This window comes from Amblyomma americanum, chromosome 7, assembly GCF_052857255.1.
Source record: "Amblyomma americanum isolate KBUSLIRL-KWMA chromosome 7, ASM5285725v1, whole genome shotgun sequence".
NCBI lineage: Eukaryota > Metazoa > Arthropoda > Arachnida > Ixodida > Ixodidae > Amblyomma > Amblyomma americanum.
In genome coordinates this window covers 8,508,060-8,647,836 of record NC_135503.1, presented here as the reverse complement: position 1 = coordinate 8,647,836, position 139,777 = coordinate 8,508,060, and the positions used below count along the sequence as shown (strand labels likewise).

Here is a 139,777-nt window from a genome sequence, read left to right as displayed (position 1 = left end):
GGAAACAATGTCTCCGATGTGCAGTAGGCTCGACGTGCCGATCATGTCGCACATTTTCGATGTGTTTGCCCGTGCGCTGCACAAGTGAATAAGCAGTTGATTCAAGCCTAGGCGGCTTGGCCTCTGCTTTTTCCGCTGGACGGGCTACATCAAGGGCAACAGCTAGCGGGCGTTGCCGAACTTCTACGACGTCTAGAAGAGGGCCTTCGCTTCGACAGCCGTTCTCAGCGAATTATCCAGCGTTAAGAGTCGGCAAGCAGTACGCTCCGGAGAACCAGAGCCACACCTCCCATCGAAACTTCGCACGACTGGCGAGCAAGTGTGCACAGGATCGGAAGGAAGCAGGCTGTGCACAGGAATGCAAGTCAGAGCCACCGCATATCTACGACACGCGCAATCCAGCTGGACACTCGGTTTGGTTTTTGTGGAAGGCTAACACTCTTTTTGACGTCTCACTGATGGAGATGCCAGGCCAACACCGGGCCCGTAAATCTTCCGCAGCTGAACTCGAGCTCAAATACGCTTGACTTGGTTTGGCTACTGTAGGCTGCTTTTGGCTTCACTAAATCTCACCGCTAATCGGTTGTTTGTGTTTGGGGGTTAATTAAACCGATTTATTTACACAAATAATCTAGCATAAATATTGTTAATATTTGCTTGCACTAGGGCCGAGAGTGGCGAAGTTTATAGCTGTGCTGTGTCGCTTTGCGGACTTATGACCTGTGCATCTCTGACCTTAGCAGCAGTGGCGGTACTTTCTAGTTACATGCCGCGCGATCGGTGTACCGGTGGGTGCAACCTGCAGGGTGCTTGTTCCTGCGCCCCTACTTTCTGGTATCTGTCTCTCGATAGAGGTTGTGCACAATGCCTCTTCCACCAGCTCTTCTAGCCAGGTTGAAAAAGCGGGGAATTGTGAAAGTCGCCGATGCTGAACCGTCAACAAGTGAGTGACCAGCGCGTCTCGACTTGCTTTTCAGATGTTGAGCGGAGCATCCAAATGCTCCGAATTTCACAACAAACAAAATCGGTTTTTTGTGTCAGATGTCATGAAAACTGAGTAGCATGACAGTGCGACAGCAAACATGATTTGAGGCGAGCTGGCGTGGAAATAGGTTTGCGTGATGTGCTGCGTGTTCCGCGATGCAGTGAACAAGATCATCTTAATTTTTCATGGTCTCTTGTCGCCTAGTTAATTTTTCCAGTTTCACTGCAATGCCGTTGTTTTTAATGGCAAGTGCACTAGAAAGCCAAAGGCCCAGCCTTACTTCTTCTGCCGAGAGAAAAGTGTCCAATTATTGAAAGTGACACCGGCACCTAGTTTTTTTTTTTCTCATCACATTCAATACAGTACTTCGGTGTTTGCTTTAGGTTCTAAAAACTAAAGTTGAAGTAGAGCTGTAACGATCTGAAGAAGCCCTCCGCGGCGCTTCGTAAACAGACATCTCTTCTCTAATATATTTTCAGTTATGGCGTGATTTTTACTCTTGTAAAAATATTTTCTTGGCCCCACATTTCACTAAAATCTTATATCCTGTAACTTGCCTAAATTGACTATGATTGGGACACGTCCTATAAACATCTGTCTCTTGGCATGTTTTTTATGGCACTTGACAGATCTTGCTACCAACATAAAGTCTGCGACTGTTGATGTCTCACTATATTGTGAATAATGCTCTTTAGGCACGCACACACTACTGAGCACATTGTCATGTGTGTGTTTCTCTTGGTTGCGTAGCATCTAGTGTTTTCCTGTGGCATATATGGCAACGTGGCTAATTGTAGACAATTAGCTTGTCAACACCTTCTTGCCCACTTATCATGGTACCATGAAAAATTTTTGGTTTGGCTGTCTACATAGCTGACCAGCCTGAGGAAGAGGTCATTGCTGAAGACTATGATGACGTCAGCCGGCCAGCGGGTGGTGGCGAGGTGCAAGAGGGTGGACCTGTTCCTGGGTGTCCGAACAAGTGGAACCTGTACCATGAGTGTGGCCCGTTCTGCCGCCAGCACTGGGGTGCTGGCAAGCTGAAGGAGTCACCAAACACACAGCGCAAGCGTTTGCACATGCTGCGCAAATATCCCCTGCCAGAGGGCTGGAGTGAACTCTACGATCCTGGGACGTACGTACCGGCCAGCCTATAACTGTTATGAACCTGGGAATATTTGTAAACTTCGTTGCTGCTCTGCTATGCGCTGGATAACTTCTCTGCAGTCTTATGCATCTCTAGATTAATCATTTTTCACCATATCTACCTTTTACCTTGTCATGAATTAATTGTCTCAAAAAAGAAGAATTCAGTGAAAATGCGACAAAAACTAGATGTACACACTAGACACTGACAGCATATAATATCTGCCTCACTCTGTTATCCACTACTCTAGCAGTTTTTCACCCTCCAAGCATTACACTAAACATTAGGACAAGTTTACATGATGTCTAGCTTTGCATTGCTGTCTGAGGGCCTTTTGTTTTGGTTCAATTAGTAAATTAATTGTGCATTGTCAGGCTGAGTTACACACAGTTTTTTTAATTTTTTGGCATACAATGTAATTTCTAACGGAATGAGGGGGGGTAAGAGCGTATCAGGAGGAGAAAGATAAGCTTGATGAATGGTGCACAAGAACTCTGACCTCGCCAGAATACGTGCGTGAGCTGAGGAAAACCTTTTCAAAAAAAATGATGCTGATCTGTGCCTCATGAGCGTCAGGTATAGGAGCTGTAATTCCTAAATATTATTATTTAATAAGATGTGTCAATCATTTGCAACAAGGGATAGGGGCTCTAGGCATGCTGGTGTTAGCTGCGATGAGGTGGCACTAGTTACTCACCATCATCACTGGTACACTGCCAGATAGCACATGGATGCAAGCATAGGCTGATCTCAGTGTTTAAAACTTCAGTGTGACTGTTGGACACATGTGCAGTGGAAGGCACTACTACTGGAGGCAAGGCAGTGAGGATGTCTCATGGATGCCACCCCGGCACCCCAGGGCAAAGATTTCACTGCCTGCTGAGAAGCTCCGAGGTATGCTTTTTTCTTGTAGAAGCTGGCAGCTTCTGCTTGCACAGATGCTGGATTTTGTGTTGTTTTTCTTTGGCTTTTTACAGAGCTTATATCTGACGCTGATGATGGTCAAGAATTGGACAGTGCTGTAAGTAACCGTTGTGTCCTTACATCCTTTCAGAAAGTTCCTAAACGTAAAATAATGTTGTAATGTTAAACAGTTCAACAAAGAGGTAATAGTCTGCAATAGATAGAGTTATTCGAAGTTGTGGTGGGTTACACCTGTCTCGGCCAAGTAGTGACTGCGGATCTGGACCATCAGAAGAAAGTTGCTGCAAGAATCAGAATATGTTGAAAGGATGGATTGGGATAAGATGAGTTGGAATAAGGCACTCTCAGATTATGAACAGATTATGATTATGGCTCTCAATTGATGTATCCTACCAATATTCACCTAATAGGGCCAAGGTTTCAAGGCAGATGAAAATGCAAAAAATTTGCCTAGTGTGCTTTTGGAAGGGAAATGATAGGGCTTACATTAAACGGCAGATAGAGATGAGCTTAAATGAGGGAATAAGTGTCAGTTAGTGATATTCGAGCTCAAATTGAAAGGGAATGGACTGGTGCAAGACGTGTGGAGAAGGGGTAACACCGCAGGACCAGGCTGTTTAAAGATTGTTGTGAGAGACCTTGCTGACCTTAACCTTGAGAAGCTTGCTCATGATCTGTAAAATTTGGGGTCCTAGGAAGTGAGTAGAGTAAGGCAGAATGCTTGCAGCCACTGAAAGCAAGCTGATGTAGGGTCACAATGTGGGCTAGCCTAAACTTGGCAGCCTGCTGTTTGTGAAATAGTTATAAAAGTTATTGAACAACTTGTTTAAGGTTTTGCATATGATAAATGGAAAAGTTTGACAAAGCCTTTTGGGCATTTTAACAGTTATGAGCTTGTGGAAGCAGACAAATGAAGTATAATTGAACATTTGCAACATACATCAGTTTCAACATATTTCAACATGCGACTGTTGAAATTTCAGTGTAGTTCCTCTGGTATAGTGTGCTCTCCAAGAGGGCAGATGTTTTTGGCTGTGGTTGCGTGGCTCCTTTCATATCAGGCATACTGCACTCTGCCTTTCTAATAGGGCTCGGAAGAAGATATGCTAGATGATGACGACGTTCCCCTCCCACCCCGGCGCTCTCGCGAATCTGCAAGCTCTAAAGGATCATCCCATGGCAACTCGGATCGTCGTGGTGAGTGGTGGAAGCATTGTTAAAAGGCTGTACTTGACATCCAAAGCTGCAAAATACGAGCCATCGCTGAAGCCTTGACCTTGAATGAATGAATGAATTAATTAATTCGTTGAATATTGCCACGACTGGGATTCAAACCCACGACAGCGCGAAGAGATCAGCTTCGCTGGCCATTGCACGAGAGCGCTGTGCTATCACCGCAACTGATACGCTTCGTGTTAAACTGCGACGCACTCTTGCGCTGTTCATGGCACATCATTGTCTTCATCAGCTTCCATCTGCGGCACAAACAGATCAGACCAGCTTAACCTCGATCAGAGCTTAACCTGAGTTTAATATAGTCATACTTTCACTCGTCTGCTCAGTTTAACAGCAATAAAACCCTGCCATTTTTAGAGACGCTTTATCTGTATTTGCTGGAGGAAGTGCCTGAAGTAATTTTGTGGCTGGTTTGGATGTGCACATATATATGTGTCATCTTTATGTTTCCAGGAGACCGTATGCGGAGCAACGACCTGGACCCCATGGATCCGGCTGCATACTCTGATGTTCCTCGGTATGAGATCAACCATCAGTTCTTCCCCATTTCTCCTTTATGCAGCCGGGTCGCCATGGATTCAGCTCCAGTTATTTATACTCGTATTTTAAAGCTCCACAGGTCATTACTTAAGGGAGATATGAAACAAAGGAGACGGGCACAGAAATGTCAGATGAGGTAGTTTGTTGAGAATGTGCCCTCTGGGGTAAAGTGGTCTAGATAAGCTTGCAAGTATGTGCCCTCTGGGAGACATGCTGTATGCATATCATTGTGACTGCCTCACTCCAAGTGGATGGCAAAACATGAGAACTACGTGACCAACAAACACGCTTGGGAAGGGGTGGACATGGGCAAAGTGTACGGCTAGACGCTCCTGTGAGCTGAAATTGACCTATCATGGACATATCAGAAACTTATCCAAGAGGTGTTTGTAGTAATTTTTTCCTGCATGCAAGAAAGTCTCTTTTTCTGCTTGGTTTGTGCAGGAAAATAACAAAATCAGCTCACACACTATTTTGGTGTTGGCCTGGATAACTCAGTGTAACTAAAAGTGCACCTTTTGTGCATGCGCATTCAGTGGCAAGTGGTCCACAGGCCTGGAGAAGAGCAATGAAGCCAAGACAGGTGCCGACACGACTGCAAGTGGGCCACTCTACCAGATGCGTCCATACCCTAGTCCTGGAGCTGTCCTTCGCCTTAATGCTGGCAACCGTCGGCAGCAGTCTGACGATGAAGATGATGATTGACTGGCATATTCGTGAACATTGTGCTTTTCTTTTTAATCACCTTAGTCACTGCATCGATTCTTTGCCAAAAAAGCCAAGTCCATTACATTTGTATCTTTTCATTAACTCCTGGTTCAGTTTATGTATGTTCTCTTTGCTTCTGAAGTAGAGTAATTCTGTGTCATGGTCTTTGCAGTATGTGTAGTTTGCCTAATTTATAAGGGCACTGGTAATCATTAATATGACCAACTGCAAAGCATTGCATTTGTGGTTAGTGCTTATTGATAGCCATGGATTGGTAAAAGATAACAGAAAGCATGTTCAAAGGTCATCCTGTCAAAGGGGCAGTGCAAAAAGCTGCCTCTTGAAAATGCAGATAAGCTTCATTTAGCCCATATGGGACCGCAGTCACTCTCAAGCATTCCGACTGGGCTGAGAAGTACTGCATCTTGCAAAGGAAGAGAGATAAACAGTTTACGCTCTCTACCAAACGCCTGTGGCAGAACAGGAGCGCGCTCGCCGGAGCGCGACGAGGACCGCACGCTGCGTCCAGGTTCTGCCTTATCACCGCTTCACAGAGTGGCCATCGCCACTGCGTCTCGGCTCTGCAGGCGCCGCGCTCGCATAAAAATTCACCGCGGCGCACATCCGCTGGAGGTCGTCGTTAAAAACGTGTGTTCGACCGAAGCAAAGCTGCTTTTGCGATCGAGGTCAACCAGCGACGGGCGGTCGTCATGCTCGCCGTGCTTCTCGCCTCCCTGCTGGGGGCCGCAGCGTCGCCCGCGGAGCTGCCCTGGTCGCGGGTGGGGCCCGGCGTCTCCGCAGAGGGCTGCGACCCGGCGCCCGGCTCGGCCGACCGCTTCTACTGGCTGCGCGACGGCCGGCGGTTGGCGTCGCCAGCACCCGACCGGTTCTGGGAGCCCGGCGCCTACGTGTGCGTGCGCGAGGGCAACCGGACGGTCAGCCTGCAGCGGGCCCTGCTTGTCGCCGAGGAGGTCGGAGTGTGCTTTGCGGCCGACCGGGCCGCGCCGAGCCGTCGCCGCCGCGTCGCGGACGGCGTCCGCGCACGGGACGCACCCTGGGTGGCGCAGCTCTTGGTGGCGGGGCGATTTCTGTGCGGCAGCAGCCTGATCGGCCAGCGCTGGGCCCTCACGGCTGCCCACTGCCTGCCCGAGGGCAACGACACCGCCCTGGCTCTGGCGCTTGGGGCGACGCGGCAGAACGGGCCGCGGGTCGGCGTGCTGCGCGCGCTTCCGCACCCGGACTACGTGCGCGGCTCCCCGTCGCGCGAGCACGACGTCGCCCTGCTGCTGCTGGAGCGGCCCCGGCGGCGGCGGCTCTCCGTGGCCTGCCTCCCGCCAGCCGAGGGCTACTTGGAGCGCTTCTCGCAGGGCGTGCTCTTCGGCTGGGGCCGCGTGGGGCCCCGGGGCGGCCCCGCGCTCCGGCTGCAGGAGGCCTCGCTGCCCATCGTCACGAGTCGCGAGCGCTGCGAGGCGGCCGTGGAAAACGTGGCGCCGACGGCCTTCTGCGCGGGATTCGGCGAGGCTTACCGCGCGGACGCCTGCGAGGGGGACAGCGGGGGCCCACTGGTCGGCTTCGTCGACGAGCGGCCTGTCCTGCTGGGCATCGTCAGCTGGGGCCACGCGTGCGCCCGGCCCTTCACTTTCGGCGTGTACACGCGCGTGGACAGTTACCTGGACTGGATTCGCGGCCACGTCCTGAGAGCGGTCTGACCGCCGCCTAACATGTGGGTCCACGCTTCGGAGCAAATAAAGGAGCACATGTGGGAAAGATTGGTCCCATCGAGTAGCGCGCCGCGCACGAGTGGCCAGGGCCGGACCTGCTCTTGCAGGCGAACGAATTCGTTCCTTGTGCAGCCGGTTGACCTTTATAACGCGTGACACAAGAATGAAAGACAGTGTTTCAGATTACTTGGGAAAACATTGTTTCTGATTAGTTGCAGTGCGAAAGAATGCGGACAAGAGCGAACACAGGTCGTGCGCTGCCTACACATTTCGCGCTGTGTTTTCCGTAAGTTGGTAATTGTGCACCATCTAGCACAGAAAAAACTGATTCTGATTAACGTATCGATTAGAAATGCTCAGAAGTAACCGCTAACTGCGGTAGTTTGGTGACACTGCCGACGTGTTTTTGTTTTTTTCCCTGCTCCGCAGCTAGCGCGATAGTCTCAACAATATATGGACACCATGGTGGTGCTCCAGCATGCAGCACAAACCAAATAAGATAGAACGCCCGATTTGGTACAGCGGTAGGAGCGTGCGCCACAGACATACGTGTCAGTGGGTTCCTCCGCAACCCCACCCTCTCAGATATCACCAATTACTTCATAAGGGTAAGGAAAAGATATCCGGAACCGCACTCCAGCCTGACTCAGGTAGAGGCGGTCAAATGGAGGAGGCTCCAAACAGAAACCCTAACTAATCTTTTCATATTAAATAAGATGTATCCAACGCAGTACAGGGACACGTGCCCCAAAGGCAGAGGCAGACCCGCGGTGTATCACACAACGTGGGAGTGCAAGGACAATAGTTTCCGTAATCAGAAAGAACTGTGTCGGGAGCAGTGGGAGGAAGCGCTTTCCAGCCCTCCAACGAAGGCTGGTACAACATGCTGTGAAAGCTGCCAGATCCAATGGGGCGTGGAATAGGGGCTCCACTCCCTGAAGAGGGCGAAGACATCGCAAGATGAGGACGACCTCTGCACTCTGAAGCGTATAGAAACTAGAGCAGTAAAGTTTATCCTATCCTATCCTAGATGAGAACATTTCGTTTAGTATTAAATAATGCCCCGCGTCCACTTAATCTATCCACTGGCCATCTGGAAATGGCTACATGGTGGAAAAAGCCCAACTCGTTCGACTTTCTGCTCTAATCGGTGGAAATGTCTAATCCGTCTGAACGTCCAGTGAATCGCAGAGGTGGGCAATTTCGCATTGTCGTGGACGACCCCTAGACACCCGTGTTTAATTTTGCACGTGGTTACACCTCTGTTGATTTTGCACATTTTTGTCCGTGTTTGGTTCGGCCAGAAACTGTCATCTGTCAGTGCAGGTGACAGTCTGCATTTCTTTTTATTGGCGAAAGCGAGGAAATATGCTTCACTGGCTTTTTTTCGAACATAATGCCTTTTAAGGCTCCTGGTTTTTGGTGCTGTCCCGATTAAACATGCGAGCTTCAACAAGAAAAGAAACAGCATAAACCGTTTGGTGTTAGCCATTCACGGTGCCAACAATTGCATTCACTAAAAAAAAAATAAAGATGTGCATGAAGGATTGTGTTCAGATCAGCCGCTTGAGACAAACCTCGATGAATTTTCTCCTGTTTGAATCCGCACCAAACCCTGGCCAATCCCCTACAGTGGGAATGTGCCATCGCTTTTGAGGCAACAACAACTTAAGAGATAATCTGCTTATCAGTTACCAGAGTGTCAAATGTTTGATAGGCTAGCTGGTCGCTTTTGGAAATGTATAAGACCTATGGGGGCTTGACATAGCTTCAGCTTAGGAGGTGCTTTTGAGTTTCGCGCTTATTGATTCTTCTACTGTCGTCAAGATGGCGCCAGCCTTCTTTCATTATTGTCATCAGTTGTAGTGATGGTAGAAATCAAGGGAGGGGTGAATTTGGAGGAAGAAGATAGCCAGACTAGACATTTTAAGAGCGAAATTGAATTTAAAAAAACAATTAACAATGGCAGAAGTATAGGCTAAATGGCGCAAGCTGCCGTCCGATACAAAGAATAAAGCCATTATCATCCATACACCTATCCATCCGTAGCTTATCAGGCAGTTTGCACGCGCATGCAAAAACATCGTTGAAAATAATAGACGACAAAACAAAATAAAAATTGTTGTCGTCTTTCAATTACCTACTATATACAGCCTTGACACAGTTGGTACAGCTTATGGGCGACTGTTCGGTGGTCTGCTCACTGTTACGCAATAGCTGCCGCTCAAAATTCATTCGCCCTTATTTAAACTTGTTTATGATATACCGAGTTAATCATGCGAAGTTTGCGTGAGTGGGAGGTCTTGCGCAAACTTGAAAGAAGACATTAATTTTTTATTTTTTTTTTACGGCGTGGATGAAATAGGTTGAACAGTGGGTGGAACCAGTGGAACTGACAGTCAAAGCGGCCGAAGGATTGAGGGAGGGGAACGAGCGAAGGTGAAAGAGCCAATGAAAGGGTGACGGGAAAGCCAGACGCGCTTTTGGCAGAAGAAAGATAGGCCTAACGGTTAGGAACTGTAACTATGGTTCGCTGGTTGACAGCTCAATGGAACGTTGGTTGCCTGGAACCGTGTGAAGTGAATACGTGTTCTGCCTAACGGTTACCCGCAGCCTCACTGTGCTCTTACGGCTGTGCGTCGTCACCCTCGGCGCATTGCGTGAAATGTTATGCGAAAGTCGCTCATGTTTTCGGCTGGCGCTCGGCTCCTGACATCCGTCGCGTCCACTGACCCTGCTGACCCGTTTGCGCTGGATTACGGAATACTTCTACGACATGAGCCGGGCAATCCAAAGAAAATGCCCGGGCGCTGGTCAGTGACCGCGGCGTTTTCGGGAAATGTACTACTTCGGCATGGCCAAGATACAGCCATGGCGTAGGTCGTCCCCTGGCCAATAGGTGGATCTGCTCCTGCTGGAAGGACGTTCGGGTTTCCGGAGGCCCTGAGGAATCAATGAGTCATGTTTCGGGTTGTCGAGGGGCAGCAGGGAGTAACTCATATCTACCGATCGTCGACCAGTGAGCTGGTATGCATCGTCAAGGAGAAATGGTCGGAGAGAGCTTCCAAGACGTCAACGTTGCTCGCCCCGTGTCGCTTCCGCAACCCTCGGCGATGTGCTCTTGGCGCCAACAACTGCAAGCAGCAGGAGGTGAGCAAGGAGCGCTTCCTGTCGCTTCTCGAGCTACGGCCAACCAACGGTGTGTGCGCTCCGCGGGCCGTGGTGGAGCGGCTTCCCGCCGACAGTGGCGAGTGGCCCGGAGCGCAGGCCGCCGTGGCGAACTACGGCAAGTACTGTGCCTCGCGAGGTCGTCTGCTCTCGCCCTGTGTGCCGTGTCTGTACCCCGTCGTGTACCGTGCCGCTAGACACCATAGGTACCTAGGTCACAGATACAGTTTCAATAAGCGCGAGCGATGGAAGCGTATGCGTGAACTCCGCACCGGACTTGGCCCGCGTGCTCTGGACTTGTTGGACAGGTGCAAGGACCTGCGCGTCAAGGTGCGCCGGCTGACGCCCTCTGAGGTAGCCTTGTGGACTAAAGGCCACACGCGTTTGGGCAGGACTCCCCTTCGGGAGCTACCCAGCTTTCAGCGGCCTGTGCGCTGCGTTCTTCCCAACGTGAAAACGGTCGCCAAGATGACCATGTGTAACTGTGTCGTCCGCGATCTCCGCACTCGGGGCGGTGCTCGCGCGGTACCACCTTCCTCGCCGCCGTTGTTCTGAAGGCTGCCCTACTTGTTGCTCACATTTCAACATTTGTGACATGTTGTCTTGCCAAAGGATCACTCCGACTGTGTGGGCAAAGTGCTTTCTTGGCAGACACCACTGGTGTTGTACCGTGTTCGTGTACTTACAAATGCTGTGTCACATCTACCATACGCCGTTGCAGAGAGAAGCATATTGTTTCAGATTGCCATGTTCACTATGCTACCATAATGATGGCAAAGCAGTGGCAGTACACTTTTTGCCCGTAAGATGCGGCCTTTTAATTTTCACTCCATTTTGGCTATGCATATCCTTGCTGCTACGATTCTTGCCACTGCCCATACCTGATTAAGGCTGGAATTCGAACTAATTGGTTGTGCATGGTGGATTGACAACAGCATTTTGACTTGTGCATTGCATTAAGCCATTGCACCCACACCTATTGTATGTGATGAACCTTTGCCATTTATGTGATGTATGCTAATGGTTAAATCATAAAAATTGAGAACTTGGGGTTTGCTCATTGCAACCATTTGTGGCACCACTTTTTAGAGCAAGTAAATGCTGAGTTCACCAGGGTGGGCAGAGCCTTTTGCAGGCTGACACACATTGGTGCCATACCAAACCACCAGTCATTGTTTGGTCTCTTGTGGCACTCCTCCTCATTCAGTGTACAAGCATCTTAATTCTGACGGTAAAACATGCTTATGTTGTGGCACTTTTACTTTTCAGTAACTTCTGGAACCGAGGGGTGGTTCCATGCCTTTTGTATGGTTATATATTTATACCGTTCATTTTTCCTGGCATGCAAAGTATGTCAGGGTGTGACAGCATTTTGTGTTGACCTTCATTTCTGTAGCAAGCCGTCATCCCTACTCAAAAGGATATTGCACAGCATATTATGGCACGCTCAACGGTGATCATTGATAAGAGTTATGTGTCAGAAAATTATGTCAAGCGTCTGTCGCTGAAGGTTCACATATACAGGCTTGGTCGGAAACATGCAGCCCACTTTGCAATTGGCCTCAAACATTTTTGAGGCATGCTTGGGATCCCTGTGACACTTTGTGCATACTGAAACCTCCATAGTGCGGAAGAGTGTGTTGCAGCCTCATAGCAGCAACAACATTGCAGGAGTCTTGCCAACAAAGCTTGGGGAGGTACAAAGTGGACTGTATATCTTTGACAAAGGCTGTACCTAACATATTGTTTCTCACTTGTTTCTTCACAGCATCTGCTGACTGTCGTTTGCTTTTGTATTGAATTTAATTCTTTAATGGCTGCTCTTAATAGTTTGAGCAGTGTTGACTTTAGACATGCACTGTTTGCATGATGAGTCAGAAATTTTGGAGATGGCCCTTTCATAATAAACTTTTTATGAAAAACTGCCGTTTCTGTAATCGGAAGTGCAAAGATATGTAAACAAATGGTATTTTTTCAGTATAGTAAGTTTGTTTCACTTCATATTGCATACTAAGTGGCTGGTTTAAGGTAAAGTAAACAAGGTGAGGATATGGCTTGGGCTCGAGGATTTTTTCTTGGATTTCATTGGTTGTAAGAGAGATAGAAAGACAATCATCTCTGTTACGTGTCCATATTGGCTAATGTGCTCCTTGTGCCTGACTTTTCTCAGTGCTTCAATTCATTAGCCACAGGTGAACAGAGTTGCTCCTTATTGATCTGTCTTGGCCAGTTTGAGAATGTGCACCCCACCCATGATGTTTGTTAGGTTTATGTGATGCTGTCGAATGGTGGCATCATGGAACACAACGTTTCCTGTACGCGGATGGTGTACATCATGTGTGTGCCATTAGCACGATTCATCATTCTTTTAACAGGCCTGCAATTGGTCCTATGTTGAAATATCACAGAGAATGTCAACTTGCAGTGTGCGTGTGAGAACTGCAGAGTTTGCTACAAGTGTTGCCCTAAGCAACTGCAGAAATGATTTGTTTACGGACTGGAAATATGCGTTGTTGAAAGTATAACTCCTGCAGAAAGGAGTTAGGTATTTGCTGAAAATAAAACGACATTTACTTCAGTTGTTGCCCATTGTGCGATGCTTCTGCAGGGTAATCTCTATACGTGAACAACATTTCATAATAACATCATAGTGTCACCCAAATATGTGGTACACAAAAGGTATCTCCTTAACTAGGATGAGAAGGAAGACTAACGGCACAGAAACTGCAATGTGCAGTGGAAAGTTGCAGTTCAGGCTATGTGTGTGTCTTCTGTGACCTTGAATGCATATTTTTTGTTTGCATTTTAATGGCATATCCTGTTATTGTACTCCTGCACTGTTTCCATGTTTATAGTGCTATTCGCGACACGGAGGTACTTTTTTTAGCTTACTGACATAAGTCATACTGGAATATATTATTTAGCAATTATATTTTTATTTGAAAATTAGAGATATATACGTTGGTTCGTTCCGTGCAGGCGGATTGTACAGCCAGTTGGATATTTTGCACGTGATAGAGCTCAACTAAATGACGAATAATTAACTAAAAACAGCCGTCAACACCGAAGGTGAGCCCAGTTCTGAAATTTTCTGATTCAGTGAAATATCAAAGATGGAAAATGTTCATTTGAAGGTTCGTTAAGTTGGCTTTCCCGCATTTCATGTTGAAAAAAAAGGGTGTCGTTCGAATTTCTAACATAGCAAATATAGACACAGTTTGTGTATGTTATGATCTATAGTAGGATACAACTAAAATATAAACAGCAGTTAACACCGGGCGACAGTCCGCGGCTTCCTGTAGTAGAGTTTCTTACTATTAACTAGAGGGAAAGCTGGCGACGCTGCACCTGCGCTGCCAGAACCTGGACCTCTATGGGCGCGCAAAGCATCATGGGGCGATGAGCTACTGGTGCGGGACAGTAGATTTTTCTCAGGAACACAGAGTGGCGTTACTGATAAGCCCCATTCCGTATCCACGGGGTGCTCCGCGCGACGACTTGGGCGTAAAAGTAGTCTGCAAAAGCCATAGTAGCCAAAAACGCAACAGCACACGACGCCAATAAAAGGTTTTTGTTTTCCAAAATGCTGTGGAAAAACCTTTTAAAATGTTGAAGCGACATTTTTTTTTTCAACAATATATATATTTTTTTAAACGCGCCTGTCAAGCACGAAATATTGGCTTCTGTGGTCTGCAAGCTTGGCCAATAGGAGAGCAAGCCATCGCTTATTTTGAGCAAACGTTGCATTTACATGCTTTTCTGCTCGTTTGTTGCAGTTATAGACAGCATATTGAATGATAGACCATTCTAGAGCGCCCATGGTAGTACAGGTGGTCTCGAGGAAGCTCCATGTAAACTCCCATAGGCGGGGCGCCAGCTTTCCCTCTATAGTTAATAGTAAGAAACTTGTTTACTCCGCTAGCTACTCATAACAGTAAACAAAATAAACATTTTAATTATTGTTTTTATTAACCAAGCCAGGTATCAAAAATCCTACAGCTTATAATTTCTTTCTTGCAATTAGCTTCTTAATTGTTTAGGCAAAGTTTTTACAACGGACTACATTTTTGTCGTGGAGGAATTCTGTGCGGCGGTCCTGAATGTGGGCGAAGCTTGCGACTTCGACGACAACACCACGTGAAGAGACGCCATTTTAAACACACTATGCTGACTAGTAGCTCTATATAACAAGCCAACGCCACGATGGCCACGAGCTTTCAAGAGCGCATTTTTGACGCTCGATATTTCATACTGCGGTGCCGACTCAGAATAAGAACTGGGCTCGCTTTCGATGTTGACAGCTTTAATTTCGCAATATCACCTTGCGCCCTAAAACAGCCACCATACTAACATAGAAAGTTTATTAGTTATTTTGGTTACTAAATAGTCTTTTAGTAGAGCTGTATCACGCATATTATATACGCCTTGCTGTACAATCCAGATACACTGTTTTGATAACAAAAATCTGTAAACGTCAGCAAAAAGAAGTGCCTTATATAAATAAAACTCGTTAATACGTTCCACGCGCCATTGTGACTTCTCTGCAGAGAACAGGTGCAAAAAGAAGCAGCAGAAAGAAAATAAAAAAGAAACGAGCGCGCGGGGGGATGCGACATGAAAAGAAGCAGCAAAAGCTGAGTTGCTCAAATTTTTGGCATCATGCACTTTATAAACTGGTAGTAACCGCCTGCGGCCAATCCCCCTCGTGGGTATGTGCCATTTTATGACAACACACCAACAAAAGAAACGCAGCTGCTGCTTCGGAGTGCCTAAGGGTTAGGGGCGAAGCATCCGAGAACTACAACAGTGCGCTTAGATACGCGCGAGCCCGATTTGAAAAACGCAGCATAAAAAAAAAAAACGCTGCAAGTCAGCCGTCGCGGTGGCTTCTCCTTAGTACATCTATGTAAGGAGGCGAAGCATTTGCAAACAACGCAAGAGATCCTGGCTATTTTCGCAATATCCACGGCCGAAATAGGATGTGTTGCGAGATTTATTTCGTGCTAAGGACAACGCAGATGGGGACTGAATTGTACAGCTGCTCAGATCTTGTGCCAATAAATGCTAATCGACATTTTATGAAGTGAAAGTGTCAGTTCGTACTCACTCAACAGATAATTCTTCAATATTACGCGGTTCGGATCATACGCTGGCCTGGATAATACGTTTCCTTCACATTTTTATTGAAAAGCGAGGTTTTACTATATAAGAGCAGTCATACACTGCAATTGAAAACTCCCACATTCACCTGCTGGTCAAAGGGAACGTACCATTCATGGTCGGCTTGATGGCAACTTGTCCGGTCAAAAAACTTGAAAAAAAACATCGGTCACTAACGAAGTAAAGGGGATGAGGGCATGGTCTGATGTTATCGAACAAGTCTTGTACACAGGACTATTGACAAGGCTTGTAAACATAAAGCTCGATGTTAAGTGCTAACTGTCAAACTATTTCACCATTCCTTTGACTTGGCCGATGATTGCTATTACAAAAAAAAAATGAAGATGAAAATTGGTTTTTGAGGACAGGTTTGGTTTCATTTATGGGGGTTTAACGTCCCAAAGCGACTCAGGCTATGAGAGACGCCGTAGTGAAGAGCTCCGGAAATTTCGACCACCTGGGGTTTAACGGCACTGACGTCGCACAGTACACGTGCCTCTAGAATTTCGCCTCTATCGAAATTCGACCGCCGCGGCTGGCATTGAACCCGCGTCTTTCGGGCGGTTTTTCGGGAGGAAAGGAAATGGCGCAGTAATTGTCTCATGTACATATCTCGGTGGACCCCCGAACCCCGTCCTAAAGGAAGTTAGGAAGGTGAGTGAAAGAAGAAAGTGATGCTGTAGTGGAGGGCTCCGGAATAATTTCGACCACCTGGGGATCTTTACCATGCATCGCACAGCACAAGGACGCCTTTGCATTTCGCCTCCTCCTCCTCCTCTAGCTGCTATATATTACACTGCCATTTATGGTTTCCTGATCCTGGTCCATGCCATCCGTGGAAAACTGGTTGACATCAGCACTCAGGGGAACATGTAATCACCATCACGCGATGCAGGACACATGCAATGGCTTTTGAAGCCATTGGTGCCCAACAGCTTGTTTTGAACCAAACCACTTCCTTTATGTGAAGCAAGTGTGGCACCAAATCACTGTGCCACAGCTCCTATTTGGTTTGGTGAGCGCCAACATGCTGGGTTCCTGGCAGCACAGGGATTAAATATCATACCTTTTGCATACAAGGTGGAATCAGTACCACTAGGCCATTGCAGTTAGATTACTTTGTGGAAAACATAACAATGAAATTATTGTGCCTTCTTTATGTGAAGATCTTGAAGTTATTGTCACTTCTTTACATATATGGGGATTTAAGGCATGAAATTTCCATGAAACCTAATGTCTTTACGTTAGAAAGAATATACTGATTATTCTGTGCTCGTCAAAACAACCAACCATCAAGAAAACTTTCCTTATAAGCCTGGGGCAATGGGGCTACAAAAAGAAAAAATGCATTCAGTGGACATTGGCATAACAGCAGAGAAAAAGGCATTGCGTTGTACTAGTTCCATGGTGCTTACTGGCTACGCAATAACTGCAATGCAAGAATATCTGCATACTGCAGGTCATTTGTGAAAGCCACGCTGCACAAACTGACCAGTTGCATGAGGCTGCAGGTCTAATACATGGCCACAACTGCTGCATTGAAAAGCAGAAATTAATGTGCAAGGTTTAAAGATACAAGAAAAAAACAAGTGGTTGAGATGAATTCAAAGACCTCCATCATCACCTGCACCCACTGACCCTGTATTTACTAATTTTGCAGCTTACAGGTGGTGGATTTCTGGCTGCTTGCAGCTCTTCACTTGCAATGGAAGCTCTCAACTTGTCAACTTTTGTTGCAACCATTTGAAGAGGCAGTGAAAAAGGAATCCTGCCACAGTTTTACCACAACAGATGCTGAGGGATTTTCTCCATGGCACCATTTATTGTCAACGTCATCTGTTGGCATAGGATCTTGTAACCTCATAGTCATAAAAACGCAGTCTTCGATAAGTGCGCCCATCAGAATGACCCATGTGTGTCTAGACAAAGTGCACAGGAGACTGGGTGCTAGCAGGGTGCAGTAAAACTGCTGCTATCAGAAAAAGTTTCTTGTCACTGCAGCACAGGGTTAAATGGCTTCTTCATTTTTTTCTGGAGCAGACCAACAGATCAACAGGCCTGGTCAAAAAAGTTGCTTTTTGCCAGTCATTCTCCAGCAACTGGTGCATAGGCTCTCCGACAGCTTCAAGGCTTTCAATGCCATAGAACAACATAAGCTGTTGAAACCAGCCCATGAAAAACATGGGTTTCTCATGTGTTTTGCTTAATTGCATGGTACAACATGTGCACATGCAGACCATTTATATCAAGTTGCTTTGGTGCAACAATTTAAAATGGCCCAACCCCCTGTTTCGCTTCTTGAAAGACTTTTCCAGCTGTCAAATGCAGGAAGTGACTAAGCAAAATGGACTGGGCTGTTGTCTTTGGTCAAAGCATAATCCAGAAATAGAAACCCATTCTAAATTTTTCTCGCCTGTAAAAGCTGAGAAATTATAAGACAACAGCAGGTTTGGCTGACTTATACTGGGAATTAAAAAATTCCAGCTGTGAGCACTTGACTGTAGTTTAAGTGGTGTGAAAAAATTTCTGGTCTTTTGACTACTTGATATACCAATTAGCACTCACCAGCCAGAACAAATTCCAAATATCAGCATTTATTATGTTTTCTGTGCATTCTTGCCTTTTCCCATTTTGCCTGGTGTAAGAAATTACAAGTTAAAGAAGGCACGGCACAACAGATCATTAATTTCTCCTGAAGAAAGCCACACACTGCCTAACAAGATGAACACCAAAGCTCTTCCAGGTTTTGAGGACCCAGTGCAGTCAGCCTCATAAACAGCTTCATAAACAGGAATAACAATTACAAAGGCCATATAGGCCAATACTAAAATGAACTTCTGCAGGCACTGTAGAGTATGTGCGACAACCACACCGCAGCCAAAGCTGCAGTGCCCTATGTCAGAAACAGTCTCGCAGGTCTGCTGTGTGAAGTGCTATAAAAGGCAATCCAGACCATCATAGCTAGCAGAGCTTAGGCAGCTGTAGGTCTCAATACATTGCAAAAAGTCCAGTCAAGTGCATCTGTCTCTACAGTCGCACAGTAGGCATTGTAGTGCAGAGCCTAGCTCCATGAGCTGTGGCCAGTTCTTGAAGGCGTGCCATTTGCAAGCTTCCTTGAGGGCTGTGCCAGCGGTGCATGGGGGCTGCATACACAACGAGCAGTGCAACGGGCACAACATTGAGCAGCAGAGTCTCGAGCGTACAGAACAGGGCTTCTGGGCAAGAGCAGTGCACCAACTGTAGACGCGACAGACTGTCCGCTAGATCTGGCTCGCCAACCTGCTGTGCCAGGGCAAGAACGTCAAACCGTCTGGCAAGGTCAACCACAATGACACAAGATTCAAGGCCGCCATTCTTGCATGGCTTGATGTAATGGGCCACAAGGTCCACCGCAGGGTCCGATGTTTTTGAAGGTGGATTAGCTGGTGCTGCGGTTACCAGCTGAAGTACACTGTTGCGCTGCAGAAAAAGTTGAATGGATATTGGACAACTTGTCACTCCATTCACGAATACGACACATGTGAACCTGAGGGCTTCGATTACATAAGAGACTTTATGAATGCTCCTTCAGCCTAAACTGCTAGCCAACTTGGTCTGAAGTTCCACACAGAAGTGGCTTTTGACCAATACAACACCTTAAATAAAGTACCTGGCACAGTCAAAATAGATATGTTAACATCTGCAGTACAGCCTTATCAGGGGCATGAAACGCTGTCGTTACGTTAGCTGTATGTGCCCAAGAAAAGAGCAAGCTGCTAGGGGAGCGCTCTTATTCAGCTGTATCACCACATCACATCACTTTATTTACCTTCAAGACCCTTGATGGTGTGTTACATAAGGGGTGGATTTACATAGTGCAGGCATTCACAGAAGTCGAAAATGTTGATGGGCAGGATATAGCAGAGACATGGTGGGGAAGGGAATTCCAGTCCGCTGCTGCTTGTAAAAAAAATTAATTGGTAAAAAGGGAGGTATGGGCACGTGTACATGTAGCGGTGCTTGTTCAGTCTCAAGCAAGCACTGTCACCAAACGTGGCATTGGACAATATGCTATCATTGCGAAAATAGATTTGCTTTGTAAAATTTCAGTGCGGATGAGCCTGGATAAACAGACCCGTCCACACTTGTTTTGAGCACGCAAGTGGTGTGCTGTGGAGCAAATGAAGTGAAATCTTATTGCAGCTGCTTTGCAAGGGGTAAGGAGCTTGTGCTAGTGTGATTCTTGTGTTGTTTCGCCTACACTTGAGTACAGGTATTATAAGTGAAAGCCAACAGCTGCTTTAGAATTTCGCTTATTACCTCCACACAGCGCCACTCGAGTGCTCTAGGAAGTGCGAAAGAGTTTGTGCTTCAGGAACAAAGCAATTTATATCTCATCTGAAAAGTTTAAAGCACAACACAGAAAAAAGACAAATTTTCTATGCAATTTATGCCTATCTCTGCACTTAAGTTCAACACAGAGTATTACCCACAGTGAATGCTCCCATTTACTATCAAAGGAAAGTGCTGGTGAAATAAGGCTTGCTAATGAATGATGTGCATTAGTTTAACAACTCGACTTATTTTGATACGGTATAGGATCTTGCTGATGCCATGAGAGTTCATATAGATACTGAGATAATACAAATTTTAAAAGTGTTAGCCAGCTTTACATTTAGTTGCCTTCTGCGATGGTGGCCTGATAACTGGTGCACCTACTGGGGCAAGCACCACTGGGTAGTGAAGCCAGCCATGACAATGAGCGGTACAATGTCTGCCATGTCAACGTCACGGAAGCACATAATCTAAGCTGCCTCTGCAAAAGTAGATTTTCAAGTCCCTAGAGGCAAAGCCTCTGGAAAAACCTTGGTTGTTGAAAACGGCAGAAATTGGATCAGAGGCACTGAGGTGCTACTATGTTGCCGGAGCGAGACTACTGTGAAGAGGACCACTGCCAAAGTAAGGGCAATGAGGGCAAATGTGACAGTGGAAAAGCAAGGACAGGGCTGTAATGTTGCACTTCCAAGGCGTTCTGTGACGTGCCGTGAGCTTTGGACAAATGCCATGAGCACTGGTGTTTTAGCAGCCCAAAGCAGTTCCAAATCATTCCCAAAGTGTACCAGAATTGAGTGACAGGCCCAAATGAGAATTATCGACTCCTTTGTTAGATGTCAAAAGAAACATAAAAGTTGCAGGTATATATGCGAAATGCTTGGCGCAGCTACTTCAGAAATTGTTGTAGTCCTCCGAGAATAAATGGTGCACAGCCACTGTGGGCATTGGCCAACACGAGGCGGTGACTGACAGATGCTCAAAATACTGGCAGATTAAAATTAAGAACAAACTGATTCCTGTGAGATTGGCGACTGAATATTGGATGAAGGCTTTATGTGCAGAGCACTGAACAGTTTGATTACGGATTAGTTTTAAGCACGAGCAGGTACAAGTAGGAATTCAGAAAGGTTTCACTATGGGAGCTGTTTCGTTTTTAGAAGAAAGTTTTTAATGGCAAATTGCACATCCTTGTTTCTGTGTCAGAGCGTAGAAGCTCAAAGGGAAAGAAAAGCCCCATTAGACAAACTCAGACCAAGCTGGTGAAACAGGTTTTATAGCAGGTGCCTCCGTAAAGAGGAGAAGCGGCGCAAGGGCAACAAAAAGCAACCGATAACTCCAGGTTCAGCGCAGAATGGGCACAAAAGGCAAGAGGGAGACTGGCAGGCAAGATCAAAGCGACGATGTAGTTGCATGAAAGAAACCTCAACCTTGCAGGATTGCCATTCTTTACTGCTCCAGGGGAATAGAAGGTGCTGGTAGTTGGTAGAGGAATTAAGAGCTGAGGCTGCAATTTCTTGCGATAGCATAGTTGATGTACTATATGCACAGTTCAATAGGAGAGCAATGACTGAGCCTTGAAGAGATGCCTTCGCCGAGGTATCTGCAACCTCATTTAAATGGACTCCTCTGTACCAAGCACTCTAAGAGAAAATGTCGACTCCTTTTTCTTGACACTGTGAGGCATCCATCGTAATATCAGGTAATCTTGTAATAAACTGCTGAGCATATGAAAGGTCAGAGGTTTCGTGTTGTTTGGAGAGAGGTTGCCAAAGGCAATACAGATGAGTTGCTGCACACAGGAAGATTTTCCGAAATTAGGGGGTTCAATGTGCCAAGGAGAGATTGAACAAAACAAATCTATGCAAACGAGACCAACTGTAACGAAAAATGCACCAGGAGGCTGATTAAGAAACATCAAACTGGTGGCATTTCTACCAAAATAGGTTCAAACACTTCATCTGATGATGCTGATGGCATACATTCTGTGTTGTTTCTAACCTAACAAGAGATGGCACATAACTCTCCTTCTAAGCTCACCTGAAGATGAATGTCGTACCCTCGATTAACACGTATACAGTGTGCGTGATATGCGGCCATTTGCACGTTTTTAAAGGCAAGTGACTTAGCTCTCAGTCACTGCATTGCGGGCGCAACAGCGCGGTTGCATTTTAGCATTCACATTAAAAAAAGAAACATGCCCTTTCTTGCGGTGTTTGTTTATTTACTTCGGCTTGTACAGTTTTCGGGTAATTTGCATGGATAATTCAAACGAACCAATCTCCGCCATGAGCCGAGCGCCATCAGCTGCAATGAAATTAACCAGTTTTGTCAATGACATTTGTCAGTAAACCGTCGCGCCATGCACCACTCGCGCCGAGCTCTTTTTCTTCGGCATGAAGGCAGCTAAAGCGGCTAAACTCTTACCATTTCTGCGTGAGTGGCAGTGCATCCAAGTGCAGAGAATATCTTCTTGGAGTACGCACTAGAGCCGCCGGCATTCATGAGAGTCAAAACGTGGAGACAAGATAAATATCTGCTCGTACGTACTGGTACTTGTACTGCTTGTACGAGTGACGTCTGATGATGCCAGTGCCACAAGTGGCCACAAGCACAAGCCCTTCGGAGTGTATCGTTAAGTTCTCAGCTGATAACTGATAAAGAGAGAGAGAACCTACTCGAACGCGAGGGGCCCTCGATTCACGGCACAGCCACACAGCACTCTCGCGCTGCTCGCGCCTCCAGCGACTCTTCCTTTGCCGTCGTCTGGCAACAAAATCAAAGCAAACTGCTCATATAGCGCCGATTCAACAGCTGGTTTGAATGACATGTTTTGTAACGAAAGGTCTCTAGCGTTCCTAAGAGGCAAACTGTCGTGACACGTCGCAGTGGAAGCATGGTGGTCCGTCTCCGCTGTTCCCCTCTGGCGCGCGTCCTCACGAAGAGCGCATGGCAAAGTGCGTTGTACCGCGCGCCTATTCGACGGGCCCTGGCCTGCAGGACTGCTTCACACGGCGAGACGAACGACGACGAATATCGGCGAAGCGGACGCGCATGGGCTGTCCTTGGCGGCGGCATCTCCTTGTGGCTTCTCTCTGGTTGGGGGACGTCTCGGGTGCACGCCAAGCAGGGTAAAGACCCGCTTTCTACGTCACTATTATTTTCTTTCGATGTCACCGGCTCGCCCTACTCTCTTGACTTGCAGAAACGAAAGCGGACGAAGCTGTTGACGGTCTGCCCGTGTACAGCGCCGCAGAGGTCGCGAAGCACGACAGGAAAGAAACCAGAATATGGATTTCGTTCAGGTGTGGTGTGTACGACGTTACCGACTTTGTAGACGAGCACCCGGGAGGAGACAAAATTTTGCTCGGCGCCGGCGGTGGTATAGACCCATTCTGGAATATTTACGCAGTCCACAAAACCCCCGAGGTAGGTACCCCCACATCTTTGCTCGTTCCGCGCTTGTCGGCGTTGTGTGCGTGAACCTAAATTAGCCGCCAGGATCCCCGCGTTGAGACAAAAAAAAAAAAAAACTGTCGTGTTCTGTGATTTCTTTTAGTGCTGAATGGTCTTGGAAAGCGCCTGTGTCTGCAGGCTTGCTTGCAAAGTTCACTGTGTTTCATGCGCTCTCTTCAGTCTTTCAGCGACAAGAATGTCTAGAAAAGCAGCTGCTGCTCGCAGGCGTTCTAAAAGATGGTCTCGTGGTGACTTCCTCAATCAGTTGTGTCAAAAGCTCCAGCGACAAGAATGTCTAGAAAAGCAGCTGCTGCTCGCAGGCGTTCTAAAAGATGGTCTCGTGGTGACTTCCTCAATCAGTTGTGTCAAAAGCTCCATCTGCATAAAGAGCTATCAAAGGGCACTTGGCCTTAATATTTATTTTCATCTTGGCACGCAGTGGTGTATTATGGTTGATAATGAGACTGTGGGCAAGTGTACCCTTGTTGACTCAAACTCGTTTAAAAGAATGTAAACGGATAAAACAGTTTAGGCATGCAACATTAGTTTTCTTTACACATACAACACTCTTTGCATAAGTGTCTCATTTTCTCTGTTCTAGTCCTCATTGCAAAAACTAGGGGTCATACAACCTGGACAGCAGCATATATTCCAAACTTATTAAACGCAGTCGAGCAATGGAATCACTGTGGTATACCAGTTACACATGTAGTGCCGACTAGGTGAAGGCCTCAGTGGTGCACTTAATTCTATTAATTCTTTTTTATTCCTAAATCATGGCAGTCATACTTTAATGCTTAAGAGCTTGATTGAAAAATGTTTCCTGCCTAAATATCCTCGGTAGAACTTCCCCTCAAATGAGGACAAGCAGTGCAGTCACTGCAGTTCTGCTTGCAACTCCAGAAACTGGCACTTACACGAGGGAATGAGCAACAGCTGTAGCTCTGGTTACTTCACAACCAAATGCATTCGGCACTACTTCTGAATGCTTTGCAGATCCTCGCTCTGTTGGAGACATTTCGCATTGGCAACTTGGCAGCAGAGGATGTGGGTGCTGCGTTAGAAGGCATAGAGGACCCCTACCTGCTGGATCCAAAGAGGCACCCTTCACTTAAGCCAGCATCTGTCAAGCCTTTCAATGCCGAGCCTCCCCTCAGCACCCTTGCCGACAACTACAAGACGCCCAAGTGCGAACCGAGTTTACCTTTGTTTTCATTTTTAGTGGCGAGTGTGCTTTCATGCCAATGTGCAAAGCACTTTCACATATGTGCCAGAGCAGCTGCATCATGAAGGCATAATGTGCATGTGTTAAGCATGAAGGGGAGCTTACTGCGATATATATTGCGGGGGCTTTTATTTGCTTCAATTCTTATGGTTATCGAACTAGCCTCTGCTCCTTGCAACCAACGAAATTTTTAATATGCAAAAGGCACGTGATGAAATAAATGCGCATGTTTGATAGCAGCGTTTCTTTTTCTCAAAACTACTTCAGCCTCCAGGGAAGCCACCAAGCACAGTGCAAAACGATTCTGTAATTGGCAGAATAAGGTGAAAATCAGAAGATGGGGCCAAGAACTGTTCATCAGTAATCCGTGATTTGCAAGCTTGATGAGGAAAAGCCAGACAAGGGTTCCTCCTTACTATAATTCTTTGTTTGCAAACACTTGGCTGCAGTGGCGTCCGCAGGGATTGAGCTTGGTGCTTGTCTTTGCCAGCACAGTGAGTTGTTCTACGTGCGGAACCACATGCCTGTGCCTGACGTGGATCCTGAAGACTATGTCTTGGAGATAGAGGACCCGGACGGGAAATGTCACTACCTCACCTTGGATGAGATCAAGACCAAGTTCCCCAAGGTTTCAGTCACTTCAGTTATCCAGTGTGCTGGCAGTCGTCGCTCCGAGCAGAACAAGGCAAGTTGGCAAAATGGCCTTGTCCAAGTGCAAGCTGCGCTTCTGATCAAACCGGCTTGAAAAAAATTTTTATACTCGGCATACTTTTCAACATGCTTGACGTTTTCCCTTTCTTCTTCTTATAGCAAATGTGGTTATATTTAAAGGGATACTGAGGACAAATAGAAGTTGGCTTGTATCAATAAGGTACTACGTTGTAATCACAGACCGCTCTTGCCGAAAACTGAACTGTTACAAGCTAGGAAAGACAAAAAACGAAATGCAGGTGTTGCCATCACTGGCTGATTTCGCAAGTAAAATGTGTACATCAGCACACGTTTATTTGCTGCGGTTCCCAGCAGCTATGCTACACCGCTATTCACTTGAAAGCAGTGGCAACTTGTCCTTTTCAGTAAGGTCGCGAGAATTGCAAGTCCAATTTTCTCGGCAATAAATGTTTTGGCCTGCCGCACAAATGCCAACATACGTGAACGAATTTGTACTATGCACAATAATAAAATGGAGTTGCCCTCAGTGACCTTTTAATGCCACCTTGGCTTTATTTTCTCCTACCACAACCAACACTGTAAAAGATCGATTGTTTTGCACCTGCTAGGCATTTGTTGTTGAAAGAACACTTGCATTAGCCAGAAGAATGGTCATTCATTAACTAAATTTGGGAAGGAGGCTTACAGTATCGGATGTTCTGTAACCAGTGCAGGCAGTCAGTAGTGATCTCCGATCTGCGCAGGGAGTCAGTGAAGAACTAACTTCTCCAATGTGAAATAGAGCATTATACAGTGAAAACAGCTCGTTTTTCTATGGCTAGGTTAGCCTTCATACAATTGTGGGCTTATTGCACCTGTACATTCAGCTGCAGCCATGCTTCCAGATTTAGAAGGCAGATGTTAATTGGAAATGCAGTTAAAGGCTTTCTCATGTTAAATTTTAAAAAAAAAGATCACAGTGGAAAACAAAAAACTGTGACAACGCTTCTTTAAATTCAGTTCACCTTTCAACAAATTAAATTAGTAAAAATTCTCCAAAACATGCCTAACTTTCGACCCTGAAAAGGCCTCAATGGAGTCCCTTGTTTTCCATGTTGTGAAGGAACATTGCAGTTTCTAATTTCTGAAAATATATTCACTACAGACCAAGTGATAGGAAGTATCGATTAAAACGCAGCCCCTATTACTGTTGCAGATCAAGAAAGTGAAAGGACTTGACTGGGGCCCCTGTGCCATAGGCAATGCCACCTGGTCCGGTGCAAGACTGGTTGATGTGCTGCGTCACTTTGGTGTCGACCTCTCTGACGAACGCATCCAGCACATAGTGATGGAGGGCTTGGACACAGACCCCACTGGGATGCCCTATGGCTCCTCCTTCCCAGCACACAAGGCACTTGACCCAAAGGTGGGTGCATCATCTCTCTCCATGAATTCAGGAAATGTTAGCTACACTTGCAAGCCAAGGAGCAGTATGGCAACCAAAAGTAATACTTAGTCATTTAAGCATATACCTGCATAATTTGCACCCGCACATAATTTGTGTGCCCACAGCTTTTTACCTGGTTCTTTGAAAAAAAATTTTTTACTCGCATATTTTGCACTACCTGCTGTAAAAGCACACAAGCAAGGTGGGTGTGCATCTACTCTCTCCGTGAATTCAGAAATCGTTATCTTCACTTGAAAGCCAAGGAGCAGTATGGCAACCAAAAGTAATACTTAGTCATTTAAGCATATACGGTATTTACTCACTTAACTTGCACACCCACGACTTTTTACCCGGACTTAAAAAAATATTTTTTTACTTTCATATTTTGCTCTCCCTGCTGCGGAAGGACATAAGCATGCATGTGGATGTGCTCTGGGCAGGCTTGGGAAGACTAGCGTGGCTGCAAAAGCAGAGTGGTGTCAAAAAAAGTTGATTTGTTTGTAAATTGGTTCCAGTAAAGAATAGTCAATTGCGCACCGTTTACCCAGCTCGCTCACGCCAGCGGTCGCTCTCCCGTACGATACGAATGGCTGAGAGAGTAAACTGCCGGTAACCTTCGGAGCATGCATGGAGGGAGCATGCATCGTGCCAGAATCTGAAACCACCGAATCGTTGGCTATTCTGTTTGCCGCTACTGAGCCCGGCTACATGAGTGCGCGCCGTTTTATCGCCTTGTATTTCCATTGGCCTCCAAATGCTGGCTTTGCGATTGTATTTTTCGCGTTTTTTGCTTTGAGCTGCGCAAGTGCCGCCATGCGATCATGTGGGAAACTACATAACGTGGATCTCGGGCAGGGGCGAGCGGAGAGGATGCATAGACTTATATTTGGAGACGCTGCCACGTTAGCTCAGTGGTTACGGTGCTCGGCTGCTGACCCGAAAGATGCAGGTTCAATCCCGGCCACGCCGGTCGCATTTCAATGGAGGCAAAATGCTAGAGGTCCGTGTACTGTGCGATGTCAGTGCACATTAAGGAACCCCAGGTGGTCGAAATATCCACAGCCCTTCATTACAGCGTCCCTCATAGCCCGAGTCGCTTTCTGACGTTGAACCTCATAAACCATAAACCTTACTATATTGGGAGTCAACTTTTTTTTTTTTACCAGCGAGGAGCACGAGTGCAAGTTTGGCCTATACATGACAATACACCGTATGCATTGCACATTGCGACCTTTGTAGTTTTTTAGGACGTCTTCGCGAAATCTCCGCGTAATCTGTGACCTCCTTTTTGAAGCCTTAATTTTAGGAGAAAAAGTGCACAAATTATGCGAGTAAATGCAGTAACCTACATTTTAAACGAGAAAGTAGCTAATATGGCAATAATTAAAAAAGAAACTTTCATTAAAGTCTCGTTTTTCAATTTGCAATGAAAAAAAAATCACAATAGTTGACTCTGAATTTGAGGCTGTAAATATGTCAATTGCAGAAAATTTTCGTGGAATTTCACCACCTCCCTGCGACAGCTGCGGCGAAACGCACTGCCCACGGAGAGATTTAGCAGTGCTGCACTTCTAGAGCGGCGGACTGGAAAGCAGAGCTAGGCAAAAAGATATGTAGAAAAAGAAAAAGAGCACCCTAGAACTGTACAAATGTGCTGTCACTCTCATATTCTCTACCACAACATATCGTAAAGTGCAAATACCTTAACAGCTATTGCTGACTCTTGCATTAACCAGTGGTAACTGTCGTGACATTTTTTTTTTTTTTTTTCAATGAAATGATGTAGCCGTTCCTTATGAAGTGCATTATTGTAAGATTCAGTCACTTTTTCTGCTGAACTGAAACAATAGAAATGCTGCAATTGTGCATGACTGGAACAGAACTGAATGTAGTGTCTAGTGTGCTGCTTTCTTATGCACACTAATCAATGACCTTTCAACTTGTTTCATTAGCCTTAAGAGGCCAAGAAACAGCATGGCGTTCTTCTTGTATTCTGCACTTAACAGGATACTGTCCTGATGATGCCCATGTGCTGGTCGCGTCTGTCTGCCTGTGAAATTTTTTATGTGCAGAACCAAAAAAATGCACATGGGGTTCTGCCAGTGAAAGAGTTTTTTTGCTTGATGGCTTCTAGTGGTGTTATAGTTGTCACACCATTGGAATTCTTGCCAAGGTTAGGTTGGAAGCCCATCTTCTTACCTTTTGCCTGGCTTGGCAGGGTTGTGTTGGAGTTGCTTCCAAATTTTAATTCTGGGACGTTGCACTTGCAGGGTGATGTGCTGCTTGCATATGAGATGAATGGCCAGACACTGCCTCGTGACCATGGCTTCCCTGTGCGTGCCATTGCGCCAGGAATTGTAGGTGCTCGCAATGTAAAGTGGTTAGCGCGCATCCAGCTCAGTCCCACGGAAAGCAACTCCCACTGGCAGCAGAAAGATTACAAGGGTAAGTGCATGCAGATTCAGCGTCAAACAGAGGGTGCTGAATGGCCAATGCTGTGCAGTTTAAACTGCTCTTTCAGTCATACCGGAATGCCCTCGCTGTTAAAGCTGGTGTCCAAAAGTGACTTTTGTTTCATGTTTCCCTCCCTTTTTTCTGCTCAGTCATTGTCGTGCATAAAAGATGACGCACCAGGCGACGTTGTTACTTCACAATACTGAACCAATGAGGTGTGAATGCTATGTGCCAAAGAACACTACAGAGCTGAGAAGGGGTCGGCATGTTATAAATGTTAAGGTCTGCAGTCAGCTCCAACTTAAATTGCTGACCTACTATACTAGCTTTTATAATGTGTACTAGGTGTAACTTACTTTACGTGTGTGCCCTGAAATCTTTTCATGTGCTTTCATTACTCACGGCCACCTTTTTTCTTTGACTTGTCACCCACAAAGAGGCTGCTAGGTTGCCAACCTGCTTCCAAACACTGCAGGCTTCTGCCCATCAACTGACTGGGACACGGTGGACTTCAATAGTGCGCCCGCAATCCAGGAGCTCCCTATCACGTCAGTGGTGTGCAGGCCAGGCGAGGGTGATGTGGTGACTCCTACTGACGGCAAGATACACGTCAAGGGCTACGCATGGAGCGGAGGTGGCCGCAAGGTGGTGCGCGTGGATGTGAGTGCAGACGGGGGCCAGAACTGGACGCCTGCCGAGCTGCAGAGCGAGGACACCTCACTGTACAGGGCGTGGGCCTGGACCCTGTGGAAGGTACACCTTCTTTTCCTCATGCCAAGCACTGAGAAGCAAGGAACAATCTTTTTAGCACAAAATGCTTTTAGCTTCCATTGTCAGAGCGCCACGGGCTACCTTGTCGCCAGGACGGAGGGAGGACACGGAGGCGGACCTAAACGAAATTTGGCGAAGCTTTCAGTTCACATCCAGGTGCCTACGTGATGCGCTGCCGCCACAGCAGAGCATGCGTCATCAACCGCATCTTCATGGCCCCGTGGTAGCAAAAGCCAGCACACTTCCCTAAGTTTGGACCATACCCAATAGTGCATTTTTTTTTCGCATTAAAAAAAAAAACATATCAACAAGGTTTTGCTGTGCTGTAAGGACTTGAACATAGTAAAGGAATTGTTTCATGACAGTGAATAGAAAAAAAAAGGAATGTTTAGCTTGCATATAAAGTAAGCAAGAATGCTGAAATGACCTTGCTTCTTAATGCGTCACCGCCGCAGAGGCTGAGTGGTTATGGTGCTCGGCTGCTGACCTGAAAGACGCGGGTTCGATCGTGGCCATGGCAGTCGCATTCCGATGGAGGCAAAATTCTAGAGACCCGTGTACTGTGCGATGTCAGTGCACGTTAAAGAGGCCCGGGTGGTCAAAAATTTCCGGAGCTCTTCACTACGGCGTCCCTCATAGCCTGAGTCGCTTTGGAACGCTAAACCCCATAAACCAAACTTGCTTCTTAATGCTGACAGCAGCAATAGTCTAGTCCTGGCAGGAGTGTAGAGGGACATTATACAAGTGATTGCTTAATAGCAAAGCTGTCATGGTATTGTGGTAGTTGGTGACTCAGCTGGAGTGCTTACGCTGCAACTCATTTTATCAAAGCGAGAAATGCAATAATGATGCCAGTCGCTATGATATCACTTTATTTGGAAGGTGAAGCTGTTAGGGACAACTTTGAGTGCATCGCTGAAAATTCGTTGCATCCTCATATGCTTGCCGGTTTTTGTGAAAATTTTAATTTGTTTTTGTCTGAATGACTACCATCGGAAAGTCTCACCTTTTCTGCAAGCATTTGATGCCTATAAACTGTCTCTGCTTGGAAAATCACCAGATAATATTTTCGACACAGCATCAGAGTATTTGTCAGCGGCTACATTGTTTGTAGCTTCTTAAACCTATCGCCTCTGCACATAAATGGTGGTCTCTTACAACTTGACTTTTTATGCCTTACATTTGGTGCACCATGAATCCTCCATTTGCTTTCGCATTCTCTCTTCAGAGCCCCTTTACGAGCAGCAGCACAAAATGGGGGCCTCCTGCATTGCAGTTCACTATGTGTTACATAGGCATGGTAGAGCCTTGGACAGGGAGGTCACCCATCAGATTAAATGGTGGCCATTGGTGGAAATCTGGGAGTGTGCTTGAACAAAGCTGCTTTAATTTCAGTTTCAGAAACCTTGCTAACCACATTTTCATGTTTTCATATGTACTCGCATTAGCTCATAAAGGCCTATCATCCTGTGTCAGTGATATGTTCTAAACGCTGCAATATACTACATTAATTTACACTGCCAATTTATTTTTTATGTAGAAAAATACTCTGTATTCTAACATGGTACACATTTATGAGTTTACTTTTATTGTTGTTGAATGCTGTAATGATAACCTTTGTCAACAGCCACGATTTTATCTTGGCCTTTTTTAAGTTTTTTCTGCAATGCAAGCTGTCAAGATGAGCAAGATTGCTTGCTTACCATTCCAGAGCCATCACAGAGTGAGAAATGTGCTTTGCTAGACCAGAGACTGTGGCTGGTGAATTGACAGTATAGATGGCTAGCATACTAATGTATTTGCTTTACAGTTGGACCTTCCCGTGCCCCCCAACGCAACTGAGCTGGAAATTGTGTGCAAAGCCGTAGACTCCTCGTACAACTCTCAACCTGAAGGCGTTGCCGGTGTCTGGAACCTCCGCGGTGTCCTCAACAATGCGTGGTATCGTGTCCACGTCAAAGTGAAGCAGCCAGGAAAGTAGAATGTCGGCACGAGACTGTATCCGTTGCCTTGGGTCAGCTCCAAACAAGCACACGCTCCACAAAATGCCGGGACACGTAGCGCTGGTCAAGCTGCGGAAAGTAGTCCGGATACACGGAAGAGCAGTGGAAGCCAAACACTTCCAGCGGATGGCGATTCACCCGACGCAACCTGCATTTAGCACAGTCTCAGTGGCGCACATTGTCCTCTCTGCAAGGAACATTAGGGCCAAACAAGACTTACGGGTTGTTCATGTTTCAGAAAATGCAATCATGCTAGCAGCTAAAAGTGAGAAAATAACTATGTTAATGGCTCGGTTAAGAATTAACCATGCTAATGCTGGTCACTAAAATAAATGTCGTCGCGAAGGATAGCTTAAAAGATTGAAAGTAACGCACAACTGCCTCCTCCATTTGCAATGGAGTGTATGGAGTAACGGAATTGATATGCTTGAAGTGCCTTGTTTGCACGGCGCAGTAGTAAAATGTTAAAGACTGTCCCTGTTGCCTTCACACAAACACTTATCATGTTAGAAGTATTAATTTATTTATCATTGTGCATATACAGCTGAAAGATGTTTTATTTTTCCAAAATGCCGAGCTATGAAGTTGCCTTATTATTTTATGACTTAAAAGTTCAATATTGCTTCTACAAGTTATTCGAAGCAACTATGATTAGCACAGAGAGGAACATGTTGAGACAGACAAGTAATATAGAAACTAGTGAGAGCTTTGGCACACAATGGTTGCTGTGGCGATACCCCACTGTGCAAGCTCATACTTAGTGTCAAAATAATATATTTTGCTATAGTAAAGTATTGTGATATAGCGGTGTGGGTGTCCGATTAGTCACGGCTGCATTTAAGCGAGCACTGAAGTGTTTTCAAAAGACATTAAATAAGGACCGGCTATTGATAGCTACTTCCATGTCTTTTGTTGAAGTGCTGATGCAGAGTGTGCAGCTTAAAAGCATACAAATCTCTGCACATGCGTTAACACATGGTTCACACTGCCAAGCAGTGATCTGAAGTGCCACACTTTACTTACCGATCACCCGTCATGTCATTGAGGAATTTCGCATATGATGGGCGCATATTATGTGGTTCCACCACAGCCTGGAATAGAAAACAGAAGATGCCTTAGGAAAATTTAGATTTTGAATAATTGAGCACATCATGCTGCTAGTGAAAGTGTGAACCTCCACATTAGAAAAGTAGCAGTAAGTAAGTGTGTGTAGCTAATACAATGCCATTATGCTTGAGCCAGTGCTTGGGTTCAAGCTCTAAATGTGCAAACATCTTACTTTGCAGGTTATGTACACGAAAGTGAATGAGACCACTAAAGAGCACAGTTTTGGCATTTTTGCCTTCATTGCATTCCGTAATAATAAATAATGTGAAATGTAGTCTCATGGTGCACTGTTCTGACTACTTCAGTTTTGCTACACAATGGTTGATGAATGCAGCTTAAAAATGACTGCAAAGTTACTAGTGATGGAGAAACCTAAATACCCAGCGCAGTTTACGTGTGGTGTCATTACTTGTAGCAGTACACGCTTTTATAGTGCTTTGGGTCACCAGCACTGCCTATAAATTATGAGCAGTGTCACTATAGATGAAACATACCTATATGGCAGTGACTACGGAACCTTCTGATTAGTCAGCAGCATCATAAGCACTGCATACCCACACAAGGCAAATTTCGGGGTGCCATTTGGATTGACATGTTGACATATGCGAGATAGTTGAGACAGAAAAGCTTCCACTCACACAGAACATCATAACTCCGCATCCAAAAGCAAACAGAATTTCAGGACCCCATGCTAATGTTGGCGCATAGCCCTTTCTTGCTGCCTGGCAGTAAAGTACCTGGAAAGAACAGGTTTATACAATGTTCAATATGCAATGTTTGCACAATGTTTTTACCAAGCCTGTCTAAGAAATATTGGAATTGCTATCAGCATTTGTAATAGGCATGACATTTCTCCACGTGGAAAGCCACCGTGGTGTTCAGTGGTTATGTTGCTTGGCTGCTGACCCAAAAGACCACGGTGCAAGAATACTGAGGTGTTGACACTGCGCCCGCTGGAGCGTCCCGATTATGTTCGGCCGCGGCGGAGCGCGCCTTTCAGTTCGGCTGCAAGCCGACAGATGGCGCCGATGTCAGCGGGCACAGTTGAGCGGTTCTGGCGCCTTGAGATTCCGATGGCCAAGCTCGATTTTCGCTTTGGTGGCGTGAATTGAATTCAAAACGCTAAGGAAATTTGTTGCTTGAAATTAAAATCAGTAGTGTGGCAGTCCTAAATTTTTTTTGCAAGGAATTATCTTGTGTAAAGCAGTTAATGATATGGACTCGGTCGAGCAGCACTCGAAGCTCATTCACCTTTCGCTTCCTCGCTCAATTTATGTTTCATTCAATCTAATCATAGATCTAAGCACAATAAATATAAGTGGCGGTCCTCGTGCCCTTTCACACTCACAAGGGCGGAAAATTATTGCACCGGAAAGTTTTTGCTTCGCGCTTATCGTTGCTTCTTTACTCTACACGAAGACCGTTCAAACATTGTTTCAGGCTAATTTTCAAGATGCAGTGCACTAGTATAGCGAGGCTATTTACAACTCAAGTTTTAGGTAAAAACTTCTCTCGCCGGAAATTTGTCGGACGGGATGAAAAGGCGCGTCGGATCATGGACCACAACCCAACACGAAAGCTGGGGAAAACAGCATATTTATTCCGATGCAAACTATCATAGAACGGGCACAATTTTCAATCAGCTCCTTTCTACTGGAGGCTAAATGGCGAGGCGGTGTGAGAGAGTGTCAACACCTCAGTATGTTATTCTTACACCGTGCAAAAGACGCAGGTTCAATCTCAGCCGTGGCCATTGCATCAGTGCACGTTAAAGAAAACCAGGTGGTCAAAACTACCCAGAACCTTCCACTACAGCATCTCCCATGGTCTGCGCTGTTTTGGGGCATTAAATCCCATAAAACTGAACAATCTTCTTTGTGTGGAGTGTTGGACAAGTCTGTTGTCTATCTGCACTGGCCTGTCTAGCACAACTCCAGTAGAATACGCAACAGGATGTTGGTGTTCACTTGCTATGGGATGCTGCATTGTGAAGCATATTCAGGAGGAGTCTCATAAGCTCAATACATTATAATCATTTTGGCACCCAGAAAAATCTTTTCACACTATGGAACTTCCCTGACAGCCATACGTATTTCAAACTCTCAGCCAGTCAGTGGACTGCCATCTCTGCCATTGTTTCACTAATACATGCAAAGAAAGAACCCACACTTTGTTTCTTTCTTCACTGGCTTCCTCAGTCATCCCATGCATACAATGGCAAATGTACTGCAATTCTGTCAACTCGGTAGTATAACACAGTGGCAGAATGCAAGCATGCCAAGTTCAGCAACCATGCCCTCCACTCTACACTGACCTCAATTAGCTTCCATGCGAGGTAAAGGGCGAGGGTTGTGTTGGGGCTGACAGCCATGCTAAGCCCAGCAACCAGACCACTGGCAAACACCTGCCAGGGGCTCTCGTAGCCGTAGTAGTGGCGCAGGAGGCAGCGACAGCCCTGCAGGGAACAAGTATAATTTTAGAAAGAACTCAATTATGCTTGACCCAGTTCGGGGCAACTAAGCAAAGCATGGTGCTTGCCAGCAACATGGCAGCAGGAGCAGCAGATGCACCCCGGCAAATTCGGCACCATCGGGAATATTGTCGGAGAGAGGCATGAGGTATTAAACGCTTCCCTGAGAATTCACCCTGCTGCTAAGTGGCAATAAGAACTGTATGTGCAAATATGCAACTACATCTTTTCTGACGCTGAAACTGGTGCACAAAACAAGGGGGAAGGAGGCACCAAATGAATGTGAAGATTTAACAAGTAAAAAAAAAAATTCTGCATACTTGGTTCTACCTGCTTCTACCTTCAACATGACAGTTCCAGAATATTGGCAGAGCAGCAGGTTATTAATGTGAAAGCATTAAAACCCGGCGTCACCCATAAAGTGATAGCGCTACTGAACTCGCAATTGGTCGAAACTGCAACGTCATCAAACGCTGGAAAATACGAAATGTTAACCAGAAATAGACAGTACTGGTACTTACAACTGCACCAAAAACAAAGTAATAGAACAGAATTCTATTTCCTTTACACATAAGAATAGAATTCTTCACCAACCCGGTGGCTCAATGGTTATGGCGCTCGGCTGCCGGCTCGAAAGACGCGGGTTCGATCCCAGCCATGGCAATCGAATTTCAATGGAGGCAAAATTCTAGAGGCCCGTGTACTGTGAGATGTCAGTGCACATTAAAGGACCCCAGGTGTCCAAATTTTCGGAGCCCTTCACTACGGCGTTCCTCATAGCCTGAGTCGCTTTGGGACGTTAAACCCCCATGAACTAAACTAGAATGGAATTCTGTTCCTACGTGTAAATAATGCTTTCACATTCACACTAAGTTACTTAAGTGCCCCTCCCCTCCACCTAATTTTTACTCATTCGACTTACAAGCTGTGGTGGCTGAGATAAAATTGCTTACCAGAAGGGATCCGTGAGCAGCATGAAATAAAGATTTGAAAGATGGCACTACATTTTAAGCTACAATTTAAGGATCTTGTCTTTATGAGACACCTTTAAAGCTGGAACACACAGAGTTATGCTTGTGTACATGCACCCTGATCCTCACTCATAATTGCTACTCATCGGCCATGACATTTTGAATGTTCCTTTTGGTCACAATGGCTTATGGCCCAAAACCCCGCAAAACAATATGGATTTAAGAACTATTCCCAGAATCGTGCATTACCAGCCCCCACTATTTTTATCCTATGTTACGGGCATCAGTAGGAACAACAGTACTGTAGAAAAAACTACTAGTTACCTTATTTACATGAACCTAACACAAGGAGAAAATCTGAGAACTCCGTGCAATTTTTAAAAAATATTATTACGATTATAATGCAAACTCAAACTCCTCAGGACAACCAAAGCAAATGCCCCTCCTTAGCCTTCATCACACTTTGATGAAAACAAGCCCACTCATTAAAACTCTGGTACCAGACTAAAGTATCACTGCTCTTGCTCACTGTTACTCCTTGTTGAACTTGGAATTAAGCATTTTCACTACAGCTCATTCACAACATTGAAGAGTATGATGCCAAAACGGCTGACGTTACCAACCCGGAATAGTCCCACTGCACTGGCAAGAAATGTGCCCTGCGCCAGAGGTGCCCACTGGGTGAGTATCTGCCAAGGTTTGCGGCGAACACGAGAGGATGCTAGTGACAGCAAGGCTTGCAGGCTGTAGCCAATCAGGAATGGCGAAGGCATGCCCTATGCAGACAAAATGAAAGAAGAGAAAAATTTAGTCTAAACATAACCAAAGCAGCTTTTGTGTTATGTCCGTAGGTCTTCATTAAACAGAGCAGCGATATAACACAATGAATGCGAAATGCTGTTGCGCATGAAGCAGGCTGCAACCCTTAAGTGATGGTAGCGCTTTCGATTTAAATTTTTTGACAGCACTTGTAAAAGTTTTATTTGTAGTGAAATATGCAGCACATTGTTAGTCTCATTTGTTTTAAACGTCGTCAGAACACTCACTGGTTTCATTGTTGCCACTGCTCAGTTGGGCGTGTCAGCAACTTAATAAATGCAGTTATCCTCAGTGCTGAATGCAGAGTTGCGAATTCCCATAAGCTTAAAGGAGCTCTGAAACACCTTCCGAGGAGAGTACATAAACTTGCTCAATTGTTACATTATCTCGTCATGAACACCTGAGCCAAATAAGACACTTTTACGCACAGCAGAAAACCCACAGTCGCGCGAATGTTGGCAAATTCTTTCCGGCGACTTTTTGCATGCTTTGAGCAAGCAAAAAGTGACAAGAGGGGAGGGAAAAGTGCAAAGACACTGAAATTAAAATTTAGGTTCCACAAAATGAATGAATTGTAAGGTGGGGGGTTTATTCTGAGAAGCTTCTTGACGGGAGCAGGGCCAACAGCAGTCCGAGGTCAGCTAGTCCAGCCAGGAGCGTGCACCAGGCGATGACCATTCGGCTCGCGCATATGCTCGTCGTCTTCCTTACAATGGCCCCCGGACAGAAGAGGAGCCATCCTGACAACTTAAGGGGCGGACAAGACAGCGGGGTCGTAGTATCTCTTGAGGCACTGGATATGTACAGTCTCACGGCCGCGGCGTCTGAGATCGGGTGACGGCGTGAGGGGCTCAACAATATAGTTGACTGGAGATGTTTGCTCCAAGATGCGATATGGCCCTTGATAGTTAGCCAGCAGTTTCCGGGAGAGGCCCAGAGTACTGGGAGGTACCCACAGCCAGACAAGAGAGCCGGGCAAGGAATGCTGGGGACGTTGATCTTCATCGTGGCGCGTTTTTTGAAGGGACTGGGTAGCTGTCGTGAGCGACCAGGCGATCTAGCGGCAGTCTTCGACGTGCCTGGCGGCTTCGGAAACTGTGGTGCACTCAGATGCGTCAGGGTGGTAGGGGAGAACAGTATCAATGGGAACGGAGGGATGGCGGCCATAAAGAAGGAAGAAAGGAGAAAATCCTGTCGTAGACTGCGTAGCAGTATCGTACGCGAACGTAATATGCGGGAGAATAAGGTCCCAGGTGGTGTGGTTCGAACCGACGTACATAGCCAGCATGTCCCCCAGAGTGCGGTTAAAGTGTTCAGTGAGGCCGTTGGTCTGAGGGTGGTAAGCGGTGGAAGTCCAATGGATGACGTTGCACTCACGGAGCAGAGATTTGGTGACATCAGATAGGAAGACACGGCCTCTGTCGCTGAGGAGTTCTCGAGGGGCACCGTGTCGAAAGATGAACTGACGCAGAAGAAAGGATGCCACATCCTGTGCCGTGGCAGCAGATAGCGCGGAGGTTTCAGCATACCGCGTTAGGTGATCAACGGCAACAATGATCCGTCGTTTGCCAGAAGCAGTATACGGGAGGGACCCATATAAATCAATGCCAACGCGGTTGAAAGGGCGAGGCAGACAAGATAGCAGCTGCAACTCGCCAGCAGTATGGGTAGTGGGTGTCTTGCGGCATTGGCAGTCGAGGCACGAGCGTACGTATTTGAATAAATAGAACTTATTGGGTTTCTGGAATTGCATGGGTGGTCATCCTCCGTCTAGGATCCCAATGGCTTGGGCTGCCTGTCGAGTTCTGGTCAGCAACTCGCGCTGCTCAGAGACACTCATGTGGGCCAGCTCCACCTCCAGCTGTTTGAATGAGTGCTCTAGCATTATGCTTCTCTAATAGTTCTCTGCAGTTCCATATCATGTGCATGATGTCAGAGTCATGTGGTGCATGTGTTGTCTATTTTTTGGGCCAGATTTTGTCGTACCTGGCTTGATTTAGGAAGGTCCTAGCCCGTATATTCCTCCACCCTCATTAAAAGAATTCTTGCTGAAGGGTACTCGTGAAACGGCGCAGCATTGTTGAACATTCCAGGAATGCCTGCACCTTTTTGAGAGCCCCTTTCAGAGCCCCTTTAACACAAATACATAGTGCACAGCACCGTGCACAAGAAGCCACAAGGCAGATACCACAGTTGCTATGCAGAGAAGGCTTAAATACATGAAACCCTATTGCTTGTTTGCTGGGTCCTATGTTTACAATCTTTTTTTACTAAGAACAAAAACTGGATACAATTGTCCTCAATGTCACTTTAGCTGCAGCGTTACAAAACTGCACTGATATCTCCAGACTGAAAAAGGCACTTAGAAAAAGCCATATAAAAAGCTCCGTGCACTGCCTTCCCACTGTCTCTGCTTCAATGCTTCATGTACTTCACATGAGAATGAAGCATGGCACCAGTGCTTCTTTTTACGAGTGAGAGGCATGCTCTTATTCCCACATGCTGACCTCGACAGCATGCTGCCAGCAGCTTCGTGAATGCCAGCACAGCTGTCCTGTGTCCACCGCTGATGTTGCAGGGGCCAAGAACTCCTCAGCACCCATGAGGCGCCTGCACCATGAATGATCCACTTTGTAATGCAGCCTGCTGCCGTAGCAGTTTTAAAAACCTGTGGACGGATCCTTTCAACAGGTTCCAATGGTAGAGATAGTAGCATGGGGAAACAAGCTACTGTTATCAGTTACAAACTGCCTCAATGTCATTATGTATGCGCAGATTTTTGGAAACAGCGGCAGCACTTCAACACATGCAGAGGCATGTCACACGAGATACTTGCCGTCCCATGTCATATATTTTTTTTTGTCCAGGTGCCGCAGCTTTTTGTAATGATGTACACAAATAAACTTGCTTAACTGTCTTTTTAAAGCATACTGAAAATGTGCATCACCAACTCCACACCACAGTGATGGCACCCAAAGGCTCATATTGCTGCAGTGCAAGCTGAAATATGATGTGCAACTATGAGGAAACATCAAAAAATAAAAACAGTGGCTGCCGAAATGAGAAGAAACTGTTTTGTGCACAACATATCCAGGCTTTATTCTCAGAGGTAGTGGAAAATGTAGTGCAGCACTCTGGATCAACTGCTAGCCATTTTATGGTCCCTAAATGCACACCAAAATCTTAAGAGAAGAGTGACCTGTGAAGGGGGGTAACACAATCTTTCGTGCATTATTGACTGCTCCAATGTGCTGGGTGAACAAAAGACGCAAGAGAGCACCATTTGCCTGCACTCGGCCATTGGAAGGCAAGAAAATCCAAGCATACACTAATGCACTGCACCAATTACATGTAGGGTGTCAAAGAGGCACTGACAAGATTCTGAATAGCTACAGGGTAACACCACCAGTCATACGCACATTGAAGCGAAGGACCTTGCAAAAAGTGCAGGACGCCTAGGAGTGTATATGGCACAAAAATTGTGCTGCATTTTGCATTAGCAAGACTGGGAAAGTAAAAAATCTAGTGACATCAGAATGATGTTTGTTTCAATCATCACTGCGAGAAATCTTTCTGTAACATGTTTCTGTCAACACTCAAAGGTCAAGCCAAAGGTCGAGAGAGCACCAGCAAATCCTGATAGGATGCACGTAAAAGCCACCACACTCAAAAGTACACCTGCATGTGAAAATCTATGATAGCACTCAGCAAATTTGAAAAGGTCAATTGCCTAAAAGCCGCGTTAAATCTGAAGTAATGTTCCCTCAAAGTAAATAGTTTTTGCTTCAAGTACATGCAAAATGTTACATGACATAAGACTAGCAGTTGTCAGATTCGCAACTAGTTGCTTGAATAGAATAGCTTCAAATTTCTAAAGCCCGCAAACCAGCCACATGCACAGCTATGTTTGGTTTGGTTCATGTTCTTTCTGCAAAACAAAGCAACATGGAATAATTCCAGTAAACATGCAAGTTTTATTTTCATGATCTATAATGGCATGCATGGAGCATGCAAAGCGAAAATGGCCATGCGTAGTGTTTATAATGACACACGAGGCTGCAAATGCATATACTCTGTACAAACCTTAATGCTTTGCACACAGGATCCTTCAGCCTGTTATTGCTCCTGCATGAGAAAGTTACATAAAAACTAGACGTCATATACACACAAGCCACAGTGCTTCCAAGAGAGTTTCATCAATGCAACCCACAAAACTAGGACTTATACAGGCGCTAGTAGTACAGAATGGTGCCTGTTTTGTTTTTTGTGTCGCCCTTGTTTTTCTGCGCTACATTGTACTGTCTGACTGAGCTCTGCCAATTTTATGTGTGAAATGCAACCAGGACTGCTATATAAAGCATGCTTTACCTTGCATTAAATGCTTACCGAATGCAATACAGGAAGCCCGCCAAGCTGATGGCAAACATGAGCACCTGAAAACATCAAGTTGCAAAAATGTAAAATACACTGCACATATAGCAACTGTCACATGGAGATAACAATGCACAGGTAGGTGAAGCAGGTCAGAAAAAAAGAAAAATGAACAAAATACCCATTGGTTTCTATAAAATAAATAAGCCCACTGGCAGTGGCAGTGATATGCATGGTAAGCAGTAATTGACTAGCAGCTGTGAAATATGGTCAGTTGCTATTTATATTCAGCACTGTACATTTTATCTTCGCACCTGGAAAAGTTACGTGCATTCAGATTCGAAAGAGTCTGGCATGACAAGCGTGTCTTGCACCACAACAAATTTATTATAAACAGGCCCTGTATGAAATTCTAAATGGATACAAAGTGCATGCTAATTTCAGCAATTTGTCAACTTGCACAAAAAGTAGACAAGAGCAGTACGCACTCCATCCCATCCATTAGTCACACTTAGCATGCAGAAAATTAAAAGCACAGCTGGCAGCTTGACAGCTACAAAAAATTCCCAGGGATAAGAGAGAAAGCAAAAAAATGACAGAAGAAGCAGAAACAAGGACAAGCTGCACAGAAGAGAATGCAGAGAGGCCACAGTGAACAAACTGACAGGAGTGGTATTTGGCAACACAGAAAAAAAACTGCAAGGCATAAGGCTAATAACTCATTATAAAAGCAAATGAATGAAAGTACTGCATGAGCAATGAGTCCTGATGTGCATTAAATTAATGACGAATGCACCAAGCTCACAGAGCAGTTTTAGAATGTGAAATGTGCTCAATGTGTTGCACAATGTGTAGCTAGAGTAATTCTACACATGATCGTTACAGCAGGCTGCCAACCACCATTATTTTCATGAGAGAACAAGACTGCAAAAAGCAACAGGGTGACAACAAGAACCTGAGGCTTGCTAAGAAACACTAGTTGCAAAAAAGTTCCCCCCCTTCCCACCCTTGTGTTCTTTTTGTCCTAGTTCGTTCTTCACTAGTGTGCTCTGGAAATAAGGAACCAGCAAAACTGCAGTCTTGAACACTGCAGTTAGCAAAAAAAAAAAAAAAAACGCTAGACATCTTTAAGAAATAGTATAGAGAAGGAAAGATGCACCTCTCCATGAGGAACTTCGCGTACAATCTGTCGGCTACGCAGGATGTTGAACATGATCTCCGAGCACTGGAGAGAGATAAAGACGCCGCCGTTTAACACACTGACATTGACAGAAGCCCCTACCACTTCCACCTCACCTGATTGAGCATGTACACGGACAGCACCCGACGCCTGAAAGTACAGTTGAAAAGCAAAACATGACTTGCATAACAACCATAGCGTTGCAGAACAGACGAAAGCCAACACAGGCTCAAACTATAACATGCAAGCGTAAAAAAATTGGCAGTGGTTTAGCTCGGCTATGCCAGGATATATGTAGCGAGAGGTATGTTTCCCTGGCTGAGCTTGTTTTTCGGAAACTCGAATGGTGTGATCAGTCACACGACGGGCCTTCACATCCTTTTCTGTTGGTTCCCGTTGACTGACGCCTTCCATAGGCTACATCTCGGCGGTTATGCACCATCTGTTACGCTCGGGAGTCTGGCATCTTCGTATGGCAAGGCATTCCTCTCTCTGTTTGGGTGTCTCCGCTGCTCTCTTCACCTTCTGACGCTCATTCTCTCTTTGTTGAGTAGCCAACTGCCAGGCGACAACCTCAGGATCGTAAGAGTTAATCTTCTCAAGTCTATATCACCGTTTAGCAGCGGCCTTCACCTTCTGTCGCTCATTCTCTCTTTGTTGAATAGCCAACTGCCAGGCGACAACCTCAGGATCGTAAGAGTTAATCTTCTCAAGTCTATATCACCGTTTAGCAGCGGCTCGACTCTCCTTCTCTGCATGCATGTCAAACGTGACACAGATGCCCATTACATCTCCACCTTTTATACACAATGCTGCGCATGCGACACGCGGTTCGGGTGATGAGGCGGCGACGAAGCGCGTAGCGCAGATGTGAGGTCTCTCTGGTTACCATGGTATCGGCGCATGCGCACAACTGCTCATCCGCGTGGCGTCACGCTCGGACACCAACGGTGGAGCGGGCGTGCGGCCGCAGCGACGGCAAAGCGCACACCGCACCTTGCTCCACTCTGGTCGCCATGGTATAACGGTGCATGCGCACAACTGACCTCTCCCATGCACCGCTAAATGCTCGACTGGTAGTCCTGTGTAGCTCTCGCTACAAAAAGAAAAGCAGCTTGTAGGCTCCTCATTTGCAGCATCTCTGGGCTTCTGTATATTTAGAGTTCTGAAACTTTTTATGCACCCACTAGCAGTCAAAGTTTCTTTTTTTTTCTGCCATAAATCACACAAAAAGGCCAGATTTTGCAGCTGTTCAGAGCTACTGATCACTGCATGTGACACACAAAATGGGATCTGAAAACTGCATTGTTGAAAATGGCAGTCAGTAACAGACAGCTGGCCTGAGCTCACGACAAATGAAATAAAGGACCAATGCATTCCATTTATGCATCGCACGGCACAAACCAGCCCTGCCCTCCCTCATTCCAGCTGTGTAGCAGAGATGAGTGTAAAGCCTGTCAGTAGGTCGAGTAATCATGACCTAGCTCCAGAAGAACTTACGATGGAAACGTAGCTACACATATTTTTGACATGGCTTTCACAAATGAGCCTTGAGAATGAAATTTCACAGGCAGAACCTAATCTCCCATTTTACTTCACTCTATTGAATGCAGCGAAAATAAATATTACTGAAGTCCTTCCCCAACAGAGAAGAGAGAGACAGGGGAAGAGAAAACCCAGTCAAAAAAAAAAACACTGGGACCAATTGGATTTCCAACTGGTTTCAAATGGCTCCAATTAGACCAGTTCAGCTTCCCACTGGTTAGAAATGGAATGGTGTTCTAAATGGACTACCCAATCGGGCCAACCGGGATTCCAATTGGTGAGCCCGATAGATTTTACCCATTGCATGCAATTGGTCTGCCCATCTGCACCCACTGTGTCCATATGAATGTTTACATATTTGATAAACAAGGTAGAACTAATCTTGTTTTTATAACAAGAGCGGTCAGCAGTAAACATAATAAATTGTATTCATCACCTCCACCACCACTGCGGTGAAAATTAAATGATATAACTGCACTCAGTGGGCAAGCGCCACTGGCCCCAGCATGAGAGCCTTATAAATGGGGTATAGAAGTTGGAGCAGAAGTGTGTTCTCTGGATGTACATATTGAGCTAAAATATGCTACTAGAGTCCGAATTTGTAGTGATTCTCATGTGTGATGTATGCGTCTCTGTTGGCCTTGATTTCCATAAAAGTATGCTAATTTCAATTCTGCAGTAAAAATGTTGATTGGCACCGGGCACAGTGTCTCTCTGCAGTTCTCACAAATCAGTTTTCCTTTCGCACATTAATAATATGTTATGTTGTAAAAATATTTCTCACACCGCGTATTTTGTAAAACTTAACTGTTGCGAGTTATATTTTGTGAATGTTCCCTAGGTGCAGTAGCTGCCTGACCTAATGGGTCCAATTGGTTGGTTTAGTTGGGTCCAATTGGCCGGGTGGTAAAAACAACTGGAACCAATTGGAACCAATTGTCCAATTGGTTCCAGTGGTTTTTTTTACTGGAAATTATGAATGTTGCAAACCATGTTGAGGGCCCTTGATGGCTACTCTGCACTTGGAGGAAAGGAAAGGGGATGAAGAGAAAGAGGAAGGAGAAGGCAGCTTAAAAGTAATGGAGAAGGACATCAGCAAAGACCATCATTCAGAACTGTCACATTAAATATACTCAAGTATACACTGCTGTCACTTTTTTTTTTACGTGTACAGCAATCAAGCAGCAAATGCCCCACTAGCTCCAGAGAGTAGACTGAAGTTGCTCATCCCATAAAACGAGAAGTGCAATACAGCATCAGACAAAAGCACTATCCATCTGTTAATTAGTTCTTATTTTGTCACTTTTGAATAGATGCAATGTCCATGCATTTTTATTGCTCACAAGTACAGCAAATAAGCACATAGTAGCTGCAAATAAAAAGCAATAACTTCAGCCATGCACAGGCGTTAGAAAAAGATGTAATTTTTTTCTTTTATTCCGAGTCTTCAATAGTGTCACAGGTCACGTTATGCTGAGGTTCGTACACTTAAAATCATTGCTTATAGAAAGAAAAAAAAAGCGTATGAAAGATATGATTCGTGTTCAACACTAGACATGCAAGCACACACAGGCACACACACACGAAGTTCACGCAAAGCATTGATATGATTAAGGAGAGAAAAAAACAGTCACTTGATATCTGGCATTAGCTGATAACACACTGTCAGTAACAGTGAAATACACCTGGGGGCACAAGAGGACCATGGAGAGCTGACAGAAGAGCTGCCATCAATCACCTGCTGGGGTGCTCGACGAAAATGGCGAGAAAGCCCGAGGCAAGGCCAGCCACAAAGGTAGAGTTCTGCAGATAGAGGCGACCAAAGCCCCACCTGAGGGAAGAGGGCTGTGTGCACCACTGCCACCACCCTTGTCACTTACCTCAGGGCGCAGATGAAGAACATGAACAGCATCACATTGTAGCTGAGGAAGGACGCTGACCGGATGCTGCTCAGCACAGTTTCCAGAAATGCCTTCCCAGAGGTTTTGCGGCTAACAAGCTGTGCCACCTGCGTTGAGTTTCTAGCTGACACATGGCCTGCCCAGCTATGAAACCACTTTTTATGATTGAGCAGTTCGGTGGTTCGATACTGATGGCAGAAAAGGAGTGCGGTGCCCGTGCGTTAAGATTTTGGGAAATGAAACCATTCAAGGCCCGAAAGACATGCTAAGCGCATGCAGTGCATCTTCATGGGCACGTTCTGGCCAGAATACACAATGAATCCAACCACTTTTGTGACAACAAAAAAGAAAGGGCGAAGAAGAAAAGGTAGGATACCATGTCGAGAAAAAATTTGCAAATGAGCTCCCCCTTATTCTTCGGTCCCCCTTCTTAGGGGAAGTTGTGAACAATTATGACAAGCAAATTTGTAGTATCTTCACAGCAAGTCCTTCCGGGCAGGTCATGGATAATCAGTAAGTCATAGCTTGAACCAAGGGACACGATGGAAATTTTTGAAATAAAGCACCAGAATAATCAGTACAGCTGGCCAATCTGATGAAGAACAGTGGCAATGAATGAAGAAAAGAAAAAATTGCCAGCTGGGTAACCATAAAGGAGTGTTTTCCTCAATTAGTTTATTTCAAAAAGATGAAGATACTATACACACTATGTGCGCATCCAAATCCTGACCACTTTTTATTCACTGCCCTTGCTTGTTTCTGTCAGTGTTTCTAGAGCAGCATAACCAGCCGCCTTCTCCGTTAATGATGAAAATCGCTGGATTACTTTAGTTATCATTTGGTTGTGTTGTATGCCCTCACACACAGCACTGCCCACAGTGAAACTCCTAACTGGTCCAAACTGGTTTATGGAACAAAGTTCCAGTTGATTTAAACTGCACCAGGAGAGAACAAGCTAAATATCAACTGGCTCCAGTAGGAATAAACAGCGAATTTGGTCCATAAAACAGTTGGACTAGTTATGATCTTCACCTAGAGTACACTGTCAGGCATACTCATCTCCATATATATAAGTGCCAAAGAAAATTTTATTCCTGAGCGAATGAGTTGGTGAGCAGGAAAACAGTTTGACATCATGCCTCCAGTTACTAGTCTTATTTTCTTCAGGTACGTACAACACGCAACACTGCTTTGGGACATCTTCGTATTTTGTTTCCAGCCTTTCATTTCAAGTGCAAAACCTCAAAGGAACTCCAGAATGTCTAACACAGAAGTTTCGACTTTTTACGCCAGAAGACTGCCAAATGCAGATAGATTCCATTGGCTGCTGTCACAGCAAACTAACGCATAGTCCCAACGATGCTGCAAATCTGAATGCATGTAGGCTTGCTTGTAACCTAAACAAAAATTTTACTTGGAAATCTCCGTATCTCAAGCCAAGTAGCTAAACTGTCAGCTACGCATGCGTACGGTTTGGCACTGTGGCAGAGTTTTAATGGAGTAGCCGATTAACAAGCCATGCAATTTAAAACAAAGGTGTTACTGGAATGACTTCATTCGCGCTTTCACTTGATGCATGCATGCGCAGAACGCTTCGCGCGCGTCCGTAACACCGTGGAGAGTGAATAATCCGCCGAGGGCGAACAGCTGTTTCGAGCAACAAAAACGCCGTTCGCAGCGTGTGCAAAAATGTGCTTTATTCAATTTGCGGTGCACCACACCCACTTGCGCACAGCACCAAAACTCGAGCAGAGCTTGAAAGACGCCACAAACTCCCGCTCGGGCGCTCCAGTCGAGCTTCACAGCTAAATTCAAACCCCGAGGCGCCTAAAGCCCTACACGGCCCAAAGCAGTAAAAAGAGCAGCAACCGATTGCAGACTGATATGAAAAGCACTCTCCATCACCACTACTTCCAACGCAATTCAGCAGATGCGATCTCGTCTAACTTCACTTTATCGATAAGCTTTTTGCAAGAGAGGCCCGCTCAAACCGTCGATCTAAAGCGAGCTGTCGGTACTACCCTAGTGCTGCGCGTCCACGTGTGACCGCGTACGCATTCACACGGCTGTTAGGGCACGTAATATGCGTACGCATGGCCAGCTGATCCGTACTCCCGCAACGACGTACCATAGGAGGAAAAACCGAAGCGGCGAGATTCGCCGATAGCAAAGTGCATGCATGATCTCGGCCGAAAGGAGCACCGAACAAGTCGCAGTACTTGTCGAACAGACACGAACACCTCCACCAGCTATTGCTACGAAGCAATCGTTTACTTCTACTTCCGCTGCAAGCATTCGGTAGGCCACGTTGATAATATAAAGTCCACTTACCAGGTAAAGCACACTGTAGAGCTTAACGGAGTTGGAGAACGTGTCGACGAACATTGCCACCCAGCTCGCAGTGCAGGAAGGTTCCCATGGATGCGCGATTTCGTAGCAGCGGTACGGCAGGCTAGTTTCCAACAACTTGCTCAGTACCGCCATTGCGAGCAGCGGCTATCCGCTCAATGGACACAGCAGGAAAACGAGGAAAAACCTTCGCTGCTTCGCTCGAAGTACTTTCACCTCTCCTCCCGGTTCAAAAAAGAAAAAAAAAGGACGGCGTCCATTTGCGCCATCTATATTTCTCCAGCGGCACACCAGAGCTCGGCCGCTTCGGAACGGTTTATTTCTGCTAGGGATTACCGCAGTTTCACTCGTCGCCCTTATCGGGGAAAAAACAAACAAACAAGCCAACAGTTGAACGCTAAAGCACACGCTTTAATACAAGAATTCCCAGTGTAAAGAAAGCCAGCTATTGAGGGGCTTCGCGGCCCACAATCGCGCCATCAAACCTGTGCTCCGGCAAGTGGTGGCCCACGACCGCTGGAAAGGAGAGGAAGGGCGCGAGGTTTTTAAAACGGCCACTTTTATTTCCACACAATTACACGTCGCCTGTCCATCACAGTCCGGCCCCCCCGCGAGAAGGAGGAGTGCTTGGCGGCGGGAAGACACACACACGGCGGTCAGCCCCAGGTCTCCTTGAAGGAGTCCTGGTACCACTGCTGTCCGTCGTCCTGCTGCTGGCTGCTGTTGTGGAAGCGGCGCTTCGAGTCGCCCTGGTTCTGGTGGCCCCCGTCGAACTTGCGCTTACCGGCCAGGCTTCCCCGGGGGGGGGCGCCCCCACGGCCCCCACGGCTGGCAGGGCCCGCCCCCCGGCCAGCGCGAGCGCGGGGGGCCCGCCCACGGCCGCGCCCCCCACGCGTCACCCCACGCTGGCCACCACGAGCCTGCACACAAGGAGGAGGGCGCCGCGAAGGGACGGGGGTCAGGACCCGCTGGCTTCCGCTGCTCGTCGAGGCCCCGGCCACGGGCGGCGGGCGCGCGCCGGGCTACCATATCCGAGAGCGAGCACCTCAACCACCGCGGGGGCGCCCGCTTTCCCGGCCGCTCGGATATGCTAACCGTCGGCATAGAGGAGGAGGAGAAGGAAGGAAAAGAGGAACCACCCACCCGCTCTGGAGCAGGCCGGCCACGGGGGGGTGCCGCAGCTGGGTAGCCGTAGTCATAATAGTCATCATAGCGGCCGTAATAGTCCTCATAGTACGGATCCGCATAGCCGCCCCGGTAGTCGCTATACCCATAGTAGTCATAGTCGTAATCTACGGAGCAGCACAGAGACCAACAAGGATCAGGGTTGAGCCAGCCGGGAAAACGCACACCCCCGTGCCCCCTGGTGCCCCCGCACTCACCATAGCTCCTGGGACCCACGGGGGGGCCCCGGCCGCCCCCGCCGCCCCGGGGCCCCCGAAGGGGCGGCGGCGGGGGCATGCAGCCCATCATGCGGTAGTCCGACACGTCCCTGCAACGAGAAGAGCAACATGGGACCCCATCAGCAACCCCAGCACCCCGCAAATGGGTCACACGCTGCTTGTCTAACACCCAAGGTGTACTCAGAATACCCTGTGAACACCACAACAAATGAAAAACTATCTAACATTTAACTTCAGAACAGCAAAAGATGGGACTTATGTGCCTGTTAAATATGCATCTTAGAAGGACATGGTTGAAGATAGATCAGTTGGTAGGACATTGTGAGGAGCACAACCACAAAACAGGACTGCCATGTGTTGTCACCTGCCTCTGTCCCATCCTGCTTCGATTTATTTTTCCTCACAATACTGTGCAGTTCCCTTTATAAATGAGTCATTTGTGGAGCTAAAATTGCAAGTTACCTATTTTGTACCAATTCCAATGTTGTTTTTGTTACCTTCGCCCGCACCTACGACATATAAACTCCACAAATGACATAGTACTGTGGAAATGAAGCCTGCACGCCAGGTCCGGTGGATCACAATGAAACTATTTTCTACAAGGCTGGGGTGTATCACTAAAGTTGGATACAACTCGAGAACAAAGCGGCAAATGCCCCTCAAAGGAAGCCCTCCAACTAATGGCATCACAGGGTGTGGTAGGTGAAAGGGAATTCACCAGAGCTTGATCAGATTAACAGCAAGGTCATGGATAATGGCAGACAACATTGGCTGGAAGGCCTCCCTTGAGGGGCATCTGCCATTTCGTTCTCAAGTTGTGTCAGACTACAGTAAGAGCAAGCAAAAAAAAAGCAATAGAGGCAGTCTCGGCAGGCATTTAGCATGTGTGCAGACATGCTTGCCCGGAAAAGCAAGCAAGGGTGCTCACACTATGCGTTGCTGCATCATCTGCATCATGCGGCGCTCCCGGTTCCGCAGCACCTCCTCCTTCTTCTTCTTGTCCGACGGGGGCTTGGCCAGCGACACCTCCATGGGGGCCCCGCACAAGTCCTTGCCCTGAAGTTGCTCCATGGCACGCACAGCGTGATCCCGCTCCTCAAAGTGCACAAATGCGTAGTCCTTGATCTTCTTGACCCGTTCCACCCGGCCATGTGTTTCAAATAGCTCCTTCAGCTTCTCCTCCGTCACGTCGGTTGTCAGGTTGCGTACGTACAGTACCTTCACCTTGGCCATTGTCTCCTCATCAGGCTCCTCCTGTGGGTCAGCCCAGTCCACAATAATGTCACAGCTCCACACCTTGATGCGGCCTGTGCTCAAGCGCCGCTTGGCCAACGAGGCGGCCTTGTGCGACTCGTACTCCAGGAAGCAGAAGCCCCGATTCTTCTTCTTGTCGTCAGGTGAACTGTAGATGATCACCTCCGTCAGGCCCGCTGCAGCAAGTGAAAAAGGAAAAACAATAAAGCATGTGACTGCTAGGAAAATGGCATCATAGCCCTGAAAAATAGCTGTATAACACAAGATGCAGTCGGTTCCAAGTCTTAGCACAACAATCCAACTTCAGAAACAACAAATACTGCTGTCATACAGACAAATTTAGCATCATTGTCAACAAGGAGCACTTGCCTTCATTATTATTTGTGCACTGCCTGGTGACAAATCTATAGTGACGTTCGCTGCAGAATGTGCTTGCCCTAAGATTAAGAGCATTCAGTGAATATGCTTCACTCAGCTCAAACCGGTCCAGGGACATAGTCTCAATACAGATGTCAAAAATTTCAAATAAGATGCACGTGGAAATGAGGGTGGTGTTTCATACAAAGTATAAAATTTTGCAGCTGAGAAGCAGTCTCTCTTTTTTTTTTAAGGTCACAATAAGTGTGCCTAGTACATACAACATATTTTTCTTGATGGGCCTGTCTCTACTCAATACCATGCCATTGCAGTTATAGAAAATGCTTTTCCTACCAAAAAGGCATCGCAAGAGCCATTTAGTAGCAATGAAAAAATTTTTTGAATGTTGAAAACTTGCACAGTGCTGTTAAAATTTGACAAATAAATTTACTGATCTGCATAGCATGAATTCTAAATGAAAGTGGCACTTCATGCTGAAAGGTTAAATTTGCCCATCTGCTGCCAGTACCATACAAGTAGCAGACCAGTCTGCAGTCTTCTGGCCAGTCAGCAAAAACAGCAAGACTGCACACTGCTGTGCCTATTTGCTCACAATCTTCCCTTGGCATGCACCATACTGGACAACAAACTTTTGTTCGCACCATATGAACTACTGGCAAGCATAAATGCAAAATGTAAACCACCCACAAAATGCAAGACACAGAGATCAAATATGGACCCTTAACAAAAAAACTCTGCAAGTCAGCTATCCTGCACAGCAAAAACCCCGCCCTAGGACGAGAAGCTGGGTGCAGCGCTAAGGACTTCTATTCCACACCTTATGCTTTCCATGCACAGACGATACTTCAACAGAGCTGCCTTTCACCCTTCCTTTGTGACTGCAAGGAGGTGGGGGAACTGTTCCTTGAAAGCCCTGGCTTGAGAGTTTAATTGCTTTATCAGAAGAGCAACAAAGGGCAGAAGCATGCAGGAAAGGGCTGCGGCTTGAATTGGGCAATAGATGTCTACAGATCTGCACCTTATTTTTGCCCCCAAAACCAGTTTGGCTCCCATGGTGAAGGGGTTCAAGCTATAGAGAGGCTGCCTTCAAGATTTTTGTTTGCAAAGGGCTTATGGTGCCCTTCGAGCAATTTTTCAAATAAGAATGTGAATCACTTATATATATATATATATTCATTTATCTAAGGCTGCATCATTACAATAGGTCCCCACTTTTCTCTTCCTTAACAGCCCAATTCCGCAACAAATGGCCTGCAGCATTCCTTTCTTCATAAACAGACCATTCAATCATTCATTGTGTTCACCACGAATAGCAGAATGGGTGAATATATAGGGTGTTGCACCCATGACTAGACATAATTTTTAAAAATAGACCTTTTGAGTTAAAGAGCTTTTTTCTGCATAGCATTGTCAGCGTGTAAAACATCAGAATTAAGCTAAGATGTTCTAACTACCAGGCTGGTAAACTAATATTGAATAGTTCATTTTTAATGTTACTGTTAGGCTCCTTAATTACTAAGGGGCGTGTAGCCCACTGTAATTAATATCCATATCAGTTTTTAGAACTTTGAAAATGCGGTTACCTTCGGAGTTATGGCCCAGCAAGTTTTGGCTGCATCACACCAAAATACATGTGCTTTTCGAGAAGCCTGCAGGCAAAGCAACCTCTCCAGTCCAAGTAACACTTTGAAATAGCCAAAATTTTAGGTCACAACAGCGAGGGTAACCACATTTCCGAAATTCAAAAAACTGATATGGATATTAAGGTGGGCTACTCTTCTTTCAATAATTAAGGAGCCTAACAGCAAGTTAAAAGTTAAATATTCAATATTAGGTAACCAGCCTGCTAGTTAGCACAACTGTATTCTGATATACTGCATCGCTGACAATGGTATGCCGAAAGAAGCACTCCTCGAACTCAAAAAGCCTATTTCCAAAAATTGTGGACTTAGATGAAACACTGTGTGTGTGTGTTCACTTACCCAAGGCTGCATTTTGTTGTGCTGACCACGAATAGCAGAATGGGTGAGTATATACCAGGTGTTTCAGCGAAGGTGAACCAGAATTTCTATGCTTTTTGAGGCAAGAAGGCGGCTTTTTCGGCACAATAATAGCTGGTTTGGCAGACATCAGAAAACATGTAAATAACGTAAACTAGTTAGCCACTTAACTAATTTCTGATAATTAACCTTTTAAACAACAGGCTACTGGCTGCAATTAGATATTTATAGCCAGTCGTTAGTAATGGCCATATCGGTTTATAGAATTTCGAAAACGTGACTATCCCCGCCGCTATGGCCCATTCAATTTTCTCCACATCGTGGCAAAATATGTGCGCTTTCAAAACGCATGCAGGCAAAGCAACCCCTCCAGTGCTCATAACTAGTTGAAATAGCCAAATTTTTTCGCACCTTAGTGCCGAGGGTAATCGAGTTTTCGAATTTCTAAACATTAATATGGCTATCACTAACGACCGGCTATAAGTCTCTAATTGCAACCAGTAGCTGAACTTAGTTATGAAGTTAATTATCAGAAATTTTTAAGCACCTATGTAGTCAACATTATTTACGTTTTCTGATGTCCGCCAACGTGGGTATTATTGCACCGCAGAAGCCGCCTTCATACCTGAAAAAACCTACTTTAAAAAATCTTGGTTCACCTCCGCTGAAACACCTGGTATATATATACAGCCCGGACTGCGGCAGAAGCCACTTAAAAGCACAAAGGCTCCCTACAAACATGGCAGAGTGCACAAGAGTTCAAACAGTTGCTCATTACTTAATAGGGCAAATGCTACGGGAACCAGCCATGGACCACAGCTAGTTCCAGTTTTCGTGCACAGATCGTAATACGCTACATGGATGAAATAAGTTTTTTTACGCCAGCGTTGTCGTGCGATGGTGTTTGCAGCTGCCAAGCTCCCTTTTTTTTGCCGTCGCACTTGAATCCTGTAGCCACACTTTTCGCCGCAGCTTATGGCGAGGCTTTCACATTTCCCATTTTGTGCAAACAGTACACTGCTATCACTATCATGTCATGACATCCACTGTGCGTCAAAGTTCGCAATTCTCTCCGCTGGTGCCGAGCACACATTTGACAGGCAAGCTACAGTGCTGTAGTCAAGCGAAGCAGCCTGCCGACGGCAGCTACATAATCATCTCTAAAGATGTTGCTAGCAAAGCGACGGGATAATCGACACGAACATCGTAGGCAAACAACAACCTAGGGCACTTCTAGCACACTAGCGGAGTGGAATTTTACAGATTACTTTTATTTTTAGATTATTTTTTGAAGCATGACATCAATTTGCATATTATAAAAATGCAAAGCACCTGGTTATACTATCGTCCTGAGAAGTTCCCTTAGAGTATAACTCTGAGCAATGTTTGTAACCACCCGCCGCAGTCTCAGTGGCTTTGGCTGCTGATGCCAAGGTCATGGGTTCGATTCCCACCGGCGGCAATTGTTGTCGATAGAGGCGAAATATACAATAAGGCCAGTGTGCTGTGCGATGTCAGTGCACGATAAAGGACCCCAGGCGGTCTACATTAATCCGGAGCCCTTCACTGCGGTGTCCCAGAGCCCATGTGTCATTTGATGGAGATAATGGCCGTACCCTTCTTAACGGGTCGCTACAACCTTTTGGCGACGCTAAAGCCCAATGTTTGTAGCCATACAAAGCCACCACAACGCCTCAAAAGAAAAAATAAAAACTGCCACAACATGTAATGACACTGCACAGCACATGAGCCTTTTTGCCTGTCTAAATGCGGCAGCAAGGCTTGCCTTAGATCAGTAGTCCTTGAAGTCTAGAGTCAAAAGCCGTACTCACTAAGCCCATGCGCTGTCAGAGAAAAAATAAAATAAAAATAGCCCGAGGTAAGGAAAGTCAGCCTCACTATACCAAAGGTTGTGATACTTGAATGCTTTAACAATCGGTGCTTTACAACTGCTGGCCGCAGCATGCTGGGGCAGGAGAACCACGTGGGACCGCGTGCATAGCTTACTTCCAGTGGAGCCCATGGAACTTCTCAAAGCAATATCTAGACATCATATGTGGTTATCACATATTGGCATAGCAGTAATATTAAAGTCCAGCACACACCAAACTCAAGAGCCCTCACTGCTGAGCTAGACAATATTCACATCATGCTATCCACAAAGCTTCTCCTACACCTCATCTGGATTCTCTCAAAAAAACACATACACAAGGCTACTAGCCTGCCTGCCAAGCTCAGTAGCAAGTAATATACATCCCCACCCACAACTACACCTGTCAATACCAGACAGTGGAGAAGATCAGAAAAGGACTGTTTCTCGTAATGATCAAGTACATATACCCCAATAGCACAAGAATGCTGGACACTTGTAACTTCGAAATGAAGTAGTCAACTGTAAACCAATACTATTTTGTCATTAAATGCATGTTCTTGGAAGCCTCCGGAGAGTGAAGTGCAGACTCAGTGAAGTGCAAATGTGGCCCCAACATTCCTTGCTTTGATGCCAGCGTGAAAAAGTGGCCGCAATGCAAATGCCCTTGTTACCAAGCTGCGGCGAAACTGCAGATTTTGTTTTTTGTCAAGCACTTTCTTTGAAGCACCTGCAAGCTGACAAATTTTGACTCCAGATACGAAGAACAAGGTGACAGAAGAGCTGTTGACTGCCAAGAGTGTATTTGCATGCCAATTTTTGTTACTGTGCTGCGTTTGTTGATTGCAAGTGCAAAGGTAACCATCCGAAGGAAGACTGCTATAGTGGGATACAACTCGAGGACAGCGCAACAAGGATCCCTGAAAACGCCTTCCAGCCAATGACCTGGATCGATTCTCATGTTGTCATGATTAATACTTTTGCGCACATCCCAGGGAGCTGGCAGGGACATAGGGATTATCCGGATTAACCACCATGCAGGCATTTCCCGCTTATTATAGTTGTACCCAACTATGGTTATCACATGAAAATTTCCTTTCAGCAACATAAAGGCTCGAGATCTGTCAGTGACATGCAAGTTTTACCCCAAATAACTTGACCTCATGGAGTATCACAATTTTGCCAATGCTGCCTTGCATATCTGCCCTCTCCAAGAGTGATCGTTTATTTACTGGTCATGTGCACGACTTGGCAGCCTTCGCCACCCCTCATGGCACCAAGTGGTGCAAAATTTGCACATGAGGAACCGGCAGTGCTAGTAATGAACCAATGTAACAGCGGCACCGTACCAAAAGAAACCAGTGTGAAGTGCACGACACAAGAAAGGAGTGCACTGCTACCATAGCTCATGTCATCCTTACTTGTGTCCAGCCATTCGCAGCTTCTTTTGATACACAGTACCAACTTGGCCAATACTTAGATCTTTAGTAGCCCTGCAAAATGCTCTCCAACATTGCCAATAGAGTCTTTTGTAGCCCTGTAAATGCACAGCTTTACGCATGTCGTCATTTGTTTCAGTGTTCATTGAAAACGCAACGAAGCACAGCAATGACCAATGCCCTTTTCGCCTTCGTCCAAAACTGGTGGCGAAAGGTGCTTCTGCACATGCAGCAGTCAAGAATCGTGGCAGAACAACGAGCAGAAGAATTTTGCCCACTCACGTGCATGTTTGGAGAACTCTTCAAACAGCTCCTCCTTGCCCCTGTTCTTTGGGATGTTGCCCACGAAAAGCCGATGATTGTTGATTGAGATGGTGACCCCAATGTATTTGCCCTTACGGATTTCGTGGTTGTCCAGCTGCAGGGCAAGCAAAGAGCAGGTGAGTGAGCGCGTGAGGCACGACTGACAGGGCGGTAGCGAGCCGAGGCGGAGGTCTGGGAAAGAGGCGGGAAACTCACCTCGCGTACAGAGTTGAGGGCGCCCTCGCGGTTGCAGAATGTGATGAATGCGTAGCCCCGGTTGAGGCCCGACAGCGGGTCCATCATGAGCCGGAGGTCCCAGATCTTGCCACACTTTTCGAACAAGGGAATGAGCTCGTCTTCGAACATGTCTTTGGGGATCTTTCCGACAAACACCTCGCAGCCGCTGCTCGGCTGCGGTCCCGTCCAACCGGGCGGGGGCCCGCCGTACTTGCGTTGGCCGGTCGTCACGTCCAGCGAGTAGCCCGTGCGTTCGAGAATGGCGCGGATTTTGTCTTCGTCCGGGCCCTTGTTGGATCCCGAGCCCGATGCTCCCGGCAGTTTGCTCTTTTGCCGGTACGTCTTCATCACGCCGCAAAGGTAGGCCGACTTGTTGGACACGTGCTCCAGGCTGCTGTCTAAAAACTGCTTCAGCACGGCCAGGGCGCCGTCCGCAGGGAACTCCTTAAGCGCGTCGAGCGCGCGCTCGTCTAGGTCGGCATAGGCCAACTTGCCCGTCTGAAAGATGGCGTCCAGTTGAGCGGCCACTTTCTCCTGGAGCCCGTGTCCCACCAGCTTGGCGTAGTCGGCGCTGTGTTCCGCCGTCGCGCTCGACTCGTCCATGGGCTCCACCGTTGCCGCGTCCCCGTTACCCTCGGCCATCGTTTTCTGCGTCACGAAATGGAAACGCTGCCGGTGACGCGCACACACGGCGTCTCCCAGACGCCCAGAGTCGCGAGCTGAGCGCGAACCAAGCTCCACAGGACCCACCCGCCGGGCACAGTACTCGACGCACGCTAACGAAGTGCACCGGCGTCTATCCCGCCATGGCGCTAGTCAAAAAGGCGAACTGCCAAATTAGGCCTCGCGCGCCGCGCACGTTAGCTACTGTTGCCACTGCGTCTGCGCTAAGCTCCGAAGCGTACTGCCGCTACTCATCTAGCTCGGCTTGGCTGCGAGAGCGCGGATCCCTCAACAGCTTTGTCGTGCACATTCTGTGAAACGCGCGCAAGGGCAGGCAAAACAAAGGGCCGGCATAGGACTAGACCGGCGGCACGACTCGGTAGGCGCCCGTCTCGACAGCGCGGTTAGCGTTTCAAGCACTCAGCAACCTATAAAGCGGCGCGAAGAACGAGCAGAAACGTTTCTCGTACTCACTTTGGAAGCCGATCACTGCTGCGAGAAAAAATTAGATGCCGATAAGAGGGGACAAAATTTGTCCCAGTCCCAACCTAATGGGAATGGGCAACAACGTGAGTGACACATGCACGGGGCGGCAAAAGTAATCCAAAGGGCCACGCCGTCCTTCGACTCGCAAGTTAAAGCGCCCCGTTATGATTTTTATTTGCCCTGTCGCGTGCTTTGTGGGCCTTTGATAATACAACCCACCACAATTGTGAGATTCCTGTTTTCTAGGCAACGAAAAAGAGCCACTGTTTGAGGAACTACTTTTCGTTGCGCAAAGGGGCGCTCCCTTGGAAAAGGCGCCATCCTTGTTTTGATTGGCGATTTTGAGGGGAGCGGGCAAGCTACCCGTAGCTAGAGACGCTACTATTGCTGTCATGCCTCACCGGCATATCGCTATCACCGGCTTCCTTTGTTCCTGCCGGCGTGTGTGCCTGCGGTTCAGCAATATTGTCCGGATACCGAGCTGGCGCCCCTACCCACGCGGTTTTTAAAAGCGTGTTGCTCTTAGCGTAACCGTCACATCACTTCCGATGTTGCCCCGCTACTATGAGTGCGACGACGCTACTTTCGCCGTCGAAGGAATCTCAGTTTCGTTGTATTGCGCTGCCTTGACTGCTAGTTTTAGCATATCATTACCCTCGATGTTTGGCCAACAGCCAAAATTGTGCGGCAACGCCTACGTGTGCGGCAGACTAAAGTTTGATATCAACAACGTTGAAAGGAATTTCACAGTGCAATTTTAACTACCACATGCAGTGGCAGCGCTATTTATGAGGTGCAAGAGGAGAGGGACAGTCGACCTTTTATAAATGTATGCCAGCACCTCACTGCACACAAGAAAAGTCGATACTCGGAATACGCGAGCTGGGTGCTGCTGGGGTATCAGTGCTGACAAAATGCTGTGCTCCTTGCAAGACAACGCTATTCTTGTTCACAACGTGCTGAAAAAACGGCACGTGAAATTCGTGCGCCGTAGCCAGCGCACAACATTAGATGCAACCAATCTGACGCGAATTAATTGAGCAAGCATGTACAGTTTGTCGAGGGGCAAAATGTGTCTGAAAACTTGAGTGACGGATGGTTGACGAGCTACAGGATGCCTTGCATTGAACTCGACGCATAGATTAGTGAATTGCAATTACCAGAAGACATTTGTTAACAAAACGAAATAAAGGAAGAAGTATGCGCGCAATAAGCTACAGGTAAAATCCGTACATAAGCCGCAGCACTTGCAGCTTATATACCAGTCATAAGACGAATTTAGAATTCTTAAACATTTTTGAAGCTTTTAAACAAAGGAACAGTTAAAAGTAACGCCAAACTGAGCGCAACCATACCGCTACAAATAAAAGTTGCAGATATTTCCTGTCTTCTGAATCGAAGGAACAACAGAAATGTCGTGGCCCAGAATTCTTATTTTCATATATCGACTCAGTCCACTGAACAAATAAGATTTTCTCAAACTTTCGAACTTTATGCGGTAATTATATTTACTGCTTTCACGCTTGTTGTGGTATGCAAATTTCTTATGCGAATAATATCGCCCTCTTTGCAAGCTCTGAGCCTCGGCCCTGGTAACGATTGGGAGACGAGGTCTGCGCTCTGCGCTGACTGAATTAATTCTTCCATTGTCGTGGTTAGATCCCGACTTTCGTGCATATCTGTGCCATTAAACTCTAAAAATATTTATAGAATAGAAAGAGCGGAATTTAATCAGCAATATCAAGCACACGCTACACCTGTCGGAACTGTTTACTTTTACACAGATGCGCTTTTTATACAGAGACCAAATTTTCGCTTGCGTGCTTTCTTTTTTGAAATTATACTTTAGACATTAATATACATGGATCGGGATCGCCCGGTGGTACTCCGTTACGACCGCTAAATAATTTAGTATTCAATTTCTTTTCTTTTGCTGTTTCAGTTTCGGCTTCGACAACCAAACGATAGCTGTGACGTCAAAGATATGTGTCTATGTCACGTGAGGCATAAAAACAAAACCGCAATACAATCGCTGTAATTTTAATTCACTAGGTACAACGCTTAAGCCAGCCTGCTTCAAGGACAGGATGACAACAGACGACGTATCAACGGTGGTAGTGCTTTTTTGCTAGCCCCGGCATCTACTGAAGCACCTGAGCTGGGGCAGCGGAAGTAAAGGATAGCAGGCAGTAGTAGTAGCTCTATGGCAGGCAGCCGCTCCCCGTGACCAAAATCTACCTTTGACGTCACACCATCGTTTGGTTGGATGCATCGAGAAAGAACAGAACTTCCTCCATGGGTTGAAGTAGGGTGTCTAGTTGAATGAAACCATGGATAAAACCAAATAAGAGCACCAGGGAAGGAATTAAGTAATAAATTATTTAGCGGCCGTTGGCGAATACTATCTGAATTATAATTAGAGAAAAACTAGCTCCAAACCATGCAAACCACAAAGAGAATAACGAAGACGAGACACAAGCGTAAACTCAACTGATTCTGAATTTTATTGAAGTCAGGATGCAACTTTTATATAAGGTGAAGCTTCAAGTGGAGAGAAGGGTGACACGGAGGAGAAGGTGAACAAAGGCAACATCTGAGATCGCAGAAACAGGCAGCCCAGTCAAAAAAAACCATTGGAAATTACCAATTGGAAATTTCCAAATGTGTTTTCGACACCATTGGAAAATTCCAATTGGACTATTCCAATTGGCCGAAACCAATTGGCCGAAACCAATTGGACTATTCCAATTGGAATTTTCCAATGGTGTCGAAAACACATTTGGAAATTTCCAATTGGTAGACTCCAACTGGTCCACTCTATGGCCGATACCGACTGGGCTGCTCCGATTATCGGGCACCAGATGGCTATTAAACAGTCAGGAGGCAAGCAGTGCATTATCTGTAGCATTTTATTAAAGTATAAGAATGAATAAATAAATAGTCGTGACACAAATCTTCTTGCAGGTCCTAGTGCAGGTCCTAAAATTAAGGCTCCATTTCTTTCGCGAGCTCCCTGCAATCAAACAGAAGCATGACACAGAATGCATTACTGCAGAGAATCTAAAGACCGAAAAGCAAATAACAAGGAATAAGATTTAATGTGTGAACAAACAAACGAAATCCATCAAGCTGCACACTAAGATGCTCTTTGTGGAATCAAGTTATGGATTAGCATTCAATGCAGTAACTGCGCGAGTTTTGATACAAGCAGTCACAACAGAAACAATAATTTGTGCGTCATGAAAACTGCAACATGGGAATGCTTGTTTTTATTCTGTTGTTGGCGATTCATAAAGCACCACAGGAACTTGCTATGTTTTATTTCGTAATTACGCAATGCGATCAAATTAATAGCAAAATGCAATATACTGCATTCCAGGAGTAATGTCCTGCGCTGCAAATACAGCACTTTTATAAATGTATACTCCTGAAGATTTGTATTATCCACATCATCAATGCTGAAAAAGTGCCTAAGCTGCAGCCATCCTCCACGAGCAGAAAAAAGATTCAATCATTTGACCTATTCCCATTATCAAACTACGTTCGTTCATTAATTGTTTTGCACACAAAGATGTGACCACGTGCTCTGCTTCCAAGCATAGATCGCGGACGTAGGCTCTATAACAGCTTCACAATTAATGCTTAACATTTGCATCAGGCACACACATATCACACAAAGTTAACAGTGAAAAGTGCAGGTAATTACCTCCAAGCATGAGAATGCGGGCCGGATAAAAGTCTACTTCTCCTTCGGCATCTGTCCACTTCACCTGATGATAGATTCGCGAATCAAAAGTCTTGGGCATTTTCAGGTGCAAAGTCCTTCACATCCGTGACGGGCACCACCGCACATCTTATATTGTCTTTATACCTGACGTACGCAAAATCAGGCGCACCCGAAGACATCGCGCACACAGGTATCCTAGTACTACACCTAGAGCACTGTACTGCAGCGCAAGAATCACGCCACCACGCTGACTGCGCGTGCCATGACACAAACACAGTTATGGTGATACGAAACTGAGGAATCATTTTATTTTCCGAGAGTAAAACTTTTGAAAGTGATTAACAGCAACAAAATTTTTAATACATTTTAATAATTAAGTATTGCGATTTTGTTTATAAATTGTTAATATTTGACTATTTTGTACAGTACTCTGCATTATGTGAAAATGTGGATAACATCGCTCACTAGCTGACTGGATCAGCTTGAACTGCAATAAGGCGGTCTCTGGAGTGAGGCTATGATGGAGCTGCCAGTTTCTGAAATATTGACTGTTTGTATATTAGTAAGAACAGGTGAAAATGCTTATGTCTCGCCAGTGCCGAGTTCATTCACAATTTAAACTCAATATTGCCGCAAATCTTTGTACTGAATGTTTGTTCTTTCATTCATGAAAGCTGCTGGCACACAAATTTATCTCAGTTGATCGCACCGAGGCGGAGCCTTTTCTGCGTTGTTCCAGACTTATGGTAACTTTGCACGCCGTATCTCAGAAGTTCGCTATCAGCTTTAAATTGGGCACGGCCGAGAACAGTGGGCACTCTTTTCGGCGACCGCCGAGCATACTTGTTGCTTTCGTCGCCGCCAAGTAATTCGATCAGTTCATTGTGGGCACAAGTCAGCCGAAAGAGTTTCGTTCGGAAGCTATTTTCGCTATCTTTCCGACCCGCTGGACTGCCGTCATCACAACGTGACATCTGTTGGACCAGTCCATTTGGGAGCAGGGAATCAATTTGGTAGTCCAGTTGGAACAAGGAAAAACAATTGAGCTGACCAGTTGGAATATAAGTCCAATTGGAAAGTTCAGTTGGACCCAACTGGAAGTACACAACCAAGTGGATGGTCCACTCGGAACTAAAGAAACCAATTGGGCTGTCCAGTTGGATTCATCAGTCCAACTGGCTGACCAGTTGGCTCCCAATGGGTCCAGTTGGCTGACCAGTTGGCTCCCAATGGGTCCAATGGGTCCCATTGGCTGACCAATGGGTCCCACTGGCTGACCATTTGGGTCCAATGGGTCCCATTGGAAACTTCAATTGGACCCAATGGTTTTTTTTGACTGGGAGGCAGCCAAAATTCACACAAGAAAATGAACAGTTACTTGTCAATTAACTGAATCTAAAAATTTTAATTCGGAGGAAAAAAGAGATAAAGCAGAAATCCCGGTGATCCATATAATGTCATGTATTATGCATAGAGCTACTACTGTATTATGCAACTGAAAACTGATTATGAAGAAAACGTATGCAACTGAAATCAACGAAACAAAGAAAAATCAGTTCATATGCGCGGCAAAGCGCGATTGTATCGGGATCCGATCGAATATTAAAAAAGAAAAAAAAGCGGCGCATAACTATGTTGCCGTCAGTATATTCACTCTATGATTGCTGCTGTGCATGCATCATCCGATGGAGACCCGTATTTATCTACTGGATTTAAAAAAAAAAGAAAAGCTTGGTGTTTAGCTCTGGTTAACCATGGTCGAAAGCGAAAAGCTGCATCTTCCTGGCTACGCTTGTGGTCGAGTGACTGGCGGTTTCCATAGATAGCCATACTGACGCGCACACGCATTTTTTTTTTATTTGTTAAACATCTTGCTTTCTTCGAAACGACAAACTTCGCGACCATGGCTTCTCCGCTATGGCAGGATGTTCGATATATAAGAACAGAGAAACGAAAAAGTGTTTTTCCAGACTTGCATCATCTTCCTCCATCGCCTTAGGCGTCTGGCATATTGAGCGCGCACACACGCGCGCTTATACATACCCCTCGACTTCTTGCTCTTCTATATGACGTCAGCTACAACAGCGGCTATTACACCCTATCTCGACTTTGACATTATGGACCACCTTGGTGTCGAACCGGACTACCACCAGTTATGCTCATGGTTTGACCTCTAGCTACATTCAAGGTCAAACTTGCGGCCCCGCTGACGGCTCGAAAAGCTGGCGTAGTGAAGCTTTGCGCTTCAAAAATCGTGTGCTCAATAATGATGAGCAAACAATATTTTGTTCTAAGTTCTATTCAATGTAATTAAACATCAGTACTTCCCTGCATTTTCTGGAATTACGGAGAAAATGCTCTCAGCTGTGAGCAGTCAGCGCAGTTTTTTCAGACGTGAGCCGATCAGCTGTTCAGACAGACTGCTGCAACCTACAACCGGGCTTATTTAAAGTACTTAAAAGCGTTGGGTTCGCGATATGGGCGAGATGAAAGTTTGTTTTCGAAGGTTAGTGTCCCAATTAAGCGGTGTTTTAGTTGGAAAAGCGTTGGGTCTTCCTTTTCACATTAATTTTAATGAGCATATAAAATGGAATCTTCAGGGAACCGTAACAACCGAGCCAAGTCATCGCTTACAAATGGTTACGTAGTCACAATTTTGGTACGAACCGGGAAAACTGGCGCCACAGTGAGGTCGGCCAGAGGGAGTATATATAGCCGAATGAGATGTATTGTCTGAAGTGGCGGTTCTCTGCTTGCTGTGCGCGTCATACAGTATGGCTACTTGACAGTCATTGCCATGGCTGGGATTTTCTGTACTATCTGCGAGTACACACACACACACACACGCCGCCGGCTTTTCTCGCAATGGGACTAGTAATGCTTTCGCATTGAAAATTATGGGCGTTGCGTGATCCAGTTCGCAACTTTCGTTCCCGACCATTCCCAATACAATTGTGAATCCAGCTATAGTGCACTGCACGAGTACAATGGAGTGCCACACTAGGCTTGGGTTCGTTACCTACGTCCAGTTAATAATTTATAATCGTGTTTATTCTAGAATATGCTGTTTAGACTTTATAACCTCGATGTCACAATTATAGGGTCGACTCAAATGAATTCTGGATATCCAGGGCCGGAGATAACGTGAGAATGCCTATAAATTTTTTCTCTCTCATTGCCTTAAGACTACTTAATCGTGATGTCACGGTCGCCGTAGTATAACTATTGGCTATCAAGGAAGGAATGACAGTATCTGTCCCATGCTCGGTGGACACCTGATGGAGAAGGGAGTGAGAGAGACACTGCAGTGCAGGTCCACCTGGGGCTGTTAAGAAATTTTTCATTGCGTTTCCTTCTTTGTAGTGATGCGCAAGACATTCATACACATGGATCACCACGCTGGTCGTATGCTAGCATTTGCCTACAGCCCCTAAATAATTTATAATCGAATTTCTTCTGGTCTGTTTCGGTTTCAACGATGTCTACCACGAAGCACGAGAAAACGAATATAATCACTGCTTCTCCACTCGTTACGCATCGGCTCCTGAGAAAGGCTGGCTTTAACACTGCGAATTAAAACGGCGAAGCAGCTATTATATCACAGTTTTTCATGTTTTACGCAAGCCATATGGTCATTTGACGTCATAGCTATCACTTGGCTGTTGAACTGAAACTAGGGAGAGGAAAAAAAAAATGATTTAGTGGCCGTAGGCGAATGCCACGTGGTGATCCATGTAATCTCCAATGCATCATAACAAAGAACACATATAAGCGATGTCCGGAATGCCAACATATCAAACAAGGGTTTTTCTTTTCGTTTCACCCTCCCAACGAGTTCGGTTGATGGAAATCGAAACTACACGCCAAAAAAGAAATTAAACTGTACAATTACCTACAAGGCATAGGCTGATTCCATGCGGTGGGCGACACCTACGACTACTGACGAAAAAGTTTGGCGTCCATAGCCCCTAGAATCCATACATAAATGCAAACTTGTCATCGCTGGTCTCCCACGCACGACGAGTTCAGTTGGTGCAATCTCGTTAATCTGGCATCTCCGAACCGCCGCTTTGGCCTCGTCAACATCATGCGTGCGAACTCGACATTTTGAATAAATTTTCTGTCCTTTCCGAAGTTCAATTATCGAGGATCACCTTTCTTGGTTTCACCTTGGGAGAAGGTCTGTACTTATGGATGTTGAGACCCGCATTTTGTTGCAGAGGATGGTATTGCTTGCTTTTGCCATGTTTCTAACAGGCTTGAACAAGCTGCGATGACCAATGAGCATATGCCAATTGCCTTTTCACAGCTTTTAATGGACATGAATTCCTTGTTAGCATTAGGAAACGATGTGCATGGTAGGACATGTGCACACGCAGGTGCAACGATACGTCAGTGGACTTTTGCACCATATGAATGTGATTCAGCAACAGAATGATCGCCACTTAGCAGCTTGCCTGAATAAAAATAAATGCCCCGCCATTACGGCCCGAAACGGGATTACACTTCAGTATAAACGAAAACAACGGAAGGTCGCTATAGCCTTTCGCATCTGTTTTCAGCAGTGCCGTATGTGTTTTTCTATCCCTGTACTATCGGTGACAATGCCAGTGCATTTCACTTTTGGCACTACAACGTGCAAACACCGCCTTCAATTTCTGATGCAGTGCACGTGTACATATTACATTTGTTCACATAACTTCGACCATCAAAATATAGTGAAGGGCGAAATGCCGAGATTATTATTTTGTCAACCCTTCCATATATTGACGCGACAATGGTCATGAATTTTTTGCTAACACGTGCAAATGTGGTGGTGAGGAATTCGCTAATTGCACAACGATCCGCCAGGCGGCACCATTAATATCATGCACGCCAGGAGGTCCGCACTCCAGCTTCGACTACATTCCACTCAATACTACTATTAGAAAATTTCGGCGATGCAAAGGGGGCCGAGGCCTCATCACCTGCTGCCACATGTGTACAGAACACCGCCGACAACATGATCAGATTCCGTGATGCGCTAACCTGTGAACACGAGCAGGAGTGCCACTACGGTGATGGAGCAGCAGACAGCGACAGCAGAACACGCATCATCATCAGCTTAACTACACCCACTGCAGGGCAAAGGCCTCTCCCATGTTTTTCCAATCAACCCTGTGCTTTGCCAGCTGCGGCCACCGTATCGCCCCAAACTTCAGAATCCCATCCGCCCACCTAACTTTCCGCCACCCCCTGCTGCGCTTGCTTCTCCCGGAATCCACTCCGTTACCCTTAAGGACCAGCAGTTATCTTGCAGAAACTATACAGAAATTTTCTACAACAAAGTTTTGGCATAGTGCAATGCGCTACGAATTCCGCTTCCCCGAGGCCCCGTCTGCACATGCACGGCTCCGAAAGGTTTATAATGTACACGTTAATTGGTTTGGTTCATGAGGTTCATCGTCCAAAAGCGACTCGGGCTACGAGGGACGCCATAGTGGAGGGCTCCGGATAATTTAGACCACCTAGGGTTCTTTAATGTGCACGACATCGCACAGTAGATGATAGTAAATTTTTATGGCGAAAGGGCATTTGTGGCCAAAGAGCACCATGGCATAAGTATTTTTCGTTTACTCAAGGTGGGGTCATTTCCCAAGCATTTCACCATGAATAAGCAGAGCACAAGGCCAGGGGAAGCTTGTACACATTGTATCACCGGTTGGTACCCAGCGGCACTGGGGATTGAACCCCGCACCTCACGCATGCGAGGCGGATGCTCAAGCCACTAGGCCACCGCTGCGGTATCGCACAGTAGACTGGTGCATGTTAATTCGTTCCCATGCAAGCGCCGTTGCAAAAGTTAATGCTGCCGTTACGCCTCATAAATCTGCACATATATCACAAGCAATACATACTCTGCTGCTCCGGACATGCTTTGGCAGCCTTTCAGCACTGTTACAGGTGTGCAAATGATCACGACGGAAAAGAATGCATAGCCGAGCTGCTTATGTTGCGGCATACTAAAACATGTACTACAAACATCTTGCCCAAAACAGATGCACAAGCACACATCGCGAGCAAATGCTGCAAACGCTACACAACACACACAATGTGAGCAATGTGCGTGCCATATTAAGTTGGGAAGAGTGGTCCTATGTAAACTCCTTGCACTCATGACCTTTGAGCACCACAAACAATATGAACTCTGGCATGCTTGCCAAATACTGTCCAAAGCAACAGGTACCAGCATGAAGCCTTCTACTGGCGCCAGTATAGTCAGCGACAGGAGCATCACAGCTGCTAATTTTTCACTCTTTCATGCGCAAGAATAACTTGCAGTGATAAAATAATCAATGCGACAACAGAGTAGGAAAGCAACATGGTTTGGGCCCAAGGGCTGTTTTAATATCAGATAGTTGCTTCCCAAGAAACTTCGTTATCAGTGATTTACATGTATATTTTCTTCTCTGTTTCAGCAAAATATACTACATACTTGAACCCTGCATGAGTGTGTTAGCTTTGATGGCCTGGATGTGCAAAATAATCCTAATCTGCTACCAGTAAGTCAAACTGGCCTATTTAGGTTGGCAAGCACACTAATGCAGCTGGGTCTGTCCCTAGCACCTCACTGACACTTTCAAAAAGACACGAAAGCTTGTGAACTTATGCAGAAAGGGGCATGATTTCAGGGCAGCTCTGGGGGTTTTTAAGAGGTCACCATATTTTAACGAAATTTACGCTGTCAGTTTTTCTCTAACTGCTGATTACTTTCAACAAGTTTTGCAGCCATACATCATTTCTCCTGACAAAATTAATTTTATAGTTTTTTCTGAGGCCTCGGTTCAGATGATTTCCATGGGCAACACTGCATTCTCGATGTCACAAACGTTCCCCACACATTAATACCCGCTCCCCATTTCCCTAACAAAATTTGAGGCTGTATTAGGTTGTCCTAGGCATTTTATGAAAGGAATCATCCTTTTCAGTCTTTACCTCACCCATTCAATATGCGTATATTTTTTCGGCAACATTTGTGACTTTACAGTCAGGCGAAGCACTGTCCCTGGCCATAGACAGTTTCCGTTGTCTGCTTTCACTGTTTTAAAATGTTTCCACTCAGTATTATGAAATACAATTTGACGTGGTGGAGAGAGGGGACTCTAAGCAATGTGATAAGAGTATCAATTAAAAATGTTTGAAAAACCCCCGTAATTGTCCTTCAACGTCTGCTAGGGGAAGTATTTCGTGGTCCAACATAATCAGTACAACAAATCCCACGTGCTCCTTTAGATAGCACTCAAAAAAGGCCCGTCAAGTGTAAAAGCACAATGGGTACCTTGAGATCGGCTAATTCTACTACAAAATGCACATGGGTAGCAACACACTGGTCATGAGCAAGAGGGCACCCAGTTTCACTGGGAACCTCTGCAAGTGTAGCGTATGCATACCAGTAGGTTTGAATACATGATTAGCATCAGATTTGTGCTGCCCCCATTTGCAAATGGTGGTGGAATCCTGCTGTACACACGCTCCTAAAAGCTCGTGCCATATAGTTCACCAATTACTTATCTAACTGCAGCAGCAAATGTGTGAAATCTGCAAAATTATGGTACTGTTAAACATGCATTAACGCCACTGCTGTGTTTGCATAGTACTAATCGCTTCTCTTTACTTTATACATGCAGACATGCGCAGTTACAGCGCTGCCATTCTCTTCTTCCTTGAACAGACAGAAAAGTGCAGCAACAGCATGGCATGAAGATGCAAAAATGAAAAAAGAAGGAAAAGTTCATCTCTGCAGGCCAGGTACGTGTGGCACACAGCTGCCCCACAACTGTGGCCTGCAACACTCAAAGTGGGCCAAAACTGCATCACACTCGTGCTGAGTGAGCAAGAGGAGTGGGGCCTTTATTCGGAGTGCAGGGATTGTAAGGGACTGGGATGGGGGGAGGGGGGAGCAGAGAGGCTTTCGTACAAAACGGCAAGGAAAAATGGGTCACGGAAGGGCAGGTGATATATATTAAAATGCGTATCTGTTTTGCTGTACATTGAAGGGGAGACAAGAGTCAATTTGCAAATAAAATGGCCTATCGCGTATGTACATTGGGAAGGGGGGTTTGGGCAGAGGAAAGTGGGGAGGGCAGGCGGACAGCCTATCCTGGCGGCTCAGTCACTGCCGGCGCCTCTGATGGTGGTGTGGCGGCGGCTGCTGCGAAGGCGGCGCTGGTCACCACTGTGTGCCGTCCACGCTTGCCAAAGAGGTTCCCCAGGAAGCCGTGCCGGGTCCCGTCACCCGCGGTAGCTGCCGTGCCATCCACATGCTGCTGCTGCTGGACCGTGTGGGGTGACGACTCCCGGCTCACCGAGCTGGCCGCCGAGGACTGGAAGGAGACTGACTGGAGGCGGTTGCCAGCCGCTCTGTCTGCTGCCAGCTCACCATGCCACTGTCCAGAGAACCCGCGCTGCCTCGACGAACAGGCCGTGCTGCCGTCTCTGCAAGAAGGGCATGCACACCACCACTGGAGACACAGGGCACACGAATGCAAGAGAAGCCAACACGACAGCAAAAGCTGTAATGGCAGCTGGTTAAAATAATGACACCATAATCATCCCTGGTCATCGCAAGATGCAACAGATCCTGGTCATACATAGTCTCAGATACTGCCAATCTTCCTGCAGACTCCTTGGGCATTCTGCTTGTGTAACACATTTAGTGATTTTGATTTGGTTAATTTTGGAGGCCCGGGTTAATGTGTGAAAATGCACAATATCTCAAACTGAGGACGGACATTTCCAGTTTCACTGTGCATAATCATGGAACCTGGGCTGATTAGCGATCACACTGTATATCAAATAAAGGACATTTGCAGCACATTTCTGAATATCTATTCAGAGGGTAGTGGTCAGCACAATGCAGTAGATCAGTGAGGTCACTGTTGCTCTATGAAAGGAGCTAATTAGTATTTGTTCATTACATTTGTAATATTTTACATACTTCAAGGACAAAAAAAGGGACACAAGACAATGTACAGAATGAAGTGCAAAGTGCTGTGTAGTGCTTTGGTTTCCTTTTTTCTTTAAAACTGGAAAAGCATAGCAAAATGCTGCTGCTTAATCTGGCAGTGCCTTTTCCATTTGGAAGGACATGCAGTGCTTCCTGTGTATTTTCTGCATTGCTGCAAACTCCAAGTGCATAATTTATTCATATGGTGCATTTCTGCAGTTCTGATCCGTTACCATTTTGTTACAGCAAGTGGCTTGTGAATGCTATCCGCAGAGTGCATTAAAGTTCAAGCTAAAACATGTCTTTGCAGCCTACAAGCGTACACAAAAGCATGTTTAGCAATGAGAGTCACCGCTACCACAGCTACAAAGACATAGGTGGCTTCTGGAATAGAACAGAACACATCATAGAGGGACAGCCGGAGGGGCATTCAGCTGCATGTGGAAGCGAGCTGCTGCAGCCACTCACGCTGGTCGTGCAGGTCCAGCAGCGAGTTGGAGAGGGCTGACCGCTTCAGGCAAGGGCTCTGGGCCAGCAGGGTGCTGCCGCCAACGCCTGCCCCCTCCCCTGTGGCCTCCATGTCGGCCAGTCCAGAGTCCCGCTGGTCCCATGGGCTGCGGAGCGCTTGCTGCTTCTCCAGCTCACCTTCAATGCGCAGGCTCTCCATCTCGTCCATCTGCACATGCAGAACTTTGCTTCCAGTCTGGCATTCGCAGCAGTGCCTTCCAGGTTTCCCATCCCAGCTTTGTTAAGAAAACGAAGTGTGTAGGTGAGTGTCTGGGGGATGAAGATGGGGGGGAGAGGAGGCGGCGAAGGCACGTGCATTTAGGACCAGAATCACTATATGATGTTCACTTTAGGGTTTATGGTTTATGGGGGTGTAACGTCCCAAAGCGACTCAGGCTATGAGAGACGCCGTAGTGAAGGGCTCCGGAAATTTTGACCACCTAGGGTTCTTTAACGTGCACTAACACTGCACAGTACACGGGCCTCTAGAATTTCGCCTCCATCGAAATTCGACCGCCGCGGCCGGGATCGAACCTGCGTCTTTCCAGCCGGCAGCCGAGCGCCATAACCACTCAGCCACCGCGGTGGCTGTTCACCTTAGGGCAAGCTGACTCGGGTAAAATGCCCTGCCACAGTTCACATTTATTTGAGAGATGGCCGAACAAAATGCATGAGCAATGTTGGCCTCTTGACTCCTCTGCCTTTCACCACTACTTTTATCAAACAGTAAAAGTTTTAGGCCTTGTTTGGCTAACACAAAATCCTTCAAAACCTGGCACCTTCATATTAATTTTGGTTGTACTTCGCTTACATGTAAGCAACCAGACTATGTGAAAGTCTGACCAGGCTGCTCCATAAAGCTCGCGCTGTCACACGCAACTGAACATGTTTGTGCTGCACTGTCCAAAAAGGTAGCACCTGTACTGGTGCCTCTTATTCTACAGATCGTTAGCAACTTATTAGTCTGGGCAGTAGGCCAGCATCAACACATTTGTACTGATTACCCCATATATGCCAAAAATTTGAGAAAATTAAAATACTTTTTATATAAAATGCTTATTTCAGTTCACAATTCAGAATCATCTTTTTACTGGTAGAAATATGTTTCTCAACATCGACTTTCGAGCCATCCTACAATGTAGGATAATAGGCATTTTCAGTACCTATTACATGTGGACATGAGCATTGCAGTATGCAAAGCGAATAGTGAGTGGTGGCATGCGGCTGCAAATAAATCCCATAGGCCACAAAAAATCTGTGCGAACGCATTTCCCGTGCCCCTTCATAGTGACTGTCAGTTTTGGATGATACAATTATTTTTAGCGGCACCCGTCAGGTTTGTCCCATCGAGATTTCACTGTACCTATGCTACTTCCCTCCAGTTTCCACACACCAGGCTTGTGTGGGCTAAACAAGGCCCTTAAAACCCTTCCCATCACAAGGTTTGTTATATTCCAGCAGCTCTTTGTCCCTGGTCAAGAAGCGCACTTACACAAGAACGTGAAGTGACTTAGAGTTCCATGGATCTCAAGCCTTCTTTGTTCCCCGTCCTATGGCCTGAAACTTGCCTTCCCTGATCTACAGGTTTACTCTCATACTGCCACAGCCAGCTTCAGTGAGTTCTTGAGGTCATGCGAAACTGAGCTGAATTCCAGTGTTGTGCCCCTTTTCTTCTTCTTTTGCCATGTGTAAAAATGCCTTTCCTCATTCATCTGCACCTGGCAGCATGACTGGCTGCACCAGCAATGCACTAGCAATCGCACTTACGCACTAGCACCAGAAGCCAGCACAGCTGATGAAGGGCTATCTTTCATTTTAATCTGTAGAGAAACTGTTGTAGAAAGGGGTCAACATGACCACGAGTGTATTCTTCTTCCCCTATAGTGCATGAACGAGTTGCTTCTGAACCTGCTTCAGCGGCCTCTTTAGTGTAAATTATGGAGTTCACAGAATGGTGGCATAGAACCATAGTTAAGTCTCACCTCGATTATGCGCAGCCACGGGTGCCGCTGGGTTGCAAGCCTACAAACCTGACATCAAGAGGCCTCTCCGTAACCTTTGCGTGAAACTGCTGTATCTGAAGCCTGCTTGCCTCAAGGATGGACTCCCTCAGGTCATCAACAAACTTGCAGCGGTCGTGCTCGTTCCGAGCGTTCAGGGTCATCAGGGCTCTGTCGTCCACACGCTGTGTCAGGCTGATCCCGTGCGGGTAGTCTGCAGGCAAAAAGGCCCCCACAGCTAACCACATGCTGATGTCCTTTCTGACCGGCACTATGGCACGGTACAAAGAACCCGTGGTGGCCTCTGCACTCAGTTATGCATGAAGATGTACTCACAGGGTGCCTCGAATAGTGCCACATTCATTCCACACAAGGGCAGTGACTGTCGGAAGGCATACTGGACGCTGTTTTTCTTCTTGCTGAATATTTTTGTCACCTGCATGAAGTGGACAACTCTTTAAACCTCTTCCTCAGAAAAGCAATCAACTAGCAAGCTTTACACACATGTGCATACACACACATATACATTAACAGGAATTGTGCATATCAGCATTAGCTGCTGTTGCTTCACACAGCAAAAGAAAGCGTTAACATGTTTACGTGGCCATTTCTTGCGTGGAGATGAAGCTGGATTCCATCTTATTATAGCTGCAAACAGTAACAGAGGCTATGTCTACTGGTATGTGATGCCACCATGATTTCAATGCATTACACTTCCCAAGATGGAAGCAGAACGTCGATGACAACATATAATCGCTACAATTTACTCTGCCCGAGTACTGCTTTAAACAGGGCAGGCAGAGAAAGGTAGCAGCATGAAGTGTGCATGCCGGCCACTCACCAGGAGAAGGTCATTGAAAAGAAACACTTCACGCTGGTGCACACCGGGGCGCTCTTTTTTATGCACGTCATAGACCTCGTAGAGGCGGCAGTAGCACACTAGACGACGGTGGGCCAGAGCCAGGTTCTGCAAATGTAGCCGTACCATACAGCACACGTCAGTCATGATCGAAATAGGACTAAGTCTCTGAAAAACTCCACGACAGCTCTCCTTTCACGGTATGGCATGGCATAAGCACAGCATGGCCGGGCTGCATAGCCCACAAGTCCAGATGCTGACACATAGGCTGCAAACAAGACCAGACGTTTAGAGGCTTCCCGGGAGCCTTTCCTCTCATTAAATGCTAGTTTATGAACATAAGAGATGTGGAAGCAATCACAACCAACTAAAAATAAACAAACAAGAAAGTGCTCCCCATATTTGAAAGATTTTCAGTTACTCAATGCACTCAGTGCCTCAGCACAGTACAGGAAAGGTGGTATGTGGAGTTTAACATCCCAAAGCAGCATCTGGGATACGAGGAATGTGGTAGTAGAGGGCTCTGGATTAATTTTGACCACGTAGGGATCTTTATTGTGCAGTGACATCGCACAGCACACAGGTATCTTTTGCATGTCGCCTACACCGAAATGTGGCCACCGTGGCTGAGATTTGATTCTGAAACCTTGCACTCAGCAGCCAAACGCCACAGCCACTAATCTACTGCAGTAAGTACCCCAGCACAGGAAAGTGAGATAGTGGTTCTGACTATAAAACTCTCATCCCATGCATAAAGAAGCTGGGCTTGCTATGCAGAAGCCTTCTCTGTGTCACTGCTATTAGGTAGAGCTCAGATGTTACTTGGAAACAATTGGTGAGTGTAAAATGCGCAGCATAATTGTGCATTCATGCCCATTTAACTTTTCCTTAGTGTGTTCAATGACGACCAAGAGTAACCTTCTGCAAACTTCACAGAAATGTAAAATATGCAGATTTGTGAAACACCATCTTCAAGGGCATTACAACTCACTCTAAACCCATGAAAAGAAATGAAATACAGATAAATTTTCTTGAAAGTTCTATGCCCACATCAAACTAACAAACAGCATTTCGGACGACAAATGCGAAACATTGCTTTTCTGTAAACTGAAACTATGTATATGTAAACCTGGATATACCGAAACTGAAAAAAAAAAAAAAGAAGAAAAAAGCACAGGATTTTCCGTTGCATCCAGGTTTCCGTTACATGCAGTTTTCACGAGCAGACATGAAAGGACAATGGAGAACGGAAACCAAAATAAGAAATCAATGGGGGAAATTGCCTCGAAAAAGTTTACAGAAAACTCCATTACGCAAAGCCATAAACTCAGAGAAACGTGTCATGATCGCGCTGATAGCACGACTGCGGAAGCAGCTCCCACCACCGCTGCCGAGGCTTGCTCAGTGCCGCTACGAGTGGGGTGGAGAGAGTGGAAGAGGTGGGGGCACCGCTGCAAAGCTAGAGGCAAGCGCGTGCGTCACCGCCAGTACAGTAGAGCGGCCTTAGAGGCACATGCTTCTTCCCGCATGTTCCCTTTCTCTATCTGCCCGCCACTGTTGCCCCAGGAAATAAGACTTTTTGCCTTGTGTCACTGGTGCTCTCCGCTATCGGCGTTGGCATCACGCGAGCAACCGCATGGCGGTGATTGGTGCGTCCTACTCGTGCAGTATCTTTTTCTGCTATGCCCTATTATTTTTCGCTCCTTTTGAGCATGAGCTATTGTAGTGCCAAGTGGTAAGACATTCCAAAAGTGAAAGCAGCAGAGGTGCACTGAGAGTGCTGGAGCATGGCACACTGTGTCAACTGTAGTCACTCGTTGCAACTGTAGATGTTCCTCTCATATCACTTCGTGTTTTATCGTCATGAAACGTCTCCGAAATTTCCTAACTCAGCACAAGCTAACAAATAATCGCTGCAGACAGTTCGTCATATCAAGGTCAAACACTGCAACACTTTCGTTACATGTAGTTCTCATATACACACGATTCAATGGGGGTGGCGCTAGGGAATTGAGAAACTTTGTAATATAGAGGAATTTGCTATATGGAGGTTCATTACATCCAGGTTTTACTGTATAGTATTAAGTCACAGCCAGGCACAAAATTACGGCTCTCTTAATAACAGCCTACCGACCCGCTGTACCAAACAAACTCAATAGTGGAATTTCACCAATCAAATTTCACAATCACTTGCTAAAGATGTAGGAAGAACCTATGCATATAAGTCTTCTTGAAGTACCGAATTAACATCCTGTATCTGAAACTGACAACGTTCATCATCATCATCAGCCTGACTACACCCACTGCAGGGCAAAGGCCTCTCCCATGTCTCTCCAATCATGTCTCCATGTCTCTCCTATCCTTTGCCAGCTGCATCCACCCTTTGCCTGCAAACTTCTTAATCTCATCCGCCCACCTAACCTTCTGCCGCCCCCTGCTACGCTTACTTTCTCTTGGAACCCACTCCGTTATCCTTAAGGACCAGCGGTTATCTTGCCTCCGCATTACATGCTCTGCCCAAGCCCATTTCTTTCTCTTGATGTCGACTAGGATGTCATTAACCCGCGTTTGTTCCCTCACCCACTCTGCCCGCTTCCGGTGTCTTAACGTTACACCTATCATTTTTCTTTCCCCGTCCTTTAGTACTGTATACGCCTCACCTGTCCTCCTAACTGCGCTAAGCCCTATCACATCCCATTTAATTCCCGCTAGTTCCTCGAACAGCACTGCTAGGCTAGCCTCACTAGATAAAGTTCTAGCGTTAAACGTTGCCAGGTTCAGATTCCAATGGCGGCCTGTCCGGAGCCAGAGATTCTTAGCACCCTCCGCTTCGTCACAGGTCTGACCGCCGCCGTGGTCAGGTGCTCCGCAGCCGCTGGGGACTGAGGGCCGAGGGTTAATTGGTTTGATCATAGAAGGTTGTGGCCAAGTACTACATCAGGGTGGCCAAATCCTGCTCTGGTGAGAGAGCATCAGATTATGATTTGCAGCCACAGCGCTTAGAAAGTGTGTTTCCAGTGCTTATGATTTATTGTCTACCAAAAGTGAAAATCGGAAGAAATAGCTTTCTCATATGCTATATGCTGAAAAGGCGCGAAGCATTTCCTGTACTCTGTTCCAACTTTCATGCACTACCCACTCTGCTCTCATGTTTGGTCACCCGCAAAGAAAAAAATGTTCCTTGAGGAACAGCCATCCAAATGAGGCCAAGACAGCGTTAACCGCAAAGAAGAGTCAGCCTTTCACGAGTTTTCTGCAATGTCTAATGACCAAAGCTCTGAGGGTGCACACCAAAGAAACAAGGTGCCTGTAATGAAAGTTCAAAGCCACAGGTGTTGATTCCTTGCAGGAAACATGTGCAATGACCAGGGTTGTGCAAATAGCACCTTTTCCAAACAGAATCGAATAAGAATACTAAGGCAGCTTCGCTTCCGAATCAAATACGAATCAAATATCAGTACAAAAATTTGTTACTGGTTCGAATATTCGTACAAAAACAGCAATCAAGCAAAATACTGAAGTGCCAGTGGTGGTGCTGCAATATGATGCTATGAGTTTGAAGCTTGAGAAGTTAAAGCTATAGCTGCTAAAAGACGCAACACTAATCTCCACTAACGGGTCACAAAACAAAATCACAATAACAACTAACACTGTCTAGTTGTAGATATAGAAAAATTGCCATTTGTTTGGTTTGGTCAAAGACCTTTTTCCCAAGCATTTCACCCCAGAAAAGACAAGCATCAGGCCAGATGAAATGTACCCATTGAAAAACTGGTGGGCGCCCAGCGGCACTAGAGCCACAACGCAGGAAATTAGACTGGCGGCACCTACGTATGAGCAATGCCCTCTGAGATAGAGCATCAAGGCAGGGTTTTGATGAATTTGCCTGAGTCCTGCTGCCACACCGTACAATGTTAAAGGCCTTGTAGTACAAGTATTATGAACGTCGCCACACAAATGGACCGCATCGTGGTGCTGAACCTTTCACCCAGTTCATACTTTTAGTCGTGGAAGGATGGTGTGCGGTGTCTGTGTGTGTTTTTGGAACAGTCGTTAAAGAAAAATCCAGCAGGCATTATTTGAACCTCCTGCCGATTATTTGAAAACTTGACAGCATATTCGATTCGTTCGAATAATCGAATAGAAGGATATTTGATTTGCTACTCGAAACTTTCGAATATTCGCACACCCCTAGCAATGACTTCATGAAAAGCAAGCCACTACGATAGACATTTATGCTTGCTCATTGTGCACGCAGTCTCACAACCAGATCAAGCTTCATAGGCTTTTTAAGGAAGGACTGTCTTTTTGAAGGGAAGGAAAGGGAAAAAAAAATTAAATTCCACCACTACATTCCTTTCAATTGGGAAATAAGACTTACGAAATAAAACAATTACTATAGAAGAAAAGTTCTGTTGTAACAGCACATCTACAAATGTCACTACTGCATGTGTTACATCAGTCTGCACCACGATTAATTGCCCCTATATTGTGTTAGGTCAGCCACAGCACGCACGCACACGCGCGCGTGCACGCACGCACACACAAGCAAATATATGCTATTTTGAGCCACACTACTCTGAAACGAAAGAAAGCCTTACTTACGGGTCGCTTCCCAACAATGGACTGCTGCACCTTGAGCACCTGGCTGACATGGTCTGAACCGGGACGAAATGGGTGCACCTTAATACGTTCGTAGATACCCGCGAGCATGTCCCGGTCAAGGTCACGACCCTCGTCCACCCCACGCAGGTTGCGAACATAGTCCTCCAGCTTCATGCGCTTGTCGGCTTTCACAGAGGGCGTATGCAAGTCCGTGTTGAGCAGCACCACAGAGAAGGCGAGCACAAACAGCGTGTCGGGACTGGCCAGTTTGGCCACCACGTCTGGGTTGCAGCGTGCATACCGCTGGCTGAACACCTCGACTAACCGCTCTATTTTCTGTGCCTCCCCTGGCAGCAGGAAGTGGCTCTGGAAGCGCCGCAGGGCCAGGTCCACCTGCGGAAAGCAAGCAGGACAACTGATCCTCCACCACCCCAATTTGTGGAGAAGCCCTGTTCTTCTCAGTCCGCAGACTGTCCTAGAATAAGCGATAATGATGACTCATTTCATGGCACAAAGGCAGAGCCAAAGAGTGCCAAGGACAAGGTGAGCACAGGTGATCCATGCAGCTGAACGAGTCTCTAACGTGAAATAATAATGGGTGGGTGTACAGGATTGAGTATGATTTATGGCAGAGTCCTTCAATAGCACTTTATGGTCACGAAACTTCTCCATAATTCTATGGGACGCCCGGTACACTGCCTAAAGCAGCCGCACGGTGGTGCTGGCGTAAAATAAGCATGTTTTGACAAGTGGCGGAGCGGGAAGCTGGCTAGCTGCGTATAAAGTGACGTTTTATGGTGTGTTGTATTCTTGTTCAGGCACTGGTTTATGAGGGTTTAACGTCCCAAAGCGACTCAGGCTATGAGGGACGCCGTAGTGGAGAGCTCCGGAAATTTCGACCACGTAGGGTTCTTTAACGTGCACTGACATCGCACAGTATACGGGCCTCTAGAATTTCGCGTCCATCGAAATTCGACCGCCGCTGCCGGGATTGAATCCGCGTCTTTTGGGCCGGCAGCCGAGCGCCATAACCCGTCAGCCACCGCGGTGGCCCATTGTTCAGGCACTCTATCAGGCCCAGTGTCAAAGTATTTGAATGCATGTGCTCTTGTCAACTACTAAGGGCTGTCTGTGACAGATGCCTTTACATTGCTGTGTGAGCGGCTGTCGCTCTGGCTACAGGAGCAATGGCAACAAAGTGTTTGAAGTTTATTTTACCACAAAGCAAAATGATACAATGATACAGCAAAATGATGTGGTAGGGAAGGTGGGAAAAACCTACATATAAGGAGCTTGACTAGCCCCACCTCCCAATAACTGACAGCGGATGCTTTGGTAGAGGTGAGTAGCATAGATACAAAACAAATATGACAGCTACGATGCTAGTTTGTAAACAACAGAAAAATGCAAACAACCATGTTACATCGCAAATTGGAATAAACAGCAAAATGTATGAGCAAGCATTATACAAAAAGTGAATACAGCTCAAGTTTAGAAAGTGTGCGCAAATTCTCTATTGTGAAGTAATATTTGATTAAAACCTGTAGAATGCTAGACTGAACCATTTGAAATCCATAATTTGTGCGAGATCTTGGAACATGCCAGAGTTCTGTGTGCCTCATTGAGCGTAAAGGTCTGTTACTTTTCAGATTTGCAAATGTTTTCAAATCATGTGTGCCTGACAGTAGCTTTAAGTCATACAACTTGTGTAATTTCACGATTTTGAGTTTAGTGACGAATGGAGATGTGTGGGCTTCATAAGGCTGCTTTGAAATCACTCGTAGGGAATTTTTTTGCATTATTATTAGGTTATACATTGCCTTCAGACATAACTTCACCAGCGAAAGCACGAGACACCAGGAGAAGAAGAACACAGGAAAACGCAGGACAACGCTTCTCCTGGTGTCTCGTGCTTTCGATGGGGAAGTTATGTCTGAAATACACCAACTAGCCCACATGGTTACCTTGTTACATTGCCTTCAAGGTGCCGTTTCCCCATACTAGATGGCAGTATCGTAAATGCGGTTCAAACAGGGCTACATATATTAGACTGTTTTGGTGGACCCGGGAAGAAACATACCATACACTTCCTTAGCATAGCTAAAGCCTTCGAGAGTTTAGTGCGCAGGTAGTCAGTGTTTTGGTCCCAAAGCATGAATTCATTAAATATTACTCCCAGAGAATCAGCGACAGGAGAGATTTCAATCACAGGGTCAATTAAGAGTAGGATCACACCAAAGTTACATGGGACCGATTTTAGATGGAATAAGACAGCTTCTGTTATAGAACAATTTATTGGTAATGAATTACCGAGCGACCATGCACTAAGTTTACTCAGAATAAGATTTCCACGCTATTACATCATTAGCATCTGTTCCTGTTAAAAAGATACTAGCGTCATCTGCATACATAATATAATTAGCGCAGTTTTCAATGTTTACAAGATTGTTGATATATATAATGAACAAGAGCGGCCACAGGATACTGCCTTGGGGAGCGCCGCATTTAATATCGCAGCAGTTGATAATTCTCGGTCAACGCAAACGGATTGATGCCTTCCTGATAAATAGCTCTTTAACAGATCAGCTCTTCTCGTCTGATGCCGAATCAAGTCACCATCCCCCGAAAAGAAGTTGGTTGCCTCTCTTTTGATTCGCCAAACATGTGTGCTTGTGAGAATCATTTCGATCCCATCGACATCGCTCGGCACGACGAGCTTGTAGTGAATGGAGATGTGTCATTGCAAAGTGAGCTGCTGAAGCTGAAGCCTGACGCTGCTTCTAGGTTAATCAAAGGGCTCACATGATATTTACACTACCTCAGTCCAACACTGACACTAGCATCAATGCACCATGGTTTGAAATACTAAAAGACGGCACTGGCTGGAATGACGCCTTTCCTTTCATTTTTTTTTCAGGTGCTGTAGAAAGAATACATTCCTGTTTGGATTTAGCCGATCAAAATGTAAAGCCGTTGCACAATCCCAAGCTGTGCACAGACTTAAATTGCAGCTTTGCGACAGTACGTGCAAAACTCCCTGTTCGTGGAGGCAGACTGCCGAGCCACTAAGAGCTGTTATGCTGCAATTTCTTTTTTTGCTCTTCACTGTATATGTAAATAAATTGTCCACTTTGTACAAGACGTTCACTTCTTCATTTATAGCATGTACACCGGCGAAGACGGCGACGGGTTAGTTGTGAAAATATTTTATGCTGGTATGTTAAAGAAGACAGCAGTACAGTGCTGTAATACGTACCTGGACACACTGCAATTCAGAACGGTGGTATTTGATCGGGATCAGGGCAGTTAGCGGCGCCTTGTTGTAACATTGTCACTTCACAAATAGTGGCAATGTGCTGGCAAAATGGCAAAGCTATGCTCAACGAAACGAACCATTTATAAGCTCAAAAGAAGAACAAGTGAAAGTATCCTCTGCTGCGCAAGTATTGCAAGCAATTGAATGCGCCATGCTTCCAAGAGTTGAATGCTGCGGTGCCACACATAGCAACAGACAGCGTGACATTCTGACGCATTTGTCAGCTGAAGTCGTTGAGGCTTAGCCATGCATTAAACCCTCCAATAAAATCACATGCAGAATAGTGATAAATGCACTGCAGTATAGGCAACGCAATGTTAAACCTGCAGCTGCTGTCACTAGCCAGGCAAGCAACACAGGCGCAGTACAAATCCAAGAGTGCTGTCTGTTTAAGCGGACTGACTTACCACGCGCTGCGTTGTGGTCACTTGCACACTGTAGGTTAATGAGCATACCACATGTTTAAGCAATGTTTCAATGTCTAATTAAGCATGACAAGTCTCCATGCAGCAGCCAAATGATTGCAGGTAAAGAACGAGCCGTGGCACTGCCGGCAGCGCTGTTTCTCAATAGAAGCGTCAAAACGGGCTAGGATCATGGAACTGTAGCAGATATAGGACCTCCGCTTCAACTTCACATAAAATATTAAAACACGAAATCATAACCCGGGCAAGGGAGCAAGTTTTTCTGGTGCAACCATATGGGTAAGCGCGGTCTGCTGTTCGCAGTGCCTCGACCTGTGGCGATGCCCCTAGCGGCCGCTTTCGGCTGCAAACCGAACTTTGGCGGGAGTTTCATGACCACTAAGGGGGATTGAAGGATTCTTTATAAGTATTTTGAGAGGGTGGACAGTTTGATGCAATTTAAGAATTGAACTGGTGTATAGGACCTAAAAGGAGTCCATAAAAGAATTAAATGTGAGACGGGAGAAAAAACTCAAAATGTGGCTGCTTCGAGGACAGAAAGTCAGGTGACTATTCAGTTATATACAATGGTAACTGGTGAACCTTCAGCTAAACTCATCTTTCTCCTCTCAATATGCAAGCAGCGTTTAAAGCTAGTGCACGATACATGATGTAATCACCACTACCATCGTGATGACATCACGCCTCAAGCAGTCTTGCACAAAACAGTGGCTATCAAAACAGGACTGGAGTGCTCTAGTAGTTCAATACTGGTGCCCAGCATATGAGTGGTGCAGCGCATGTAAGTAAGGCCCCTGTTCTGCCCCTCCACTGGCATCACATAAAGCTTCTGCGCTCTTCAGCCACTGTACCCTCCTGCTCAGCTCTTTCTCGTTTCCTCCCTCAGCTTCTGGTGTTGACTAGAGGTGATGCTGGTCGCATGCTTTTCACTGATGTTTGCAGCTACAATGCAGAACTTATTCAACTTGGAAGAATACAGCATGGAAGCAAAAACTGTATAGAGTGGAAAAATCGGGGAAACAGTGGCACTCCACCCAAGGAAAGGTGCTACTTCACAATGCATCCAGAGGCACATCAACCAAGGAAATTATTGTGCCTCACCGGTGCACAAAATAGCCAGCGCATTGCATTCAGCTGCTGGCTCTCTGAACAATGACAGCGGGTGGCACCCACCTGCATGCCGGCAAAGTCGAGCTCCTCGACGAAGCACTCGAGTACGCGGGCATTGAAGGCCCCCTGCAGGTCACCCAGGTACTCGCCAATGCGCATTTTGCTCAGGCCCTTGCGCGAGATAAGGAAACGGGCCACAGCCCGTGGGCAGGGGTCCAGGAAGCCCCGCTCGACAAGGTAGCGAATGCCCTTCTCGGGCCGCTTGTTGAACAGGTTCAGCCCCACACGGTACTGGCGCTTGCGCTGTGCCTCGCTTCCCTGTGGTAGGTGCAAAGGATGCAGAGTCACACAAACAAATGTTTTCAAGCATGTCAGTAAAGAGAAGAACCAAGGGTATAGACTTTCCAAGATTTGCTTGGATACATGGGCCTAAGCACCATGCCTAAAATCACACACACACAGCACATGGGTCTAGGGAGGAAGCAGTGAGGACCCGCAAAGCTGCATGAAGGCTGCCTACACTTATTCGATTCGGACTACACATTGATCAGCAGAAGCACAAAAAATGCATGTATGGCTGTTTAATTCTGGGCAGAATTATAGAGACAGAACTGTGTGGCACAAAATTACATGAGATGCAACTCACTTCAATGACTTACAGCTGCATGATAGATTGTGAGTATCCATCATTTATGGCATTCTGAAAAGAACAAGTCGTCATGTATTTTAATTTACAGCTTTTTTGTAATTTGGACTGTTTCACGCAGCATAAGCTGTCTCTTGCTGAAAACAAGATTGGCAACACAGGAAAAACTAACGTGCACCATGACAAGCTCATGCACTGACCCCCCTCCTCCTGGGGGGGGGGGGAAGCTACATTCTGTGCCATGTCCATGTAACAGGCAAAGAGCCATGGCACAGTCAACATTATCACTTACAAAGTAAAAAAAAAATGCCTCAATGATCCAATTCCCCATCACTGACCTTGGTTCCCAGGGAGTCCTTGGGACTGCCGGGCCCCTGGTGTGGGTAGAGCAGGAGCACGTCAGAGGCTGGCGGCGAGCACGAGTAGGCAGGACAGTCCACACTGTCCTCACTGTTCTCAGAGATGTTGCTGAGCCGCTTGTCCTCTGGCCGGGCCGAGGGCAGTGTAGGCTGGCCACTACCATTGGCTGGGGCTGCTGCTGCCGAGGCCACCTGGGCACCACTAGATGCGGGTGCCTGTTGTGCACAACAGGGAAGAGCAACCAGTTCTGGCAAAGCAACTATCTGTTGGATGAAAGGTCACTCCATAAACCATCCTTCTGGACTTGCTGCTTCTGTCTCAAGCATCGCCAGAATGCAGCCTCACTTAATTAAGCAGCACTACACAGCCAGCACCTTCATGGAGCAATCAGCAGCATTAGATTTTGTTTTGATTTTAGCAAAGCATTTGATAAAGATCCCCACAATAAATTAATTCCAAAACTTGCATCTATCGGGCTTCTTTTGATAATGGTATCCCGGATTTCTGACTATTTAACCAACCGTAAGCAGCACATTTCAGGTGACTGAGAATAATCGCACAGCCTGTCAATTCCTTCTACAGTACCTCAAATCATGGAAGCAGTCGTTCCTGGCATACGGACTGGTTTGTCTGCAGATGAAAGCATGATGTATCGTGACATTAGATGTTCTGATCAGCAAACTGACATCAATATTTGGTTGCATAGCATCCTTGCACGGTGTGAGAAATGGGTATGGTCCTCAACAAAGAGAAAACAAACTCTCTTTGTGTGACACATAAAGCGAAAGTGGACTTCGCAACCACAAAACAAAAGAGGGGGGGGAGAGAACCTGTAACGCATGGGCTGGCCTTTTGGGTGCAAAACAGGAGAGAAAAAAATGAAAATACAATGCAAGGAACAAAGCCGTAGTGTATTAAAGCAGGGTAGAGATTTACAAGCATAAGTACCACAAAAAATAGCTTTCTTGTGGCTCCACTTTGGTACGTGCAGCCGCTTTCGAGCATGAACATAGTATAGCAGTGGCTACCACCATGAACGTGCAAAGGTTTCCTGCTCTTCTCCTCTTTCATGAGAGCCGTGGAAGAGGTTCACAGACAAGATACGAAGATAAACATGGAATACTGCCTCGCTGTCACCGCGTTGGCTATAGGGCCTAATAGTGAAAACTAAACTTCTCCCAGTCACTCAACTGCATGCTGAGTCATGCCTCCAGAGCAACAGTGACTATTCTTGGCGCCATTTAAATGACTTGTTGCCACTGTCTTACATGCAGAGCCGTCGAAAAGTTTCGTGGCAGCTAATATGCTGCTGTTGTTCCTTCATTGTGCACAGTAAGAAGGACAAGCCTTTCTGTGATGCTAAACTTCTTCACCTTCCATAGAGCAACCTAAGCTCTGCGGTTCTTAACCCCTAGCAGACTTGGACGAGCCGGACTTGCCATAAGCAGACTGTCATTTCTGGGTTCCGACGAGTCCAGCTTGACTGTTTTCTGTCACTCTCTGTCCGGTTTAAGGAGTAGGGCTCATCAAAAGCAGTTTTGTGATTTGCTGACAGACGGCAGCACAGGAACTAAATGACCATTTTGGTAACATTTTCTTTTTAAAGGATGTGTCCGTTAGGGGGTTAGTTACGTCCACTCCTGGTAATCACTTTAGGACTTATTAGTGCCATCAACTCCACTTAGGCGTCCCTCATAGCCTGAGTCGCTTTGGGACGTTAAACCCCCATAAAAAAAAAAAAAATCAACTCCACTTAAAGTTAGGATCCTTGACTGCTTGAAAGAGTAACCAAGCAACGAGTAGGAGCAGCCACAGACTCACGGCAATGTGCTTCCAGCTCCCAGGGCTCTCCTTGGTGGCCGACGTTGGGGTGGTGGTACCGGGAATAGAGGAGGACCGTCGAGGCACCTGCGGGGGTGCCCGCCTGCTGGCTGCTGCGGCCGCGGCTGCAGCTTCGGCCAGGGCCCCCTTGGTAGGTGTGCGGTGGTGGTGGGCGGGCCAGGGCGCCTCCGATGGTGGGCTGGATGGAGCTAGCAGGTCTAGTGCGTGGATGCGTCGCGACAGTCTTCGTTCGCCTTTGGATGCACTGGCCAAGTCCAGGAAGCGCTTCTGCATGCAGTGGCTGCGGAAGGCCCGCTGGATGGTCAGCGCTGCTGTTCGCGCCCGCACGCCCCCGTACTTGCGCTCCAGCATCTCCACCTGCTTGTCCAGTAAGTCCTGGGACAGTTCATACCTGCATGCAGGGAAGCAGAGACGCAGTGCAGTCAAGACTGGAACCAGAGCAGCTATGCTGCCAAAAATGGCATTCCTTCACCACAGAAAACAGGCCAACAACAATGATGGACAAGTCAAAATAGCTGAGGCACCATCAGCAAGACCTCTTATCAGTTCTTTTGAAATCCAGGGTTTTATGAAAACCCGTCTGCTCAGGAGTGCTCACGGCGGGAAAGAATCGAGCGCCTTGTTCACAACAAAGGGGTGGAAGCGAGGGTTGATTATATAGGCTTCCCGATGTGACGTAAGCAGTGGATGTATATCGGGGGTAGATTGCCTTTGTGGCAATTGAGCGTATGTGCCATCAGAATATGAAGGGATTCCAAGTAAAGTCTTGTCATCTTGTCATTTTCTTTTCCGGTTCTTTTGTGCCTTAGAAGCAACACAAGGCAACTGGTATCTTAATACCACAGCAAGTCATGTTACTCTGCCCCCTTTTAAAGTGATAGCGTTAAGGAGCCAGTGCTGCAGAAAAACCGGCGTCAGAGCCATTGACCGTGAGCGAAAAATCCAAGAGAAACCCCCAGAGAACCAACTTAAATGGAAGGTTGGTCATCTAGGTCACGTGTCCTTGTTGCATCACACAACCTGCCCACCAAATTGTGAGCAAACTGCTCACTGTGGCAGGTGGCAGTCAAAATAATGATTGGTCACAAGGAGTTGCTTGGGAAGAGCAACCTGGGTTGTACAAGCCCCACCGGTTGCAGCACCTGCCGTTACAGTGCGGTGATGCATCGCTTAACCGCTGCACCACAGTGCCAGGAGTGGTACGGGGACTTCCAGCAATCTATGAATGTAAAGCAGAGAATGACCCAATTCCGCATATATATGGGCATTAACACCTTAAAGCTATCGCACCATACCCTTAGAGCAGAGCTTAAGAACATAGGCTAGGCAACACTTTTACATTAGTCAAGATCCCCAGACGTAGCCACCGCTCAGGCGTGCAGAGCAAGAGCACATACTCTCCAAGAACAACCTATTAAGCACTGGCTGCTATACTTTCAATGGGTAAATGTGTAGAACATGCCTATAATAAGAATCATATTGTGGATGAGTGTGCTGGATTTTATGACACATAAGCTGCTAACGCTATCATGTGCCAAACACTGTCAGAAATGCCCATTTGTTATGCTACAGGACTGGAAGTTTTCAAGTCACTATTTATTTCAAGACATTTCCTTCCAAGAACCTACAGACACCTGAAGGATCTAGAACTGCATTTCCTCTTAAAACCAAGCTAGGGTGAAAAGGAACATGATGGATGTAGAGCAGCACAAAATAGTTTTGTTTTTCAAGCTCTGTGCACGAGAAAGGGACGCAGATCATATTGTAGCAATACATAGGATTTAGTTTGCATGTGAGCATTGTGCATGCAAACTGCAGCATTCATTTGACAACTACCTGGTTACTTGTCACTCTTGCTGCTGCTGACTTTCTTAATTCTGTGGGGACAAGTTTGCCCAAATAGTAGATAGTCTTGTCCTCGTGCTGCAACCCTTGGCATTTCGTCAGCAAATAACACGATCTTCTGCTCCAGGAAAAAGATCCTTTTGACGCACTTACTACCCAAGTTAATTCAGAAGGCAGGAACCAAAGAATGGTTCTCTCAGCTAAACCGCTAGCATTTTTGTGCCCAACTTTCACACAGAGGTGGCATTCGGCAGTAACTTTTGTTGTATACCACATTCGGGGGTGGCACTTGCGGACTTCCAATTAATTCTGACTGAACCAGGCAGCGTATGTAGCGATGCCAGACTGAAAAAGATGCTTTCGCAAAAGCTGTACCAGCAGCACCATCTCTCACCCGCAGAGGGTTGTGGAGCGTCCTTTGTTTTGTGCCTCACATTTGTCTGTTTTAGTCACTCTTCTGCCGACTAGAGTTAATGCTGCCAGTACAGCTTTTGTGAAAGCATTCTTTTTTTTGGTATGGCATCGTTACAACATGCGATGCGGATTTCCAGTTAATTCTGGCTGAATCAGTTAAGTACCGAACATAAATGCAATACTAAGCAAAAATTAACGCTGAATGCCACCTCTGTGAGAAATATGAGCACAAAAAAACGGAAGTTTAGTCTAAAGAAGCATTCTTTGGTTATCTCTAAGTGACAGAATAATCTGTAAAAGACACAGGGTGTCCCAAGTTGACATTTCCAATTTCCCCGAGTTTTCCAGGTTTTCCCTGCGTGCATTTGTAAAATTCCCTGAGTGACACAGTACTTTGTGCTATGCGAAAACAAGCTAACACAAAGCCGCCTGGTGGTATCACTCTCCAGTAAGCATGTTAAAAAATAAAAACAACAATTTAATCCTATTTAAATAGCAAGGAGTAGTGTTTATTTCACTTTAAAAAAAAGGGGAGATTAGCAAAATGCATAACAAATCGAATATCTACGAAAAAATGCTAAAACAAACTGTGCATCAAACTGAATATTTTCAAATACGAACTAAAAGGAAGATGCATGCAGAGACAAATATTTTCAAATGTGATATATTTCTATCTACTGACAGTAACCGCAATGGTGTGGAACCTGAACTTTAGCGTCACAAGTGCGATTCTCTCGGCAAGTCTATTCAGACGAACTGCAGATTAGAGAAACCTTAGTTTGTAGAAGTGAAAGAGCAACAAACCTCAAGGTAACACTGGAAAGTCAACCTCAAGTTCGTGCCCAACGCTTTAGTGTTGTTTCGCCCCTTTAGAGAGTTTATTTTCGTTTGGATGAGGGACACCTGCATTTCGGCGTCAGCCAACACTTTGTTTTTTCAGCTCAAGCTCTTTCAGAGAAGCGGCGGCACGCTTCCTTTCCCGTCCCTTCCTCAGTGCATCGGCCCTTTCTGCTCTCGTCCTCTCCAGCTCCTCTTTCCACTGTGCGTTCGTCCCACGGACCATATGGAGCATCCTCTTGGTCAGCTGAACGTTGGCAACTCCTCCTGCCAACATTACGGCGTCATATACGATTCGCTGGGTGACCAAAGATTGCTCCTTCTGATTTTCAACAAGGCATTCCTTGTTAACAGAAAATCCCCGCTCGACAGACTCATTTCCGAGCGAAAGAGACAGAATGACCTTCACAAATGTGAACAGTTCTTTGTTCGAACCACAGATGCCTGCCCAAAGATCATTCTAGCCAATGCGTGCTCCTATTGAAATGTTTCAATGCCGCTTGCGTCGAGACTAGGGAGCATACATGCTTGTAGGACCGGATCGCTCGATCAGCTTTTGTTCCTGTCATCCATTGGTGCTCCGTTAGAACTTCAAGTGCATCATTTGGACGCCGTTCCCTGAGATCGGGAATCAGCGCTTACGCGGGATACAGACATGATCCCCCCGCCAGCTTGAACCACAACGGCGAACCCTCCGTGCTCTTTTTGGTGCAGTTCGTCACGAAAGTGGCGCAGTCCCTTCTGAACCCTAGGATAGCCGAATATGAAAGTTCTGGGGCCTTTCGGAGCGCATTCTTCGTAGCAAACCCAAGGTCAACCTTGGGCGTCGCAACTACGTTCGCAGTAAGGTTCATGTCCACCTTGATCAACTTCAATGGACTGTCGGCCGCTATTACTACTTCTTTCTTTACTATTCTACTCATTAGTGATCGTAGAAGGTTCTCCAATGCTGTGCCAAGAAATGGAAGCATAGGCGAATTGGTCTGGAACTGAGCCAGGAACGGCTGAAGTTTCTCCGCGATGCCAAGCATAAAAAGGTTAGCTTTGCAGACAGCAGAGGATCGTGAATGGCTGTTTCGACCACGCAGTAACTGGAGCTGGTCGGTCGGTCGTTCTCGTTTCGACACGACTTGACATAAACTTTTAGGTATGGCAGAATCCTAATAGCTCTTGAAATTACATGAACATTTTCAAGCCACTGCACAGCGCAAAACTTCATAGGGTAAATGTTGCTCCCAGTTATGCGTGCATATCAGCGCATCGGGCAGGTGCACATTTGAATAAGTTGTACAGAGCACGAAGAAATTCCACGAGTTGCTAACCTGTTGCCGCGTGTCCGGTTTTGAAAGCCCCGTTCACAACATGAAGGCCACAGCTACCAACCTCGAGAATACGATGGCCGTCGCTGGATTCACAAAGTTCTTGTTTGATCTCATGGAGAAATTTTATATTTACATTTAGCTCATCCATTGAGATCTGAAGAATTTTTGATCAGGAGAGTCCATCTGTGGAAGTTTTAAAAGCAGACACCAATTCTTCCGTCCGCGTGCGCCCCAGAAAGCATGACATCAAGTAGTGCGTCTTCACGCTCTGCTCCGCATCCAACCAAAAGCGAACCAAAACGTCAATTTACTCATTTTGTTCAACTTTGTTTAACGATTCGTCAAGCGCCATGACGAGGTAGGAGGCTTGGCTTAATTCCGACATGAGGTTCTCCTTGAAGAAAGGTGGGAGGCCATAGACAATAGTATATCCTACCTTGTCTTTGCCAAGCTGTATTTTCTTGGCTGTAGCTGATGATGGAAACATCAAAGGGAACAGAGAAGCCGATACCGAGGCAGCACGGAGCGATGTGTGCGTCATAACAGCGTTGAGGCACCACATCACTTCAGCATTTATGACCTCCAAGTCACGCTGAAAGATATCTTTTGCTCTACAACCGGGTTAGACGTCCGTCGCAGTAGTTGAAACACTTTAAGGGTGCGCAGAAACTGTTGTCACTGGCCCGGCATTGGTCACAACGGTGGTCGGCGGTGTCAAAAATGAGGCTACAGAGGGTGTCCCGGCTCTGGTAATGGCCAGTTGGCGCTTCTTACTTTCAGTTTGACTTGTCACCGCTCTTCCTCCCATGTTGCTGAGTGAAAACTGCTATCTGCATAGCGCACAGTACGCTGCGTTCAGGTTACTTTCGACGGGCCTAATCCAGACTGCAAGCTCACAATGTTTCGCATTCGTCCAGTCCTGGACGAAAGTGCACTTGAAGGCTGTCATGCTTGACACGTCGCACACAGCTTGCATGCGGCACCACAGCAGTCATTAAAACTAAGTCGGTTCAAAACGGCGCAGCTAAGAACGGACAGAATTCGTTGCTTTGCTAGCGTCGGCAGATCGCGAAAAGGTGCGCAACTATTTCCCTTTCTCCCAAAGCTGCGCCGCCAGCATTGCGTGCGTGCACCCCTAGCGGCAGAAATGGACGCTTCCATCAAGGAGATGCACAGGGAGGAAGAGTTCATTTGGGACCATCGCAAGTTCTCACAATGTTTTCTGCCGCCTTGTTGGAGCTGTCCACTTGGAACCACAGGAAAACAAGGGGAGGCCGCTGGGCGTCGAACAGCGCACGTGGAACCGTAGGAAGCGTGCGCTCTGCCGTCGGCCACAGCGCCGGGGAAGCGCGGCAAAGTGTCCGCTTTCGACGTAGTACGTTTCAAAATCGGAAGGGCCGCTGGCGCCGCAAAGCTTTTCTGAGGATTGCTGAGGTTGCTGAGGAGAGGACATGTAACGCCGCTCTGGACAATCCGTGCAATGCCAGTCCACACTGTTTACACGAGGCAGCATTATCACGACTTTAGTTCCTTATATGTAGAACTGCAGCTAATTTTCCCTGATGTAAGCACAAATCCTCCGAGTTTTTCCAGATTATCCATATTCCCTGAGAATTCCCGGTTTCACAGTTTTTATGGCTTTCTCAGTTGGCAGACACCCTGAAGACAGCAGCTGCTGGTGAGGACAACTGCACATACATGTCTGCTCATACATCTGAGCCCATTTTGCAAAATCAGTTCCAAAACGCCCCAAAAAAAGCCAAAGAGCCCTGCTCACTGGTTCGAGTGGAGACGGGACCGCTTGAGCGCTTCATCGTCGAGGCGTCGTAGCGGGGGTGCCTTGCGGGGAGGTGTGTTGCTGCGGGTAGGAAGGCCCCCCTGGTCAGCACAGTCTGCCCCATCCTCAGGCCGTGCCTGCTTCTGGGGGGGACCCGGCCGCAGCTCAGGTGGTTGGCTGCAATGTGGGGGGGGGGGGGGAAAAAAGATTTTATGAATGGTGAAATCAAAACCCAAGAGATTCTCTTCTGCTAGGCTCTATGCAGTCGCATTGTGTTCTGTAATACAGATTGCACAATGAAACCAACCGAAGCCAGTGGTAGCAAACAGCACATGGAAAATAAAAGTGGAGTCATTCAGAAGCAACTCGTATCGAATGCCAACCACCATCTTTCTTGATAGCTGGTACCTGCCACAACACTGGTTTCACGAAATATACTGCACTGCCTTTGGATGGCTTTATCATGCACCGTTGGGTTATGTCGGTATGCTAACACTGATGAACAAGAATATTTGCTTAAAAGTAAGTTTCAGGGCAAAGAAGGCATGTTGTTGAGCCAATCCAATGCAAGAAGAGTAGGGAGAGGCCAAGCTATCCGCGTTCACTGGAAATATCTAGCATTCAGCAGCTAAGATAATAGATGCCTTAAAGGAAGCACAATGACTGCATGATGTATATGACTGTTATAATCTGGACCTGTGTTACAAATCCTGTATGAGAATGTAGTAACCACACAATTTCTCTGCTGAGCTGGAGCTCTGCAGCAGTGCAGATGAGTACTGAAACTGGATGTGCTAGTTCAGAGTCTGTAACCGCAATTTATCTGGTCATCACGGTGTGCCCAGGTATGCAGCTTAATCCTGCACCGTCACAGTACTCTCTCATCAAACCATGCCATATGCCCAATGCAAATAAGGAAAAAAAAAAAAAAACAAAGCACTGAAAACAAACTATACAAATATCACAGTTTATCATTGCAAGGCATGGGATTAGGCAAAAATAAGCAAGCCAATGACTGTGGGAGCATACAAATTTTTGGGGCACTAGCAACACGCTTCTATTGGGAATTGAATAAGTGATATTTCTTCGAGAATGTATCGCTCAAAAATGTCTCTGTATGTGGAGTTCCATTCCAATCCATACACTGACCAACTAACTTGATTTAATGTATACATTGAATACATCCCACACACATACTAGGCCATGCATAACACGTACATGCACTTATTTCTCTCTAAGGTGGCACTTTGGGAAAGACAGGACACAGTGAGACACAGACGAGCACTTGTCCATATCTCTCACTCTGCCCCGTCTCTCATGTGCAGTACCACTTCGTTTTTTCTCCCCCATTTTACCCTCTTCCTTTTCCATATGGCATGGTTCAGGTGTCGAATCGAAGTACGACAATTTTTTTTCTTTACAAAACCTGTCATCACAACTGCCAAGAAGGGCATGTGCAGAAACCCAATGCAGTTGCAATCAAAGACACTGTCAAGAAAGCCAGGTAAAAGAGAACGGTTTCACTGATTCAATGTCTCCACAATATTTCACACCTGAGGACGACTTGCAAGAGAACTCATGTAGACATGGGTAATGTGGGACACATGAGGTTGGTTACCTTGACGGTGCAAACATTTGAACATGACGAAGGATGAGGAAAAATGAGGCTGTACAAAAACAACACTTGCAGATGTTAGCCCCACGCAGCGAGGAAGTCATTTTACCCTGTTTTCCTGCAAAGCAGTTTATGTCAATCCAACTGGCAGATGCATAAAGAAAGGTTAAAAGAACACCTGAATAACATTACAAAATAAATTTACAAAATAAATGAATAACATTACAACTCTGCACTCACTGCCATGCCCATGATTGAGCTCCCCAGTCGACAGAAACAGTCGTTCCACAGAGGTGTGACAGAAAAGAAGAGAGCTAACTAAAGCGCTCGAGGTTAATCTGCATAAACATGAGTAAGTATGCCACCTGTTGTGCTATCAATTAAAATACTTACTCCTTAACCCATGTAAGCAACCAGATTCAAAAAGGCAAGTTTTCCACTATTAAACAGCACAGCTCTGTTTTCCTTCACTCTCTTAATATTAAAGATCAGATGCTAGTTCTGCACTTTGCAGTGCTTACACTTATTAGTTTTTTAGATATAGAAGAATGTCAGTCAAAATGTCACAAACCCGTGTTGTTAAGATGAACACAAGCTACAAAAAAGGTGGTAGTAAGAACACCTACGAAGCATGCGAACTAGGCAAAACAAAATTGAGGTAAGGAAATGCTGCTGTGCTGCTGGGCATACAATATGGAGAGGAAATACATATATAGGGAGGTACATATAGTACTGCCCACCAGAATACTGCCGGGTTTGGCCTCGCAAAATAGAGGGTACAGGTGTTCTAAGAGTCTGTTCTGACAGCTAATAAATGCTTGAGCTCGACCTGTAAACAAATAAATCTTGCTACTTTTGGCACAGCTCACTAGTGCCCCTTAAAAATCTGTGTGCACAGTGTTCAGGTACGCATGCACTGCTATAATTTGAGAAACAAGCCACATGTGCCTAACAGGGGCCAAGCCTTATTACAACACTGAAACAGCCAACTACAACATTTAATTCCTGTCTTGTGCTGGGGAGCCTGACTGAGTGAGTACATTCTCCTGCTGCCAAGAAACAGAATGGCACCGAGACTGCCAATCAGTCCAAAGAATGACTGCCTCCTCATTTCGTAACACAGGGACACTGAACATGAAAGCTACATCCTCAAGATGCAGTGGACACAGATGGACTACACGAAAAACGTGGCGCAGTAGAATGCCTCCAGGTACTCTCCCACCTCAATGAACCAGACACTGATGAGTGTGGCACAAAGACCCCCAAATACTGAAGACCATCTAGAAAGAAGCACTTGATGAGCAGGAATTCTGGCCTTCAAGAATACTTTGCATTGCCTTCTTTCTCATGCATTATCAAGCTGCACTCCAGATATTTTACAGGTCCAGATAAAGCCTAGACACTATGCCTCCACTACCACAGAATTTGAGTGCAGTATATTTTACCACCTTGTGTAATTCAACAGGAACACAAAATAAAAATGGCTCCTAAAAGGCAGTGTCCAACAAGCCCATTGCAACCAACACACATTGATGTGCTGGAGACGGATCCTTCAGCATGATGAAAATTACGTCACCAATTACGCTACGAATTATTCAAGTGGCCTTGACACAGCTTCAGACTACAGCTGCTCTCTGGACTAAGGATGAAGCGCAGCATGGTTCTCTGGTAATTAAAAGAAGAATATATAACATAACTTGCACAGATAAAATTTAAAATGACAAAATCTATATCAACTAGGCTGGCAGAATTAATGAGTTTGCTGAGTGTCCACAATCGTATGAACCACCGACAATTGCCTCCATGTTCAAAACACATATTTTCATGTCCCATTTCCTACAAGTAGTCAGTTGTTATGCAGAGGTAGTAATTAATAGAAACAGCAATGCATAGGGCACCTTCTTAAAACTAAAACGCCTGGAACCACCCAATCTTCAATGAATGCACAGCTTGTAATACCTTTGTTTACAGTTGATCACAGATAGGAAAGAATATGTGTAGCCTTGACAGCATCATCACATTAGAGTAATTTCTTAAAGCTGCTAGTTGCCCAAGTAATAACAATGAATACTTTCCAGCTACGGCGAGTGTGCCACACAAAAAGCTCCATTAAAGGGCAATTTTATGCTTCAATGCCAGCAGTAAATGAGACAGCAAATAAATCAGTGCCACTCTGGTACACGATAGACCCCAATGGGGCCAGATTTTAACTTCAAATGCCTCAGCACAAAGAAAAAACATACAATCGCGTTCCTGGTGTCATGTTCCACTGCAGAAAGCGGTTTCGAACACAGACCTAAAATTTTACGCGCAGAACAGAAGGGACGCGAACGAGGGCACTTGAAATGCATCAATGAGCACAGAGTAAGGCAGCCAAGCATGCAGGGAAGCCAACACTTGACGGAGCCCCGTGCGAGCCTAAATGAACGGTAAACGAAACCGCAAACTAGGCACTTGTGAACTGTGCAACACACAAATACGGACAGAGAGAAACCGAAGGCGCTGTGCGAGCACCAGGAAGCCCACAATTGCTCTCTTTTTTTTCTCCTTTTCTTTCCTACCGCGCTGGCACACGCAGCGTCGCGTTGGCCGAGATCGGTGGCGATCGGCAGTTTCGTTTTTATCTCGGACCGGTTGTCCGTTAATACGCGACGCGTTCCCTTTTCCAATACGCGCCTGGCACCGCGCCCGGCCGACAGCTCGGGCCACGGGCGCGGACCGTGGCGGCCGCGTCCGAGCCTCGCTCGGAGGCTCACCGGTCGACTACGGGATAGCGGCGAAAAGACGGGCGCTCCCGGCAGACCCGCAGCGCCGGGCCGGGCCCCGCCAGGCGGGCCTGAAGGGCCAGGCAGCGCCACAGCAACAGCAGCTCGTCGCAGCGGCTCGCGGGGGGCATCCACATTGCCAGGGCGGCCACATGGCGCGCAGGGCCCGCGCACCCCGCCACGCGCCACACCACCGCCACCAAAGGCCGTTTCCTCCCGACAGCAGCGCGCAATGGCGACCGTGATCTGGGTCAGGCGGCCAGCAGCAGCCTACCTGTGCTGGGTGACGCGCAGCACGGCGCGGCCGTACGGGCTGAACGGGTGCAGGAACGCCCGCGGACCGCGGTCCCGGGTGAACACCGCCTCCTGACAGACGAGCGGGGGCTCGCCGACGCCGAACATGACACGGCCGCCCACCGCTGCTGCCAGCCGTCGCTGCCCGAGATCCGCTCGCGTCCTCGGCGGCGGCCCCGCAGCGCCCTCTGCGCTCCGCGACGCCCCGAGGCCGTGCGCCCGCGGCTACGCCTGGCAGCTCCCGGCTACGGACAACCCATGGCCACCGGAGCGCCCGTCCATAGAGGCAGACGATTCTTCGCGCGGGGGGCCTCCATACGAATCGCCGTCGAGCACACACAACGACCACCCAAAGGCGCACGCACACGACCGTTATTCGTCCCGCTTTGACGTCTTGTTCGGAGCGGCGGCGATCCTTTGAGGAAAACCGCGCGCGCGGCCAGTCGGTCGCTAAATGAAAGCGCTGCCCTCCTCCTCCTCCCCGGGTCAAGCCTTGAAGCGCGCCGCCGCCGCTGTCGCGTGCCGGCCAGTTTCTCCTTCTCGCCACCGCTACGCGCACCTGCTCCTGGACAGCTGCACAGCTGCGTGCCGTCAACGGCGATCTCCTTGGCGGCGCGTCACGCCACCCACCACCCTCTCAAATACGCCCAGCGGGCAGGCAATCGAAATGTCCTCCAGGTAGCCACACGGGATTTGAGGGCCCGCAAGCAGACACGGGCCCCGGCATATTTCGTGGGACATCGCCAAAATGCCCGCACGACGCGAAATGTCTGGCTTCTACGCCTCCCGCTCCGCGTGTATCGGATGACACTTGCTCCTGGCAGCTGCTGCGCCGTCGTGCATCGCATTCCTTTCCACTGCTGGCGGGAGCTCATGGTTATGGTATTCGGCCCGGTCGATCTGTTGTTAAGGCAGGCAATTTTCCTGCAGAATTGCACTCGCTCGCATCGTAACCGTTTGCAGCCATACAATGTGCTCCTGTCTTGCCGCTGGACAACGCAACGTCGTAATGCAATTAAGACGCATGGCTTCCAGCACTTATAGAGATACCGCGTGTACTACTGTTCTAGATTCAATTAGATGAAACTCCGCGCACAAGTAGCGAAGTATATACCTGAGGGCTACGAACAACACCACAGAAGCTCCCGAAACAAGAAGTGCTTTCGGAAGTATTTAAGCACTTTTGAAGCCTACGAAGACATTAACGTAGTTCTAAACTGTTAGGCCTATGACACCTTGACTAAACTAGGTAAAAAGACGACCCGGCGCAGCTACTTTTTGCCATATCACAGGTACGCATCTCATGCCGCGGCAGCTTCGTTTAAACGACCACATGCAACAAGCGCCGGAGTAGAAGCCGGGTCATGTAGAAATGAACACGGCGGAAATTTGCGAAAACAGATGAGCAGAAGAAAGCGACGTGAGATGCGTCACCTTTCATCCTCAAGAGCCTCCAGGTCGGAGTATCCAAGTTGTGCACAGATGTCCTTTATGTCGCATAACACCGCTGCTTTTTCCTGCTGAAGAAGTCGCACTCTGCTCTGCAGCTCCTGTATCCTGAGACAGTCGGCTTGGATGAGCTTGTCTTTCTCCGCTGCGCTGTCTTTGAGCTCGCGCAGGCGTTCAACGAGGTCTGCTTGCGGACAGCTCGCGCCTTCGCTCATAGTGATGCACAAAGAGAGGCCCCATCACTTTCTCGGCCGAGTCATGATGCGCTCATCGCACGGCACAAATAACAGCGGCGCGCGACCGCTCCGCCGAGTTCACAAGTCAAATGAACTCGCGCACGGCGCACGGCGATCCGATCACAAACTACTTTCGCGTGATCACGCACATCACCCAAGTCTCAGTTTCGTACCCAAAAGCAAAGTGCTTGCACTCTTCCCATTAAACCTAAATTTTTATTGTATATTGCGCATGCCGTATATGTAAGCACATGCAATAAAAAAATGATATATGAAAGTTTTGATCTCAAGAAATTAAGTCACTTGGTCACATGATTAAGAGGGCGGGGAGGTTTGGGAGTTTCGTCGGACGTGGTGTGTGGTATGGTTAGTGTGATGTTGCGGTGCGTGCTGTGGAGGCTAGTCGGCATGTGAACATCTCGTGCACCCTTTGCCAGGCCGCACGAACCTGAAAGTAGCCTGGCTGGCTGGCCGCAGGCACACGTCAATGGTCGGCCTGCAAAGCTAGAGAAAGCGCTCAACGCTTGTGTGTAACTGGGGGGTGTAATTTATCCGTGTGGGAATAAGCTCTTAGATTTCCAAGCGTCGTCGCTCTGTGTACCACTCGCGTTTCAAAGCATGAAGTTTCAGCCGTACGAAGCACATTTGATACCGTCGGACCTTCGTCACGATGAGTGTATCCTACAGGTGGCGGACAGCCTCGATCATCTCGGCAAAATCGCCAACGCCATTCTGGATGGCCTGCAAGAACGATTGAATGAGTATAAGGGCCGCCTCCAAAGCATTCAGGCTCGCGCCGACTTGGCAAGGACCAAAATCTCGGCCATACGTGGCAGCAGCAAAGCAACTAAGGTATGTGTCTTGCAGGCGTTAACAAGGTCAAGACGCATTAAACGGTCGGTTACAAGGACCGGTCTGGTTTCCGATCGGTTATCCTCGTTTGTGTGTGCAACACCTCGTATAATTTGTGAGCAGGAGGCAGCTTCAACAACAGCAAAATAGATTTTAAATGCTTTGGAGCACTCCAGCTGGGCCAGTCCACAAAATAAAAACAAATTCCTTCATTGTACTACATGAGCCAGTGCTAGACTTATTGGCACCTACTCATACATATGCTGGTCGTAAACTGTAGCATACTTATGCACTATTAAGCCATTGTGAAGGTTCGCAGAAAAAAAAAAAAATCTGTGCATGCATTCTCCAGTTTTAACACTACATCAACTGAATGTAAACATGGATAAAAAATAAGAGAGCTGTGATCGTTACTGTTTTGAAAGTAACACCCAAATCGTGGGATGATCATGCAAGCCTTCAGAATAATGCTCATGGGGGCATATCTGTATCTTTGGGAGCAAGTGTCATATAAGTAGGAGTCGGATATTTTGGTTTAAATCGAAGAAAAAAAAAAGTATGCCAAACTCAGTTCTTAAAATTCGGTTTTAACTGGTAAAGGTCTGTATTCTTGGCATGCAAAGCACAGATAGCTGGCTGTTGAATATGAGTTGCTCTGAGTAAGCTGTAAGCGAGGTGCTGGAAGCTGGAAGCCAGGGGCATGATGCAACGATGCTGTTGTTGGATAAGCAGTGCAGTTGTGCTTTTCGAGGTATTGCTCCACAACTCTGACGACAGGGAAGCACCACCTCCTCGCAGTCTGCTAGCGAAGCATTCTTTGTTCGCTGTCATCACCAGCGTAGAGCAGTTGGTCTGTCAAGTAAGTTGATCAACTGCATGCAGGACGCTAACACGAACCGGTGCATGGGCGTCACAAAAAAGTACGTTCTGGCTACCGCAAAAATTGGGCGGCAGTTCCCTCGCTGCCATCAACACGCAGCCCACATGATTCTCCGTCCTTATGCTCAAGCCAGAGCGACAATCCAGCAGTAACATGTCACCCTAGTTGTTACAAGTAAACTTCAACTTGCATTTTTGTCTGCCAGCTATGTCATTTAACTTGAGGTATTCTTTTAGATACGATAGTAATCTCTTCTACAAGCACAGCTCCAAATACTACCATTTGCACGCTTATTGGTGGTAAATGAAGTGCTCATGTTGACAAAAACACCGAAATAGACTTCACTTGACTTTTGACTGCACAGGATTAAATTGCTGAAAAAGGTCAATATTTCATTTGTCGAAAATAATATTTTCCGAAAAAAAAAACGAAACTTGGGTTCTGAAATAAAAACCGAAAAAAGTCAGCTGAATATTAAAAAATACAAATAAAAAAGTCCTATCCTTAAGTGTAAGTAGTAAACATTTGGTTGCTTATTACAGTGGACATTTGACATCATGAAGAGAGGAGTTAACACATTTTGCAGGATAGGTTTTACACTGGTTTCTTCAGAGTTACTTTTGCAAGAAACTTCCTGCATTAGTTATTATTCGAACGGCCATTCCTTTGGATGTACAGTACAGCAAATGCTGAAAAACTGCATTATGGAAAGTCAATGGATTGAACCGAGTATAGTACCAAATATGATGGCAATGTGCTGTACAGCTCAATACTGAAGCAGCAAAATACCCCTCAAGAGAGACCGTCCAGCCAATGGCGTTAGCCGATTTTCATGACTTCGCAGTTAATCCATGGTTAATTCTCTCGCTCCAGCCAGCCCCCTGTGATATGCCATGCTACTAGGTTCAAGGGGATTAACCACAACGTCATAAGAACCAGTTGATGCCACTGGCTGGAGGGCCTCTTCGTTCTTGAGTCATATCCAACTACATACTTATCTCACACATCGTTTGCAGCACTGAAAGGTAGGGTACTCTTGCCCAATCAGGGCCAAGGAAGACAACAGTAGTTCCTCAAAAATTTGAGCAGTGTTGTGACTAATTTTTCCACAATTATTGCAGCAATTGAAAAAATGAGGGATGCCTGCACTATGGCATCCCTCACAGTCCGAGTCGCTTTGGGACGTTAAACCCCATAAACCAAACCAGACCACAGTTTATCCCTGGGTTTGTCTTGTTTATCGCCTTGTATGGTTTTGCTTGTGTTCAGAGAAATGCAGCATTGCAACCAATGGAAAGTTCTGATCTTCTGACCTCTCTTCATGACGATATTAAGATGGTACTTCATGGTGCTCTATGGTCAGAAACCTGTGGAATTCGGGATGCTTTGGGACTATCAGGAGCACTATTTTTTCATTCTTAGACAACCATGCATAAAAAATGAACTTTTTTAATTTGCACTGCATATTTTGCTATATTTTGTCACAATACAGATGAAGGCCTGAGGGTTGCGGAAAAAAAAATTGAGGAATAGAAAATTTTGACAAAATTGGTCATTTTATTTGCCACATGCTCCCTTAGGTTGGTAGGTTGAGGCTGGATTTCGGTGTGGTATGGTGGCTACAGTGCAATAAAGAGTTATACTTTGATATGGTGCACGCCATGGCGTGCCACACTGGCAGAAAAGTGCCACTGTGCCCAAATATGCAGTGCAGCAAATTATAAAATTCTTCATGAATTCTTTGACAATGAAAGTTAATGAAGCTCTTACTAGAAACTAAATAAATAGTGGGGCGTGACTTCTCCCTTAGATTATTAGATTTTTATGTGCCAAATTCTGTAAAGCATGTTGTAGTGGAGGACTCCAGATTAATTTCAACTAGCACCTAACTAAGATCCATGCATTCAAATCTTGGTACCATGGACATTTTTGCATTTTGCCTTCATCGAAATACTACTGCTGCAGCTGGGAATTCAGCCTGTTAACTTGGTAGCTGCTCAGTGATTTCAGCAATTTGGATCTTTTTACTAAGTTGTTACAGTGAAGGTAATGTGTCTTGAAACTTGCATAGATTTGTAGCATGATAGGGGCACATCTTTCATTTTTGCATTCTGCCATTTTCATTTGTCCCCTTCCCAAGTGGTCAATACCCGCTGGAGTTGTGCAATGGCCAAGTCGTTCTGGTGTTAAGCACGGGACTGTGTGATCAAGTTGAACACAACAAACGAACATATACCGCAGTGGTGGCTGAGTGGTTGAGCATTCGTCTCGCATGCGGGAGGTGCGGGGTTTGATCCCCAGTGCTGCCGGGTACCACCCGGTGATACAATGGGTACAGGCTTTCCTCTGGCCTGGTGCTCGGCTAGTAAGGGCTGATATGTTTGGAAAATGGGTCTTTGTCCCCACCTTGAGTAATCGAAAAATACCTTGTGCCATGGTGCTCCTTGGCCAAGACGCCCTTGCGCCATAAAAATTCGTCATCATTCATCATCATCAACAAACAAACACATTTTTATGTTTACAGCGCAGGTCTCAGCAGGACCGCACTAGACTCCTTTCTGAAGCTAGAACAGGTTTATTCCAATTTGCATGGCAACCAAAAGCTTTTTATTGTGCAACTTGTGTCCCTTTGTCATCGTCTTCATCTGTTGATCCAGCCGACAACCGTGCCACTACTGTGCTGAAGGCAGGGTGGTGCGACTGCTACAGATAAAGCCAAAAATGCAAGAATGCTAATGTGCTGTGCAATGACAGCACACATACTATAACCGCAGCCAGTTTAAATCACTCTGGGCCCCTCCACTACAGTGTCATTTGTAATCCACTTGATGCTTTGGGCCATTAAACTCCGTATATCACCTCTACTCAGGCGGTCAAAAGTAAACCAGAATGAACAACTTTGATGTGTCTCACTACACGTTGTGTTGCTGTGGCACATAAAACTAACCTAACCTGACCTACCTATAACAATTTCTCAGTATACTCTGCTTTGCCACTTTCAGTAAACCTTTTTTTGAGTAAATGTCTCCTTTTGTTTACCTTCTTCGTGGTCTAGTTTACATTTGCGAGTGTTGAGAAGTTCATTTTCCTTGAGCTGTCCACATATTGCTGTATAAGATTTGTTCCTGTTGCTTTGGGCAGGTTTTTTCAAGCTACAAGTTCCCTGCGGGTGATCCAGATGCTGCCCAAGAACTTGCTGTGTCATTGCCACCTGTGCCTCTCGAGCCAAGTCGCATCCGCATCCGAAGCCAGCACCTGGCCCCTGATGAGCGGATGCTTAAGGAGAAGCTGCAGTTCTTCAATGTCCGTCCACCTGCAAAGGCCAACTTGTCTGCCACCAAACCTGCTTGGCAAAATGAGGAAGGCCTTGGCAGGCTGCCAGATAGCACAGAGAGCATCGGAAGCCTACTCTTGTTCAACACTGGGGAGAACCCGTAAGAGAAATGATGTGTGACAGTTTGTTTGAGCATTGCTTTGCATGGAGTCAACCTGAACAGTCTGGTTACTCCTGTTTACTCATCAGGAAGACTGATAAACACAACTAGATAGATTTGTGCTGCATAGTTACCTACAGTGAATGCAGTCAGGAGAGTGTTCTGCACTTGTTAGTCTTTGCTCCAACATCACATATAGTATGCAGTCATGCATTAATGTGCAGTGCTGCACTATATGGTTCATTGCACGATTGTTCAGCGGAGCCAGCGTCCAGCTCTTAAGTATTGCGTTCTTGCAGTTTAGTTCCACTAGACTTACACAACCCAAATAAATTCGGTAACTTGGCTGGTTTGCAAGCAGGGTGGAAATTCTAAAGAAACATGTTTTTGTTAGTAGAGGACAGGGCATTATGTAGAGAACTGCAGTCAGCCTCTTTATCACTGTGGTGAAACTTGTTTTCTTGGCTATATAGCCTGCATACAAGAAATAATTCCTTTAAGAAGCGTATTGGCACTTTGTTGAGTACTGCATTCGTGTTAGAGACAATCTACTGACTTTTATCGGGCATATTTTTTTTTGCGCCAATCGAAAGCTCCTTGCCAAAATAATTGAATACCCGTCTGTGCCTTTGAGAAACAGCAGAACAGTTTGAAACCTAATTTTTCTGTGTGCTAGTCTCGTTTTCTCAATGGTAGGAAGTGTCTGCAAATTTCCCTGACATTGAAGACACTATATAAAGTTTGAACAGCAACAAGGACACAACTGCTACGCCTCCTAGGTGACATCAAGTGGCAACAATAAGCGTGACATTAACCAAGTTGCATAGATTTTATTAAAACTACATTTCAGAGGACTTAGGTGGTTTTAAAAGTAATGTCAGTAAAATAAAACTAGTCATATTTATTGTAGGTGCCAGCAACCGCTTCTGCTGGCAGTGCCACTCGCAGCAAAGCGGCAGTCTGCCTTTCTGGACTCATTAGAAGAGATGGCAAGAAACGATGGCAAGTTGCAAGAGAAAAAAAATTAAGCAATCTGAAGTTTCTTTTGTCAAAAGTAACAAAAACAATGCTGTGTATTATGCTAAGTCTTATTCATAAAGTGTATTGTATCAACTGCAGGCAACGCAGCTGGATTACTTAGAGAGCCGCGAAGTTTTAGCACAGCATGATGCAACCATTGGCTCTTGCCTGCCTGACTTCATTTGCCAATTTAAAGTATATAATCCTACCAAAATCTCAAGTTCTGCCGGTGCTATTGTCATCAAACAGAAATGTCTACAAGAATGTGCCAAAATTTTTAACACTAGTCTCTGGCAGTGACTGTCCCTTTAAATTCTGTGTCTTTAAATTTTGCTAGTCATTTGCTTTTTCTGGCATTTAACTGTTTCAGCATTTCGAGTGGAATTTCAAATAAAACCATACAGGCTTTGAGACTTACCTTGCCAGCAATTTTTTTATGCGCCGCTAAGAGATGCGATATTAGCACTATATACATTGCATGCAATGTGTCTGTGTGTCCCGTCTTTACTTATTTGGCTGGTTCATCAAAGGTCCAGCTCATGTGAGAACAATTAGTAGTACTAGTATTTGGGAGTTGATGTACAAACATAGATGCAAAAGTAACCTTTCTGTGATATGCTCATGAAAATGAGATGAACTGAGGCATACTTCAAATAACCACTGCCCAGTGCAAATGGAATTCGTGCTGAGCTATGGTGCGTGGATTCTTTTAAATTTTTTTTGCAGCATATGTGATGAATGCTTGCAGCTTGCGAGTGTGAGTATAAATACTGGCCATGCCATGCCAGTATGCTCATGGTGCTGTGTTCGTCGGTGTGGAGCCGTGTTGCAAGATTTCATTGGGTACACATAAAGGAATGAGCATTAGATACAGCTCCCAGAATTGGTGGAAGAAATAGAAAGGTCACTGTTTATTCACAACTGAAATCTTCTGGACTGTTTTAGTTGTGGGATGTGATTTTTCCTTAAAAGCTTCACTCACTAGCAGTGTCTTCTCCTGTGTCTGCATTGTAATTTGCTGGGATCCAACAGCATGAATGTATACCAGTTATCTGACCGCTGAGTTCCCCTGTAGCTGACTCCTCTGCTTCATCACTCATAGGTGCCTTATCCATGCTTGCAGATACACGAGATATGTGCAGCGTGACCCACTGGTTGGTGCTAAGCGGACGGCACCTCGTGCGGAAGAGGCTTCAACGGGACCCAACCTTCTGGGTGCAGCTCCAGCCTCCATGAGCGGCACTGGGCAGCGTGGTACTTCCCAGGAAGGCTTCCTGTACAGCCCCGGTATGGGGCAGGTGCCACAGATGGACGTGCCCGCTGCCCTTCCCGACCTGCCAGGTGAGCACGTCTGGGCTTCATACACTGAGCAAGCTGCCTGCACTGGCACTATGAATAAAAAAAAGAGAAAAAACTCTGGCCAGGGCAGATAGGTTCTGTGAAACGAGCTGCCATATTGACTAGCTGCTCCAGATTACCTTGATTATAGTATTACAGTACAGTAGCCTCTGGTCATACTTGATCCTTGAGGTCTTTAGTTGTGAACTAAACAATCACAGTAGTTGATGAGGAAATGGTGATAACTTTAATAGCAGCTTGCACTAATGGCTCACTTTGGCAGCATCTGGAGGCGGGTGACTCTGCTTCATCACTTCTTCCCACCAGAGAAAGATGGAAGGTCTGGGCGTTCCTTTGAGGGCCGCTTTGGCCCATGACATACAATGCCCTGGCACTCTGTTCCTATTGTCATCATTGACAGTAAAAGAAAACTAAAGCTGTTGTTAGCAAGCTGACTTTGTTAGCAGTTGGTGAGGAGATGAAGCATGATAACAGTGTGATGGGTGCGAAGTGCCATGATTTATTCTCTGCGGCAGAAGACTGTTTTACACACTGCCACGCTGTGCACATACCTCCGATAATGATAGTGGGGGCTGGGGATTCCTCCACTCTTGTCATACTCTCCTCCTTCCATATTAACCACCCTCCTCCTTCTTTTTTCATAGTAACTGCCCTCTGGTTGCGCATTTCTCCGCTCTCACCTTTAGGGTTTTAATAGGGGAGATAAATATGTTTTTCCTATTTAGTCACGGCTGACACTGTTCAGAACTGCCCGGATTCCACCTCGTGATCGCGTACACCACCGAGCGCACGCCGACCAGGGCGGGCCTTGCTCTGAGGGAACAAAGGAACGACACTCTGGCTGACACAAACAGGCATTTTTTGCTGCAGCAACTATAACACCAGCTGGCAACAAAATACGCCAATGAATCGAGGTCTTTCGACTCACCAGCAAGGTTATAAGCGAATCTTCGCCCACGCTAGGGCAGGGGATACTCCGCGGCTGGATGGAACGAGATGCAGGAGAACGGTTCTACCCATGAGGCCTCGCCCCGCGGGTGGAGAGCGGAGCGCCACTGGCGATGTGTCTGCTTCCGATGACGTTGATGCTTTGCTCCCAAGAAGGTGATGCTTTGTCCCGCGCACGCTCAGCAAACCGTTCGTGGCGCTGTGACGCCGGCGCCCTCTCTTGTTAGGTTAACCAGGGAGAGTCACGTGGCACACCCCGCATTGAGGTGATGCTGTTGCTACAGGGTGCATCGCGGGAAAACTAACCAAAAGGGGAAGTCGTGAGGGAAAGTCCCCATGTCCCCCCAACCTTAAATAGACCCACACGCCTGAAAGTACATGCTATGGAGGAGTCTCCTGGTCTTTATGCACTTGAGGCAGGTCTTGCAGCGGAGGTCATGCCAACAGCGTCCAATCAGACTTCCGTGGTGTTCCGAAGGTGGCGTGAAGGTCTCCGCTGGGACGACTCGCATGGCCCGTGGACCCCATGTCCGAAGGCCCGTGAAGAGAAGGTCAGTTGGAAAACTACAGGCCAGAATTCTGCAGTAGTCACCAGGGCAACAGCAGCCGGAGGTGACTGCTGACTGGTCTCACCACAGCTACCCCGGATGTATACGGCGAACAGGCCACCCCCGTCGCAGCAGGCGGCAGCGAGACGGTGTGCACCGGACAGCAAGCATTGGTGGCTCCCGGCTGGCTGGATGCAGAGTAGCCCCATACACCATACCCTCCTTCCACAGTAACCACCCTCTGGGTGTTTCCCGTGGGAACCCCTCTCTGGTTGTGCATTCATACACTCTTGCCATATCCTCCTCCTTCTTTGGTGACCATCCTCTGGTTACACATTCGTATACATTTGCCATAACATCCTCCTTCGGTGGTAACCACCTTTCGGTTTTGCATTCCTCTGTGTCCTGCTGCCACGGTGACTACCGTTTGGTCGCACATTCCTCCGTTGTCGCCATACATTCCTCCTTCCATGTTAACCATTTTCCGGATGGTTTTGGTGGTAACCACCCTTCAGTTAGCTAGGGGGGATATTTCTTCTTGATAAGAGAGACAGTGGTTTGGCTGCAGAGTAGCCACACAGTTCGGACATACAGTCCCAAGCTGCCTGATTTGACTAGCCCCGATGTTCCGGGATTCGCATTTCTTCACGACAAAGAACAGAATGTCATACTTAATGAGCTTTGTCCTATCCGAGAGCAAACGACAAAGAAACAACGCTTCGCATAACTACGAACCAATGTGCAAGGTCTTTTTGCTGTGCAACTCCACCCTTCCTGCCAGCACTTATACGGAGAAGCTCAAGTGCCGCTGCTGATGTTTTCACAAGGAAACATGGAAAAAATATCGCTGAAAGCTTGGAAAAACAACTGCTGGAAAAAAATCAGAGAAGGCACACCGGCTCATTTTAGACCATGTGGTATTTGCCTTATGCGAATAAAAGTGGGAAGGAAAATAACATTACACTTTTGTAATTGTTCAGTAAGTTTTGGGGGCTGTTAATTGACCACTGCAATATGGTACATTTCAGACGTAGTTGTAATTTTAATCGGTTACTTTTTTCTATAACATGTACAAGACCGGTTAACAGCCTTACCATTAGATAACCAGTGTGCACCTTTTAGATCCTCATTCACTTTAGGAAACAGCCATAGGTACAACTGTTCAACATCCTGCTCTCATTCTCCTTTGGTGGCATGCAGAGATTAGTGCACTTATGCCGAAGCATATCCCTGTTAGTGGTGATTATGTCAAAAAATGATGTGTACGCAAGAAAAAAGGCCGTTCCAAGCTTTCATTTGAATGAAATGCCTTTCACTTTCGTTACTGAGTAAAAAAGGGGGTGTTCAATAAGGCAAAACTTACTGAATACTCCTTGCGATCGGGGTCGTCACCATCAGCCGAGTTAAGGCCAACAAACGAATACCTCTCCTAGTCTTACTTAATTGCAAAGTGAGACTGAGAACAGTGGAGTGAGCAGTGGAAAGGGAAGTGATGGGCATAACATTAAGCGAGAGGAAACATCATTACTTGGAGGATGAACAAGTTTTGATAGTGCAGTTTAAATTCGGGACAAAGTGGTTGTAATCACGAGAAATCAGTTCAGGAATACAAACCACAGATTATCGAACGTTAGCGGTATCAGGTGCCTGATGTGGAAGCAACAAACCCCTGAAGCTTGGTTACGTGGACTGTTTGGTGCCTGATTTTGATCATTAAAAGATAGCATGAGGACAGCACAATAAAAAAGACGCTGGAAATGTGCTGAAGCGAGCCTCCTGCCTGCCATCTGTTGCTTGTGCTGGTCTGTGTTCTTCCTTTATGTTGTCCTCGCACAGTTTTCTTGCGGTCAGTGTTATGTGCCAACCAGCCCACATCACCAGAGAAGAGGGCTTTGGCTGGACAAGCTATGCGTGGAGAAAAGCAGTGGCTGAAGGTAATGGAGACAGGTGGTAGAGCGGCGGATTGGATACCAGGGATCCAAGTAGGGTGATGAGGTTAGGTGTATTGGATAGCTGTGACTGGCAAAGGACAGCAGGAATCTGACACCAGTAGGAGAGGCAGTTTGGGTTGTTAATGATCCCACACCTCTTATCTACACAGCTGCATTGTGGCCAGTGAAATGGCAGATTGTGCTTATATCGAGTGTTGCAAGTATGCAGACATGCCTGCAGTGTAGAAAGAACATACTCGATTTGACTTTGAGGTACTGTGTGCACATCAGGTAGGATGGTGCAGTTAGGTCTGTGCCTTCATGTCCTGTGAACCCGTGTTGTGAGCACATAGTGCAGCATTGTGAAGCACAGGTCTTTAGTGGGCATGTTCTTGTGGACCAAAGGTTCACAGTCTTTTATAGCCTTGGGAAGCCACTACGGTTTTCAAGATGCTGGCATGTCTTGGCTTCCATCCCTTCCTGCCAAAGTGCTTGCAGGACAGAGCACGCTGACACACAGTCCCTCGGAAAGTGGCCAAATTCAATAATGACTGTGTAGAGAGAAACGGTTTGCTATAAGCAGTTACATTATGATTATAGTCCTGAAAAGAAGTGGGTTTGAGGCCTGCATGGGTTTGGGTGCTTGGGGAGCCCAAAAAGAACTGCAAGGTGCCCAAAGGTTCCTCAGAACACAGTTTGGGAACCTCTGCTGCGGACGTCTTTGCAGGCGTAGCCGACGACCTGTCCTACTCGGAAGACTTGGGGCCATCAATTGCACCTTCTTGGCTTCCTGAGCTCCCTGAGGTGTCTTCTGACTCCTCAGCTCCACCACCCCTCCCTGATGTGGGCGCTGCTGACTTGCCACCACTAGACCCAACTCCTGATCTGGGCGTCGAGTGCCCACCTCCACTAGAGATGGACGAAGCTGAAGTGGTGCCGTCCCAAGACGCCGTGTCCGCTCATGACACAGCAGAAGTCTTTGAGGCAAGCACACGGTAAGTGGGAGTGAAGGCAAACCTCAGATGTGCTGGGCATGCCTGCTTTTCTTTCCCTGGATTGTGTCTTCTCATGGCATGCAACAACAAGGTAACAGTGCTTTGACCATACTTCTCATGCACAGACTGGCTTTGTGTAAAAGTAGTAAGCTGTTAGAAAATGATTTTCGTTTATTGTTTTTGCTATCGTGATAGGTTTTCCTTTTATTATTCCTTTTCCCATTACCTCGATAACTCGCCCTAAACATGGACTTAAGAATGCAGATTTTAGTTGAGTATTTTACTGGTCCTAATGTAACGAAGATATATTCTAATTGTAGAAGGGTATTAAAAGTGCCCATCGGAAATAAACAGCCAAAGCCTGGTGATGTAGCTATTTGTGGACAAAGTATAGTCCCGGCCTGTAGTCTTATTTTTCTGGCTCACTCAGGCACAAGGGCCCTTTTTAATTGCCAGGTACTGCATTAGAAATTTTTGCGGGAGGATGATGGGTAGTCCAGTATTGCAAGTTTTTCATTTTTTTTACCGTCAGTACAAACAGTTTCAGGGGCCCTTTAATACAGTACACTGCCATTAATTTAAATCCAGGTAACTCAATTTTTCACTGTTTTCAGTCCTGCCCAGAGGCAGCTGGTGGTAATCTTATGTTATTCTGATCTACTAATTGACTTTTTTGGAAAATTTGAGCTGTCTATCAACAGGCACACCCTACACCACCTTTGGCACTGGTAAAATTTCATGAAGGCACTGGCACTGAAAAACGAAATCACAAAAAGTCGCGCACTGGTGTATAAGGCACACCTGTTTATTCAGTAAGCATTATTAAAATGTGCTGAGGATCGCTTCATCATAGAGTGCTACAAAAATGCACGTTTGTGCAGCTCGAGTGTGCAGACAGTTCTCGAGCTCTGTCCAGTGTGCCTCTTTTTATGGCTTGCTTTTTTTGTTGGCTTCATTGACCAGAGTGCTCTTCAGGCTTTGCGCCAGTCCCAGATAATTTTTTTGCTTGCGTCGAACTGCCTCCCTGCTACCCAGCTCCTGTTCTCTACCGCATATTCAGCTGCACGCAACTTGAATTTTGCATCATATAGCTCCTTCACCTCGCAGGCAAGAACAACACACAATGTGCATGGAGCCAAACACATGTAACACCAAAACTGAAACTTTCAAGAAAAGAAAAGGACGGTATTACTCATGCTGCAGGCACAGTCAGTCTATTTGTGGTGAGGCTATGTGATTCTACACAGAACATAACATTTTAAAAAGAGCAACTCAAATTTTTCCACTTTATGGTTTTTTATGGGGTTTGTCATCCCAAAGCAACTCAAGCTATGAAGGGCGCCTTAGTGGAAGGCTCTGGATAATTTCGACCTCCTGTGGTTCTTTTTGACTTGCACTCAGATCGCATAGTACACGGGTCTCTAGCGTTTCGCCTCCATCTAAATGCGACCGCCGCGGCCAGGATCGAACCTGTCTTTCAGGTCCGCAGCCGAGCACCATAATCACTGAGTCACCATGGCGGCCGCCTCTTTTATGCACTGATTTTCTTTTCTAACATAGTTACTGGGCATGGCAAAAAAATTGCACACTGTCGCATGTCATTTTTTGCCGAATATAAGTTGTGCGATTTTATAAGCAGTGTTGACGGTAACGCGTTACAAATAACGGAGTTACCGGTAACACGTTACTTTTTTCGGTTACTTAGTAACGTACTCGTTACTATTTCGGAACTGTAACGGGTAACATACTTACTACGTTAACATTTTTCGGTAATGCGAAGTGTCACATTACTAGTTACTTTTTATTCACAATATCCCCCCCCTCCGCCCTTTCTTAGAAAAAAAAAAAGTGCACAGCACTTAAAGTGATGTTGCAAATAAAAAAAATGTACAGGTGCTCTTGTCATGGCTTGCATGCATGCCAGAAAACACCTGCCCTTGACGACGCACCCAACTAAAAGAAAAATACAGAATACCCATAAAGCACAAAACACGTGCACAAACAAGCATTACTTTTATTCACATTGACCCCCCCTCCACGCCCTTTCTTGGAAAAAAGCGCAGAACACCTTAAGTGATGTTGCAAATAAAAAAAATGTACAGGTGCTCTTGTTGCGGCTTGCATGCATGCCAGAAAACACCTGCCCTTGACGACGCACCCAACTAAAAGAAAAAGACAGAATACACATAAAGCATGATACATGGCACAAACACGCGTTCAGACACTTGCCTTCACCTACCTTCCCTTCCCAAGCCACTCCCACACACAATTCTCTAAAGAGTGGAAGCATGCCGAGCATTTTGGAACATCACATTTTTCGGAATTACTGTAAATTTGTTGAGAGTTCAGCGATGTTTCCTTTGTGAAGTTAGAATTGATGATGAAGTGTCATTTTGTGTTCAGTGCCACATTCAGAAAATGGCTTCACCATGTGCCACAAAGTTAAAAGCCATGACATGTATTCTTGTTAATCATGATTTCGGGTAAAGTCGTTGCTTGGGCTAGAAGTTTTATGTGAAATATGAGCCTTATAAAATTGTTATCGTTAGTCTTTGCAGCAAAGACGACTAATTAAAATTTATGGCCGTGGTGTACTGCAAAGTAACGTGCGGTACTTTTGTTCGGTATCGGTACCGGTAACGCATTACCTTTACCTTTTTTGAAGCTAACAAAGGCCAGTTTTTTTTTTTTAACTAACGAGTAATGTATTTAGTTACTTTTTTCGGTAACGCCTACAACACTGTTTATAAGACACATTGGCAAAAATTCAGAAAAAAAAAACACAAATTATACTCTGGAAAATACGATATTCTAGTTTTCTGTCTAGAAACGTCTTTAAACGAGAGTAGTAATTTCTTCAGACTGAAATTCAGACTAGCACAGGAAGGGCATCAGAACAACTTAAAATTTTTATGTTGCAGCAGTCGTTAGTTACTTAGTCTAGGAAACTGCTATGCTTACACAATTTAGTTTAAGACAGTCTTCACTGAAATGCTGGCCGACTGCTTTTTTTGCAAAGCCAGCTTACGAACAACCATGATGCTGGTGTTGCCTGCCAGATTGTGCTGTGATTGCGGACTATAGTTCATGCTCAAGTTATTCTCGAATCTCAATGCAAACCTACTCAAGCTTAAGTTAGAAACCTGGAAGCCCGAAAAGGACTACAGGTAGGCATGCCAGTCAATAAGTTAAAGCCTGGTTAAACAATGTCTATAGGGACCAAGTGTTGCTTTACTTAACAGGGGTGTTTGTAGCAAAAACGTTGTCAGGATAGTTGTAGCGGGGTGGTGCAGAGAGGGTGGTGGGATGAGATGAGCGAAATTTTTGGCCGGCAAACGATATCTTCATGGCTTTACTCCTCGTAAATATCAGTGAGGGCTTCACACATTAAATTAAATGCAGGAACTAAGATATTTGATGCACTTGTTGGAAAATCAAAACACCTCCATCACGGACTATGATGGGGGTGGCTACCACTGCACCTCGCCTACAACTTGGTGCCATCACTGCTTTGTTGAATAAAGAAGAGCTCAAGAAGCTCATGAAAATTGCAGATTTCTTGTGGAACAAAAATAGTAGCTATTAATCTTTGCGTGCATGGGTTTTAACAATTATACATACGCTTGTCACTCACGAGCATGTTTAGTGCATCCTTAATTTTCCTGTGGCTCTGGCAAATCACCTCACGAAGCAGGTGGCATTCAGTGGTGGGCAGTTTTCATTTGAAGGTATGATCACAATGAACAATCACTTGAGTGCAGCTGTGCAGATACAAAGAAAAACTATATAGCTTTCTCAGGTCTTTGTGGTTGCACAAAAGTTTGCTTGGTGTGGGACAAAAAACTGGGGCCCCTGTTTCATTGAAGAAGTTGCTACATTAGCTGAGCTAATCAGGACAGCTAGTGGATGGCAGGGTGAGGCCAAATCGATAAGCACTGCGCTCATCCTTGCCATCTTATCATAAACTATAATTAGGACTTCCGTCAAGAGAAGCAAATCACTGTGAGTGGGCTGAAGACAGAGGCATGGCTCGAATATGGGCCACAGAAATAAAATTCAATTCTCCCTCTTCCTGAGTAGAAATGAGGTTTCTTCAGTTCTCCTTCATAGCTGTACAGCAGTGATCTGTGGGTGGTAATCGTAATTATTCTCTTGTATGAAACCTGCTCCACCTTGCATCTATTTTTCAGACATATTAGCAGGTTTTTGTAGAAATAAAACATGTTGCCACAGTGTGCGCTGCCACACGTCCCAGCAGTGACTGTGATGGCATTGTGAAGAACACTGCTTTGCAGTGAACTTTTTTTTTTTTACCAGTGTTGTTCAAGAAAACTGTAGGTGAAACTGGAAATTAATTTATTTCGTCCTTCAGGGTAACAAAACCATTGAGCTCTGTGAACATCTCTTCCGAAGTAATAAATTTTTTTTCTGGCAGACTTTTATAGTTTCATGAAACCGCATTTCAACTGAATGTTTGTCTGACCACTGCATAATCTGCAGGTCAAGTGACCAAGAGCCACATGAAGAGTTGTCGTTGCCTGTGACGGAGGATGGCAGTGCCCGCGCCAGCCTGCTGGAGTCCATCCGGCAGGCCGGCGGCAAGGCAGGCCTCAAGAGCGTTCGCCGGCCACAGCAGCAGCGTAAGCAGGTAGGGCAGCCTCCCTTGTGCTCTGTTAATTATGCATGCCTGTGAGTTAAGAGAAATGTGGCCTATTTTGCAGCCGAAAGTTGAACCAGGCATTAAGTAGTTGGAGTGCACGAAATCATTACTATCACTGTCCGTCATATTTTAATCATGTTTTCATTGTGAAGGTTTGGAATGTTCTTCCTTCTACATTTGCTGTGTACTCTGTACAGCAGAAACAGGTTTTGTGAACTGGCTGATAGTGATGCATTCATGGCACATATAGTGGTGTGATGTCTTGAAATTGAGACATTACACCACTGCAATTCCCAGCCCAACCAATGGTGTTTAGTTTTCTTCACTTTATTGCCCAATGACCATTGGTGGACCTGTTGGATGACACTCTTCATGTAATTTTTGTGAGGCTGTGACCGACAGAATTTGAGTGTGACTTCAAAAGTTCTCTTGAGACTGTAAGGACTAGCTGAATTTGAGGTTCAGCTTGAAATTAAAAAATATGCAACGGCTTAGCTTATCCATTTCAAAGCTTATCGATGCACTTTTCGTGCGAAACAACCATGTGCTGATCAGCTTCGGTTGAATTCCGCACATTGATGTCACTTAGTTGCTGTTGATGTTTTTGATGGCATCCTTGTAGCCTCAAAGGTATGAAAAGGTTTGGGAGAGGTCTTCTAGTCTTCTAAAAGTTTGGAACCACAAGAGAGCCGCGAGTGTCCCATTACATGGCTCAGCAGGTAACTCAGCAGCTTGGGAATGTTTGGCTAGACTACAAATGTGGCCTGTTTTGCATTGTGGTTTGGGAGTTGTTGCCACTGAAGCACACTTACGACGAGCAGATGCGCCTGACAAGGCTGGACAAATTCTGGGTTCTTCACCAGTTCTAACTAGCAGTGGCCTCTGTTATATATACTGTATTTACACGATTGTAAGTCGACCTATTTTTCAAAATTTGGAAATCTGAAGTGGGGGGGGTCGACTTACAATCGAAACGAAAACATGGTGAGACAAATGAGATATTGGGCATTCTACAGCATGGTTGAATTTTTGCTGCGCGGCTCCGTGGCATCGCTCTTGGTGCTGGCCTTGAGCAGCTGCTATGTCAACGCGCAGAACTGGCATCCCCTCCCCACGCGGGCGGCGGCCGATGGCGGCTATTGATAAGCACCAAACACTCCCCACACATAGCTGCAGATTGCAGTTGCTGTTAAGCAGTGGTGGCCCGATAACGCAGTCGCGTTCTATGGGAAGCCCAAGCGTCCAACAAGTTTTCTTTTTTACTTTCGAATGCACGCTCGGCGCTTAAAGGGCATTGATAGCTGATGGAAGGGCTGCTGTTTCGATCGAGGCGACACCCCCCCCCACTCGGAACGGCAGCGATGCCGGGGAGTGTCGGTGGCCGACAGAAGAGCAGACGCCATTCACACATAGTTTCTCTTTGGCTCTGACGCATTTGACTACTGCCGGCCGCGTTTCACGAGTTTTTAATTTAGTGCTTCGTCAGTTGTCATTTGTGCTCTAGGTCCGGCAAGCGACCGGCGCTCGTTCACAGCTACATTCAAGATGGCTGCCATTCTTTACGCCGAAGAAATGTACAGCTGCGCGCCGGGCCACAAGTTCGACGTTCAAAACGAGTGATACAGGTGTGCCAGCTGGAGCGAGGAAAATTTTAAGCTATTCCACGCGATGTCGTGATGTGGCTGTTTGCGAAGTGCGGGATTTCGCTGTACGACGACGTTAGAACGATGGGCTGTGGGACCGCAGCAGTGATCACGACGGCAGCGCTAATGAGGACGATGGCGCAAGTGTGGACAAGTAGTCCAATGACTAATACATTTTCGTTTTGGAATGTGCCTACGGGCACGCCCGCGGGCAGCAGCCGATAGCGGCTGGCAATAAATGGCGGCCGCTGGATAATGCTGTCATGTTAACTATTCAAGGCCAAGCTTAAACAACCGCGAAGTTTTTTTTTCAGAAATGTGAAGTGGGGGGGGGTCGACTTACATTCGTGTAAATAATTTTTTCCAGTTTTGGCAGTGGCAGGAATTCTGCGACAATTGTGTCAATGTGTGCTATTACATTAAACCCGCTACAAGTCGATACAAATAGCTGGTTTTTGATCAAGTTACACAAATGCTGCACCATTGTGCGCCAGTGTACTATTTCAGCAACCAAGACCCGCTGCGAATGCGAGGTGGTGGAGGCTACCGCCTAATATGCACGGCATGACTGATTTCTTTTCTCAATATGTGGCGAGAAGAATGACCGACCGAATCAAACTCTGTATCATTTTGATTGCTTTCTAGTGTTTAGCTTTTTGTTCTTAGTGAGTAGATGGTGTATGTACGCTCTGCATATCTGCCTTGACGGCACCGCCAACATTGTCTGGAATGATTACGGCAAATGCACATGCTAGGAAGAATAGTTGCTCTTGAGAGGCTTAAGTGGTGCTACTTTTCGGTCCTGATAGATTTATTGGGCTTTTGCTCGGCACCATCACGTCCCATACGGTACAGCTGATAACCTGATTTCACAGATCTCATTTGCGCCCACTGTAACAGTGCCGCCAATATCTGAGCTTCCTGTTTGTTTGTGCAATAGAAGCATGTTAATTTGACTTTGGGTTGCGAAAGTTGGTTCCTATAAATATGAGTTCTAAATTGAGCCATTTCCACTTATTGTGTGGCATTCCGTGAGAGTTGGCACATTGTGCATGCACTATCTTGAGTTTCTGTTGTTGCCAGATGTCTTAAGTCACACAAGCCTGAATAAAAATACAGTGTGAGGAAATCATCTGAACCGAGCTTCGTTGTCGCAAACACTTTAAGAGATGCACTTGGCATTGCTGAGACCATGAGCAAAGAAAAATTGCTTTGCTCCTTCAGGTGACTGCACATGCACGACAAAATGCTTCATCTTGAGAGTTGCGGTACTGCAAGAATTTTTCTGTACTACGCCATGAAACGATGATGGTGTGGTCGCATTTCTGCTGCACCATCATAATTCTAACGAAGCAAAGTTCCCGCACTCATTGCTGAATCATCGCCAAGTCTGGTGGCCTATTTGTTCATTGTGGATTTTGGTAACTGAGTTGCTTGAGCACATTTGAAGGTGCCAACTTCGCAGCATCGAAGTACATTGTCTCGTGACAATTTTAAGACGTTACAGGCTTTATTTGAAGTTAAAAAAAGGTTACTTCAAAGATAATAAATGAATTGTGCATTTCGTGACATTCTCTGCAGCTTTTCCATGTTAAATTCTGCATTAAAGTTAACGAAACAAAGGGTAGCTAATTTATCTGTGTTAAACAATTAGCAAATTAAAGTCAATGATCGAAAAGTCGGACCCCTGATTTTTCGGACATGTTTGATTATTCGAACTATTTCGCAACACCGCGGCACGGCTTATAGAGCCAATGTACCAACTGTTGCGTCAGTCAGAGAAAATATCAAAAAAATTCTGTTGGCCAAACAGTTCACTTAATAATAATATTAATTGGTTTTTGGGGAATGAAAATGGCGCAGTATCTGTCTCATATATTGCTGGACACCTGAACCGCGCTGTAAGGGAAGGGATAAAGAAGGGAGTGAAAGAAGAAAGAGGTGCGTAGTGCACACGGGCGCCTTAGTGTTTTGCCTCCATAAAAACGCAGCCACCGCAGTCGGGTTCGAACCCGGGAACTCCGGATCAGTAGCCGAGCGCCCTAACCACTGAGCCACCGCGGCGGGTTCAGTTCACTTCCTCAGTCTTAAATTTCGCACAGAGGTGGCATTTGGCGGCAAGTTTTGTTTTGGGTGGGGCACTTGCCTGATTCAGTTAAAATTAATTGGAAATCTCCATCGTCTGCGGTGATGGACGACCAAAACTGCGAGCTTTCGCAACACTGATGCCGGTAGTGCCATCACGTGCCCTCCGGATGAACGGGCACTCTACTGTGCAGGGAGGCTGCGGAGAACGCATGAGAGAAACGCAATGTGCGGAGAGGGAGGCAGTCGCCTGCAAACATTTTCAGCGCCAAATTTTGATAAAATTGTTGAGAAAGCACTCCCAAACCAACCGCGCAACCGCTTTCTCCCCTTACGTTTCGCTGCAATCACAAGGGTAGGGCACTTGTTCCTCCGGTGGGCACAGATGGCGCTACCAGTACCACTGCCATGAAACCTAGCTTGCCATTTTGGTCCGCCTCATCGCAGATGATGGAGATTTTCGATTAATTCTGAGCAAATCAGGCTAGTACCCCACCCAAACGAAGTGTAAAACAAAACTGACCTCCAAATGCCACCTTTGTGCGAAATTGGAGCCCGAACAATCAAGCGGTTGGGCCGAGAGAACTTTTTTTATGATTTCCTCTGATCGACACAAGTCAGTATAAGAGCGCCTGAAATTTCGGACTTTCCGATGCACCGCAACTGACTGCTCGATTTTTGGTCTTTGTTCGCATTCACCGCTAGTACCTAAGCCGCCATGTAAGGTGTGCAGTGGAACCTCGTTCATTCAGACTGCAAGGGAGATCGAAAGCTTGATCAAATAAAATGAAATTCAAGCTGAAAGGGAGCTTGTTAAATGGCGGGTCTGTTATTCTTTGGAAGTTGTGCCCGTGTGGTTTTGAATTTGTACCATTCTTGGACGTCGTCCACCACACAAACTTGAACAGTAGTTGCAGTTCGCGGGTCTCTGTATCCAGAGTCATTCGTCCTGAATACAAGAAGATTTAGCAGCAAAGCGTGTGGGTTGTGTACGGCTTCACAGAGATGGCGAGCGCGGAAGAAAACGGTGGTGCATTTCAAAGCGAGGTCAGCGTACCCGCAGCAAAACGCACCGCAACCCTCAGTTTTTTTTATTGTAAAACCGCCAACGTTTCGATGACAGGTAAGGCACCTCTCACTATACGCAAGCCGCCGCAGAGTGCGTATCACGGCTGATACCATACAGATTTTGGCTGCAGTCGTTAGGCCTAATTACGAAGGCGAAAGCCAACAGAGCACTTGCTTTGGCCATTTGTCGGTTATCGTTTCGCCATCTTCGCCTTCTCGTCATTCTGGACCCTTCGTACTGCGGGCACAGAGCAGTTTTCGTAGCGGCAGGCTTCCTTTTGCATCTGTAGACTTTGCCCCAGCCCGTGCGTTCATTGGCGACATGCTGAAGGCAGTATATTCATATTGTACACCAAGCTCCTGAAAGCGGAGATATAGTCACAAGTAGCTTCAGAATGTGCACATAACTACTAACTTTCTTCCTCCGGCATATTGGCAGTAAGTTAGTGATTTTTTTCAGTGAAATTAGGTTTTTCGGAATGCCTGATTTTTACAACGTTTTCGTGGTCCCTGATATGTAGTCTGATTGTAATTGCACTTAACAAATATGCCTACAACCCTGCACCAATCATAGCTTGGTTCAGTGTGTTGCTATTTTTTAAACCTAGGCTCAGGTTAGCTGAAAAACACTGTATATTCATATTTTTACCTTATTTCTCTGTATCAGACTCCTGCTACAAAACAAAAAGAAGCTGCGCCAAGTTGAATTTTCATTTGCTATAAAGCCTGCTCTTAACTGCTTTTGGTCATTAAAAAAGAAACGGTACCAAAATAGCTGGTTTTTTATGTTATGAAATGCTTCAATAACATGTTTTGAGCACAAAAATATATCTGGAAACATTTTATGGTAAATAATAATTGTTTATTTACTATTGTGTACTGACCACTTCACACCTGGAACTCCGCAAGAAAAGAAGGTTGGTTTCAATGGAGTGGTCTATTGAATTGTTTTGAAATGCACTGTTTCTCCACTGTTGCCATCCAAACTATTGACTACCAACGATGTGGTTGTGTGACTGTCTCATCTATACTTTCTTCGTCTTTGGACTTGCTGTCATCTAGAGCATCATCACTGTCTTCTATGCATGAAGAATGAAACATGAAGTCTATATCCTCGTCACTTAAACTATCATCTGACCGATAGGCTTCTACCGTCCTAGTGATGCCATGTTTGTTTGAAAGCATGGGAAAATCCCATGCTAACAGAGTGACCTCAGCACACAAGGGATGCCTGCTGCCATCTAGTGTGAAAAATCTTACTAAGAATGCTGATAACAGAAAGGCTGCTGCCATCTATGTTGTAAATGGAGAAACACCCTTTGAAGACTTTTGTTTGTGAAAAGCTATTTAGAGAGTAGCAAAATACCCATGACGAGGTGAGCTTGTCATAAACCAAAAAGGTGATGATTGCTCGTGACAAACTGAGGTCGTCCAGAGCCCTTAAGAGGTTAAAGGTGTTTATCCTTGTGGGAAATCTCTGGCAGGCTTGCTTGTATTTCAAGGGCGTTGTTTTACTGTGAGCATTTTTTACAGTTGTGCTATTTTGAAGTCTCATTGAAGGTGACCTCTGACTGTGGGTGTGTTTGTGCACTCTGCTTATTCAGTGTGTATTTTTCTTACTTCTGTCTGCACAGCTTTCATCTCGTGCTACCTGTAGAAAGCCTCTGTCACACATTTATCCTGTGCTACCATTTCCCGTATGATATGGTAGCTGTTAATCATAGAAAGCAGCAAAACTATGGTGTTATCACTATAGAATGTTGTATGAATACCAGATGCACGCCCTCTTTGGCCTGTGTGCGCCGCTGGTTCCTCTTTGTCTGTGCTTTTCAATAGGCATTGTAGCAGAGTACCCATAATAAGCAGGAAATTTTCATTGAAATAACCAAGCAGAACTGGAGAAGCAGTTTCTTAAAAAACAATAATAGTCTATTTGCGTTTTCCCTTCGGTTCCGGTGTTCAGATCCAGTGTTCACGGATGGCAGTTGTTCGGATAGCGATAATGGGTTAATGTCCATATATGCGGAATTGGTCATTCTTTACGTCCATGGAAAGCTGGAAGTCTTCCTAACCCTCCTGGCGCAGTGATGCAATGGTCAAGCGATGTGCCATTGCCCTTCTATGGCAGGTGCCGCCATCGGTGGGACTTGGGTATGGTTGCGACCCAGGTTGCTCTTTCCGAGCAGTCTCTAAGGATTAATTAAGCTGCCGCCTGACACGGTGGGCAGGTTGCTGGGTGCGTGCACATGTGTGTGTGTTTGTGCACGGGCGTGTGTGAAGGAAGCCAACAGTCACCGAAACCTTCATATGTTTGTCAAACGAGCCCCTCATTTTATTTGCGCCTTATCTGCTAATATATATATATACCTGGGCAGATGAGCAGCCTGCCATAAAACTGGCTTCGTACAAACAAACAACGGCTAAATGCAGGGAATGGCCACTATAAGTGCTAGCGCACTGAAAATATATGATCATCTTACATTTGCTTTTTAAAAGAAATCTTCAAAAGAGCAAGGTTTTGAGCTTAGCTTTGTGGCAGCTTCTGTGTTGGATCAGTTCATCATGCTGCAAACTGGTCACCAGGAATTATCAGACCAACATGCAGGCCATAGTGCAATGACTGCACCTTTTAATTTCTACCATCTGTCCCTTTCAGCTGTTCTCTGTTACAACAGACTTGTAGCTACTAACATTTGTTACTTTAGTGTGTTGAGCTTACCGCATTTAAGTGCCTGAAAGGAAAGGCTACCATATCACTTTAAACGTGCCTGCTCTGTAGTGCACCCTGCAAGGTTAACCAAACATGATTATATAATACGGTAATGCCACCATATAGTATTGTCACGAAGAAGAAGCTGGCAGTGGTGCGGGACGGAGTGCTCACGCTAGGCTAGCGGCCATTAAATCATCTTTTGTCCATTTCATTTCATTTATTTTACCCTCAGGGCTTTCGCATTACAGAGGGGATAGTTCATCATGCCTCATTTTTTGGCTGGCCGCCACATGACAATATAGTATTTGTTTGATTGATGTATACAGTGACATTCACATGTAACGGCGAAGTGAAATAACTGACAGTGGGTGGAGATAATTGTAGCTCAAGCAAAGGCTTCGTTAGCTAGAAAGCTTGATTTTAGCCAACCTAGGCTCCTGGCTTAATATTTGGTTACACTCCAGCAGTGACTCATGCCGCTGCTGTGCAGAATTGGTAAGGCTAGCAACACTTGTCCCTAACCTTTGTTGGAGTGGCGTGGCTTGTCGCTTAATAAGGGAGAACCACACTTCGTGCAGGCATGAGGTCATTGTTACACAATACAAGTTGGATGCCGAGAAGAAACATAGAGGGCCGATTTCTGCCAGGCCTCGTTGCAAGTGGGCCAGTACAAACCCTGCTTACTACTGTAAGCCTGCAACAAGCAGCTTGCAACTGCTACCCTGGACGAATGGAAGTTAGTCACTATTTTACATTATGAAAGTAGCACTGATAATTGCTCGTTTGTTCCAGCATATCTGGTGGCCACGGTGCAAACAGTTTACTGAATCAGAATGCATTTCTTTTTGTGTCTGATGTATTTGCGTGTTCCATGTTCATGATGATGGTGATGATGAAACCTTGTCTATAGGTGGCACCTCCTGGCGGTGACCTGATGTCTGACCTGAAAAGCAAGCTGCAGTTGCGACGTAAGGGCATCTCTGGTGAAGCAGACCGTGCCAGTCGGTCTGCACCATCTGCTGAGGTCACGTCACCTTTGGACAGGGTGCTTGAGATGATCCCACCACCTAAGGTGGAGTCCGAGGAAGCCAGCACCACAGACACGGAGTGGAATGACTCGGACTGAGTGGGGCTTTGCTTGTTGCAGCTGCCACCCAACTTGCCGACAGGCTTTTTGAAATATCACACAAAACCCTTTTCTTTTTTTTTTTTCTCTTGGGGTTGGGAACAGAAACTATGCATTACTTGATACTGCTTCAGTAGTGTAGTTTGCAACAATTTGCAGTTGTCACATTTAAGTGTCGGATGGGCTTTTTACATGAATTTAGCTGCGGGCACAATGTATAGTATGAAAAAAAAGTTACTCTATGCTCTAGGAGCCAATCTGTTTGCCTCTGTTCCATCACTCAACTCCAAATTATTGTGGAGTATGTCTGAAGCGTCTGTTTGTTCTTTGGCACTAGACTTCACAGTCCTGAATGTGCAAGGCATTGCTTATTTACTAGAACCGATTACTGCTGCAATAAAAGAAATGTTGAATGTATGGGAAGAAAGTGAATATTGGGCCTGGCTTTATTCACTTTTTGTAATTGCAAGTGGCCTCATTGGGTTTTTGAAACTGTGGTTATAGAGGCCTGTCATTTTGTTCTGATTCATGTCGTCAAATGGCTAAATTATAAAACTGTTCCTTACTCTTGTCTATTGTGCTTGCTGAAACGTCATAAGCCCGTCACAGAAATCCACCTTTTCTGGTTGGTTTATGGGGGTTTAACGTCCCAAAGCGACTCAGGCTATGAGAGACGCCGTAGTGAAGGGCTCCGGGAATTTCGACCACCTGGGGTTCTTTAACGTGCACTGACATCGCACAGTACACGGGCCTCTAGAATTTCGCCTCCATCGAAATTCGACCGCCGCGGCCGGGATCGAACCTGCGTCTTTCGGGCCAGCAGCCGAGCGCCATAACCACTCAGCCACCACGGCGGCTCCACCTTTTCTACTCAGGCAGATTGTCGGACTGGGATCGACGTTGACACCCATCTGGAATGCAATTTCTTGAGAATCAACTCTGATTGGCACAAGAATGCGGTCCAAATAAACGGAGCAAAATTTAGTTGAAACCTAGGCCGGCTGGAAGCTTTGCTGGGACCTGTTTTAACGGAGAATGGCATGGCTTTCAGTATACAGTAAATAACAATACAGCATACCTCCTTTGTCAAGAGCTAAGGTATTGCTACAACTAGAAGTTCAATATGTCATACTGTTTAAATGATGAGAAAATTTAGATGGAGTATCATTTTGGTGGAGTGACTCACGAGTAGTGACCCTGCCAACAATTTTTTTCAGCGCACATTCCATCTACTCCAGTGCATACAATATAAATAATGCAATAAATAACACATTTTCTCTCATTATTAACCTCTAACAGACTCGAGACACCTCTAGACTTTTTTACTTCAGGTAGCAGGAAAGCAGAGCTTGATTGCAAAAATGCGTAGAAAATTTGTAAAGTGCACATGGCCTTGCGATATTCATCATCATCATCAACAGCCTGACGACGACCACTGCAGGGCAAAGGCATCGCCCATGCCTCTCCAATTAACCCTGCCCTTTCCCAGCTGTGGCTACTGTATCCCCGCAAACCTATTAATTTTATCCGCCCGCTTAACTTTCTGCCGCCCCCTGCTACGCTTGCCTACTCTCGGAATACACTCCATTATACTTAAAAACCAGTGGCTATCTTGCCTTCACATAACATACCCTGTCCAAACTATTTCTTCCTCTTGATTTCGACTAGGATGTCATTAACCCACGTTTGTTCCCTCACCCACTCTGCCCGTTTCCGGTCTCTTAATGTTACACCAATCATTTTTCTTTCCATAGCTCTGTGTTGTCCCTAACTTAAGCTGAACCCTTTTCGTTAGCCTCCATGTTTCTGCCCCATAGGCGAGTACTGGTAAGATAAAGTTGTTGTATATCTTTTCTCTTGAGGGATATTGGTAAACTGCTATTCACATTCTAAGAGTACCTGCCATATGCGCTCCACTCCATTCTTGTTGTTCTAGACATTAATGCCAACTATTTCACCGTTACATTTAATGCTATGTTCAAAGCCATTCGTGTTGCCTTTGAGATGTTCTCTTGTGAGCATCTTATGCAAAATTGTAGTTTCATCTGTACTCAAAAGGATTCTGAGGATACTTCCACCCAATTTGTGTCCTCAGTAAAAATCTACTACATGGCTCTTTCCAGTTACGTTGATGTTAGCCTGGCAGCAAAACTCACACTTGTTGCCAAGAAAACTGCATTTAAAATATTTTCTCCGCTCAATTCTAAGTCACATCCACACTGAAGAGGACTCCGTGATCACAGTATTGAAGTGAATATCATGTAGCCTAACCTTGGAGATCCGTGCCAAAAACTGTCAATGCACCACAGCCTACTTGCAAAATCTGCTGGTGATGGTGACACTTGTTATAAAAACTGTTTTCATTGAAAGCCACTTCTTTGTCATTGGAATGTGGCAATATGTCAGTCCAGACGAACTTCAATTTGCCCTCTGCGTCCCTTTGAAACAATGTCCAATGAACAAACACCACCTGTCTTCATCAACGTACCTTTTTGCATTTCCTGTGCATAGCTTGGTTCGTTCAGACATTCATATTCGTTTAAATACTTAGCATTTCATTGAATGTGAACCACAGAAGTTAATAGTTTAAGAGAAGCTACCCAAGAGTTTTGAAATTGCTTAACCAAAACTTAGGAGGAAATGGTACAGTTTGCATGTATGAATTCAGAGAATGTTTCCAATTTTATGAACAATAAAACTTAGGAAATCTGAAAGCAGGTTTTTTAGCAGTATATTGGAAATCATTGTCATGTTACTCGCCACACCTGCATTTTTTTTTGCACATCTGCTTAGCTTTCCGAGAGGCTTTGTTTTATCTGCACGGAACAGGTAGCTAAGTTTTCATATAAAATCAAATGCTGGTCTTCAGATGATGCAAACATTTGCAGTTTTCATTTAAGTAATTTTTACGCTAATACTTTGCATCGCTAGTGACAATGGTTTACCAAGCAGAGACAAACAGATCCAACAGGGGGCTGCCTTTATTTGTGGACACGCACTTGCAAACAATAAACTTGGCAAACTCAACAATGGCATAAATAGGGAGCAATAAGTTAAACTGGTTGCCTGTCCAAAGACAAAAATAAAATGTGGGACCGGGAAGGCACAGGGCTAATGAACTGGACTAGCTTCTGCATTTTGTACAGAGTGCGAGGACAGCATGCCTCACAGTGCTGATCAAGGCAACAAGGAATGCTCAAAGCGCACTCCTTGTGGTGAGCTCCAAAAGCACACTGCCGTATTGAACAAATGTGAGGAGCTGAAAGTGACTGACAGTTTTCCTACCCTCCCAAGATATTAAGAATGTAGCTGCCTGGCACTGCAATGACCTTGTGCCCTAGGGTGAAGAAAAAACAAAGTAAAGCTGTACAACCAACACTGAAGAGTGCACGTCTGAATGCAAATGCAGCAGAAGTGTGAAGCCTAGGGCTAGATTGAAACAATGGTGGAGCACATTGCACCAGAATGACTCATCACGGTATGCACACTATAAAGTGCCTTCTTTCTCATACTGAGGATGCTCCTTTTCAGTAGGCCAAACTAGGCCAGTGCACTCTGTACGCAACGCATCGCCTAAGTGTGAGAGAGCTATCCGTCAAGCATAGCCGTTGGGCTCGCCCGAGCGAAGGCGCCAAGGGCACTGTGACCACAGAGGCGGACCAAGCACACGTTGTCGGCCAAAGTGCACTGAGATACTGACGGGATGCAGGGGGCTGGGGCTGTCACCCATGCACGCAAAGGCGGGTCCAACGAGAGCGGGGTCAAGGGTCACAGGAATGTAATAAGCGCCTCGAGGATGCAGCGCAAATGCGGCAACACCAGGAGGTGCTGGGCTGTTGGGTGGCTCGGGTGGAACTTCGGGAGGTGGCGCCGAGACGCTCAGTCTGGTCGGACTTGGGGGAGCGGGTGCAAGTGGTCCCTGGGTGTGGGAGTGACGCCGCTGTTCTTCAGCCGGGCTGGCATTACGCTCGATGGCCGTACCCCACTGGGCATCCTTATGGAAGCGGTCTTTGATGTCGTTCTTGAATTTGTATGTCTCCTCGCTAGGGGCCGGAGTCGCGGGCGTGGGCTTTGTGAGAAGGTAGTCCGAGCGCCGCATGACCTCTTGTACGCTCAGGCCTGGGTTCTGCAGCATTTCTCTCAGTTGGCTAACAGAAGAGCAGGACGATGAGGATGAACACGAGTTGTCTGGGTGTGGAGCAGTTGGTTCCTGCTTGGGTTGACGGTCTGGGTTGTTTCTTAGCCTTTCCAGGAGGGGCTCTGGCTCTGTGTGTGTGTCCTCGTCAGAAAGCATCAGGCCCGACTGGAAGCACGGCCCTGCACGGAGTCCAGTGAGTCGGTTACCACATACTTCACAAAGGCTTTTCAAATGACGCTGTACTCTATGCGAGAAGGCGTAGGCCCACCCGCTCACTTTGTGAACGCAGTCGTCGTGCGCTGCGGCGTGATGCAACCCGATGCCATGTAGTTGGCAATTATACAACTGCAAGGCTCTACGTAGCTGCTGCACTCCTCCTGATCTGCATGCAAACTTTATGAAGGCAGTCGCTGCCACTGTACAGTGGCCCACGCTTCACCTTAAGGGTATGACTCGAGAGCTAATGGGTTAATCCCCATATATGCAGAATTGGTCATCTTCTATTTAACATTCAAAGATCTTTGGGAGTCCTCATACCACTCCTGGCACAGTGGTGCAGCGGTGAGCCCCTGCCCTGGGATGGCAGGTGCTGCCACTGGTGGGACTTGTACGATCCAGGTTGCTCTTCCCGAGCAACCTCATGCGACCAATCGACAATTTAGTCCCCACCTGCCAGGCAGCATGAGGATGCCATCTTTTATACAGATGGCCACACGCCCCACACACACACACACAGGTTTTAGCTCAGTGGGGCAAGTAAGGCTTACACTTTAAAATATTTGTTGATGAAAGTCGCTGCCTAGACCTCCACGGGTGGTTATGACATGCACCGGGGTTTCACAAATGCAGGTAACAAAGTCTTTTGCCGTGAACTATGAACACATTATTCAATCTCAGTTTTCCTAAATATCTGGTGTTGTGCAGCAACAGGCACTTGTAGCAGTTATTTTACTGCTTGGCACAACACCATCTTTTCTGCTTGCTCCTTTTGGAAGCTCACTGGCTGCCTCAGGGCCACTGTCTTTTGGACTGGATGCTCACCAGCTCCAGAGATCTTGTCAAAGTGCTTCTGCAGGTGGGCGATGAGCCGCAGGCACATGTCGTCCCCAGCACCGTCCCGGTCCACAAGGAAGCGTGCGGTCTCGGAGAGGCACTCCTGGAAACCCAGCCGGTACTGGAGCCTGTGGTCGGTGTCGACCCTCTGGACGACCTCGCAGGTGGCTGCGGTGAGGGGGGAAAGCCGGCGCTGCAGAAGGGAGAGGGGTTGGGCACAGCCACACGAGCGCACTTACTGGGGTCCTTGCAGGAGTGCGCCTGCAGGTGCCTCAGGTGTTTGATGGCCATCTCTATGATCTCTGTCTTCTCAATGCGGCCTCTGCCCTGCAAACGGGGACAGCAGCGTGGGTGAAGGCTCGACGACGGCTAGGGACGGCCCACATGCTGCGCTCTCTCGGTGCTTTGGCGGGCAGCTGCTTTCCGGACAAAAGGTTATAGAGACGAGATGGACATTTACGTTTGGCGGCGATCTACGGGGAGCGCTGCAAGAAGGGCTGCTGCTCCTCTCCCGCCGCACCTGTTTCACACGCATACTGTGACAGCACACAGCTGCCAGACTGCACTGAGCGAGACACACACGAAGCGACAAGCAGCGGCCAATGCGCGAGGGGGCGCTCCATGTGGGCCTGTGGCGGGGTAGCCCGTGGGTGCGCGAGAGCGGCAGGCTCTACCTTCTTGAGGTAGACGGCTGGAATGAGGCGGCTCAGGTCGGCCAGGCAGTTGTTCATGCGGTCGCGGCGGCGCTTTTCGATGATCCGGTGAGACATGGGGTCCTGCGTGGAGCAGCCGCAGCGTTAGCAGTGGCCGCCCGGCACGCACGTGCGACCCGGAATAGAGGTGCGGCCCCCCTATTTTCGGGGCGCGCCCATTCCGAGCCGCGGTGTCGGGTTTCGGCCACGTGAGCGGCAGCGCGCGACCTTGGGCGGTCCGCGCAGGATCGATTCGTCTGACCGTCCCGGAAGAAGCGCCAAGGAGAGCCGGTCGCGGGCGCCGATGGCTCTCGCGCGAGCCGCCACGTGACGGCGGCCGAGTCACGTGCGACGGCCTTCGGCGCGACGTCCTTGGCGCGACCGGGCGGTAAACAAGTGGAGGAAGTGATAAAAGAGAATGCCCAGCAGCAGGGCGCGGCTGTGGTCGCAGCACTCACTCTGCCGAAGCGGTGGTGCCCTCAATCCCAGTCCAAGCGGCGGGCTCCTGGGCGGGGGCGTCCGCAGCTTGGACTGCAATCCCGGGCACCACGTCTCCCGCAGAGGCTCGTCCAGGCCCTCCTGCTGGGCACACTCACCCGGGCGGCCTTCTTGCGGCCCAGCTCCTCGGCGTCCTCGAGCAGGTCGCCAGCCGCCGCCACCGCTGCCACCGGGGGCCCCCTTCGCCGCTCCAGGGCGCAGAAGTTTAGGCTCCTGCGCGATCGCCGCCGCTCAGATGGGCCGCCGGCGACACAAGCCGCAGCGCGAGCCTCACCGCTGTTCCATTTTGAGCCGCAGCGCTTGCTCCCAGCCGGCGTCCATAGCTGCTGCGCTGCTCGCGCCGTGTGCCACGATAGCCAACCTGCGCTCTGCCGAGGTCTGCTGCGGCGCCGGTCACGCGGCGCGTCACGCCGCCGCTCACGTGCCAGCGCTGACGTCAACGCCTCACGCGACCCGCTGCGTGCGCCGGCGAGCGGAAACAGCGGCGCAGCCAGCGCAGTCGCCCTCTCCCTCTCCGCGACGGCAGAAGTGCGGTCGCGTGCACCTGCCTCGGCGGCCTGCGTGCGTGCGTGCGCGCGCGCCCGTCCGCCCTTCACTCGCACTGCGGCGACAGGTGGAGCCACTGCTGCAGCCGGCGGCTGCTACCGCTGCACGCCGCGGCGGCGTCACCGTTAGCGCGACCGTTAGTTCGCGCGCGGCTCGTTTTGAAGCCGTGGGTGCGTTCCTTCGACTGGCAGCCTCCTCCCTGCACGTACCGCGCTGCGAGGGGCGGAGCAGCCGGGTAAAGCGGCCGCCGCTGCAGCAAAAACTACGCGGCTAATATGTTGTTCGGGGTTTTCTGAAGCGAGCTGCCGCGGGGCTGCAACGCGAAGAGCGTATTCACAGCTGCCGCCCCAATAATGGATCGCGTTCTGTGTATACGCTTTTGCAGTCATTCATGAGCGGAGGTCGCGGGCAGAGCCCTATTTGGACAGGGCAGCCAGGCGCGAGCGCGCCGGCTAGATTAGACGGGGCCTCTCTTTTGACGCTTTGTTTTGTTTTTTTTTTCCTGACGCGGAGGCACTTGACGGCGATAACGGCGCGTCAGAATGTATTCCAGCAGAAAACCAGACGTTCTGACATGCCCATTGTCGAGAGGGCAATCCCCCAAACACGTGCGCTACGGTACTTTTTTCTTTCGTTTTCTTTGCCGGCAGCTGATACGTAGTTATTGCGCATTTGAAGAGGAGATATGGCCAGCTGCTATAAAAGTAACACGCGGGCGGACCGGAAAAAACGTTGTCAAGAGCACCGCGTTCTTTCATGCAGTACACAAGAAAGTGCGCCTTTGCAGCACCAATTCAGCAGCTTTGCGAAAACACGCTCCACGCCATGAACATTGTCCTGTTGCGCCTGTGGCCTTCACTACAGGTGACGCTCTGGGAAAATAATAAAACAAGAGCTTGAATATGAGTTCATTTCACGCCGACAGCAGCGGTATAACGCGCCAGGTGCGAAAATGGCGGCCCGCGAATACAGCATCCGTAGTCTGCAGGGATTCAGGTCATTCGCTCGCTTGAACCCCTCTCCACTGAAAGGGCTTCGACTACACCACGGGAACAGCTTGCTATATGGAACAGACGTACTCAGCACCAAGCGCGAACCTTTTTTTTCTATACATATTTTTTCCTCTTCGTGAGCTGCACTGCATGGGGATGTTTTCCAGAGTTCGCCGTATAGTCGTAATCACTGCGTCTGTAGTCGCAGTAGTAGCATATATCTCTAGCGTAACCTAAAACTTATTGACGTCACCACTTAGCAAGAAGTGCGATATGTGTGTAGGTCCACTTGACAGAAAGCTATTAAAAACAAACCATACGTGACCATGTGGATAGTCGGTCCTCCTGGTATGGGGCGGTGAGCACAGGACGACAGTGTTCTTTTGTTTGGGAAGCAGGGCTACTCGACCGACTACCGCGCACCTTCAACCTCCAAAAGCGCCATTCATCCGCTCACTCACTCAACTGTATACCCTACAGAAGCGCCGACCACATACCTCCACCCACTAGACGCCCACGCAGCGACGGCAACATCCCTCCCTAGCTAAGGGGCTGCCCACCCGCCTGAAAAATTCTGTCGCGTGTGTGAAGCCTCGGATTAGAGTAAGCGCATCAAAGTGTTATAGAGGGTAAATCCAACTGCTTTCGCAGAATTGTCGCATCAGATGTCTGACCATTCCGCAATTTCCTTTTACGTTTTTTTTTTTTTTTCCCATGGCGGCCAGTGCTCTAGCACTACGCGCTGCCATACAAGTTGCCCGACTCTGAAAACACGCGCCATCCTTACCTACACGCAGCAGGTTCCACACAGGAATTTGTTCACACGAATTTGTAAATGGAATTGCATTAATCGATATAGCGGTTTTCAAGTATGCGCCGGTTTCATTATTTATTTACAATATCTACAGTGGCGGGACGAGGAGAGGGATATCTATAAAAATATAAATCAGCAAGAGTAAGCCGTACACATATAAAATATGATCGCAAACACCGCGTAGAGTGATTGGTTAACATTTTTTTCTTCTTTCAGGCAGCTCGAGAAAAAAGAAGACATACCATTACACATATTTAATACGCAAGCATCAGAGAACACACCAAACTAAAGTAACGGAAAAGACCAAGCTACACCAGGCGCCTTGGTGACAGAACAATGCATCAAAGGCCGGACATGCAACACTGCAGGTAAGCAGAAAAAGATGAGGGAGGAGCGGTGACATTGTGTTGATGTAAATCATTCAAACCCTGGCCAATTCCCCACCGTGGGTATGTGCCATCGTATTTGAGGCAACAACAAACCGTTCTAGTCGTGGCTTGTTTTTGTGAAGAAAGTGTGCGACCAGTTCGAGGAGACACAAGTTGGTTGCTTAATATACATGTCCTTATCAATGCCTGTTCTTCCATGAAATATATATTTGAGAGAAGACAGTGGCCAACTCAGCTCACTTTGAATCGAACTTTTTCGGAAGTCACCAGATGCGAACCGGGCTGCACGTTCCTGGACACGCTCAAGCTCGTTTGTTTTGCTTCGTGTAGGGGTCCCGTTCAGAACAGCCATGTTCTATTGGATGGACATTAGTCAGGTATATTTTATATTTCCTTGAGTTCAACATGCGCGTGCCAGAAATTCCTTCGGATAAAGTAAGCGCGCGGCTAGCTTTTGATAAGCAGTGAACACGGGTGTTCCATGACAGGTCACTAGCAAACGAAACTGCCAGGTACTTTTGACCTGAAATTGCAGTCACTTGTGCACAGCCCAGAAAATAGCTTAGCTACTGATTCTAGCGTGTATTTATTTTTTTGGTAAATGTAATTATGCTGCATGTTGAAAGGTTGAACGTCAATTTCCAATCCTGACGCCAGGAAAAAGTGGATTCAAGATGCTTTTGGAGGAGTTTCGAATCCGTTTCACTGCGGATACAGCGATAGACACAACGGCCATATGCATACAATCTGACTGAATTGGACATGTGCTGATAGATCATTGACATAGTTCAAAAAAAGAGAAGCGGTCCTAAAACCAACCCTTGCAGGACACCTGAGTGACGTGTTGCAGCACAGGATAATTTTGCTAAAACCACTTCGTGGTCACTTGCGCCGGGAACAGATAAGGTTACGACCATTCGAGAAAAGTAGATATAATCAGGGAAAGACAGCGCACAGGACAGATGTGGCGCTAAACGCCGGCTGTAAGTCATTGTACTGTCTGTTCGGGAGGCTGCAATCCCCGCCGAGGAGGAGGTGTGCTGAGTCCGAGCCGAGTAGGATATTATTCATTTCAAATATAGGTTCAACACTGGTTAATACAGACAGTATATAAAACGAGCCAACAGCCACAGACGAACCTTTCTGCAGTGCAACTTCTTTGCATCAAACTGTTTCGCATGAATGGCAAGTACTGCAGGTCGTGAACCAGAACAAACACGCCCCTGCCATGCGTGTTGCGATCCCCGCGATACACATTGTGCTGAGGGGGAAAAGTTTCACAATCGCTTATCGAACTGTCTAACTAGGATTCCGTTCAGATTACAACGTGCGCCGAGGAAAGCAGTTATATTTTGTTCCTACTCGGACCGAGTCTCGTTCTGCGCATCTGGGAGACCACGAAATGTCTATTTCTACGATACCTATTATCAAGGTCGCCGTGATTGATTGAACAACTTTTATTTCCACCTGAAAAGACGTTGCTCCCCGCCACGCAGGCCCGGGAGACGGGGGAGTTGCGCGTCCGCGGTCAGAGGCTGGCTGGCAGCCCTTGACTGGTGGCGGCCTCTTCCGCCAGGTGGATGGTGTTGCGCTGGAGCTCAGGGTCCGGGCTTCTTAGCAGGCTCTCCCAGGCTTCTCTACTATCAATATTTTTGCCCGCCCCGGGAGAATTTGGGCACTCCCAAATTATGTGGTCGAGGGTCCCTCTCGCCCCACAATAATTCGACCTCAGCTCTGGGTACACGTGGCAAGCCCACACCGGGTTCATAAATGTACTGGTTTGTAGCCGCCTCCAAGCGACAGCTTCTTTATTGTTTAATTTTGGGTCTGGTGGGGGTACCAGCCTGGTGGGTACCAGCCATTGCCTGCTGGGGTGCAATGCCTGCAGCGTCATACACATGGACGCAAGTTTATCGCCGCCGGCGAGGTTTTTTTACTTCTTTTCTTTAGGGGAGTACAGGCGCCACATTATCGTCAACGGATTTGTCAAGTCCGATAGTCACAATAATGTCGAAGCTTTTCTTGCTCTGGCGTAAGAGGCCCCGGGTTTTGCTCGACGTTTTTACCGACCAGCAACAACAGTTTCCAGGCAAGGCACATTTGTTTTAGATCCTTCACAATCATGCACAACGTTCGGCACAATCGCGAGACAGGCGAGGTGGGATCTGGCGCCGACTTTTTGAATGATTTTCCGTTAACAAAGCGATATGAAAAACCAACCTGAAGAAAAGCATGGCGCAAATTTCCAGCAGCCATGTCGGCGCCGTATCCCGTTCAAAAAATCTCCCTCACGTGAATACAGAGACTTGTCGCGCTTGTACTTCAAGATGCTTTGCAACATACCTTATTCGAAAGCGTGTGCATCGATTAGTAAGACATATGGTCGGCGAGGGGTTCGACCAAGCCTGATCGGGAAGGCACTGCCGCCTCGACGTAAATAGCTTCTGAAAATTCCTTTTTTTAAATGTAAAATGGTCTGCTCACATATCAACACCAAATCTATAGCCGGCTGACCCTCGAGCTATAGGTGCATACCGCTTCAACTGGGGCCAACAGAAAGCGATGACGATTGCTTCAGTGACGTGACCGCTCGCATGTGGAATACTTGGATCTGCAGAGGCCCAGTGACTTGGTTCATATGCCACTCAAGGTGTACAGTACGCGTTGAGTGGCATATGAACCAAGGCACGTGGATAATCTAGTCCGGAGAAAATGTTGCTTATTTCGCACGAGAGGCGACCACAGAATGGAAAAATCCAATTCAGCAGCGAGAAGAGGTAATCGGTGCGTTGTGGGTGTGAAAAATGAGATCCATGCAAGGGGACAGAATGCCCAAACTGCGGTCCAAAATCAGCGCGGCATTCTTTCCGCAGCAGCGCCTCGCGGAAAGCCAACGACACGCGATCGCATGTTCCCTTTAACAGCGGATCATACTGTACATATTTACATGACCGAGAAAAAACGATGAGACGGAATCTGGTGAACGAACGTTGAGCATCGCGTTCCTGTAGTCTCTCGAAGCCACCGTGGCGACACGTTCCGGCAGCTTCGCCGAGCTGGAATACACGTCTAAAGTGGGAAGGAACCTTTCTTCCCCCTCGTAACGGGAGACGGCGGCCTCGGCTAACCAGAACTGGACGACGCGACTCGCCGGATCAGCGAAGATTAGGCGGCCGCGCGCGCGCTGAGCTGGCTCTGTTGCACAAGCTCGCCTGGTGGCGGGTTGTATATGTACCCCCGCCACGTTGGCCAGACACTGCGTCCCTATCGGGGAAAGAAAGCGCTTGACTTCATTTTCCTGGCTACCACTCCAGGCCATTCCTCTCAGGCTCAAGTATCGGTACTGTATACAGGACTATATACTCTGTATACAGCGAGAAATAGCGGAGGCATCGAGAATGCTTACTGGTATGACATCGACATCAAAACATTAATTATTCTGCATTTGCGTCGGAACCCCGTTCAGACATCACCGAAATGGATGCGTCAAATTGCCGCCGAACTGCGCGCGAAACGGCGTAATATCATGCTGCTTGGAATTTCGAACTGTGAAAACCGGCGTCTGAACCTCGGGTCTCCCGATGACATTTGAGCTAAACTACAAAAACATGAAGGCAGCTCGCGCACTTGATGGCACACGTGTCCGCTTGAGAATGCCAGTGAGACTCTCGCCCCATTTAAATAAATTGACCCCATATCTTCACGTCCGATCTCGTTTCCGACACCCAAGCTGCTGAGCTTCAGTAAAAAAACGTTTATATGGACTGAACAGGAAAATAAAGAGAGAAAAAGATAACAGATTGACCGAGCAGTGGTCAGAAGTATACATTCTGTCCCCAGAAACTCTGGACCCGACAGGCAGACCAAAAGGTCAAGCCGGGGTAAACACGTGCACAGAGTTTCTTGTCAAGGTACCGCCCCAGGATATTCCTTGGAACAACAACAAAAACACAATGCCGTAGAAATTTATAATTATACGGCGGAGAGAACGATCGGCGTCGTAGTGCAGGGCTCCGGATAAATTTTTGAAAATACGATGCAGCGCAATTCACCGCACCTGCGACCACCTACTAAATATGCTCGCCTACACCGTACGAAGTTAGACCGGAATGGAATTTTAACTAAGTAGAGCTGTGCGATACGAAAAGGAAAATGAACTTGCTTTGCAGTTGAATTTTTCACTGCACGCTACCCAAGGCCGCCGTTGCCTAATGAATGGCAGTTATCAGTGAATATGCATATGAACGGAACTCATTTGCGTGCTCGGCCATAAGGCGTGCTCTGGCTACAGTGAAATAATGTCCCGAAATATTGGCGGCCTTTAATTCCCAGCAACTCTAGGAGGCGAGTCCATAATCCTGTATACACCTTTCGAACCGTACACCATGGATCCTCACAACTGCGCAGTTGTGTAAGGGAATCCCCAGCAGCACCGCGAGAGGCCAGCGTTCCCGACGCACCAACAGGAACCGGGCGCCAAGCAACGAGCCTTGGGCGCGTGCCGTTATCGCAGCAGACAATGGACAGAGCCGAGATAACGTCCGCGTCGCCCTCCCAGCAATGCGCGAAGCGGGTCACCCGACGGGGCAGCAGAAGATACACAAACCCCGGCGTGCAGTGACATAACGATAATGCGTCGACGTCCCCGAAACGACTGCCGAAGCGCTTCGGTTTCGCGACAAACACTGGAGCTGAGAGGGCCGAGGTCTTCGCACGTGACTGCAGCTCGGCAGGCGCACGCGAGTGGCCTGTGTGAGAGTACACCGTATCTCGAACGCACATTGTGGACCTTGCTAACCGATCGACTCGGATATAGAGAAAAGGCGGGAACAAAGAATTCGACACCAACCGAGCACACGAGGATTTTACTTCAGTTAGATTATACTCGGGCTGCAATGCGGTAAGGCGTTCAAACTACGCGGAAACAGGCGCGTACCAGAGAGAACAGACATGCGAAACACACAGGTGCAGACCTAAAAGAACAAGTACTTGAAGATAAAAAAAATGGTTTTTGAGTAAAGGAAATGACGCAGTAACTGTCTCACTTATCTCGGCGGACACCCGAACCGCGCCGTAGGGAAGGGATCAAGGAGGGAGTGAAAGAAGGAAGGAAGAAAGAGGTGCCGTAGTGGAGGACTCCGGAATAATTTCGACCACCTGGGGATATTTAACGTGCACTGACATCGCACAGCACACGGGCGCCTTTTGCGTTTCGCCTCCATCGAAACGCGGCCGCCGCGGTCGGGTTCGAATCGGGCTACTCCGGCTCAGTAGACATGCGCCACCGCGGCGGGAAAGCACGATATTCCGCTTCGGACGGAGTGACAGAAATATGAACCATAGTGGCGACCGCAGTGATTGCTGCATTTTATAAGTCCGACCTGCTTTCAAGAGCCAGTGGTACATGAAATATGTGTTAGCGACACTTCTCTAGCTAGATGGTTCATTGCTGCAAGAAAGAGAAGTGCTCGCGAGCCCAGTTCTTGTCAGTTTGGCTGAAGAGGCGGAGGTTGTTGCCCGTTTTAAGCGCTTGTTCTCTTCCCTTACGTTGGTCTGCCCAGTCGCCGGCGCATTCACGAGGCGCGGCATCAACACGGAACCAGATTCAAACCCCGAAGAAGGCGCTTTTGTCTAGCGAACAGCTCACGAAAGGTGCACAACACACTGCAGGCGTGATAAGACACCCCCAGTCAAGGGTAGATACAGTCCTGGCGTAGTTGTTTTGCGGTTTTAAGACTGCTGGTTAGCTTTCACAGCTAGAATAAAGTGTGCCCAAAGTCTGCCCGAAAGGTCCGAAGGTAGA

General features: G+C 46.7%; 11 protein-coding genes and 1 long non-coding RNA gene across 21 annotated transcripts in view; 5 read left to right on the top strand and 7 right to left on the bottom strand.

Moving 5' to 3' along the window:
* Nucleotides 1–530, bottom strand: part of Itpr (Inositol 1,4,5,-trisphosphate receptor) — a 92,443-nt gene extending 91,913 nt beyond the window's left edge. For 2 of the 3 annotated variants that reach the window (XM_077630983.1, XM_077630984.1), the window contains exon 1: nucleotides 1–530. This exon is cut by the window's left edge and continues 44 nt beyond it. In XM_077630983.1, coding sequence (XP_077487109.1) covers nucleotides 1–54 — 54 coding nt within the window. In that variant the 5' untranslated portion in view covers nucleotides 55–530. The other variant, XM_077630982.1, reaches the window with a different exon arrangement.
* A 222-nt stretch (nucleotides 531–752) lies between these two features.
* Nucleotides 753–5,537, top strand: PQBP1 (poly-glutamine tract binding protein 1). The gene is made up of 7 exons (XM_077630988.1): nucleotides 753–943; nucleotides 1,859–2,120; nucleotides 2,926–3,026; nucleotides 3,110–3,153; nucleotides 4,145–4,253; nucleotides 4,746–4,809; nucleotides 5,369–5,537. Exons 1-7 carry the CDS (start codon nucleotides 865–867, stop codon nucleotides 5,535–5,537), a joined length of 828 nt encoding a protein of 275 aa, XP_077487114.1. The 5' UTR covers nucleotides 753–864.
* A 713-nt stretch (nucleotides 5,538–6,250) lies between these two features.
* On the top strand, nucleotides 6,251–7,249 carry LOC144098387 (coagulation factor IX-like). Its single transcript, XM_077630987.1, has one exon. The coding sequence runs from the start codon at nucleotides 6,251–6,253 to the stop codon at nucleotides 7,247–7,249; it is 999 nt and encodes a 332-aa protein (XP_077487113.1).
* A 2,169-nt stretch (nucleotides 7,250–9,418) lies between these two features.
* On the top strand, nucleotides 9,419–13,007 carry LOC144098389 (uncharacterized). Its single transcript, XM_077630989.1, has one exon. It carries the CDS (start codon nucleotides 10,223–10,225, stop codon nucleotides 10,982–10,984), a length of 762 nt encoding a protein of 253 aa, XP_077487115.1. The 5' UTR covers nucleotides 9,419–10,222; the 3' UTR covers nucleotides 10,985–13,007.
* Nucleotides 13,008–18,104: 5,097 nt separating this feature from the next.
* Nucleotides 18,105–22,461, bottom strand: LOC144098384 (uncharacterized). The gene is made up of 2 exons (XM_077630980.1): nucleotides 22,328–22,461; nucleotides 18,105–19,048 (listed from the first exon to the last, which is right to left on the bottom strand). The coding sequence occupies exons 1-2, from the start codon at nucleotides 22,403–22,405 to the stop codon at nucleotides 18,617–18,619; spliced, it is 510 nt and encodes a 169-aa protein (XP_077487106.1). The 5' UTR covers nucleotides 22,406–22,461; the 3' UTR covers nucleotides 18,105–18,616.
* A 335-nt stretch (nucleotides 22,462–22,796) lies between these two features.
* Nucleotides 22,797–33,288, top strand: shop (sulfite oxidase). Its single transcript, XM_077630976.1, has 8 exons — nucleotides 22,797–23,031; nucleotides 23,106–23,329; nucleotides 24,353–24,543; nucleotides 25,077–25,266; nucleotides 26,449–26,658; nucleotides 28,950–29,124; nucleotides 29,609–29,886; nucleotides 31,715–33,288. Exons 1-8 carry the CDS (start codon nucleotides 22,797–22,799, stop codon nucleotides 31,883–31,885), a joined length of 1,674 nt encoding a protein of 557 aa, XP_077487102.1. The 3' UTR covers nucleotides 31,886–33,288.
* Nucleotides 31,920–49,031, bottom strand: LOC144098383 (transmembrane protein 135-like). 3 transcript variants are annotated; one of them, XM_077630977.1, is made up of 13 exons: nucleotides 48,603–49,031; nucleotides 46,251–46,378; nucleotides 46,109–46,201; nucleotides 42,942–42,975; nucleotides 42,805–42,870; nucleotides 41,661–41,707; nucleotides 41,358–41,399; nucleotides 39,782–39,884; nucleotides 37,079–37,231; nucleotides 35,329–35,469; nucleotides 33,653–33,751; nucleotides 32,931–32,998; nucleotides 31,920–32,055 (listed from the first exon to the last, which is right to left on the bottom strand). In XM_077630977.1, the coding sequence occupies exons 1-13, from the start codon at nucleotides 48,753–48,755 to the stop codon at nucleotides 31,920–31,922; spliced, it is 1,263 nt and encodes a 420-aa protein (XP_077487103.1). In that variant the 5' UTR covers nucleotides 48,756–49,031. The 3 variants fall into 3 exon arrangements, with proteins under 3 accessions (XP_077487103.1, XP_077487105.1, XP_077487104.1); XM_077630979.1 differs by lacking the exon at nucleotides 48,603–49,031 and adding an exon at nucleotides 47,815–48,110; XM_077630978.1 differs by lacking the exon at nucleotides 46,109–46,201.
* A 131-nt stretch (nucleotides 49,032–49,162) lies between these two features.
* Nucleotides 49,163–58,799, bottom strand: Syp (synaptotagmin binding cytoplasmic RNA interacting protein). 2 transcript variants are annotated; one of them, XM_077630974.1, is made up of 7 exons: nucleotides 58,642–58,799; nucleotides 57,484–58,152; nucleotides 57,247–57,382; nucleotides 50,952–51,453; nucleotides 50,003–50,112; nucleotides 49,764–49,912; nucleotides 49,163–49,540 (listed from the first exon to the last, which is right to left on the bottom strand). In XM_077630974.1, exons 2-7 carry the CDS (start codon nucleotides 58,144–58,146, stop codon nucleotides 49,277–49,279), a joined length of 1,824 nt encoding a protein of 607 aa, XP_077487100.1. In that variant the 5' UTR covers nucleotides 58,147–58,152; nucleotides 58,642–58,799; the 3' UTR covers nucleotides 49,163–49,276. The 2 variants fall into 2 exon arrangements, with proteins under 2 accessions (XP_077487100.1, XP_077487101.1); XM_077630975.1 differs by lacking the exon at nucleotides 49,764–49,912.
* A 2,745-nt stretch (nucleotides 58,800–61,544) lies between these two features.
* Nucleotides 61,545–62,605, bottom strand: LOC144096931 (uncharacterized). The gene is made up of 2 exons (XR_013306873.1): nucleotides 62,360–62,605; nucleotides 61,545–61,666 (listed from the first exon to the last, which is right to left on the bottom strand). It is a non-coding gene; the product is annotated as an uncharacterized LOC144096931 (long non-coding RNA).
* A 7,640-nt stretch (nucleotides 62,606–70,245) lies between these two features.
* On the bottom strand, nucleotides 70,246–99,751 carry siz (Brefeldin-resistant Arf-GEF family protein schizo). 4 transcript variants are annotated; one of them, XM_077630970.1, is made up of 12 exons: nucleotides 99,340–99,751; nucleotides 93,232–93,408; nucleotides 87,016–87,427; nucleotides 85,173–85,409; nucleotides 84,252–84,506; nucleotides 79,338–79,730; nucleotides 74,715–74,840; nucleotides 74,210–74,309; nucleotides 73,966–74,087; nucleotides 71,835–72,042; nucleotides 70,800–70,855; nucleotides 70,246–70,758 (listed from the first exon to the last, which is right to left on the bottom strand). In XM_077630970.1, the coding sequence occupies exons 1-12, from the start codon at nucleotides 99,567–99,569 to the stop codon at nucleotides 70,516–70,518; spliced, it is 2,559 nt and encodes an 852-aa protein (XP_077487096.1). In that variant the 5' UTR covers nucleotides 99,570–99,751; the 3' UTR covers nucleotides 70,246–70,515. The 4 variants fall into 4 exon arrangements, with proteins under 4 accessions (XP_077487096.1, XP_077487098.1, XP_077487097.1 ...); XM_077630972.1 differs by lacking the exon at nucleotides 99,340–99,751 and adding an exon at nucleotides 97,886–98,376; XM_077630971.1 differs by lacking the exon at nucleotides 99,340–99,751 and adding an exon at nucleotides 97,603–97,772.
* Nucleotides 99,752–99,920: 169 nt separating this feature from the next.
* LOC144098376 (WASH complex subunit 1-like) lies at nucleotides 99,921–125,418 on the top strand. The gene is made up of 6 exons (XM_077630967.1): nucleotides 99,921–100,442; nucleotides 104,464–104,756; nucleotides 106,900–107,117; nucleotides 111,290–111,557; nucleotides 116,058–116,205; nucleotides 124,637–125,418. The coding sequence occupies exons 1-6, from the start codon at nucleotides 100,209–100,211 to the stop codon at nucleotides 124,850–124,852; spliced, it is 1,377 nt and encodes a 458-aa protein (XP_077487093.1). The 5' UTR covers nucleotides 99,921–100,208; the 3' UTR covers nucleotides 124,853–125,418.
* Nucleotides 125,419–127,815: 2,397 nt separating this feature from the next.
* Nucleotides 127,816–131,820, bottom strand: LOC144098377 (uncharacterized). 2 transcript variants are annotated; one of them, XM_077630969.1, is made up of 6 exons: nucleotides 131,508–131,820; nucleotides 131,194–131,446; nucleotides 130,718–130,819; nucleotides 130,283–130,370; nucleotides 130,032–130,211; nucleotides 127,816–129,169 (listed from the first exon to the last, which is right to left on the bottom strand). In XM_077630969.1, the coding sequence occupies exons 3-6, from the start codon at nucleotides 130,811–130,813 to the stop codon at nucleotides 128,448–128,450; spliced, it is 1,086 nt and encodes a 361-aa protein (XP_077487095.1). In that variant the 5' UTR covers nucleotides 130,814–130,819; nucleotides 131,194–131,446; nucleotides 131,508–131,820; the 3' UTR covers nucleotides 127,816–128,447. The 2 variants fall into 2 exon arrangements, with proteins under 2 accessions (XP_077487095.1, XP_077487094.1); XM_077630968.1 differs by having other exon boundaries at nucleotides 131,332–131,446; nucleotides 131,508–131,804.
* Nucleotides 131,821–139,777: the final 7,957 nt, after the last annotated feature.

Bases quoted from the DNA above. Each gene is read 5' to 3' on its own strand.
- PQBP1 (XM_077630988.1), top strand. From the start codon at position 865: ATGCCTCTTCCACCAGCTCTTCTAGCCAGGTTGAAAAAGCGGGGAATT. The intron at 944-1,858 runs GTGAGTGACCAG...CTGTCTACATAG, and splicing joins CGATGCTGAACCGTCAACAA to CTGACCAGCCTGAGGAAGAG. The intron at 3,154-4,144 runs GTAAGTAACCGT...CCTTTCTAATAG, and splicing joins GTCAAGAATTGGACAGTGCT to GGCTCGGAAGAAGATATGCT.
- LOC144098376 (XM_077630967.1), top strand. From the start codon at position 100,209: ATGAAGTTTCAGCCGTACGAAGCACATTTGATACCGTCGGACCTTCGT. The intron at 107,118-111,289 runs GTGAGCACGTCT...ACGTCTTTGCAG, and splicing joins TGCCCTTCCCGACCTGCCAG to GCGTAGCCGACGACCTGTCC. The intron at 111,558-116,057 runs GTAAGTGGGAGT...CATAATCTGCAG, and splicing joins GTCTTTGAGGCAAGCACACG to GTCAAGTGACCAAGAGCCAC.
- LOC144098377 (XM_077630968.1), bottom strand. From the start codon at position 131,554: ATGGACGCCGGCTGGGAGCAAGCGCTGCGGCTCAAAATGGAACAGCG. The intron at 130,212-130,282 runs GTAAGTGCGCTC...CCCTCACCGCAG, and splicing joins GCACTCCTGCAAGGACCCCA to CCACCTGCGAGGTCGTCCAG. The intron at 129,170-130,031 runs GTGAGCATCCAG...GACTCCGTGCAG, and splicing joins TGACAAGATCTCTGGAGCTG to GGCCGTGCTTCCAGTCGGGC.
- Syp (XM_077630974.1), bottom strand. From the start codon at position 58,146: ATGGCCGAGGGTAACGGGGACGCGGCAACGGTGGAGCCCATGGACGAG. The intron at 49,913-50,002 runs GTGAGTGCGGGG...GCTGCTCCGTAG, and splicing joins CGTGGGTCCCAGGAGCTATG to ATTACGACTATGACTACTAT. The intron at 49,541-49,763 runs GTGGGTGGTTCC...CCTTGTGTGCAG, and splicing joins GCCGGCCTGCTCCAGAGCGG to GCTCGTGGTGGCCAGCGTGG.
- siz (XM_077630970.1), bottom strand. From the start codon at position 99,569: ATGAGCGAAGGCGCGAGCTGTCCGCAAGCAGACCTCGTTGAACGCCTG. The intron at 74,088-74,209 runs GTGAGTACATCT...TTTTGCCTGCAG, and splicing joins GGCACTATTCGAGGCACCCT to ACTACCCGCACGGGATCAGC. The intron at 72,043-73,965 runs GCAAGCAGGCTT...CTGCATGTGCAG, and splicing joins TGAGGGAGTCCATCCTTGAG to ATGGACGAGATGGAGAGCCT.
- LOC144098383 (XM_077630977.1), bottom strand. From the start codon at position 48,755: ATGGCGGTACTGAGCAAGTTGTTGGAAACTAGCCTGCCGTACCGCTGC. The intron at 46,202-46,250 runs GTAAGTGACAAG...CTCTTCCCTCAG, and splicing joins TTCTTCATCTGCGCCCTGAG to GTGGGGCTTTGGTCGCCTCT. The intron at 42,976-46,108 runs GTGATTGATGGC...CTGTACTTTCAG, and splicing joins TTCGTCGAGCACCCCAGCAG to GCGTCGGGTGCTGTCCGTGT.
- LOC144098389 (XM_077630989.1), top strand. From the start codon at position 10,223: ATGTTTCGGGTTGTCGAGGGGCAGCAGGGAGTAACTCATATCTACCGA.
- shop (XM_077630976.1), top strand. From the start codon at position 22,797: ATGGTGGTCCGTCTCCGCTGTTCCCCTCTGGCGCGCGTCCTCACGAAG. The intron at 23,330-24,352 runs GTAGGTACCCCC...AATGCTTTGCAG, and splicing joins CAGTCCACAAAACCCCCGAG to ATCCTCGCTCTGTTGGAGAC. The intron at 29,887-31,714 runs GTACACCTTCTT...TTTGCTTTACAG, and splicing joins GGGCCTGGACCCTGTGGAAG to TTGGACCTTCCCGTGCCCCC.
- LOC144098384 (XM_077630980.1), bottom strand. From the start codon at position 22,405: ATGAATGCCGGCGGCTCTAGTGCGTACTCCAAGAAGATATTCTCTGCA. The intron at 19,049-22,327 runs GTAAGAGTTTAG...CTTTTTCTGCAG, and splicing joins CTGCCACTCACGCAGAAATG to CGCAACAGTGTACTTCAGCT.
- LOC144098387 (XM_077630987.1), top strand. From the start codon at position 6,251: ATGCTCGCCGTGCTTCTCGCCTCCCTGCTGGGGGCCGCAGCGTCGCCC.